This window comes from Oryctolagus cuniculus, chromosome 11 (genome assembly GCF_051225735.1).
Source record: "Oryctolagus cuniculus isolate XC-2025 breed Fujian yellow rabbit chromosome 11, ASM5122573v1, whole genome shotgun sequence".
In the NCBI taxonomy this organism is placed as follows: domain Eukaryota; kingdom Metazoa; phylum Chordata; class Mammalia; order Lagomorpha; family Leporidae; genus Oryctolagus; species Oryctolagus cuniculus.
Genome location: NC_142877.1, coordinates 65527989 through 65672167, shown reverse-complemented (window position 1 = coordinate 65672167; position 144179 = coordinate 65527989). Strand labels below are relative to the sequence as shown.

At 39.1% G+C, this 144179-nt stretch overlaps 1 long non-coding RNA gene across 2 annotated transcripts; it reads right to left on the bottom strand.

The window, feature by feature from the left end:
• Positions 1-52571: 52571 nt before the first annotated feature.
• On the bottom strand, positions 52572-131537 carry LOC103348310 (uncharacterized). 2 transcript variants are annotated; one of them, XR_016216168.1, is made up of 3 exons: positions 131404-131537; positions 119525-119661; positions 52572-53110 (listed from the first exon to the last, which is right to left on the bottom strand). It is a non-coding gene; the product is annotated as an uncharacterized LOC103348310 (long non-coding RNA). The 2 variants fall into 2 exon arrangements; XR_016216169.1 differs by lacking the exon at positions 52572-53110 and adding an exon at positions 71216-72116.
• Positions 131538-144179: the final 12642 nt, after the last annotated feature.

Below are 144179 nucleotides of genomic sequence, written 5' to 3'. Positions count from 1 at the left end.
GAGCAAAATGCTCAACCTTAAAACTTATCTTTTTTGAACCATTTATTACAAATCTATAGATATCATTGGACTTTAGTAATGTATTCTTAAATTCGGCAATCACACAAAACTTGTATCAACTGTTAATGATAAATATAATCAGAATCATTCTCCAGAAATGTTTTTGTATATATGATACTTTCTGCAAATAAAGAGAATTGGATTTCTATCCTTTCTATCATTATACATTTAATTCTTTCTCTAAAAAATCTAGTACAATGTTGACTAGAAATGAATATTGCTTCTTTAAATAATGGAAATGTGTGTATTCTATCCTTTTAATATCTCAGTAGTCAGTTTTATGGTAGAATCTGGGCAGATTCCCTTTGTTCTCGTTTCTAAGCACTTGACCAAGGGTTTGGGTATTTGATACAGAAGTTAAGTTGCTTCTTGGAACACCATCCAATATTAGAGTGCCTGTTTCTGATCCAGGTTTCTGCTAATTCACACTCTGAGAAGCAGCAGATAATGTCTGAAGCACTTGGGTCTCTGCCGCTCATGTGAGAGACCTCGATTGAGTTCTGAGATCCTGGCTTTGATCAGGCCCAACTTCAGCTCCTGAGGGCATTTGTGGCATGCATCAGCAGATGAAAGATTTTCTCTGTGTCTCTTTCAAATAAAGTGAAAATAAATAAGAACTACAAAAAGTTTGGTTATGAAATATCAAATACTGTCACAACTGTGATAATTATATTTACTTTCCATTTATTCTATTTAAACAGTAAGTTATGTTAATTTTCTTCTTTTGATCTTTGCACTTCTAAACGAACATCAACTTTTTAATGATATATTATCATTTTTAAATTTATACTATATTCAAGTTTATTACTTTTGAATATATAATAAGTGAACTTGGCCTGTGATTTTCATTTCTCATGCTATGCTTGTCTGATTGTGGCATCAAATTAGGGAATATTATCTCTTACTATTCTCTGGGGAAATAATATTTGAATGTTATTCTAATAAGCCTCTTAGACTTCATGGAAAATATTTTAACTATTGATCAATTTTCATGATAAATAATTCCAAATAATATAAAATAATTCAAGTGTTCTCTTTCATCTTTAGTATTAGAAAGTTATATTTCTCCATGAAATCTATGTCTCCTAAGTTTTCAAATTTATGTCATATATAACTTAATCATCTTTCTTGACCTTTGATCTATCTAGAAGTATAATCTATGTTTCATCTCTTAATATGTTTTGTCTCTTTCCCTTATTTATTAATATTTCCTAAAGTTTTGTCATTTTGTTAGCTTTTCTGGAAGCCAGATTTTGGCTTTCTTGATCCTCCCCAGTAAATTTCACTTGGGTTCTGTTTCATTTCACTCTTACGTTCAGTATTTCTTTCTTTTTCCATTTAATCTGTTGTTAATTATATACTCTCTAGTTGTATACTTAATTTTAGCCTTTTCTAATAGTAGCATTTTAGGCAATTAAACTTCACAATACCATTTTAGCTATGTCCCTTAAGATATGCTTTGTGGTGGCTGGTGCTGTGGCACAGTAGGTTAAAGCCACAGTTAAAGCACCATCCCATATGGGAGCTGGTTCTAGTCCTGGCTGCTCCACTTCCAATCCAGCTCTCTGCTGCGGCCTGGGAAAGCAGTAGAAGATGGCCCAAGTCCTTGGGCCCCTGCACCCATGTGGGAGACCTGGAAGAAGGCCCTGGCTCCTGGCTTCAGATTGGTGTAGCTCCAGCTGTTGTGGCCGTCTGGAGAGTGAACCAGCAAATGGAAGACCTAGCTCTCTCCCTGTCTCTCTCTGCCTCTGCCTGTATGTAACTCTGCCTTTCAAATAAATAAATAAATTTTTTTTTAAAAAAGATTTGCTTTGTGGTTTTTAGAAAACTCATTTGATCCCAAATACTTTCTAATTTCCACTAGGAATGCCATATCTAAAAATTATAGATTTTATTTTTTTCCAAGTGTGGGCATTTTTTCTATACTAATTAGTTATTTACACTGAAATCAAAGGACATATTTTGCAACAGAATTCTGGTAGAAATTGATTAAAATATATTAAGACTTTCATGAGGTCTGGTTAATGAAGAAATTTTGTAAATGTTCCACTAGAGCAGAAAAAAAATGTATTTTATCAAAAAGTTTATGGAAAATGTGTATTAAGAACTATGCATGGATCTCAAAACTTTTCAGGCCAAAATAAACATGTATTAGTTCTACTTTCCAGGATTTTTTGAGGTATTGTCATGAATCTATTTATCTGTATCTATACCATGTCTATATCGATCTATGTGTTTATGACTTTTATATTTGTTAATTACTGAGGAAAGTGTTAAAAAATCTCAGTATGTCAGTATTTTCTATCTTTTGACACTGTTATAAGATACACTGACCTTTTTTATTCACAAATACAACTCAAGATGCTCATGTAGCTTGAATTGAAGTAAACAATTAATAATATTTTAGTATGAGTAGTCCATGCAAGAGTTGAGATATACAAAAGACATCTGTTCTTCATCTGAAATTAAAATTTAACTGGATGTCCTGTATTTTTATTTATCTATTTTGCTAAATCTGGCAAATCTATCCATCTTCTAGAGAATTAAAACCCTGGTAAGCATTGGATGGTTTCCCTATCTCTAGCTAAGGTTGATGTCAGTGTTCTTCCTTTCTTTGCTTCTCTCCCCCAGTTCCCCTTCTTCTCCCTCCCATTCCCCATCCTTAGCCTCCTGTTTTATCTCCTCTTTTCCCATAATTTTATTCAAACTTTTTCATTTTTTAAGTTTTATTTATTTGAAAGTTAGCTACAGAGAAAGAAGGAGAGACAGACAGAGAAATCTTCTATCTGCTGGTTCACTCCCCAGTGGCTGTAATAGTCAGGGCTGAGCCAGGCTGAAGCCAGGAGCCGGGAGCTTCATTCAGGTCTCCCCTGTGGATGGCAGGGGTCCAAACATGTGGGCCATCTTCCACTGCTTTCCAAGGCCATTATTAGGGAGCTGGATTGGAAGTGGAGCAGCTGAGACTGGAACCAGCACCCATGTGGGATGCCAGCATTGCAAACAATGGACAGCTTTACCTGCTACACCACAATACCAACCCTGTGTCCTTATGGTTAGATAATTACTTCTGCTTTATATTAAATTTTAATTAATTAATTATAGTTGAGAAGGAGTGAGTGAGAAAGAGGGGAAAAGAGACAAAGCGCTCTTCCACCCACTGTGTTGTTCCTTAAATACCCACAACAGCTAAACTTGGGTTCCAGGAACATCCAAGTCGCCCATGTGACTGACAGAGACCCAACTACTTGAGCCATCACCTATCTCTCTTAAACAATGCATAACTGAACTCCTTCCCCACCCCCAGTTTGATAAACTGCCTTTTAGCTTGTTTAATCTATTTATACTGTCTTTGATAATGGACATACTTAGATTTATCTTTATCTTTTGTTCTGTCCTAATATTTCTGTGTTTCTGGAGTTGTTTTTCTTTAAGTTTCACCGTTTTGTAAAAGGTTTTTTTTTTTTTCAACTTTATAAATTCCTCATACTTGAGAATCACTGCATGTCCTTAATCTATGGGAGCACTTTTTTTATTAATTCAGAAAACTCTCAGTCACTATCTGTTTCAATATTGCCTCCCTTCTGTTCTCTGTATTTCCTCCTTTTATAACTCTGGCAAGAGGTATCACAGTTTCCTTTCTGTCTTTATACTTATCTTTGTTGCTCTCCACCTTATTCTCTGTGCTGCATTTTATGTGATTTCTGCTATTTTATCTTCCAGTTCACTGGTACTCCTTTCAGATGATGCTATCTACTAATTAATTTGTCACAGTTAATTTCTAATTTCAACTATGATACATTTTTATTTCCAGAAATTCTATTTGATTCTACTTTTTCAAATATTTCTGGTCAGTTTTGATAGTCCTTTTTTAAGATTTACTTATTTATTTATTTGAGAGTCAGAGTTACACAGAGAGAGAAGCAGAGGCAAGAGAGAGAGGTCTTCCATCTGCTGGTTCACTCTTGAATTGGCTGCAACGGCTGGAGCTGCGCCGATCTGAAGCCTGAAGCCAGGAGCCAGGAGCCAGGAGCTTCTTCTGGGTCTCCCACATGGGTGCAGGGGCCCAAGGACTTGGACCATCTAACACTGCTTTACCTAGTCATGGCATAGAGCTGGATTGGAAGTAGAGTTGCCGGGACTCGAACCGACGTCCATATTGGATGCCAGCACTGCAGGCAACAGCTTTTTTTTTTTTTTTTTTTTTTTTTTTGACAGGCAGAGTGGACAGTGAGAGAGAGAGACAGAGAGAAAGGTCTTCCTTTTGCCGTTGGTTCACCCTCCAATGGCCGCCGTGGCCGGTGCGCTGCGGCCGGCGCACCGCGCTGATCCGATGGCAGGAGCCAGGAGCCAGGTGCTTTTCCTGGTCTCCCATGCGGGTGCAGGGCCCAAGCACTTGGGCCATCCTCCACTGCACTCCCTGGCCACAGCAGAGGGCTGGCCTGGAAGAGGGGCAACCGGGACAGAATCCGGCGCCCCGACCGGGACTAGAACCCGGTGTGCCGGCGCCGCTAGGCGGAGGATTAGCCTAGTGAGCCGCGGTGCCGGCGGCAACAGCTTTACCTGCTACACCACAGCACTGGCCCCTTGATAGTCTTTATTATTTTACTTACTTGAACATGTTAAATATATTTATCTTTCAGTCTTGGTCTGATAATCCCAAAAGTGCATTCCTGGAAGACCTGAATCTGTGGTTTGCTGCAGGTGACCCTTATTCAGAAAAGTTTGCCTCCTCAAGTGTTCAGTGAGTTTTCATTTTGCAGTTTTATTCCTTGGAATTCCATTTCTGAGAATTACTTGAAGCATTATCTTTTAAAGCACTCTCCTAGAGAGGGTTTGTGTTTGCTTCTGCTAGGCACTTATGAACAGTCAACGCAGGGCCACTTTAAATCCAACTTTTAGTCTGCAGTTTTGAGTAGTGTAGTTTCAGGCCCTACAGGTGTTGGGAGAAGTGGTTGGAGGTTCGAAGGAGAGAGATTTTTTGTATTTTCCTGAGAGCAAATGAAGAGGCTGGCACAGTGTCTTCTACAAAATCATTTTCTTCTGGGAGATCGTGTCCCTCAGCGGGGCAGGGATTTTCTCTTTTCTTTTTAAAGATTTATTTATTTGAGAGAGAGAGAGAGAGAGAGAGAGAGAGAGGTGTCTTCCATTTGCTGGTTTACTCACCAAATGACCACCACAGCCCTGGGGCTGGGCCAGGTCAAAACTAGGAACCTGGAACCCATCTGGATCTGCCACTTGGGTGAGAAGGGCCCAAGTACTTCAGCCATGATCAGCTGCTTTCTCAACCGTATTAACAAGGAGCTGGGTTGAAATTTGAGCAGCAAGGTCTCTAACTGACACTCTGATAGAGGATGATGGAATCACAAGCAGCAGCACAGGGATCTTCCTTAATCACGCATGGTCTTTTCTTGGAGTTTTCAGCCTTTAAGTAGAGCCTCTGACCCAAATCCCTGCTGCCTCTCATCTCCGGACTCCATGCTTTTCCATCCCAAGTGCAAGCAGCTCATGGAAACCCTAGCACTGCATAAACCGACTGCCAGAAACTCACAAAGCAATGCTCACCCGTGTAAATTGTTCTTTCATTGACTTCTAGCCCCCAAAATTTCCCTAATTTAGTCACTAACTCAGCTATGGATTAAAGAAATCTGTTATTCTTGTTTTAATGTAAGTTCTACTGGGATGGATTTCCCTCATAATGTAGTTTACAATATTGCTGAAAAAGGATACCTAAATTTGGAAAGGGATTCCTATTTAAAGTCAACATGCACTTAAAAGATGTTTGAAATAAACAGAGAATGTCAAAAGAGATAACATGCTATAATCGTAATTTTATTATTTGGATAGGTTGTAAAATCTTTTTATTTTTAAATATGAACTAGATAGCTATTTTAAATACACTAACTTGACATATCTTAATATAGCAATTTATACTTACTAAAGAAATTTGTCTAAGATACAGAACACTTTTTTGTAGAACACCATTTTAGGGTATAATTACTTTAACAATCAAGCTCCAAAATGCTTCTCAGAGAAGCTTGTCTCTTGGTGTTCATGTCCCATCCACTCCTGCCCACTCTGCATAGGGCTGACTTTTTTAATCAATGGGATATTGTGGAAATGATGATGTGAGGTGCTATAGTTCGGATGTGGTTTGTCACTCAAGGGTTCACGTGGTGGAAGCTTGATCCTGAGTGTGGCTATATGAGAGGTGATAAATCTTTAAGAAGTGTGGGCCTGTGGGATGTGATTGGGCCATTGAGGGCAGGGCTCTTAGAAGGGCTTAATGCTGGTCTCCTCGGGTGAGTTAATTCCCATGACAATGGGTTGTTATAACAGCATGAGCCTGACCACTCAATCTCTCTAGTTTCCTGTCTCACCACATAATCCCTCCCACAATGATGCCATCTGCCATATAGTGACATATCCAAGGGGACTTTCCCTAGGGGCTGAACAATGGTGCTGCCTGATTTTGAAATTTTTAGCTTCTAAATCTGTGGGTTAAATTAGCCTTTATCCTTATATAATATCCAGCCTCCAGTATTTTATTACTGTAACAGAAAATGGACCAGTACAAGGGATGTTTTAGATTAGGTCACACACACACACACACAAAACAGTGAGACTTCTGTTTTGTTCTGGATTGTTTACTCTAGGTTAAGTCACCATCTTATGAGGATGGTCAAGCAACCCTATGGAAGAGTCTCCTGTCAAAAGTCTACACCAATTCACCTGTTGTATGAATGAGTAGATTCTTCAACTAAGTCATGCCCTCAGACCGTAGCCCTGGACAGCATCTTTATCTTAAAATATTTATTTATTTATCCGAAAGGAAGAGAAAGGGGGTGATATCTTCTATTGGCTGGTTAATTTCCCAAAAGGCCAGAATAGAGCCCCAATCAACATCATTACTGGAAGCTGATGAGTCCTATCTAGAATTTAGCTCCTGAATCCCTGACCCACAGAAACTATATGCAATAACAAATGTTTATTGCTGTTATAAACTACTGAATTCTGGAGTGCTTTGTTATTGCCACAATAAATAAATGATAAATTGCTAAACAAGTTAGGAATGTTATTTTCACTTAATTAAATTTTATTAGGTCACCTCTTTGTTTTGTTTTAAACCACCAGCTGGTGATTTCAGCAGGATATCCACTAGAATAACAAGATCTGTATAGGGACTGAACCCAGCTTAGCAACCATGGCTGCTGAATACAACTGCCAAATATTGGAAAGAACAAATTATCTTTGAGTGTCAGAGACAGACAGCTGTGATACACTGATAGCTGACTCAGGCAATAACAACGGCAAATGTCTGCACTGTTTGTGTGCACAAGCTCCTGCCCCTGGACTGCTAGTTGAACACGCACACGCACACCATGCACACATGAATCATAAAGTCATTCCTCTGGAGGCTTGGTGTGGTTTGAGTATCCGAATACTTCAAAGACCCTAGCTTCAGAGGCACTGATCACATCACTTATTCCGTATGGCATCTAGCATTATATGTGCTCGAGAGTATATGAATGAAAGACTCTAGAAAAAGTTGTAGTGTTTTTTCTTATTGCTTCCATCCTCCTACCACTCAGTCATTTTATTCTGAACCCTTTGTTTCCTCTACACCTGATCCTCTCTTGTATTCTCCCTTTAACTCCCTTTCCAGTCACTGTCCAACAGAACTGCTTTTGGGGAAAATCTGTTAGTGAAGAGATCCATATAAATTCCTTTACAATCTGGATTCACACTACCTTTCTGGCCTTTCTTTCATATTTTTTTCTTCACTCTAGCCAAAATATCTCCTCTGTTTCTCCTTTTTCTTCCCACTAAACAATCCCCCCTCTTGGCTCATGCATATAGTTTTAGCCTTCAAAGGACTGGCTATAAAGCAGGTCCCTCATGATATGAACACTCACTGGCACAGCAACATTGGTTTTCTGTTTTTTTCAATTACTTTTGCTGTCAGAAGAACATGACTTTGGCTCCTGGGACTTTCAGCTATTGTTATACTAAAGTTTGTGCCTGATTTATCCCCTTTTCTATCACACATGCTAACCATACAACTATAAGCCTCATTTCTCTTTGCCCAACTAGCTTTTAAGTCCTTCAAAGGCAGGTTTGGTGTCAACTTCATCTTCTCAACCTCTGCCAGTATAGTGTACTCTTTGTACACAGACCTCGTGAAGGAGATGGCATCCCAGGTGGGAAGGAGTAAGCCCCATAGGGCTAAGAGCAGATGCAGGGTGTGTGGTGGTCAAGGCTCTCCAGAGGCAATGACTAGCCTGTTTGGAGATTACTAGCAGAAATAGTTTATGTTTTGTCCTTAAGGATTTGGCAGATGGTCCCTATCAGAAAATTAAATGTAGAAGATGGGAAGGGGACAAACAGAAATTGGAATTCAGTCTGAATAGGACCAAGAATTTGGAACTGGGGCCGGCACAGTGGTGTAGCAGTAAAGCTGCCCCTGGGACACTCACAACTCAGAGTATCCCCACCCTTCTCCTTGCTGCAGCACTGCTTCTGACCCCATCTTCCTACTAATGTGCATCCTGGGAAAGCATCATATAACAGCTCACGTAATTGTGCCCCCGTCACCTCTGCAGGAGACCTGGATGAAGTTTCCGTTCCTGCCTTTGGCCTGGCCTAGACCTGGCTATTGTGGGCATTTGGGAAGTGAACTAGCAGATAGAAGAGCTCTCTCTCTCGCTCTCGCTCTCTCACTCTTTAAAATAAGTAAAAGTAAAAATCAATTAATAGATAAAGGTAATAAAAACAAGAATCTGGAACAGAAATCAACCACATCATGATTCCAAATGGGAACAAAACAGGAAGTCTGCACAAAGAAAGCTACAAAAGTCTGAAAACATATGTATGTAAGAGCCAGAATGTGGGTTGGTCAAGAGACAGAATCCACACCAGGATCATGTTTTGAGAAAAAAAAAAAAAAGGAAAAAAAGGAAAGAAAAGAAAAAAAAGAAAAAAAGAAAATAAAAGAGGTGAGCTCAGAGATTAGCAAATCAGAATTTAGTCTGAGCAGATAGGGCAGAAATCAAATATGGTCTGGGTCAAATGACTCTCAAATTTTGCTGGATTTTTAAAAATTGCTTTGTCATTTACTTATGAACATAAAAAAATCTTTAGAAAAATTTTAACAAACGGAATTCAGTATCATATTTAAAAGGATGATGATAGTACATAATGATTACATGAGTTGTATTTCAGAAATATTTATAATTCAACACTAAGAAAAAATATTTATAATAGAGAAATGGTATGAATATATAAAATGAAAAGTTAAGTATTCTTTTCCAAAGGTAAAATATGAGCTTTAACAAAATCTAGCACCTGGCACCGGCATGTGGTGCAGAGGGTTAATGCCCTGGCCTGAAGCGCCAGCATCCCATATGGGCACCGGTTTGAGACCTGGCTGCTCCACTTCTGATCCATAACTCTGCTATGGCCTGGGAATGCAGTGGAAGATGGCCCAAGTCCTTGGGCCCCTGCACCCACGTGCAAGACCCTGAAGAAGCACTTGGCTCCTAGCTTTGGATTGGCACAGATCTGGCCAATTGGGGAGTGAACCAGCGGATGGAAAACCTCTCTCTCTCTCACTCTCTCTGTTCTCCTCTCTGTGTAACTCTTTCAAATAGATAACTAAATCTTTTTTAAAAAATCTAGCACCTATTCAAAATTGAGTTATGCATAAAAAATGGATAATTGTTTAACATGATAGTATTTTTCAAAGACTCATTTATTTATTTGAAAGGCAGAGAGAAAGAGAGAAAGAGAGAAAGAGAAAGAGAGAGAGAGAGAGAGAGAGAGAGAGAGAGAGATTTTCCATCCACTGGTTCACTCCCAAATGTCCGCAATAGCCAGGAGCCAGGAACTCTATCTGAGTCTCCCATGTGGGTGGCAGAAGCCCAAGTACTTGGACCATCCTCTGCTACTTTCTCAGGTACATTAGTAGGGAGCTGGATCATAAATGGAGTAGAGCCGGACTTGAACTTGTGTTCACATGGGATGCTGGTGCTGCAGGAAGTGTCTTAACCCACTGTGCTGCATTGCTGGCCCCAGCAAAGTAGTATCTTATACATTAAGTATTATCCAATATAATTTAAATGATAGAATTAATTAGAGGCATATTTGGAGAAGTAATACGACTGTTACTACTTCTAGATATTTTTATTTTAAAGCTGGTAATTCTTGGATTCAGCAATTTCTTTTTTTTTTAATTTATTTATTTATTTTTTTATTTTTGACAGGCAGAGTGGACAGTGAGAGAGAGACACAGAGAGAAAGGTCTTCCTTTGCCGTTGGTTCACCCTCCAATGGCCGCCGCTGCAGCTGGCGCACCGCGCTGATCTGATGGCAGGAGCCAGGATCCAGGTGCTTTTCCTGGTCTCCCATGGGGTGCAGGGCCCAAGCACCTGGGCCATCCTCCACTGCACTCCCTGGCCATAGCAGAGAGCTGGCCTGGAAGAGGGGCAACCGGGACAGAATCCGGCGCCCCGACCGGGACTAGAACCCGGTGTGCCGGCGCCGCAAGGTGGAGGATCAGCCTATTGAGCCACAGCGCCGGCCGGATTCAGCAATTTCAATAAGAAATTGTGGTAAAAACTAACATGCAAAAATGTCCTTCCTGAAATATAATAATGGAAAAATATAGTAAAGAGTATAACTCTCACAAAGATATTTGGATAGAAACACATAGAAACAAATTTAACAATACATGTATACAACTTTTATGACAAGAACACTAAAACATTACTGAAGAGTACACACACACACACACACACACAGTTTTCCTATGTTTCTGGGTAGGAAGATTTAAAATTATTTAAAATTTCAGTTCTATCTAAAGTATTTTATAAAGTTAATATGTTCCCATTAATATACTGATAATTTTTTTCCTTTTATTAGCCTTGTCCTGACCTCCAGCAAGTCAGGTTTGTCCCCACAAAAAGTGCAAGGACTTCTTAAATCTCTCCTGAGTCAGGACTTGGCTAATATTCACAAGAGGTAAAAAAGATTAGTGCATCCCTAGTAAAAAGGGGGAAAGGAGTAGAGAAGAAGAGCTGGAATGAAGAAGGAAATAACAAATGGATTCTAAAGTTCTTGTGAACAATGACATTAGAAAAAATATCTCTCAGAATCTCTCAGAAAGAACAGTGACGATATCAAATACTAAAACAGAAAGCCTCCATAACCACCACAGGGTGGCATGGAAATAGAATGGTCCAGAGGAGAATATGATCTGTGGATACACCCAGGTATGTACGAAGTTTTGTATGTAATAAAGATAGCACCTCAAATCAGTGAGGTAAGGGTAAACTTTTGCATAGATGTTGCTGAGATTCTTGGCTGGATTTTGGTACAAATGGAAGTCCCTGGTGACAGTTTGCTTTTAAAGGGTGTTCCTTAAAATGATGGTTTCTCAAACCATCTCATAAAACAAGTTCATTACACGTTGAAGTACAAGTCCTGAGGATGCATTTGAATCACACTGAATTAAAAATTTTTAAGAAGATTTATTTATTTATTTGACAGAGTTAAAGAGAGAGAGAGAGAAGAGAGACAGAGAGAGAGACAGAGAGGTCTTCCATCTTCCGGTTCACTCCCCAGATGGCCAGAACAGCTGGAGCTGAGCCAATCTAAAGCCAGGAGTCAGGAGCTTCAGCCGTGTCTCCCATGGCTTGGGCCATCTTCTACTGCTTTCTCAGCCACATTAGCCGGGAGCTACATTGCAAGTGGAGCAGCTGGGACACAAATCAGTGCCCATATTCTGGTGTTGCAGGCAGCAGCCTTACCTGCTACACCATGATGCTGGCCCCTGAATTAAAATTTAGGTTACACTCTGGAGAACTTCCATGTCTCCACGTCTTCCAGGTCATTCTGATGGGCACAAGTTGCGCTGGGGCTTCCAAGGATCAGACATGGCTCAGCTGCCTTTCCTGATCTCCATCTCCTGGGTGGTTTCACCCACCTGTCCTGCCTCCTTAGCCATCTGATACGTTCTCTACTTGGGTCAGCAGCTTTCATGTCTACATCTTGCCGACTGAAGATGATCGAGAAGGACGTTGAGTTCTTAGCATAGTCTATTTGACTGAAGTATATAAAACCCTATTTTAAATGCTTACATTAGCTGCAATGAGGTTAGAATTTGTTTAAAGAAGTATTCAGTAGGAGATATAACTAATGGAAAGTCACAAATGGATTTGTTGATTTAGTGCTGATTTTCCATTTTCACTTAACCTGAAGTTGAGCATCAGAATTGGCTAAGGGTTGATAGAATGCAGATGTTATTCAAGATTTGCTCCTGGTTCCTCTGCTCTTTTCCCAGCACATCAAAGTTTTTTCTGTGACTCAAGAATTTATATTGTCAGCCAGATATCTCCTCTAAGCTCCAGATTCTTACTTACAACTACCTGACAACTCCTCTTGTTTGCACCTTGAATACTTTTCAAAACTGATTTTTCAGCTTTATCATGTAACCAACATTCTCCCCTGATTTGCATCATCTCCAAATTCAGTTTCTGTTTGGACAAGAGTACTACTATCCAACCAGTTACTTTGGTGCCCTCAGGATGAAAACAGAAATCATTACTATGGCCTAAGAAATCTGGCAGGTGCTTATCCTCACCTAATCTGACGTTTCTCTCTTGCACATTTTAGAATCTTTTCTTTATGTTTCACTGTGGTGAGTTTGATTACAATGTGTCATGGTGAAGATCTCTTTCGGTCAGGTTTATTAGGGTTTCTATGAGCTTCCTGTACCAGGATGTCTCTGTCCTTCTCCAGGCCCAGGAAGTCCTCTGCTAGTATCTCGCTAAAAAGGCATTCTAATACTTTCTCTCTCTCCATGATTTCAGGAACTCCTAGAACCCGAATTCTGGGTTTTTTAATAGTACCCTGTAGATTCCCGACAATATTTTTTAGATTTCTAATTTCCTCTTCTTTTCTTTGGTTTGACTGTATACTTTCCTGTGCTCTGTCTTCTAAGTCCGATATTCTCTCTTCTGTTTCACTGACTCTGTTTTTAAGGCTCTCTAATAAGTTTGTCATTTGATCTATTGAATTCTTCAATTCATTTTGATTTCTCTTCACTATCACAATTTCATGTTCTACTAGTTTCTGCATATCATTTTGATTCCTCCTTATGATTTCATTTTCACGAGAGAGATTTTCTATCCTGTCCAGTAAGGATTTCTGTAGTTCAAGAATTTGTTTTTTAGAACTTTTTAATGTTTTTATATTTTTTTTGAAAAACATATCTTGCATTTCTTCTATCTCATCATCTTCATAATCTTGAATTGGGGTGTCTTGTTCATTTGGAGGCGTTATAGTGTCTTCCTTGTTTTTGTTTCCTCGGTTTCTGCATTTGTTGCTTGGCATTGTGGAGATATTCTTTGGTTTCTTCACTGTAGTGGTTTTTCTCATTATACTATAACTCTAGATTAAGTGGACTGTCTGCCATTTATGGATCCTTTGAGGCTTGTGATGGGTGTGGCTAGAGAGCTCTGTTTGGTTCTTCAGGGTTAAAGGTGTGCCAAAGGTGACACTCCCAGGTTAGGAATGGTAAATCTCTCTCTCTCTCTCTCTCTCTCTCTCTCTCTCTTAATTCAGAAGGGAAGCAATTCTGCACAGCTGAGTGAATATAGTCAATGTCTGAAATCTGGCCCCTGTGGGTATCTCTGCAGTCTCCCACAGGGTTGCCAAGGTTACCGAGTTTTTGTACTCTCTGGAGAGTACTCACATCTCTGTGAGTTCTCTCCTGCACCTTCAGTTTTTCAGTCTCAGTTCATTAGCTCCACACATTCACTGGATCCTTACCTCCTCTTATTTCTCCCCACCAGAGTCAGGTTTTTCTGCTTGGCTGATGGCGAGTGCTGCTTTTATGTATGTCCAAAATGGCACCCGCTCTTTATCTTACTTGCCTTTGTAAGGTGAGTGTAGAGAGAAACTCGTGTCCATGCCGGTCTCTTTTATTTATTTATTTTTTTCTCTCCTCTAGTTAGCCTGGTGAACTTTCCCCAGTGGGGCTTCAAGCCTCATTCCCTCTAGGCTCTTCCTGCCATTTCCCCGCCAATGTCTCGGTCTACTGAGGTTTCACCTCACCTCCTTTTCCAGGGCTGGTGTGTAGACTCCGTGGCTGGGCTGGGCTCCCAAGCCGTGGGCGCCCTTGCCCTCCACGTAGGTCCACCGTACCCCCCTAGTTCCAGAAGAGTTTCCTCTGCAGTTTTTTTCCTGAACCTTTCCCTGAAACTACAGTATCTCCACTTTTATTAAGCTATCTTTTCCTGGACTATCAGTGTACACCCTCACTATTCCACTTGGCTCCCTCTAAAGGAATATCTATTAAGAGTATTAAACATGCTTTTATTCTTTAAGTAAATCTGGCACAATTTTATATGAAAGGAAAAATTATATACCCAGATATATATAAATATATTTTTATAAGCAATCAAAAATTACTGCATTTAATAACACAGTATGAAAAATTATATTCAGGTATTAAAATTATGTTTTATTAATAAGCTATAAAATTACCAAATTTATTATTTTTATAATAAAAATGGTTCTCTACAAAAACAGTCTAATGGCTAAGATGGCCAACAAGGTAATCCATCTCCTGTACATTAAATTACAAGAATAAAATAATGATTTCTGGGAGTGTGGTAACAAATTATATATTTCTCCTTGAATTCCTTGCAGGGAATAAATCTTCCAAAATTCCAGTGCTCTGATTAACAAAGGAGACTATGTGGTCATGCTTCTGGGATTAAGACTCAGGAAAGAATAACATGCAAAACTAAAGAGACTGCTCAGTAAAGGTGACTTTCCAATCTGGAATAGCTCTTAGAAAGGTAAAGTTATGGAAATAGCTTAGGGTACTCACACTTTCATTTCGGAAAGATGACTACTGGAAATGACACCAGTCAAATAGTTAAATCCTACATTATAGAAATTACAGTTCTGGTATCCATTGGTTTAGAGTAAGCGTAACAAGCGGCTTCCAAGAATCCAGCACTGTTTTAAATGATTATCATTTTGTCAATTGCAATAAAACCTACCTACAATTGAAAGGCACAGGTATACACATTCATGAGATACTCTGCTATTCAGCCTCTAATCAACACCCAGACTAGTCCATGAATTCACAGAATCTTTGCAGTAATTCCGTAACTTCCCAGAGCAAATGGAAAATACATCGATGCATCTGAGGCAAGATAAAATGGGACAATCTTCCCCATATCCTTTATTGGAAATGTAGTAGGTTCAAAAGAACTTAATCAGAATCGATATATTGAGAGTGGCATAATTCTTGGCTTAACTAGAATACTAGAAGAACAAACTTTAGTTGGTGCTATGATTTCTATTATAAATAAACCAGGCATTAGGCAGGAAATGCAAATCAAAGGCTTTACAGCAGAATAGTGGTGATGGTGGTAGTTGTGGTGTATGCAATTATGAAAAATAAAACCAAAACTGAAACATATGATTGCACAGTAACATAATTTAATACCTGGAATGTTAGAACTAGCATAATTTCTTCACTAATATGATTTTGGTTGCCTGTGGTTCTCATTCCATCTAATGAACCAATGACATTGCTATATCTGGGGAAAGGGAAAGCAGAAGTCACATACAGCTTTGGAATAAGAAGCAAGATGGCACAGGAGCAAGCCCTGGGATCTCCTTCCCCCTGTAAACACATAGATTCAGTAACAATTCATGGAATAAATTCTATTGTGAAAAGTAAGAAAGTAATTGATCCTATACCCAAGGCAAGAGCTAAAACAGACTAACCAAAGAAAGTAGGGGGATCTGGAGATTCTCTTTCTAGAACTTTAACCCCTAGCAAAGAGACCTCCCAGCTAGCAGCTTCTTCCATGGGAGAGAAGGGGTTATTTTTTATGTTCAGTGATAACTTTTCTAAGGATGGTCCCGAGAGGATTGGCAATCTGTCTTTTGACAGGATCATCCCAGTCTAGCCACTTAAGCAAAAGTGGAGGGGCCAGCATTGCATCATGGTGAGTTAAGCTGCTGCCTGCAACGCTGGCATACCATATGGGTACTGGTTCCTGTCTGGGCTGCTCCACTTCTGATCCAGTTCCTTGCTAATGTTCTAGGGGAGGCAGACAAGATGGCCCTAAGTACTTGAGTCTCTGACCCATGTGAGAGAACTGGATGAAGCTCCTGGCTCCTGGCTTTGGCCAGGTCTAGCTCTGGCTATTGTGTATGTTTAGGGAGTGAAACTAGATGAAACATTCTCTCTCTCTCTCTCTCTTCCCCTCCCTCCCTCCCTCCCTCTCACCCTTCCTCCACTGGCTTTCAAATTAATAAATAAAAGAATCTTTTAAAAAAAAGAGAATGGAGATTTGGGGACATTAGGCTGCTAGATGCTATATATATTATTCCTGGGTCAGCAACAAGCTAATAGATGAAAAATCTAAGTCTTTAGCATCTCCCTTGGGAGAGAATGAGTTGATCTATGTATCCAATACCAAACCTCTCTGTGGTTGCTTAAAGAACTAATATTTGACTTGACAGTTTTTGAGTTCTGTCAGATCCAGCACAAAGTAACCAAATGGATGAGAATACAGACCAGGGGCCAGCACTGAAGCATAGTGGGTAAAACCACCACTTGCAGTGCCAGCATCCCATATGGGTGCTGGTTCCAGTCCTGGCTGCTTCACTTCTGATCCAGCTCTCTGCTATTGCCTGAGAAAGCAGTGGAACATGGTCCAAGTCCTTGGACCCCTACAGTCACATGGGAGACCCTGAAGAAGCCCCTGGCTTTTGGCTTCTGATAGGCCCAACTCTGGCCATTGCTGCCATTTAGGGAGTGAACCAGCTGGTGGAAGACCTCTCTTTCTGCCATTCTGCCTTTCAATAATAACTATAATATAAATATTATATATATATAATATAAATAACTCTTTAAAAAAAAGAATGCAGACTGTGGCATATGCTGCTAGACACCAAAACTCTATATTGTTTAGCTCTGCAAAGAAAGAAAATACAAAACTCATAGTTGCCTTATTCTTCCTGGGATAGAAAAAAGTTGTTCCAAGTCCCAGAATGTATGGATGGGAAGACTGGTGAGGTTATTTTATATAAGGACAAAAAGTGAACACTTGGAGAGCTTTTTGTCTAGTGCACAGTTATCAACAATGAAAATCAAGAAAAATGAAGAACCAGGCAAAGATGTTCCAAACAAAGGATCGAAATAAATTTCCAGAAGCTCACCCTACAGTATTAGAAAAGACTCTCTTAAAGATGCTCACTGAGGTCAAGAGAATAATACAGAAGCAAACTGAGAATTTCAACAAAAAGTAGAAAATATTTCAAAATACAAAAAAAAAGTCCTGGAGCTGAAGAACATATTAACTAAACTGAAAAATTCACCACTAGATTTCAATAACAGCTAAGATCAAGCAGAATAAAGGATCAGTGTACTCAAAGTAGGGTATTGGAAATAATATAGTGAGAGGAAGGGAAAGAAGAAGTGAAAAGGAATGAGGGAAGCTTTAACAATTTATGGAACAATAGCAAGTGGATAAGTATATGCATTATGAGAGTTCAGACTGAAAAGAGAGATAAAGGATCAGAAAGCTTATTCAAATAAGTAATAAAATTTCCAACACTGCAGAAGGAAATGAACATCATACTTGAGAAGTCCAAAGGACACCAAGAAAGATAAACCAAAGAAATTCATACCAAGATACATTTAATCAAATTGTCAAAAAGTGAGAGAAAAAAACATGATTTTGAAAAAAGCAAGAGAAAACTGATATCTTTTACACAGGAACATTCAAAAGGCTACCTGTGTATTTTACGGCAGAAACCTTGCAGGCCATGAGAGAAGATGATGATATATTCAAAGTGCTTCAAGAATGCTAGAATATTTTATCTGAAAAAATTATCCTTCAGAAATAGAGGATTTTATAATGCACACTCCGGAGGCAGCAAGTTATGGCTCAAGTAGTTAGATTCCCGCCACCCATGTGGGAAACCAGGATTGAACATCTGGCTTCAACTTAGCCCAGCTTTGACTACTGTGGCATTTGAGGGAGTGAATCAGCACATATCACACAAAGTTTCTTTCTTTCTCTGTTTTTCAAGTAAATAAAAACTAATTATAGGTTAGGGTATCTGATCCAGAGACTGAGATTAATGATGTGGGCAATCAACAATTATGTCTTCATGATAGAGTCCCATTGATAACTCTGCATACAAAGCAGTTCCCCAGCTGTCAATATTCTATGTATATAGTTGGATATCAATGCCCAAACTCCATAGAAAGAACACAAGGGGACCTCTACATTTTGTGCTGCCTTGCAGTGCATCTTCCCCTTGCTGATTTTATTCATTCATTCTGTTAATTTTTAATAAAAATGTGGCCACTATAACAATACTAGGGGCTTTATATACAAAACACAACATATTTGAGGTTATTTTGCATTTACAAAACTGCCTTTATGTGCAGCACTAAATATCAGAACTTTATTACACTCCAAGAACTAGAATCATACAAGCAATGGAAGGGAATCCAAAAGAAGAAAAAACTAAAAGCCATAGTCTTTCATTAATCAGATAAATGACCAAGCAGTGAACTGTTAAAGAAACAGAGGATCTACACCCTTTTCTTCAGTAATAATTAAAGTAAGACAATTCCACAGGTCTGAATTCTATTAATTATCCTCTCATCTTGTGTTCCCTATAAGCTTCCCCACTTCAAACTTTTCCCAGAAACCTCAGATCTAACATCGGAAGGAGATCAGGGCTGATATATTATCTGCAGCAGAAGAAAGTTAAAGGTGCTAAGCATGTGGCATGTCTGGTTCAATCTAAAAAAACATATTTCGTACTCAAGAGCAAGCTCTGTCCCTGCCAGTGTTGACGGCTTTGTGGTGTTCAACACTCTGGAGGAGTGAAACCTTTTTCCTCCTGAAAGTGGCAAGAAGTTCTTCCAGTATCGTTAGACCACTGGTTCACTACCCAAACGCCTACAAGGGTGGGGACGAGAGATGAGATCTTAATCTAAATTTCCAATGTTGGCAGCAGTAGACCAACTATTGAGCCACCCAGCACCATTGCCCTCAGGGTGCACTTTAATAAGGAGCTGGAGTCAGGAGCTGGAGCTGGGAATTGAACACAGGCACTCTGATGTGAGATCAGGTGTCCTTACAACTTGGCTAAATGCCCCACTACTCTGATTATAACCCATTTCACTTAGTTTAAAGTGGACTCTTTGCTTGTGATGAATTATCCTGGCTTGGAAAAAGAGGAAAGGAAAGAGCAAGGAGCCAGAATCCAGCATCCCTTACCCTGAAGCTCAACTAGAGTGACTGAGTATCTGAAATGTCTTAGAGAGAGCCATCTAACAATTTACCAAGTTCATAACAAAACTTCTATTACCTGTACAAATAAATTTATTGCTTAACAGTTCCTTCTATGAAGATAAACCCACTGCACAATTTACCTTTTGGAAAATGGAATCTATTTTTCTCTCAAACATGAACTGCTAGCTCTTAACATCTCATAGAAAGTTGAGGGAGACAAAGGAGTAGAAACCAGAAAATCTGTGAAGAGAGAGAGAGAGAGAGAGGACAGTAGTGGCAAGGAGGGACAACTCATTGAGAACCAAAGCTCTGAAGTAGTTTAGCTACCGCAAAGGGACCAGGTTTCATAAAACCCTTACTACAGGCATGGAAAGCCAAAACACTTTGGAAAAAAAAAAAAAAAAAAAAAAAAAAAAACACCTAAATGAAAGATCTCTGCGAGTGAGATCCCAGTGAAAAGAACAGGTCATCAAAGGAGGAGGTACCTTTCTCTGAAGGGAGGAGAGAACTTCCACTTTGACTACGACCTTGTCTAAATATGATCAGAGTTGGTGAACTCAAAAGGCTTCCATAGCCTTGGCAACTCATGACAAGAGCCTAGGGTGATTACTGATGCCATAAACAAGAGTGTCAATTTGTTAAGTCAACAACAGGAGTCACTGTGCACTTACTCCTCACGTAGGATCTCTGTCCTTAATGTGCTGTACATTGTGATTTAATGCTATAACTAGTACTCAAACAGTATTTTTCACTTTGTGTTTCTATGTGGGTGCAAACTGTTGAAACTTTTACTTAATATACGCTAAACAGATCTTCTGTATATAAAGAGAATCAAAAATGAATCTTGATGTGAATGGAAGGGGGGAGGGAGAGGGAAAGGGGAGGGTTGCAGGTGGGAGGGAAGTTATGGGGGGGAAGCCATTATAATCCATAAGCTGTACTTTGGAAATTTATATTCATTAAATAAAAGTTAAAAAAAATTTTAATGAAAAAAAAGAACATACCACAAAGCATCAAATTCTTTTGCAACTTATTTGGTATAGTCATAATCACAACAGAATATATCTCAGCATTTCAACACAAACCTTTAACATTATATTAACCTAATCAACCTATAAAACTTCCAGGTAGGTCCAACCTGAATACTTCAACATTTGTATTATCAATAACTTCTTAGCGAGAGAAAGAGAAAAACATGCTATGTATGCAGAAGCATCACTCATTGCTCTAATACTGACACTGAAAAATAATTGGTAGTTTGGGCAGATAAAATATTAGGTAAGTGTGGAAAGTGGACACAGAAGAAATTTTTTAAACTTTTATTTAATGCATTTAAATTTTGAAAGTACTACTTTTGGATTATAGCAGGTTTTCCCCCCATAACCACCCTCCCACCCACAAACCATCCCATCTCCTACTCCTTCTCCCATCCCATACTTCATCAAGATTCATTTTTAATTATCTTTACATACAGAAGATCAACTTAGTATACACTAAGTAAAGATTTCAACAGTTTGTACCTACACAGACACACAAAGTATAAAGCACTGTTTGAATATCAATTTTATGTTAACTCACATATTACAACACATTAAGGACAGAGGCCCTACATGGGGAGTAAGTGCACAGTGACTCCCATTGTTGATTTAACAATTGACACACTTAATTATGACTTCAGTAATCACCCGAGGCTCTTGTCATGAGCTGCCAAGGCTATGGAAGCCTCTTGAGTTCACCAACTCCGATCTTATTTAGACAAGGCCATGGTCAAAGTGGAAGTTCTCTCCTCCCTTCAGAGAAAGGTACCTCCTTCTTTGATGGCCCGTTCTTTCTGCTGGGATCTCACTCACAGAGACCTTTCATGTAGGTCATTTTTTGCCATAGTGTCTTGGCTTTCCATGCCTGAGAAACTCTTGTGGGCTTTTTAGCCAGATCTGAGTGCCTTAAGGGCTGACTCTGAGGCCAGAGTGTTGTTTAGGGCATCTGCCATGACATAGAAGAAATTTAACATGAATATAATCATAACAAGCTTTCAATTTCTTTTCCCATTTCTTGAAAAAGATTATTTGTTTGAAAAGTAGAATTACTAAGAAGGAGAGGAAGGGAGAGGGAAGAGAGGGAAGAGAGGGAAGAGAGGGAAGAGAGAGAGAGAGAGAGAGAGAGAGAGAGAGAGAGAGAGAGAGAATCTTCCATCCACTAGTTTATTCCCCAAGTGGCCACAAGGGCTAGGGATGGACCAGAGATGAATTCAGGAGCTAGGAGCCAGGAACTCCATCTGGGTCTTCCACCTGGGTGGCAGGGGCCTGTGGACTTGGGCCACCTTCTGATGCTTTTCCAGACACTTATTAAGGAGTTGTGTTGGAAGTGGAGCAGCTGGGACTTCAACTGTGTTGCTGTGGATTTGTTCTGAGAGGAGGAGTGTTGTGGGGGCAAGAGGTGCGGAGTCACCACACAGACACCAGCAGTCGGGTGAAAATGGGCCAGAGGCCAGCGGTCCACAGACTCGTTTATTTCAGTTGGTACAGCAGCTTATATAGCCGAGGCAGCCAATCCAGTCAAGGGGCGGTTTATGCCCTAACCAATCACAGCCTTTCCCAGGCAGTTTTCAAAGCCATCCAATCACAGCCTGTTGCCAGGCAGGCTCCGTTGCCAGTGACCATCTTGGCATGGCCTTCTCATTCCACCACACAACTGGTGCCAGCATCATGGGTGGTGGCATATCCTGCTGCACCACAACATTGACCTCAGCTTTCACTTTCTTTTTTAGAATAATAGTAATAAATTAACTCCTGGGCAGAGAAAATGTGAATCATACACAGATATTAGTCTCCCAAATGCAATAGTATCATAACTTAAAAGGTCCAATTGTATAGACTCTTGGTATGTGTACTTTAAATGCAGCCCAGGGGCACCACTTCTATTGTTTCTCCCATTCCTAAAACAGCTCTTCAGAGCAGTAGCACAAATCAGCTTGAAGACACCAAATATCATGCAAAGCTTAGGAAGGGGTAGAGGATATGCTATGTTTAAACTAGAAGAGGTTGGGCCAGCACTGTGGCGTAGCCGGTTAACGCCCTGGCCTGAAGCGGTTGGCATCCCATATGGGTGCTGGTTCAAGACCTGGCTGTTCCACTTACAATCCAGCTCTCTGCTATGGCCTAGGAAAGCAGTAGAAGATGGTCCAAGTCCTTGGGCTCCTGCAGCCATGTGGGAGACCCTGAAGAAGCTTTTTGCTCCTGGCTTCGGATTGGCACAGCTCGGCCATTGCAGCCATCTGGGGAGTGAACCAGTAGATGGAAGACCTCTCTTTCTCTCTCTGTGCCTCTCCTCTCTTTTTGTAACTGTAAATTTCAAGTAAAATAAATAAATCTTTAGAAAAAATAAATAAACTAGAAGAGGCAAGCAGAAGACTTCTGATGTCGCTCCTTTTTTCCAAGGTATTACTGATCAATATCCCATCACTAGATACGCTGACCGTTCATGAAATGCAGGACTGCACTGTGTTTTGGAGGCTTCTATTAACCACAAATATCCTTTCATATACCCAAGTACATGGATGGGGCAGGGTAAGACAAGGTTTCCCATTAAGGTAAGCTTGAATTTCAGAGCTTTAGGAGTGCCACTGGGCCAAACACCTGCAGAGAGAATCCATGTTCCCCTGGCAGATTTTAATCAGTATCCTTTTCCTGTAATACAAATGTTTTCAATAAGTTCTGGGTTTCTGAGTAATATATGAAGCTTGAAGGTGGTTCTGGAAATTCTTTGAGCTTGTAGATGGTGTAAGGTGGGGGAGCTCTGTTGTGTGGACTATGATGTTTGCTATAACTCAGTTGTCTCACTGGTACATAGAACACCAGAAGAAAAAGGCAGATTAGTAGTGGAAGGAGAATTTGTTGAATAATATACTCCTTCAAAATTTAAACCCTGAAAAGTTTCTTCTTGTGCTAACTAGAATCTCAATATTGTCCTTCTACCACTGTAAAAACTTAATCTCCCCGTTACTTCAAAGAAAAATAAAAATAAATACCAAATCTTTTGTGTTGGCATAGCTGTTTCTAGGGTTTGGCCAAAGGAAACCAAGATCAGGTTCCCTCTATTACTTTTCAAGTTTTCCAGGTAAAATGTCACAGTGACTCCTTGAGGTAGAATCATATGGAGGGGGTCACCGTGTTAACAGGTGAAGGTTATACTTGTGAAAGTTGACAGAATCACAATGGAGTCATTTGTCAACCCTAACAGAAAAATAAATAAAAATGTGAGGTTATGAGAGAGGCGTTCTCAGGGTAACTCTCTTAAATGACTCTTCCAGAATCATAACCTGCAGAAAAAAATTTCTGTGAGGTTGTCTGCTCAGCAGCCATCTGTTTAACTTAGGACTAGTGCCACCATCCTAAACAGTAATCTGTGTAGCTAGAGATAATTGCTTCAAATATTGTGCAATCCTCTTGGTTTTTGCCTTTAAAAATTCCCTTACCTCAACTTCTTTGAATATACTCATAGTTCACTATGGCATGTGTGTCACCATTGCAATGCTATTCTGTTCAAAACATTCTTAATCTCTAGAGGATCTCTTTCTGTAGTTGAGGTTAATATATTTCTGAAATGGCAGAAGAGGTTCTTTGTTCTTCCCAGGTTACCAATGACACAGTAGCTAGATTTCTCAATTTTTGTGACAGGATCAAACAATTTATTGAAAATTCTACTAGTCCCTTTATTATGCATTCCAAAGCAATTCTTAAACTGATATTTCATTTTGAACTATTTTTAGGGAAATTGTTAAGTGTGTTATTCTCCCATTATCATGTTAGTATTTATGTAGTTTTTCTCCTTAAACTAAAGCCTAATATTTTTGTGTCCCTAAATAACTACATTCCAACAAGCTAAATAGAGTGCTCTTAGTCTTACTAGAAGTATGAAACATTAGCTTAAGGCTCAATTGTGAATTGTGATAGCATATAGTTCTTGACAAAAATAACCTATTTACTCATTTTACCATGAATCACTGCAACACAAAAGTAGATAATAAAGGTATATTATGCACATAAAGATAAATACTAGTAAAAAATAGTAGAAAGAAGATTAAGATGTGAGAAGTCTTAGTAGACTGCCTTCATCAATTTGGGAATGGGATTTTTTTCTAGATAGTCACTAGTCTTCATCCTTTGATTAAACATGTCAGGACAATGCTAGATTGACTAAGACTTGAGAATATCCAAAGATTAGTGTCTATGAAAGACAAATATTAATTGTTTTATAATAATGTTGGTCATAAAATATGTGATAGCTGATATTGCCAGGCACTGTGCTATGTGTCTTTTGAGTATTATATCAATAAACAGAGTCTCCTTTCTTAACAAAATGCTACTCGCAAGTAATATCTGATAAATAGTATAATGATTTAATTTATAAAGCTCTTTTACTTTGATTTTCTAATTATGTCTTTATAACTATTTTTAAAGAACATCTCTCTTCTTTTAATCTCTGGCTTTATAGAGTTATAAATTTTGAGTGATTTATTTAAAGTAGATGATCTAGTAACTGGAAGAAGTAAATTTGAATCCACTTCATCAGGATCTGTCTCAAGTTCTATCTTCATTGTCCCTGTCTTTCCATGTGACTGAAAAGGGCAAAATTCATTTGCTTAGAATTAGTTTTAGTAAATATCAGGATATTTTATGTATGAGGAAACTGGTTGAAAAATCCAAATAATTAAGATTCTACTAGTTATGGCTCCCTATACTTCATGTGTTTTCTTAATCTTTAGTTGAGTCACCAGTGATAAGAGACAAAGGATAAATGGACACAACTGTAAAGAATCGGGATTGATAAATCTTTTCTGTAACAGGTTGTATAATAAACACATCCCATTCTGTGGGCCATATAGATTCCAATCTTCATTGCTACTACAAATTCTACTCTTTTGTTGTAGTGTAGACGCAGCATAGATAATACATCAACAAATGGACATAGCTGTATTCCAACAAAACTCTATTTTCAAGATGAGGGAGCAGGTTAGATTTGGTCCTCAGAGCATAGTTGTCAATCTCTGAGAAAAGGCTAAAGATAAACTTATGTGGTCCTGAGCACCCACAGTATATACTTGAGAAATAAACTTTCTGAAGTTCTCATCTAAGCATTATTGTCAAATAAATCTTAATGCCTTGACTTTTGTAAACTATGGTTACAAGTCTGGAGAAAAATACACCCTATAAGTAGACAGCTAATTTTACAGCTTCAAATTGGGCTTTTGTTCATTTTTAAATGAAGGACTGAAAAATAAGAGATTGTGGAGACAGTCAACAAGTATTCCAGAAAATTCTATGTTCTCAGCACAAGGAAATTAATTGAGTCAATTAGTATAGGCATAACCTGTATTAATGCAAGAGATAGGGACTCTAACCTCAAAAAATTCTGGAACCTAACTGAAAAGCCCAAGCCTACAGAGATGCCAATTCTGATAGTAAAATTTACATAATATGCTTCCAATGTTCCTTCCAGGATAATGTTTCTACTGTGAAATAAAATGACACATTTGCATTTGCACTAATTTCTGAATATTAAATACCTATCAAGTCATTCAACCAATTTTTATTAGAAATTGCTGTGTTTCTGCAGTTGTTTTAGGTAATGGATATCCAACTCTCAACAAAACACAAAATACCTACCCCATGGATGTTACATTCTAGTAGAAAAAAACATTTAATTATTGAACTCTTTATTTAGTAGAGCATTAAGCCTGTAATATAATGTAAATTAAAAATGTTATCTCAAAAATAAATAAAAATGAAAAAGGGAAATGCATTATATAAAATAAGTAAATAAATAGATAACAACATAAATGACAAAATATAATGTGTCAGATTGTGACAGGTGCTGTGGAGAAAAATGAAGAAGAAAACATGAAAGGACATCTTGAGAGAGATTTGGAATTTTAAATTAGGTGGCCGAGGAAAGCTTCACAGAGAAACAGATACTTCAAGTAAAGACTTGAAAGAGAGGGTGTGTACAATGCAGATGTCTGGGGCAGGGAGGGAGGGAGAAGAAGGAAGGGGACATTCAACACAGAGGGAATAAGCAGTGCAAAATAAAAATTTATCGAGTGGCTGGAGCATATGTAATGAGGTCGTGCAGTCAAACTCCATCAAAGACAAAGTCAGCCAGGTCATGGATTTTATAGGTCTTTGTAAAGGCTGTGATAAAAAAAAGCCATTGGAGAATCTTGAAGATATGTGGCAACAATATCTAATAATAAACAAAGTCATTGGTAGAGAATTCTGACATGAGGGAAGTGAAGATATGGCTTAGTAGGCCAAGCCTCTGCCTGTGGTGCCAGCATGCCATAAGGGCTCAAGTTCATGTCCTGGCTGCTCCATTTCTGATCCAGCTCCCTACTGATGGCCTGAGAAAGCAGTGGAAGACTGCCCAAGTCCTTTGGCCCCTGCACCCACATGGGAGACCCAGAGAAGCTCCTGGCTCCTGGCTTCGGATCAGCCCAGCTCTGGCCACTGAGGCCATTTGGGGAGTGACCCAGTGGATGGAAAAACCCGTCTCTCTGTCTCTTTGTCTGTAACTCTCTCTCTGAAATAAATAAAATCTTAAAATCTTAAGGTAAGATACAATGGATGAGAAGGAAGGAGAGAGGGAGAGGCCATGAGTGGAAGAGATCAATTACAAGGTACGCTTGCATTTTGTGGCTACAAGGAAGTAGAGAAATAGCAAAGGAGACTAAGAAAAAAAAATTGTAGGAAGATTAGGCTTTTAGTTAGGAGCCCAGTGAAGCCAGATGAAGAAAACAAATCAAGGAGAGGGCAATCGTCTCTATCAAACACTGCTAATAGCTTCAGTCAGATAAAGAGATAAAATTAATCATTGGATTTAACAATGTAGAGTTCACTGGTGACCTTGATAAGAGACTTTCTTATTTTATTTTGAAGTTTGGGAAGATTTACACTGCATAAATTTATCATCTTAATCACTTCAAGTGTACAGTTCAGAACTATTAAATATATTCACATTTTTATACAAATCATATTCAAAAATATTTCTTTTTACAAAACTGAAAATCTTTATACATTAAACAACAACTTCCCATTCTCCCTCCTCTCTGCCCCTGGCAAGCTCAGTTCTACTTTCTGTTTCTATATATCATCAATATGCTGTTTCTATGAACTTGACCATTTGGATAGCTCATATAAGTAGATTCACTGAGCATTTGTCTTTCGGGGGCTGGCTTATGTAACATAGCATCATATCTCCCAGGTTCATTCAGGTTGTCTCAAAGGAGAAGATCCTTCTTTTTTAGAGGATGAATAATCTATTATTTGTACACACTGTATTTTGTTTATCCATTCACCCATCAATGTACACATAGGTTACCTCTACCTTCTGGCTATTAAAAACAGTGCTGCAGGGGCTGACGCTGTGGCGTACTGGGTTAAAGCCCTGGACTGAAGTGTCAACATCCCATATGGGTGCTGATTCTAGTCTCAGCTGCTCCTCTTCCTATCCAGCTCTCTGCTATGGTCTATGAAAGAAGTAGGTAGAAGACGCTTCAATCCTTGGGCCACTGCACCCATGTGGGAGACCTGGAAGAAGCTCCTGGCTCCTGGCTTCGGATTGGTGAAGCTCCAGCCATTGCAGCCATCTGGGAAATAAACCAGCAGATGGAAGACCTCTCTCTCTGTCTTTACTTCTCTCTGTAACTCTTTCAAATAAAAATAAAATAAAATCTTTTAAAAAAATGCTGCAGAGAACTTGGATGTATAAACAGCTCCTTAATATCTTGCTTTCAATTCTTTGTGTGTGTGTATAACTGTTTGGCTATATAATTCTATTTTACTTTTTTTTTACAAGTGGTTATATTGTTTTCAACAGTGGCTGCAATATTTTGCATTCTTACTCATAGCACACAAGTATTCCTATTTCACCATATCTTTCCAACACTTCTCATTTTATGGTTTCTATGTTTTCAAAATAGTATCCATCATAAAGATATAAAATGATATCTCATTGAACTCTTTCACTTTCACTGTCCTATTTATTACTGACATTCAACACCTTTTCATATATTTGTTGCCCATTTGTACTCATAAACCTTCTTTGTAAAAATGTCTTGTCAAGTCCATTCTACCTTGCAATTTAAAAATACTTGGGTATTATTTGGGTCATTTTTGTTTTTTATCTTTAGGGGTTCTTTATATATTCTAAATATCAACCTGTTATCAGATATATGATTTGAAAATATTTTCTTTCACCCCAAGGGTGGGTGCCTTTCGCTCTATTGACTGTCTTTTGATTTATAAAGTCTTTCATTTTAATGTAGTCCAAAATATATATTTTTGTTATCTGTTCCTTTGGTGTCATATACAAGAAATCAGTGTCAAATCCATTTTTTCTCCTATATTTTTAAAATTTTTTCTCCTTTTTTTTATTCCTAAGAGTGTTACTGTCTTAGGTCTTACACTTAGGACTTTAATACACTTTAAGGGATTCCAAAATGAATAGGAAAAGGATGTGCTAATTTTGAACAGGGCAAGATTGCAGAAGAAAGTGGGGGAAGCATATTCCCAGGGAAGAGCTGGAGAGAAGTTTGCAGTGGAAATTCTACAGAATGAAGAGGAACACCATGGAACAATATGGAAAGTGTGGACATGCAGCAGCAAGTGGAGATGCCATCCATGACTGCCACAGCTGGAGGCCGGAGGAGACACCAGGTTCTGAGAGTGAGGTGAGAGCAGATTACAGCAACCAGTGACACTGGTGAGATTGTCTGAGGAGAGCATTGCGGATCTTACTGTCTTTGAGTCTGCCTAGAGCTCCCAAAAGGGGGCATGGTACTCTCCTAATCCAGCAAGGGAAACAACTTACCTTTCTTCTCATTCCCCACAAGGGCACTTGGCAACCAAAGGGGAGAAGGCACTATTTTGACAATACAGAAACTGCGGGGGCTCCCATGTACAAGATCAGGGGGTTTTAGCAAAGGGAACAATCCATCATTTCCCGCTGCCTTTTAATTGAGCTGGGAAGGTTGACAAGGGCTGCTCATCCACTTAGGATTGTGAGGTGCCCCTATCCTCTCACAGGCACCAGGGTTAAAATAGCCAAAGCAGAGCACCCGCAGGGAGCTGTCCCTGAAAACAACTCTGTTCTTCCCAAGAATGGGGCAGGCTCAAGGGTCTGAGATGGGTTCCACTATACACTGTGAATATGGGAGCATTGTGCACATTGTTTATAGGAACACTTTTACTGTACAATAGGGCGTAGGGTACAGCTGGGTCTCTGTGTATTCACTGTGCCTGGTGTCAGAGGCTCAGAGCTCCCAGACTGCCTAGGTATATCATTGTTGAGGGTTCTGTGCTCACAATGAGGACTGCATAGATCCTTTGTGTGCTTCATGTGCCCGTGCAAATGAGAATGGTACCCACAGTGGGCCAAACAGGCACTGATCATTTTGGAACAGAAGAAATGAGATTGTGATTACCCCAACAGCTGTGATCATACACTCCCCTGTGCTGACAAATCCGAAGCAATCAATAGAAATATTTATGGAAAAAAGGCAAGGTCAAATCGTTACTTATCAATAGTAAAATTGAATGTAAATGCCCAAATTATCCAATGTAATTGATAGAGACTCATTAAATCTATTAAAATAAAACAAGACCTAACTATTTGTTGCCTGTAAGAAATGGATCTCACCATCAATGCTACACACAGACTGAAAGTGAAAGAAGGAAAAAGATATTCCATGCTAATGGAAAGCAAAAATGAGCAGGTATAGCAATTCTAATATCAGACAAAATAGATTTTAACAATTAAAAGAGACAAAGAATGGCATTTTATAATGATTAAGTGATCAATTCAACAGGAAAATATGACTACAAGAAGTGTAAAATCACCTAATGCTAGGGTGCCTGGATATTTAAAACAAATGTTAATGTATCTAAAGGGAGACATAGACTCCAATACAACAGTAATGGGAGACTTCAATACACCATTTTCATCAATGGACAGATCAACTAGACAGAAAATCAACAAAGAAACAACAGAGCTAATCTGCATTACAGACCAAATGGACATAATTGAAACAAAACCTTTCATCTACAGTTGAAGAACACATTCTTTCCATCAGTGCATGGAACTTTGTCTAGAATAGACCATATGCTAGGCCATAAAGCAAATCTCAGCAAATTCAAAGCAACTGAAATCATACCATGGATCTTTTCTGACCACAATGGAATACAACTGGAAATGAGCAATTAAACAATCTCTAAAAAATATGCAAACACATGGATACTAAACAACATACTCCTGAATGATCAGTGCGTTAGAGAAGAAATAAAAAGGGAAAAATTTAAACAATCCTCAAAACTAATGAATATGAGAATACAACATATCAAAACTTATGGGATACGGCAAAAGCAGTGGTAAGAGGGAAGTTTATAGTTTTGTTGCTTACATCAAGAAATTAGAAAGGCATAAAATAAATGAGCTGTCAATGCATCTTAAGGACCTAAAAAAGCAACAATAAACCAAACCAAGAATTAGTAGAAGAAATAATTAAACTTAAAGAAGAAATAAACAAAACTGAAACAAAAAACCCACAAAAGATCAATGAAATGAAGAGCTGTTTTATTTTTATTATTTTTTTACACCACTGGGCCAACTAACCAAGAAAAAAAAAGAGGGTTAAGACCCAAATAAATAATATCCAAGATCAACAAGGAGAAGTAACAATGGATACCATAGAAATACAAAAGAATTATCATGAATTACTACCCAAAGTTATCTGCCAAAAATTAGAAAATGTAGAAGAAACGGGTAGATTCCTAGAAACATATATCCTACCAAAACTGAGCCATGAAGACACAGAAAAACTAAACAGATCAATAACCAAGAGAGAGATTGAATAAGTAATAAAGACAGTCCCAACAAAAGAGTCCAGGACCAGATAGCTTCACTGTTGAATTTTAACAGAATTTTAAACAATTCCAGATCTTTTCAAGATATTCAAAAACAATTGAAAGGAAAGGAATCCTCCCAAACTCCTTCTATGAGGTGAGCATCATTTTAATTCTAAAACCAGAAAAAGCTACAACACATAAAGAGAACTATAGAATAATATCCCTGATGAACATAGTTTCAAAAATCATCAACAAAATACTAGCTAATTTAATCTAACAACACATCAGAATGATCATTCACCCAAGACCAAGTGGGATTTACTACTTTGATTAAATTTATTCCATATTATTTAATTTTTATAACTATTGTGAATGATATTTATCTTACAAGATATTTTTCATCCATCACATTTTTATGTACACAGAAATTATAAAACACTAAATAGAAGATGATACAGAAAATGGGAAAATCTCCCATACTTGTGGACTTGAAGAATTAATATCATCAAAATGTCCATACTACTAAAAACAATTTAGAGTCTCAATATGATCCCAATCAAAATAACAATGACATTCTACTCAGATCTAGAAATAAAGACTCTAAAGGTCACATGGAAATACAAGAGACCCCAAATAGCTAAAGAAATCTTAAACAACAAAAACAAACCCAGAGGCATGGTAATACCAAATTTCAAGACATGCAACTGGAAAATTACAATAAAAGTCTATTAATGGCACATAAATAGACATGTAGACAAATGTAATGGAATAAGAAACTACAAATCAATTGACCCATCTTCAGTAAGCTAATATTTGAAAAGGAGCTAAAATAAATCCCTAGAGAAAAAAACAGTCTTCAACAAATGGTGCTGGAAAAATTGGATCTCCACATGCAGAAATATGATACAATAACCCTACATTACACCTTATAAAAATTAGCTTAAAATGGTTTGAGGATCTAAACATATGATATGATACCATCAAATTATGAGAGGATAACATTTGGAAACTCTGAAAGACGTTGGCATAGGCGACAAATTCTTGGAAATGACCCCAGAGACTCAGGTAATCATAGCAAAATAAACAAATTAGATTACTTCAAGCTAAGAAACTTCTCCACGGCAAAGGAAACACTTAACAAAGTCAAGACACATCTGACAGAAGAGAAAGTATTTGCAAATTATGTAAATGATAAAGGATTAACATCCAGAATCTAATAAGAGCTCGAGAAATTCAAATAACAACAAAACAAACAATCCTGTTAAACAATGGGGAAAGGATTCGAACTGGTATTTTTCAAGAGGAAATTCAAATGGCCAACAGACACATGAAAAAATGCTCAGGATTACTGGTCTTCAGGGATATGCAAAGCAAAGCCACAATGAGTTTTCAACTCACTCCAATTAGAATGGCTCTCATACAGAAATAAACCAAAAAAAAAATGAATGCTGGTGAGGATGTTGGGAAAGAGGTACCCCAATCCACTGCTGGAGGGAATGAAAACTAATACAGCCTCAGTGGAACACAGTATGGAAATTCCTCAGCTGAAAATAGATCTATCATTTGATTCAGCCATCCCACTTCTGAGAATTTACCCAAAGTGAAATGAGCATATGAAAGAGTTGTATGTATCCCCACATTTATTTCAGCTCAAATCACAATAGGTAAGATATGGAATCAACCCATATGCCCATCAACTGATGACTGGACTAAGAAAATGTGATACATATACACTATGAAATATTACTCATTGATGAAAAAATGAAATCCTATCTTTTGCAACAAATGTATGCAACTGGAACCCATTATAGTTAATGAAATAAGCCAAGTCTCCAAAAGACAAATATCATATGCTTCCCTGATCTGTTGTAACTAACAGAGTACAATGAAATATAATATATAATTGCTTGCATTGCATTCTACATAAAATTATTTCTGTGCATAAGCTGTTGAGAGAAAACTGCTTAAATTCTAAATGAATTTAATTATTATCTTTTAATCACACAGGAAGTACATATATATTACATTGTCATTGGTTTGTATTTCATTGAAAGAAATTATGACTACTCGATCAAAAGGAAATATATACAGATGAAATGATTATTTATACATTCAATTATTGTTTAATAGCTACTGTCTAGATTACTACTAGGGTTTTTTTTTTTTTTTTTGCATTTTACTTGTTGAACTTCTTATTGGGTGAAGTATTAAGACTTTTTTACTGTAAAGTAAATTTAAAATGTTAACTCAGGGCCGGCGTCGTGGCACACTAGGCTAATCCTCTGCCTTGCGGTGCCGCACACTGGGTTCTAGTCCCGGTCGGGGCACCGGATTCTGTCCCGGTTGCCCCTCTTCCAGGCCAGCTCTCTGCTGTGGCCCGGGAGTGCAGTGGAGGATGGTCCAAGTGCTTGGGCTCTGCACCCCATGGGAGACCAGGAGAAGCACCTGGCTCCTGGCTTCGGATCAGTGCGGTGCGCCAGCCGCAGCGCTCCGACTGTGGCGGCCATTGGAGGGTGAACCAATGGCAAAAGGAAGACCTTTTTCTCTGTCTCTCTCTCTCACTGTCCACTCTGCCTGTCAGAAAAAGTTATATCAAAAACTAAAAATTAATAAAAAGAAAGGTAGAAGGATAGAGCATACTAAGGAGGGAGGGAGGAGAGGAATATACTATGTTCTTAGACTTGTATCTACAGATCTTGTTGATTCTGTTACAACTTAAATTAAAAATTAGAAACTTTAAAATATACATTTTAAATTAACCTTTGTATATAGTGTAAAATAAAGGGTTAACTTCATTCTTTTGCATGTGGGTATACAGTTTTCCTGGCAGCATTGCCCAAAGATATATTTTGATGAGTGTTGCAAGAAAAACAGAATCAAAATAAGAATACTGGGGAAATAAACCATTGTAGGCAGTAAACACCTTCAAGAGCTTACTGTAAACAAAAGGCAGCGTTGGGAGTAGTAGATGAGAAGGGAGAGTGGGATGCAGAGAAAGGAATTTCCTGAAGGGAGAAATTGTACAATGGGACTTCAAAGATTCATGGAAAATGAAATTTAAGCATAAGTTTAACTTTGTGCATAAGTATTAACCTTTTATACTCTAATGTGAATTTAAAATATGCTATCTTAAAAACTAAAAGCAACATTACAGAAAGGCAGAAGGAAAATAGGTAGTAGGGAGAGGGGGAGAGGGAGGAAGGGAATATCATCATGGTCTTACAATGCTATGTACAAATCACATTGAATCTGTTAAGCACTAAAAATTTTAAAATTAAAATTAAAAACTCAAAAGAATACATGCATATGGAGGAAATTATAATGTTCATGAAAAATGAGTGTTATGTAAGTAGCCATGTATGGAGTTCAAAATTTTTACATCAAAATAAACCAATCTTTTAGTTCAAATTCTGTTTCATGGCAATAAAAATTATACAGTAAAGATGAGAGAGAGAGAGAGAGAGAGAGAGAGAGAGAGGATGAGAATGGACAGTTCATCCATAGTGCAGCAGAAAAGGCAGAGGATATGAGTCAGCTGCTGATTAGATGTGATGGATGAAATTATGAAATTACCTTCTGTTGCTTTATTTATCTAGTAAACTTGCACCAAGGTCATCCTTTGACAGTGACAATGGAAGGGAATATATTTGAGTTTTGAGGAAAGAATTGGTATGACACAGTTATCCAGCAGCATAAGGGAGTGAATGAAGTAGAGGGACATGAATTGATAGCTGAACAACATAATGAGATTTAGAATCACAAATTTATTTTTTTTAAAACTTTTATTTAATGAATATAAATTTCCAAAGTACAGAATATGGATTACAATGGCTTCCCCCCCATAACGTCCCTCCCACCCACAACCCTCCCCTTTCCCACTCCCTCTCCCCTTCCATTCACATCAAGATTCATTTTCGTTTCTCTTTATATACAGAAGATCAGTTTAGCATACATTAAGTAAAGATTTCAACAGTTTGCTCCCACACAGAAACATAAAGTGAAAAGTACTGTTTGAGTACTAGTTATAGCATTCAATCTCAATGTACAGCACACTAAGGACAAAGATCCTACATGAGGAGTAAGTGCACAGTGACTCCTGTTGTTGACTTAACAAATTGACACTCTTGTTTATAGCATCAGTAATCACCCTAGGCTCTTGTCATGAGCTTCCAAGGCTATGGAAGCCCCCTGAGTTCACTGACTCTGATCATATTTAAACAAGGCCATGGTCAAAGTGGAAGTTCTCTCCTCCCTTCAGAGAAAGGTACCTCCTTCTTTGATGACCCGTTCTTTCTGCTGGGACCTCACTCGCGGAGATCTTTCATTTAGGTTTTTTTTCCCCCCCCAGAGTGTCTTGGTTTTCCATGCCTGAAATACTCTCATGGGCTTTTCAGCCAGATCCGCATGCCTTAAGGGCTGATTCTGAGGCCAGAGTGCTGTTTAGGACATCTGCCATAGAATCACAAATTTAAAGTGAGATCAAAGAATGGTTGTATGCTTTTCTCCAGCTGTGATCAGCTGCTAGAGTGCAGACAAAGGTAACTAGAAGTCGGTATTAAACTGGGTTACAGTTCAACACAATGATCAATAATGAAAAATTATATACATTGCCCAACAAATTTAGTCTAAGAAAAGAAATAAAGCAAGAATCTATAGTATTTGGATAAGATCAATGAATTGGAAGCATAACAATAAATCAAATAATTTTGAAAATTAAGTGCTAGATGGTAAAAACTGGAAACACTGTAGAGTGTAGGGTAGATTTTTAAATCAATTTTTTATTTGAAATGCAAAAAGAAAGAGGAATAGATAGGCCAAGAACCCCCATCTACAGGTTCACTGCTTGACACCCACAATATGTAGGTCTGGTCTGGAGCTTAGGCAATACCCAGGTATGCAATGAAATCCAGGTCTGTCATGTGGGTCGCAGGAACCCAACCACATGAGCCATTACTGCTGTTTCGCAGTGGCTGCACAGGACAGAAACCAGAGTCATGAACCAGATCCAGAAATGGGAAGCAAACTCATGCACTTTACAGAGTTGAACATTTTGAGATAATAAAGTTGGTAGTTATTAGTCACATCAAAGATATAAAAAAATTGCCTTGCCTCTGAATGAGACATGCACTGACCATTCAACTCCTTGAGGACTATGTTGGGCTTGAATCACAGTCAGAATAAGTATTGGAACATACAGATAATAACTCTGGCCAGAACGAATTAATCCTAATTGAGAAGGGAACCATTATAGCAATTTCTCCCAATATGGTATTGATTAGAAGGCTTGGGGGAGGAGGATCTGTGACTAGCTGACCGTGATTTGAATCTAAGCAGAGATACATCAGAGGTTGACCTTAAGGAGAGGCAATGGAAAAGTGTCAGAATCCAAGGTAAACATTGTGTGTTAGGGCTAATCTTAAGTAATAAAAAGATATGGTAAACCTCAAACATAAATGCAAATACAGCCTAATATAGGATATATATAAAGCAAGGAGAGTTTCAAGAACAGATAGATGGCCGGCGCCGCGGCTCACTAGGCTAATCCTCTGCCTAGCGGCGCCGGCACACCAGGTTCTAGTCCCAGTTGGGGCGAGGATTCTGTCCCAGTTGCCCCTCTTCCAGGCCAGCTCTCTGCTGTGGCCAGGGAGTGCAGTGGAGGATGGCCCAGGTGCTTGGGCCCTGCACCCCATGGGAGACCAGGAAAAGCACCTGGCTCCTGGCTCCTGGCTCCTGCCATCGGATCAGCGCGGTGCACCGGCCGCAGCGCACCAGCCGCGGCGGCCATTGGAGGGTGAACCAACGGCAAAGGAAGACCTTTCTCTCTGTCTCTCTCTCTCACTGTCCACTCTGCCTGTCAAAAAAAAGTAAAAAAAAAAAAAAAGTAAGAAAGTAAGAACAGATAGAAACCATATATTTTAATTCCTTATTTCCTCTTCCTAAGATATCTTGGCAATTTCTAGTTGGAGGTTCTTAAAACTTTCCTCAATACCCACAAGACTTAGTTAAAAACCATGAGTCCTATTCCAGTTACAATGTGCAGCGCATTTGGTTGACTAGATTTGGACTGTTCTTTTATTCTGCTAAGAGAGATCAAAGCAAATCACAGTGTTAGTTTGCCTATGTTTCTAAAAACCAAGCCTTGAAGGGTTAGAAAGCTGTTACACATCCAAATATTTTCCTGTCTTAATTAATGATTTCAGTGTATCATCTGGTAATCTTAGGACACTTTTAAAATGATTTGATTTCATTCATTGGTTATTTTGTAACTTTTATGCTCTACATTATATTTTTGTATGTTTTGATATTCTATCAATATTCTGAAAATTTATAGCTTAAATTTCTTCTCATGACATGCTGGGAACTTTTATAGATAGTACATGAGGACAGTATGAGGTGCCCTGAGAACTTAGAGATAAGGGAGATGAGGTCGTCTCCTGAGAAATAAACTACTTAAATCAGTACACAAAGGAAGGAGACAGACTGTCTCCTAGTCCTGGGACAGCCCCTAACTTGGGATAACTTAGCTTAATCAGAAATATTTATATTTAAGTAAGACAATATCAACAGAAGTTGAGGACAAGCAAAGAAAACACAACAGTATCTGAATTTAGGGAACTTGAGAATTCTAGATCTGGTTCTTTGCCATGAGATTAGCATATTACAGTTAATCAAATCCTCCCTCCCTTAATTTGTTTTTTGACAGGCAGAGTGGACAGTGAGAGAGAGAGACAGAGAAAAAGGTCTTCCTTTTCCATTGGTTCACCCCCCAATGGCTGCTGCATCCGGCGTGCTGTGGCCAGTGTACCACGCTGATCCTAAGCCAGGAGCCAGGTGCTTCTCCTGGTCTCCCATGCAGGTGCAGGGCCCAAGCACTTGGGCCATCCTCTACTGCCTTCCCAGGCCACCGCAGAGAGCTGGACAGGAAGAGGAGTGACTGGAACAGAATCTGGCAACCCGACCAGGACTAGAAGCTGGTGTGCCGGCACCGTAGGCAGAGGATTAGCCTATTGAGCTGCGGTGCCGACCTCCCTCTCTTAATTTTTAAAATGATCTACATTCGGTTTACTTCATACTCATAATATTAACCTTTCACTAAGTAAAAAGTCAACAAATAGTAAGAAAAAACACTGTTCCTCAACAGTAGAGACAAGGACTATAAGCAATAATCAATTCTCAAAAAGCCAATTTCACTCATATACATTACTTATTTTATACTGTTACCATTGATTAGGGGAAATATACGGTATTTGTCTTTTTGAGACTGGCTTATTTCACTAAGTATAATGCTTTCCAGATACATCCATTTTGTTATAAAAGGTAGGATTTCATTCTTTTTTATGGCTGAGTAGTATTCCATGGTGATATACACACACACACACACACATATATATATATGTATACCTCATTTTCTTTATCCAGTCATCAGTTGGTGGGCATCTGGGTTGATTCCATATCTTAGCTATTCTAAATTGAGCTGCAAAAAACATGGTGTGTACATATAACTATTTCATATGCTGAATTCATTTAAGTTGGAAAAATTCCCAGGAATGAAATGGATCAGTAAAATGATAGATCTATTTTCAGCTTTCTGAGGAATCTTCATATTGTCTTTAGATAATGGCTGCACTTGCTTGCATTCACGGCAACAGGGGATTAGGGAATCTTTTTCCCTACTGCCTTGCCAGCATTTATAGCTCTTTAATTTCTACATTAGAGTCATTCTAACTGTGTTGAAGTGAAACCTCTTTGTGGCTTTTATTTTCATTTTCCTGATTGTTAGTAATCCTGAGCATTTTTTATGTGTCTATTGGACATTCGAATTTCATCCTTTGAAAAATGCCTGGTCAAGTCCTTTTCTAATTTCTTAACTGGATTTTTTGTTTTGTTATTGTTGAGTTTCTTGAGCTCTTTAAAGATCCTGTATATTAATTATCAGTTGCATTATTTGCAAATATTTTCAGTTACCTCCTAACTTTCTTAAGTGTTTGAATTGCAGTGCAGAAGATTCTTAGCTTGAAGTAATCCCATTTGTTTATTTTTGCTTTGATTGCCTGTGCTTTAGGGGTCTTTTCAAGGAAGTCTTTACCTATGCAATATTTTGCAGAGTTTTCAAATGTTCTTTTCTAGTTATTTTATGGTATTAGATCATAGGTTTAAATCCTTGATCCATTTTGAGTTGACTTTTGTATAAAGTGTAAGTTAGGGGGTCTTTTTTCATACTTTTGCCTGTGGTGATCCAATTTTCCCAGCTCCATTTGTTGAAGAGTTTGTCCTTTTTCCAGAAATTGATTTTAGCTCTTTTTGTCAAAGATTAGTTGATTGTAGATGTGTAGACTGATTTCTGGGGTTTCTATTCTGTTCCACTGGTCTACATGTCTGTTTGTTTGCCAGAACCAGGCTGTTTGATTATAACTTCCCTGTAGCATGTCTTGAAATCTGGTCTTGTGATGCTTTGGCTTTGCTTTTGTTGTCTAAGATAGTTTAAGTTATTTGGGGTTACTTGTGTTTCCATGTGAATTTTAAAATCATATTTTCTAGATTTGAGAAGAATGTCACTTGCATTTTAATTGGGATCACTTAGAATCTGTAAATTGCTTTCAGTAGTATGGACATTTTGATGATATTTATTCTTGCAATACACAAATATGGGAGATTTTTTCCATTTTTTGTGTCTTATTCTATTTCTTTCTTTATTGTTTTGTAATTATAGGGGAGAGATCTTCGACATCCTTGATTTAATTTATTCCAAGGTATTTAAATATTTTTGTAGCAATTGTGAATGGGATTAATCTTACAAGTTCTTTCTCAGCCATGACCTTGTCTGTGTTGATTTTATATCTTGACATATATACCAAATTCTCTTAAGAGTTTAAATAGTCTCTTAGTGGAGTTCTTTGTTCCCTCTCTATACAGAATAATGTCATTTGCAAATGGGGATAGTTTGACTTCTCCATTTTGTATCCTTTGATTTGTTTTTATTACCTAATGGCTCTGGCTAAAACTTTCAGGATTATATTGAATAGCCTAGGTGAAAGTGGGCATCCTTGTCTGGTTCCAGGTCTTAGTGGTAATGCTTCCAACATTTCCCCGCTCAATATGATGCTGGCTGTGGGTTTGTCATATATTTCCTGATTGTGTTGAGAAATATTCCTCCTATACCCAATTTGTTTTAAGGATTTTATCATGAAATAATGTTGTATTGCTTTCTCTGCATCTACTGAGGTTATATGGTTTTTATTCTTCATTTTGTTAATGTGACATATCACATTTACTGATTTGCATATGTTGAAAACTCCCTGGACACCAGGGATAAATCCCATTTCGTCCAAGTGAATGATTCTTATGAAATGTTGTAGGATTTGATTAGCTAGTATTCTGTTGAGGAGTTCTGCATCTATGTTCATCAGGGATATTGTTCTCTACTTCTATAGTTCTCTTTCGTTGTATTTTTTTCTAGTTTTGGAATTGAGGTATTGCTGGCCTCATAGAAGGAGTTAGAGAGGATTCCCTTTAAACTGTTTTGAATAGCTTGAGAAAAATTGGAATTCATTCTTCTTTAAAAGTCTGCTAGAATTCAGCAGTAAAGCCATGTGTGCTCTTTGTTGGGAGGGTTTTTATTATTGATTCAATCTTTGTACTGGCTATTTGCTTAACTTTTTTATGTCTTCATGACTCAACTTTGGTAGATTGTATGTGTCTAGGAATCTCCATTTCTTCTAAATTTTCTTTTTTTGGCAGATAGCTGTATGTAGTAATTTGTGGTGATTCTTTTTATTTCTGTGGTTCCTTTTATTACATCTCCTTTTTCATCTCTGATTTTTTAATTTGTCTTTTCCCTCTTTTTTTAGTTATTTAGGTCAATGGTATATCAATTTTGTTTATTTTCTATAACGATATTTAATTAGCATTAGTCCATTGGGTAGAGCCTGATTATCAACTGGTGCTGAAAATTTCATTTCAGAGCACAGAATGCTGAGGGCTAGAATAGTTAGCTCCCCCTGCCACCCATTAGGCCATGTAGAGAGTCAGCAAGTCTTCTCTTAAGCACTCACCTTCAACTCTCTTTGTGTGGCTTTCCTTCCACATATAACTTCATCCACATTTTTATAGCCACTGAGTTAGTTATTAAGCCACAGAGCATTCCTGGAGAAGTAGCCTATAGTTATTAGTAAACACTTAATGTGTGTGGATAAGTGAATTAATAATTAATTTCCTATTGGAAAGCAGAGATTACAATTTTTCCCCAGGTCTCAGAGAAAGCCTACTATAAAGGCACAATTCAGTGATTTCATATTCATGACCTTTTTATATATAAGATTTTATTTATTTATTTCAAAGGCAGAGTTATAGAGAGAGAGGAGGAGAGACAGAGATCTTCCATCTGCTGATTCACTCCCCAAATGGCTACAGTGGTTGGGGAAAGGCTAGGCTAAAGGCAGGGACCAGGAGATTTATATGGGTCTCCTCTACATGGGTACACGATTATCCAAGTACATGAGTTATACTCTGCTCTCTCAGCAGGTACCTTACCAGAGAACTGAATCAGAGTGGACCAGCCTGGACACTAACCAGTGCCCATATGGGATGCTAGCGTTACGGGCAGTTGCTTAAACCACTGCCCCACAATGCCTGCCCCTCATGGCCTTTTCAGTGTGCCTTACTGTTCCCATCAGCAGAATGGAGTATCAAGGGCAGTTACCTAAAAACCCCACCAGAAGACATATTGTGTTTAATACATTCAAAGAGAATCCCAGATAAACTTCTGAACTTAGCTGCTAGTTCTGGATCATTTCTTCTTCTAATCCTATGCTACTTAATGATGATTAATGGAATTTTAAGGATATATATAGGCTAGCGCCGCAGCTCACTAGGCTAATCCTCCACCTTGCGGCACCGGCATACCAGGTTCTAGTCCCAGTTGGGGCGCCGGATTTTGTCCCGGTTGCCCCTCTTCCAGGCCAGCTCTCTGCTGTGGCCAGGGAGTGCAATGGAGGATGGCCCAAGTGCTTGGGCCCTGCACCCCATGGGAGACCAGGATAAGTACCTGGCTCCTGCCATCAGATCAGCGCGGTGCGCCAGCCGCGGTGGCCATTGGAGGGTGAACCAACGGCAAAGGAAGACCTTTCTCTCTGTCTCTCTCTCTCACTGTCCACTCTGCCTGTCAAAAAAAAAAAAAAAAAAGGATATATAAATAAAGGAATTACATCCAAGAAACAGAATTAGATTAAATTATAATTATTCTTAGGACTTTTTCATTTAAATTTTTCTAATTCTAATAGAGGTAAATAGGTAATTTGTATCCTGCTTCAAAATTCACTGTGAAAATTACTAATGCAGATAATGCAAAAGAAAACAATGCAAACCACTAAGTTCACAAATACTAACTATATCATCAATGTATTAATTTTATTGAAATTTCAAAATATAAAATATTACTTTTTTAGTGTTTTAAAAACTGCAAAGTATTAGAGGTAAGAAAACATCAGAATTCATTTTCTACCATGCTTGTGATATGAATATTTCTCTTACTTGTTTTAGTGGCACTGGATAATCATCACTGATGGAAAACTTACATTTCTGAATGAGGGTAAATCAGTGCAGAAATGAGTGAAATCATTTGACAATAGCAACACAATCTTTATTTTGGCAATTTAATCAAACAGAAGGGCAGTGAATTGTTCCTTGTATGAGGGTACTTCAGAAACTTCACAGAAAATAGAATGAAAAGATAATGCACATTTCTCATGAATTTTGTGGACATTCCTGCTATTATTCAAATGAGTAATTGATTTTATCAATTGAAACCTGAATGCTCATTCATGAAATATCAAAACGTTTTCAATTTGAGGAGTTGCACATGACTCAAGTATGCAATATTACTCTAAATAGACATTATTTAAATAACATACCTTTTGAAGGACTTATAAGACCATTATTGCATGCCAGCTTTATTATTTTTAAATAAATAATTTCTATATTATTTTTCAGTAAAATGAAAATCTATTTTAAGCTATATTCCTCTTCATTTCTACCTCATTCATACAGACTGGATGAATCCTGATGAAATTTAAGTAAATTATATTATGACATTGTTTTCACTATATTTATTTGTAAATTCTTGGGGGTGGTGGTGTTTTATTTTTAAAAAGTTGGGATGGACATTAAGTGCAGTTGTTAAGATGCCACTTGGTATGCTCACATCCTATATTGCAATGTCTGGATTCAAGTCCAAGTTACATTTCTGATTTCAACTTCTTGCTAGTGCATCCTTGGAAACAGTAGGTTGAGTACCTGACATCTATGTGCGAGACCCAAACTGAGTTCTGAGCTCCTGTCGTCAGCATAGTCCAGGTTTAAATGTTGTGAGCATTTTGGGGATAAACGAGTGGATGTAAGACTTCTGCTTGTATGTCTATTTCTGTCTTTCTGTCTCTCACTGTTCATCGGGGTGCCTTTCAAGTAAAATAAAAGTAAATAAATACATTTTTTTTTCATTAAAATGGCCTTTTCTAGTTGTTGAGAAAAATTTGAATAGCATAACAAAAATTTATCAAGAAGATCTTTTGATCTATGCAGTGACTTCAAAATGTTTGTGGAAAAAGAATTAAATGATGTTTGCTTTGGTGCAAAAATTTTGAAATTCATGCAAGGTTTTTTCATAATAAACATTTTTCATGAGCTTTTTGAAGTTCTTCCTATGTAATCACTTATATAAGACATGAGAAAATTAAATCTCATTGAAGTTTAGCAAATTACTCCATGTGGCACCCTAATTCAAGTTAGCAACAGTTTCATGATTGTTTGACTCTAATCATTATGATAATTTCATCATAACAACTTTGTGAAAATGTACACTGAAATTTTGAAAGATAGCACATTAGGATATATTTAATTTTCTTTACAAATTATTCGTAAGTATTACTCCAAAGACTTTCCTTGCCATTTTCACTGTTAGAAGTCACACATTTTTTTTTAAATTCACCAATAACCAAAATATTCAACAAGTAAACAATAGGAAGACCCAAGTTCCATTAGAGTATAAACAAGGCCTAAAACCAACAATTTTTCAAAAGGTATATATTTCATCCCCACATATTTTTTGTATTCTATATTAACTGCCACATATCAGTAAAAACATATGATATTTGCTTGTTTGGGATTGACTTATTTAGGTAAATACAATATTTCCAATTGCATCCATTTTGTTGTAAAAGACAGGATGTTTGTTCTTGTTATTGCTGAGTAGTATTCCATAATGTATATATACCACATTTCCTTTATCTAGTCATCAGTTAAAGGACATCTGGGTAGATTCCATATCTTATCTATTGTAACTTGAGCTGAAATAAAAATGAGGGTACAAATAACTCTTTCATACGCTGATTTCCTTTCCCTTGAGTAAATTCCCAGAAGTGGAATGGCTGAGTAATATGGTAGATCTATTTTCAGATTTCTGAGGAATCTCCATACTATTTCTATAATATTTATACTAGTTTACATTTCCACCAACAATGTATTAAGGTAACTTTTCCCCATCATACTCATAAGTATTTACTACTTTTTGATTTTGAATGATAGTCATTTTAACTGGGGTGAAGTGAAACCTAATTGTGGTTTTTATTTGCATATTCTTGATGGCTAGTGATCCTGAGAACTTTTTCCTGTGTCCGTTAGCCATTTGAATTTCATTTGTTGAAAAATGCCTACTCATGTTCTTAACTGAGTTTTATTGTTGTTGAGTTTCTTGAGCTCTTTATGGACACTGAATATTAATCCTTTATCAATTGTGTAGTTTGCAAATATTTTATCCCAGTCTGCTGATTGGCTCTTCACTTTGTTGAGTATTTCCTTTGTAGTGCAGAAGCTCTTTGATGTAATATTAGCTTGACATAATCTTAGCTTGAAAATATCTATTTTTGTCTTTATTGCCTGTGCTTCTGGGGTCTTTTCCAAGAAGTATTTGCCTATGTCAGTGTCTTGCAGTTTCACAAATATATTCCTCCAATAATTTGACTATATCAGGTCATTTTGAAGTGATTTTTGTGTAAGGTGTAAGGGAGGAGCCTTGTTTCATACATTTGCAAATGTATATGCAATTTTCCCGCAATAATTTTTGAATACTGTCCTTGCTCCAGGGATTAACTTTGGTTCCTTTGTCAAAGATTAGTTGGTTGTAGATGCATGGATTGACTCCGGGTTTTCAATTCTGTTCTACATGTGTATTTTTGAGTAAAAAATCAGAGTGTTTTGATTATAACTGCCCTGTGGTATGACTTGAAATATAATATTGTGATGCCTACAGTTTTGTTTTTGTTGTATAAGATTGCTTTAGATATTTGGAGTCACTTGTGCTTCCATATGAAGCTTAGTTTCATTTTTTCCTGGATCTGATAAGAATGTCATTGGCATTTTGATTGAGATCACATTGAATCTTTAATTGCTTTTGGTTGTATGGACATTTTGATGATATTAATTCTTCCAATCCAAGAACATGAATCATTAAAAATAAATAAAAATTACATTATCATGTAATTTACATGATAATGAAGGTCACTTGAAGTGGAAAGTGAAGAAAGTAGAATGATATTGGAACAAAGTTATATATACTACTGTAATTTAATTTGTATTAATCCAAATTAGATCATTTCCAATTAAGTTCTGAGTTGTAATGCCAGGGCAACTACTAAGGAAATTAGCATTAAAAGAAATCAAAAAGAAAATTAAAATGAATACTAGAAAATATTTATTTAACAAAAAAGAAACAGTATTGGGAAAATAAAAGTATAAAAAGATGTAAGATGTACAGAAAACAAGAAGCAAATGTAAATTCCACCTTACCAGTACTTACATTAAATGTAAAATTCCAATCTAAGTTCCCAATGTGTCTAGTACTATGGTAAAAAATACAGGTACTACTTGAAAGATGGGAAGGGAAACAATGTTTTCAGTGAAGAGATACAGTTTTTCTGGGAAGAAAAATAAGGTAGAGAAGCATAGTGAAATGATTTCAAGAGTTACAAAGGAGGATAGAATAGAACTGGGATAGGCGGAGCCTTGTGGGGATTTGAGAGTGAAAGAAGGAGGACCTGGCATTCTGGAACTTTTTGTGTGAAACAGGGATAAGAGGCATGAGATTAATCTTGTGCATGGACTCATGGAATTGAGTATTGCTGGGAGGGGAGAATATCTGTGGCTCTCTTCTGAATCTTGGTAATTGCGGGGAAGATGTCTCAGTTCAGAATTCAGTGACCATGCCTGATCTCTGATTTGGTAAAAGGTAGGCTTACTCCAACTGAATGTGACTTACCATTGTGTTCTATTGATAGAATTAAGGAGATCTGTGAAAGAAAGGTAAGAGAGGCTCCAAATGAGGGTCTCTTCCTAACATTATATATATAATGATATATATATCATCATCATCATAAACATTACCAATTTATGATAAAGATTTCACAAAACAGCCATACGTCTATTTGGAAAAATGAAATGAGACACTAACTCAATTAATTTTCTTAGAAATACACATATATTATTATTACCTAGGGCAGGATGCACTGTTCAGTTATTTTTTGGCACTTTCAGTGAGTTATAGATATTTTTATAAACATTAAATACTTACAAATAACCATATAACAATAATGTAGATTACTTACTAAAACTATTTATAAAAAGATAAGCCACTACAAATGAAAATGTCATTACATATAGAAGAATCTGAGTAGTCTTTAAGCTCATTTCATATGGCCCTTAAATTAACACTGTGTCATATACCATATTACATATCATGTATGTATTTACTCATTCATTTTTTTTTTTTTGACAGGCAGAGTGGACAGTGAGAGAGACAGAGAAAAGGTCTTCCTTTTCCATTGGTTCACCCCCCAATGGCCGCTGCAGCCCGCACGCTGCAGCCGGCGCACTGCGCTGATCTGAAGGCAGGATCCAGGTGCTTCTCCTGGTCTCCCATGTGGGTGCAGGGCCCAAGCACTTGGGTCATCCTCCACTGCACTCCTGGGCCACACCAGAGAGCTGGCCTGGAAGAGGGGCAGCCGGGACAGAATCTGGCACCCCAACCGGGACTAGAACCTGGTGTGCTGGCGCCGCAGGTGGAGGATTAGCCTATTGAGCCGCTACTTATAGGTCTACAGTATTTTGGTTGTTGAAGTTCAGTACTGAAAGAACAGATTTCTTTTCTCATGAGACTTGGATTCTAGATGAGGCTATAGTCAATAAATAAATAAAGTGACGCCAGAAAAGTGCTATGAGAAAAAATAAAACTGAGAATGGTAAGTAAGGAGAACATAGGGTGGAAGGGATGTGGAACAAGGTGTTATTCAATATGGAATGGGTATGAAAGTCATTGCCAAAAGGAAGAGTGATTCAAAGGCCCTGAGGTCGATGGATGCTTTGTCTGGAAATGTGGCTCCCAGGGAGGCTGAAAAACCTTACACATCACAGGGAGTGATAGGAAGTGAGAATAAGAAAGTCAGCTGTGAAGAATTTGATACTTGCTATGAATAAAGATGAGGAGCCACAAGGAGGTTTTGAACAGAAAATTATATGATCTACTTGTATGTTTACTTTGTAAACAAACTTTACATATTCATATTGGCTGCTATGTCAGGAATAAATTGTATGGAAAAAAGACACGATCAGAAAGACCAGTTTTGTGGCTCTGAAATAATCAGAGTGCTAATAACAGTGATAGGAACAAAGAGTGTGATGTCTCAGAGGTATCTGTGGCCCATTGCTTAGACTTCGGGAGAACTTTGCAACTTGGGCATCCAGCCTTCACAATGCTTACAGCCTGAAATTAATTTCTCAGATAACACCTCCCTATCATTATAAAATAACAAGATTTTTAAAGTTATTCCAGTTTTAAAAAAACAGACAAATGATCTTTAGAGGCCAGATATAAGCAGCAGTTAAAATGGGGTCGTCTGTAAGGATAATGATTCCTGCACAATTACATGACAGCCAGAGAAGATCAGTTAGTTGGCTGGTGTCTGAGAGTACTCAGAGCAGACACTCAACAAAGGAACTTGCAGGCTTGCGCTGGGATGCTGAGGCTTAAGGGACAGAAATATTTTAAATCTTAGTTTTTTTTTATTTTATTTGCAAATTATTTAGGTATAATTAATACACAAGAAAATCCATTCATTTTGAGAGTATAGTTTTAAGAGTTTTTATAAATGGTTTAAGTAGCCACAATCCCAAGTAACTACTAATACACTCTCAATTAATACATTTTAGATATTTTTAAGAATTTCAAATAAACAGAATAATATTTACTTTTCATCTAGTTTCTCTTGTTCAACATAATGTTTTTGAATTCAGTTCAAGTGGTGGCTTAACCTATTGTACAATGCCAGCCCCCAATATCACATTATTTTGATTACTTCACCGTTATAGTTTTGAAATTAGTCACTAACTTAGTTCTTTTATAAAGTTGTTTGACCCTTCCACATCTTTGAATTTTCATAAACATTTTAGGTAAGCTTATTTTTTTTCATTGTTACACAAATACATATATTTTGAGTACCTTTCGTGCACTATGCACTCTGTTTTTAAAAAGAGATATTTATATATTTAAGAAGCAAAGAAAGACAGATAGAAATATAGGGGTTCCTATCCTCTTATGTACTCCAAAAATGCCCACAACAGCCAAGTCTGGGTTAGGCTGAAACCACAGACCAGGAGCTCAGTTCAGGTCTCTGATGTCGGTAGCAGGTATTCAGCTCCTGAGTCATTACCTAGCAAGATCTGCACCAACAGGAAGCTTAAATCAGGGGCTGGAACTGGGAATCAAACCCAGAAGCTTCAATGTGGGATGCAGGCATCCTACCTGGAAGATTAGCCACTACATCAAACACCTGCTCCACACTCTTTTTTCAAAATAAATATTTCTGTGTACATTTAAGGTATACAACATGAGGATATGAGATACATATAGAGAACAAAATTTTTATAATAATGAAGGGAATTGAAGTATCTATCATTTCACATAGTTTTCAATATTAAGTGTGTGGCCAGAGCAACTGTAACTATAATCTTCATGTATATTAGGCTTATTAATTCCACCCACCAGCTATTTTGTACCCTTTGATCTCTGTATTTCATTTCCTCTTCCCCAATTCCTTAACTACTGTTTTATTCTCTATTTCTATATATTTGACTTAAAAAGGATTCCACACATAACTGAAATCATGCAATATTTTTCTTTCTGTGTGTGGTCTGTTTCACTAAACATCTTCCAATTTCATTCATGCTGGGTAAAGGACAAGACCTCTGTATTTTTAAGGGTGAATATTATTTTATTTTTATATGTATCAAAGTTTATTTTATTCATTTATCCATCAGTGGATACTAAGGTTGTTTTCACTTGGCCATTGTGAAAAATGCTGTAATGAATGTGGTAGTGCAGATATATGTATAAGGCAATTATTTAATTTCCTTTGGGCATATACAGAGATATTACTAGTTTATACGGCAAGTCTATTTTTAATTTCTTTAGTAACCTCCATACTATTCTACAATGGCTGCACCAACCTACATTCCTACCAACAGAGTGCAGTTTTTCCCTTTTGTCCATTTACTTGCTAACACTTGTTATCTCTCCTCCTTTTGTTACAAACAAGTCTTGCTGGAATGTCTTTGAGAGTGCGCTGAATATGTAGATTACAGGTTGACTTGGAAAGAATTGACACTTTATCAGTAATGTATTCCCATCTATGAACATGGTATACCCATCTCTTTATTCATGTATTCTTTAATTTTGCTCAGGAGTTATATAGTTTTGTTGTATAAGTCTTTTAAAAGACTTATTTATTTATTTGAAAGTCAAAATTACAGACCAAGGGAAAAAGGGAGAGGAAGAGGGACAGGGAGAGGGAGAAGGAGAGATGGGGGGAGGGAGAGGGAGAGGGAGAGAGGTAGAAAGAAAGAGATCTCCCATCCATTGGTTCATCCCCTAGATGGCTGCAATGGCCAGGGATAGGCCAGGCCAAAACCAGGAGCCAGGAGCTTCAACTGCAGGAAGCTGGACTGGAAGCAGAGCAGCCAGGACTAGAACCAGCATGCACATGGGATGCTGGCAGTACAAGTGGCAGCTTTTCCTGCTACACAAAAATGCCAGTCCCTGTTCTATAATTCTTACACATATTTATGAATTTTTCCATATTTTATGCGTTTAGGTTCTATTTGAAATAGCTTATTGGTAGTGCTCAATAATAATATTTATTCACAAAGATTGCTCTGGCTGCTCTGGCTGCTCTGGCTGGTGGGAATTTCAGCAATTCCTGCCTGATGCTAATCAAGGAATTTTTCAGCTTACAGCTCCACATGACTAGTTCTTTCCAAAAACTCCTATTACTCACACTCATCAGGGTCTCTGTATATGTGTAGGCTGATTTTCAGGCAAAGACCCAAGAGGTCTCCAAGGCAGATTATGGGAACTTTTTCTGTCCCCTTCTCTTGAGTACTCTGCCCAAAAATTATATCCATGTTTCCCTCCTCAGTCTCCAGTTTCTGACTCCTCAACTGTGGTGGCCAGGCTGGGTGTGCATTTCTTATCCCTGCAACATCGTCCAGAAACCACCTCCTAGCAGAGAGCCTTACTCAATGGTAAGGCTCATCTCATCTTCCCTACTCTTCTGTATCACAATCTTGCATCATCTCTTGTCCAGTGTCCAAAATGGATTTTTCCATATGTTTTTCCAAGTTTTATAACTGTCTAAAGCAGAGAAGGCATCATGTGCTATTGTCTCTCAGTGGTTAGTGTACCAACACTGTGGAATTTAAAAAGATTCAATATTTCAAATTTTTGTACAAGAACTTTTCCTGAAAGTTCCTAACCATAAAGAATAAGTAGTTAAATAGAAAGCCATCAGATGATTTCATTGTTAATAATAAACACCTGGAGAAATATTTGCAATCTAAATTTATAAAGTTGATTTCAGGATACAGTTATTGCTCCAAATTACTAGTGTAAATTTCATCTGACCCACAGGCTTGCAAATTCAGAGATTTAAACGTATCAGTGTCCAGGGTTTGTTTGAAAGAGTTGACAGCTAATTTAATTCACATGAAACTGATTCACAAACAATTCTAAATGCACTCTTTGGATGAAAAAGTACTTTGATTCAAATCCTGTTTCCATTCCTTGTAAGTATTGCATTTGAGAAGGCTTCCTGATCTCTTTGAGTTTCCATTTCTCTGTCCATAATAGGGAGATAATGATGATGCCTAGTTTCCATAATTATGTGAGGATTACATGAAATTGAATAAAAACAAGAGGCAGAAAAGCATACAGCCAGAGAGCAGGGATCCTGGAACCAAACTTGTTTAGTTCATATTTTGCCTCTACTACATTCTTGATGTGTGATATTTATTCAACTGGAAAGAGTGGATAACATTAGTACTGATTTCATCAAGTTATTTTGATCAGATAGGTGTCAAGATGCAGAGGAGTTAAGCTAGAACTTGGCATGCTGACATCCCATATTGGAGTGCCAGTCTGAGTCCCTGCTGTACTGCTTCTGATCCGTGTCTTGGGAATGCATTCTGGGATGCAATGGATGATGGCTCAAGTGCTTGGGCTCCTGCCACCCATGTTGTCCATGTTGGAGATCCATATAGAGTTCCAGTTCCTGGCTTTAGCCTGATAGCCTGATGCTTTCCTGGCTGTTGCATGCATTTGGGGAGTGAACTAGCAGATGAAAGGCATTTCTCTCTCTCCCATTCTCTTCTCTTCTCTTCTCTTCTCTTCTCTTCTCTTCCTCTTCCTCTTCCTCTTCCTCTTCCTCTTCCTCATTCTCATTCTGTTCCTCATTCTGACATGCAAGTAGATAAAAATAAGTGAGCAGCCAGTTTTCTTTTAAGAAGATGCTTCGAGGAGTAAACCAATCTATATATGTTAAGTGCTTAGAACAGCAGCACAAAAGAGATCCTGGATGAGTTCAATTATGATGATAAAAAGCACTCAACCAACACAAAGTAGGTGATTTTAAACATGGAAGTCTGCAAATCACTACAGAGCTCAAGAACCTAAACTGAAAAGTGAATGACCACAATAACAGAGAAAATCAGAGAGGAGTGACCTTTTGCTAGAAAATAACATGATTTCTAAGTGAGTCAAACTCTCAACATCTTGGGTCCCAAGAAACCACTGCTAAAAAGACAAGTCATTAACTTCATTTAGTTGTTAATGAACTTTGAGATAATTTAGCCCAGAAATAGGATCAGAATTAGAATTACTTAGGCAGAAAAATGAATTGATTAAAAGGTTCAAGGGATTATGGATAAACAAATTAAAAGGAAGTATTCCTGCTTATGCTTTTGAAGCAGACAACCCCAAGTTATAGTCCTGTGATTTAGAATAAGTATAATGAGAGAAAGAGTTCGAACTACATTTTTTAAAATATTGTGAATGATTACTTATTCATTTTGATGCTTTAAAAATATCTTATGGGAAAATGATGTAGCTTTCTGAGAGTAAATAACACTATGTTTGCTTTGGAAAAGTTTTACTTTTGATTCTCTTCTTTATTCAATGCCAACTTTTTCTACCTTTTTAAAAAGATTTACTTATTTATTTGAAAGGCAGAATTGCAGAGAGGTAGAGGCAGAGAGAGAGAGAGAGGTCTTCCATCTGCTGATTCACGCCCAGATAGCCGCGACGGCCAGAGCTGCACCGTTCCAAAGCCAGCAGCCAGGAGCTTCCTCTGGGTTTCCAACGTGGGCCATCTTCCACTGCTTCCCAGATGACTTGGGCCATCTTCTACACTTTTCCAGGCAAACAGCAGAGAGCTAGATCAGAAATAGGGCAGCAAGGACTTGAACCAGTGCCCATATGGGATGGCATTGAAGGTGGCAGCTTTACTCATTTTGCCACAGCACCGGACCGTCTACCATCTTTCTACAATGTGTAAGAAATGTCCGCCTTTGAATAGTTTGTCTTCAGAAACACTTTCTTGAGAAATATTGGCTGATACTTTCCTCAGCACCAGCTTTTCTACTTACATTTAATGCTCTTAGTTGAATTTTAAAAGTTGTAGACAAGCAACAAAGTGACTCAGTCAAAATTTCCATAAAACCACTAGTTAGAAATTATCTAACATTAATCATTTTTAAGAAATAAATCTAATAAGCTACAATAGTTGGCTAGTTTGTGGCAGTTTTGCCCTTTAAATCAAATGGGGTGGAATGAAATTGTAAAAACACTTTTTTTCCTACTAAGCCTCCCACATGGATGGCATAATGGCAAATAATTATTTACATAAATTACAAAAAAATGAATGAGTCTTAATATTTTTGAAATATTAATAGAGAACCAAAATGAAAAGTTTATCAAAGCAATGCTTTAATTTCCTCCACAAGGTTTCCAGATGCTAATTAAATGTCCTAAAAGGACAGAGAGCTCATTGCTCTTTGGGAAGTCCATTCACTTTTGCACATTCTGTCACTTTCTTTTTTTTTAATTTTTATTTTATTTTATTTTTTGACAGGCAGAGTTAGACAGTGAGAGAGAGACAGAGAGAAAGGTCTTCCTTTTCTGTTGGTTCACCCCCCAAGTGGCCGCTATGGCCAGCACTTTGCGGCCGGTACACTACACTGATCCAAAGCCAGGAGCCAGGTGTTTCTCCTGGTTTCCCATGCAGGTGCAGGGCAAAAGGACCTGGGCCATCCTCCACTGCACTCCGGGGCCACAACAGAGAGCTGGACTGGAAGAGGAGCAACTGGGACAGAATCCTGCGCCCTAACTGGGACAAGTACCCAGGGTGCCAGCGCTGCAGACGGAGGATTAGCCTAGTGAGCCGTGGCGCTGGCCCACATACAATTTCTTATACAGACCTGAAATTACTCTCCTTATAGTTCCCAACTACAGCTCCTGATCATTCTATGATCAAAGATCAAATCCATTTCTGCATGCCCTGATATTCTTCAAATGTTTGGAAATATAGTGTGAAATCCTCCACCCTATTTTGCATAAACACACATAACTTTTGTTGCTGTTAAACCTTTACATTACTTTCAGTTTTTCTTCAAATGATAGCCTCTAATCCTTTTTGCTATTCTGCAAATGCTTGGGTCAGAACAGTTTAAAGCAGGAATAACATTCCCTGCAATCAACATTTATATTATACCAGTTTTCCTGAGATCACAGTAGCTTTTTAGGCACACACATTGCTGTTCTCATCGATGTTCACAGTGTACTTGCTCATCCATCATCATTTATTGCCTTGGATTCCTTTCCAGTTCATCTTTGCTGCAGATTTTATACTAATTTTATTCATGCCTTTACCCTATTGTTACTAAAATTGTTGAACTGGATAGGATCAATGATGTTATACTCCAGTTAGATTCTAGAAACTCGGATTGAGTGGGCTGTAGTTGTAGCGCAATGAGTTAAACTAACATCTGTGACACCAGCATCACATTTAGGCACTGGTTCAAGTCTTGACTTCTCCACTTCTGATCCAGCTCTCTGCTAATGCACCTGGGAAAGCAGCAGAAGATGGCCCAAGTCCTTGGTCCTCACACTCAAGTGGGAGACCAGATGGATTTCCAAGCTCCTGGCTGTAGTCTGGCCCATCCCTGTCTATTGTGGCCATTTGGAGAATGAACTGGCAGGTGGAAGATCTCCCGGTGCGTGTCTTTGTCTTTCTCTCTGTAACACTGTCTTTCAAAGACTTTCAAATAAATAAATAAATAAACAAGTCTTTAAAAAAAACCAATCCATTGAGAAAAATCATTTGGTTTTGGTCAAACAATTACAGTTTCTCCAAACTAAGCCTTCTGCCACATCAACCTGAATCATCATGACATCTGCATTATTCCACAAAGAATCATAATAATTTTTCTGGATTAAGTTTATGAAAGTAAATTTAAAGTATGTCATATCAAAAATTCTAAGAAAAGAAGGAGGGGGGATGTAAGAGAAGGAAGATGAGAAATAGCAGTATGTTCTTAAACCTGTATAAATGAAATACATGAAACCTGTTCCCTTTACATAAATTTTAAAAAATCTTTCAAGAACCTTGATGAAATCTAGTGATACCTTCTATACTCTTATACCAGCTTTGTAGGCAAAAGATAATTAGGCATTTTGATGTTGTAGTCAATTATAGTAGTTAAAGGGCATTATCTAAAATCTTGCTATTCAATGTGTGGTCCTAAACCAGTGTCATTAGGGTCACCGGGAGCATGTCAGAAATGTAGGATCTTATCTGAGATAACCAGAGTACTCATAAAGGTAGAGAGTTCTCTACCAGTAGAAACTTTCTTTAAAGCCCAAACCAAACAACTTCATTTCCCTTAAAGAAAATAAAGACGACTAGCATCCTTCAGAATATCCATTCAAGTGAGAGTCAAGACTCAGTAACTTCAAATATCTGTTAGTTGAAGGCAAGAGCTAATGAGAAAGGCTGTGGGATTCAAGGAAGAAGATACTACCTTCACATAATGTTTATGATTTTCTTTTAAATTCATGTTAGAATTCAAGATCATCTTCCAAGATTGCACATAGGTTACTCATGTACTTTGTTTTAAACAGAAGCCTCTCATCATAAAATGTTTCTCAGTTTATAAATGCCCTGAAACTCCAAAGATGGTTGTTCAGTCTTCTTTGTGGGCATCACATGGATATGGAAGTTAATTGAAGAGGGACATCAGCAAGATAGTGTAATAGGAGTTTCCATTGCTGATCCCCTCACAGAGACATCAATTTGAACAACTTTCCATACACAAAAATAACTGTATAAGGAAATCCAAGTGAGAGTTTATGGCGCCTGGGCAGAGTAGATTAAAGATCCATGGGAGAGGGTAGGAAGGACAGTTTCATTATCTCTGTTTCCCATACCCAGGACCATGCAGCAGAGCACAGAGAGATCTCCTTTACAAGGAGGATGAAGAGTGAAGTGAGCACCGTACTTGACCTCAGATCCCTGTACTAGGTCTGAGCCGGTGAACACCAATGTCAGTCTTGCTCCCATAGCCCAGGCTCCATGCCCACTCCAGTGAACCCCAGTGCCAGACCCATGATTTAGGCCTGCACCCTTTATGGAGAAAATATTTATGAACCATAATCTGGTAAGGGGTTAAATAAAAATTCAAAACTAATATACATATACTTTAAAAAACTAAAACAATTCTGTAACAAGTAAACAAATAACCTGAATATAAAATGGACAAAAAAACCATAAATATACATTTCTCTAAAAAAAGACATACCATGACCAACAGGTACATGATAAAAAGCTCAACATTATTAATCATCAGGGCAATGTAAATCCAAGGCACAATGAGATGTCATGTCACCCTGGATGGAATGGCTAAAATCAATGATAAAAGACAGCAATGCTTGTGGGGAGCAATTCGGACTATACTGTTACTGGAATTAAGATTTATTCTATGCATCTGCTCTCCCACAATGTGGCGCTGGGAGAGAAGTAAACAGCTTCTACCCAGCTGCCTCTCACCAACTTGACAAGCTGCAGGAGCTGCTCCTGATTGGAGGAGAGCGGCGTGCTCGGCGTGTGGGCAGCCGAGTTGGGATTGGTGGAGAGGACTATATAGGAGGAGAGAGACGGCATGGTGGTGTGGGTTGGTTGGAGAGTGCGTTGGAGAGTTCGCGGGGAAGTTCGTTACTTCGTTCTTTCTCATTTCTCTCTACTCATTCTTGCTTTGGGAGTTTGCTGTTTACTTATTCTTACTTTACTATAGAAAGGACTTGTAAAAAAAGGGAACAACAAGCGCCCGGTCCGGTGCGGCTCCTCCGCGTGCGGAGGAGCAGCAAGTGGTGCCGTGACTCGGATAGGAAACGTGACTCGGATAGGAAACCTAGGAGGGAAAGACCGGGAAGAAGTGGGAAATTACTGGAGAGAGAGACTAGCAAAGAGCCTAGGGGAAGGCCGGACGGAAAGAGTGCCGGTGAAAGGCTAGTCAGAACCTAGGAAAAAAGCCGCGGGGGAAGAAAATTAGAAGCTAGGAAGGAGGTATTAACTGGGAACGTCTGGGAGACTCAGTCTTCCATTACGCTCACTGCTCCAACATGTCACAGACGGTACAGACAATGGAGTTCTTTGGCTACTCTTTGCCCACTGGCTACCTCTTCCTCCTCCTGGGCACCATCCTCTGTTTCTCCCTAAAGATCATCTATGGGCTAAATATGGTTTCTCTCTCTCTCTCTTCCTACTCCCCACCTCGTCGCAGCTTTTCCTCTAAGCAAGGGAAACGAGGGGGGAGGAAAATTCATGCATTCGTAAGAGCAATCGTAGAGACGTCCCCCTGGTTTCCACAGCAGTGGAGGCAGGTGGGACGGAAAATGCGCGAGGCTGGGGAACCGATAGAAGTGCTGAAGCTGTGGCAACTCGTTGATCAGGTGCTTCAGAACCCCACGGAAGGGATCGAGTTGTTGCTTAATGAGGGGAGTGAAATGCAGGAAGAATTATGGCAGGGCAGCCAGGCGAGCAACTATTGTAACGAACAAGTGAGAAGAAAATCAAAGAAGGATTTAGAGAGCCAGGAAGCTTATGGGGGGGAGAAGGAAGCTGAGGAGGGAACCTCGCCCCCGAGAGAGATGCCAAGAATATATCCTGGCCATACAAGGCTGGCAAATTCAACCATAAAGGATGAATCACCACCCCGGTATCGCCCATTGGTACTACCAAAGTTTCCTCCTGTAAAGAAAAGCCCCTTTTTTCCATATGAGATTGAAGAAGAGTGGGAGGAAGAAGGAGTGATGGAGGGAGTAGGTATGCAGGAGGAGCTAGAAAGGCCAAGAACCGAAAACAAGCAAAGGGGAGCTGTTTATAGAAAACCTGCTTGGGAGCAGTACCAGGAACCAGGCCAGGTGTTTCCTGTAATTCAGGATCCACAGGGAAACAGGGGATGGACGCCTCTTGACCATAAATTACTTAAAGAGTTGCAGCAATCAGTACAATTGTATGGGCCCCATGCAAGTTACACTCAGGCAATCCTTGATAACATCGGGCAGCAAGGCCTAATACCTGAGGATTGGAGAAACTTAGTAAAGGCGGTGTTAGGCGGGGGTGACTTCCTCTTGTGGCTAGCTGCCTATAAAGAATTTGCGCGAGAATATTCAAAGCAGAACTATCAAACAGGGAATCAAGCATGGGATGAGGAAATGTTAAATGGAGAAGGGCGATTTGCCAGTCCCGATGAGCAGGCCCGATTACCAACAGCTGTCCTCTTACAGGTGCGAGAAATAGTAAGAAGAGCCTGGAAGGTGATACCCAGAAAAGGAGAAGTACGACACAGCCTAACTAAGATAGTACAGGGCCCTACTGAGCCTTACGCTGATTTCGTGAACCGATTAATGGAAGCAGCAGGAAACATTTTCGAAACCGTGGAAGAAGCAATGCCCTTAGTCAAAAGATTGGCGTATGAGCAGGCCAATAAAACATGTCGGGAAGCTCTTAGACCATGGCAGCATAAGGACATCCCTACCTTTTTGAAAATCTGTAGGGATGTCATGGATGATGTAGTTTCTGGATCACATGCTGCAGTAGCAGTAACCCGACAATTTAGACAGAACATGAGGGGACGTATATGCTTTAGATGTGGTCGAGAAGGGCATCTAATGAGGGAATGTAGGGCCAGATTTCCAGCCCGAGATCGGCAGGGCATAGAGAACTCGAGAAGACCAGGCCTTTGCCCACGCTGTAGAAGAGGAAATCATTGGGTCAGTGAATGTTACTTTAAAATAAACAGCGCAGGCAATCCCCAGAGGATGCCAAATGAGCCGGGCCCCATAAGAAGATCAGGTGTATATGGTCAACAGCAAAAAAACGGAATGTGGGCCCCTGCACCCCGGGGCCAAAACAATCGGTGGGTGCCACGGTCCCAAAACCAAATATTTACCGCGCAGAGTTACGAGCCACCGAATATTCGGTACTGACACCTCAAATGGGGCCACAAGCCATAGAGGTGAGGGCAGAAACAATTTCAGCGGAGCATAACGGACTTGGAATAATCGTAGGAAAAGAAACAAATGCTTTGAGAGGCCTAATGGTCATCACCGGAGTCATTCAATTACCTTGTGATAAGTTAAAAGTGCTAATACAATCTACAAAGGGTATTATTCAAATCAAACCAGAAGAACCTGTGGCTCAAATACTGATCATGATTGGAGCGCAGGATGTTAATGGACCCCAAGGGGAGAAATTTGCAGCCTTGTCCCTATCTCTAGCAGATCGACCTCTGTGGACCTTAACCATTAGAGGAAAGTCAATTCAGGGCCTGCTAGACACAGGTGCGGATGTAAGTATAATTTCGGAAAATGATTGGCCGAAGTCATGGCCCCTTCAGCCAGGAGATAATACTTTAGTAGGCCTAGGTGCGGCCATGACACCATCAAGGAGTGCTCAGGTGCTTCATTGGCAGGATCAAGAAGGGAACAAGGGAAATGTGCAACCTTATGTTAGTGCACTCCCCATCACATTATGGGGAAGAGACATTTTAGAACAATTGGGACTGACGTTAACAAATGAGGATCAATTGGAGAGTTCTACAGGACGGCGTATTATGTATAAAAAGGGATATCAGGAGAGAGGATTAGGCTCCAGAGAAGGCAGAAGGGACCTAGCCCAGCCCAAAGGCGATTTTAAAAGACAGGACACGGGTTTTTCGTGGGGGCCACTGAGATGCAGCCGCTGCCATTGTCATGGCTGGACAACAAGCCAAAGTGGATACCACAGTGGCCCCTTACCCAGGAAAAGTTGGCTGCGGTAAATGATATAGTATCACAACAATTAGAGGCAGGCCATTTGCAACCATCAACCTCCCCATGGAATACGCCAATATTCGTGATAAAGAAAAAATCAGGGAAATACCGGTTGTTGCATGATTTACGGGCTGTTAATCAGCAGATGCAACCCATGGGGGCATTGCAACCCGGACTCCCGGTTCCTACTATGATCCCAAAGCATTGGCCACTAATAGTACTCGATCTGAAGGACTGCTTTTTTAGCATACCTCTACATGAACAAGACACTCAGAGGTTTGCTTTCACCGTACCTTCCATTAATCATCAAGGTCCCGACAAAAGATATGAATGGAAGGTGCTTCCCCAAGGAATGACCAACAGTCCTGCCATATGCCAGCTATATGTTGACCAGGCAGTAGAGCCGGTTCGACAACAGTGCCCAAAGGTACAAATTTTACACTACATGGATGACTTGTTAATAACGGCTGAAAGTGAAAGTCACCTAATGGAAGCATATAAGCTGCTGCTATTATATTTGGAAAAAGTTGGGTTACAAGTAGCGCCAGAGAAAATACAAAAAGGGGAAGTAGTACAGTACTTAGGACTTAAAGTAACTTCTGAAAAGGTAACCCCATTAGAATTTGAAATTGCAATAGATGGGTTACAGACCCTTAATGACTTCCAAAAATTATGTGGCAATTTAAATTGGTTGAGGCCCTATTGTAAATTAACTACCGAAGATATGATGCCATTATTCAATATTTTAGAAGGAGATGCCCAGCTTGATTCCCCTCGTAGACTGACAATAGAAGCCCGCTTGGCGTTACAGAAAATTGAAAAACAAATTAAAGCAATGCAGATGGAAAGATGTGATCCACAACAAGCCCTAGAAATATTAATTTTTATGGAACAGCTGTATCCCTTCGCAGTCATTTGGCAAGGAGGACCCTTGTTGTTTGTATACCCACATTCACATGCACCGCGTGTACTATACACCCAAGGCATTGCGGTGGCCGATTTAATATTAACAGCAATAAAAAAGGCGACAGAAATGGCGGGGAAGACTCCAAAGCGATGTGTAGTTCCCTTTGCTCAAGAGGCAGTAGAAGCCTTTACAAGGGAATGCTGGCAATGGGCATACATAGTTCTCATTCTACAAATAGAGATTGACAATCACTACCCTCGCCATCCATTTGTTAACTTCTGCACACAGGTTTCAATAAAACGGGTGCAGAAGGTGCGAAGGGATCCAATTCAAGGGGCAGTTACCGTATTTACAGATGGAGCTAAAGGCGGAACAGGAGCAGCTATATTTAACAATCAACGATATTTCGTTTTAACAGCATCCCCTTCTCCACAACATGCAGAATTAGCTATTATCGCAACAGTATTACGCAGAGAGAGTGCACCCATGAATATTTTGTCTGATAGTGCATATGTGGTGAATGCAGTTCAGATGCTTGCTACACAGTGCCTTATTCTTAAATCCTCCTCAGTCTATTCTTATCTAAGTGAAATTCAGGGGTTATTAAATCAAAGAGAGCATGCTATTTACATAGGCCACATAAGAGCTCATTCTAATTTACCCGGCCCACTTACTCGAGGAAACATGATGGCAGATCACTATTCAAGATTCTTGCTTGCATGCACCGCTTTGGAACAAGCTAAAGAATATCACTCTAAATGGCATGTTAACACCCACACTTTAAGTTTTAAATTTAATATTCCCCGCAAGCAAGCAGAAGATATCATTAGATCCTGTGAAAAGTGCATTGTTACCATAGTTCCAAAGATTCCTGCGGGAGCCAATCCCCGTGGCCTTAAACCAGGACATATCTGGCAAATGGACGTTACACATATCCCCTCTTTTGGGCGACAAAGCTGTGTTCACGTCACTGTAGATACATACTCAGGTGTAATTATGGCCACAGCCATGAATAAAGAAGGAGTACAACAAGTAATCCAACACTGCTTGCAGGCTTTTGCAGCCTGGGGAGTTCCTCATGTGATCAAAACGGATAACGGCCCAGCGTATACATCAAAGCGTTTTGCTGCATTTTTGAAAGAATTCGGAATCTCCCATATTACCGGTATTCCATACAATCCACAGGGGCAAGCTGTGGTAGAACGCGCTCACTTATATTTAAAAAATTTAATAATTAAACAAAAAGGGGGAATAGGGGAAATGGCCACATCCAACAAGGACGTCTTGGCCCTAGCTCTTTATACAATTAATTTTTTGAACAAGAAAAAGAACGGTAAAACACCTGCAGAAATGCATACTCAATCAGTTGATAAGGAATCAATACAGTGGGTAATGTGGAAGGATTTACAGGACAACCAATGGAAAGGCCCGTTCCCCTTACTCAGAAGAGTACGAGGCGCCGTTTGTTTTTTTCCACAGGGTGCGGCACAACCAATATGGACCCCTGAGAGAAGAATTCGGTTGATAAACCTGCCAGCAGAAGATCTAGAAGAAGAAAACTCCATTTGAGGAAGAAAACAATGAATAACCAATCCCTGGGATCTTTGGAATACGGGACATTTTTCAACAAACTCTGAAGTAGCACGACAAACAAGAGTCAATAGCATGAAGATCACACTGAACTTTACACAGGCGCGTATCAACGCCAAAAAATAAAAAGAAAGGGGGATCTGTGGGGAGCAATTCGGACTATACTGTTACTGGAATTAAGATTTATTCTATGCATCTGCTCTCCCACAATGTGGCGCTGGGAGAGAAGTAAACAGCTTCTACCCAGCTGCCTCTCACCAACTTGACAAGCTGCAGGAGCTGCTCCTGATTGGAGGAGAGCGGCGTGCTCGGCGTGTGGGCAGCCGAGTTGGGATTGGTGGAGAGGACTATATAGGAGGAGAGAGACGGCATGGTGGTGTGGGTTGGTTGGAGAGTGCGTTGGAGAGTTCGCGGGGAAGTTCGTTACTTCGTTCTTTCTCATTTCTCTCTACTCATTCTTGCTTTGGGAGTTTGCTGTTTACTTATTCTTACTTTACTATAGAAAGGACTTGTAAAAAAAGGGAACAACAAGCGCCCGGTCCGGTGCGGCTCCTCCGCGTGCGGAGGAGCAGCAAATGCTGACAATGATACACAGCAGGGAGTACTCATACACTGTTGGTAGGGCTATCAACCAATAGAGCCACTATGGAAAGCAGTAGAGAGGTGTCTCAAAAAACTAAAAATAAAACTATCATATGAGCCAGTGATCTCACCAGTGGATATATGTCCAAAGGAAAAAAAAAAAAAAAAAACAGTAGATCAAAGAGATATAATTGCAGCCTTACTCACATAGCCAAAGAATCAACCTAAGTGTCCATCAACAGATAAAATACATACTGTCAATACACAAACACACACACACACTGGGCTGTTTTACAGCCTTAAGAAAGAAGGACATTCTGACATTTGTGACAAGGTGCATGAAGCTGGAGGACACTGGATGAAGTGAGATAAACTAGGTACAGAAGGATCGGGACCCACAATCTCACAGTATGTGGAATCTAAAAACATCAAATCCTTTTTAGGAGATAGAAGGCATATGGTTGTCCAGGGCCACAGGAGTAGGGTAGATCATGAAATATTCTTCCAAGAATATCCAAAGTAAAGCACGGTAATACAGTTGTTGTACACTTGAAAATGGGGTTGTACGACTCTGAGGAGATGGATATATCAAATGGCTTGATTGTTTTAATCATTTCACTACTTGTATGTATGTTAAAACATTACATTGACACCTTAAATTAAAGTACATACAACTTTCATGAATTTTACCTCAGTAAATCTGAGCAAAGAGGATAATTCAGGTAGCAAAAGAACTTTCCAATTCTCTCCTCATGTAATTTTTCAAATATTCATTTCCTCATCAAATACAAAACTACATTTTTCTTTCAAAAAAGTTCTACCAAACAATGAAATAAAATGAGTTATGAGTATTAGCACTGTAGGTAACACTGGCTTTTCAGAGCGAAAATATAGTTAAGACTCCTTAGCCAAATAATAGAGATGAGAACAAAGTGGAGAGAGACAAGTACTGATTTTGCCTCCTATGGAAAGTAAAGGTTCAAATTTGCATAATCATTAACTTTACCTATTTCTGGTCTGAGGTATTTTGAAATTCCCATTTTGTCTGATGTTGGCTCCAAAACATGTTTGGGCAGCATGCATAATTAATGTTTACCATAACACCAACCTTCCAAGTGAAGGCTTTATTGACCTCAATGACCTAATTCATTCAAAGCTATGCTTCATGGTGAGAATGCCTCTAGTATTCCATTGTTGTTTGCACTTTCTACAGGTCTTAGTACTAACTTAACAGCCTGTGACCTTTACATTAGTCATTAAATGTGATTTCAAAATAGGACGCAAAGATTATTTCCCCAGTCTTTACCTCTCTCCAGCTTCGCTGTTTGTGTACATCTTTAAAATAGTTGAACTGTTTTTCTGAATACCCTTCAACCTTGCTAAAGTTTGTACTGAAAACTGTTTATGCTCTGGTTTTGAAATTCCAATTTAAGAAGTTTTATTTATTTGGATTCCAGAATGCTGACCTGATGGTTGTTAAATAAGTTTTGTTCCTTTAAGTTTTGTTACAATATTTTGTAAACACGCTTGCACAATAGCTTTATAGGCCATTAAAGTATTGGTTTCTGGAACCTTAACTACTGGACCAAGCACAGAGGATTTTCGATAAATGGGACAAATTGCTCTCCAAATAGACTTTATGAACAGTATATGAATAGGTCTGATTTTCTACATCCTTGCTAGTAACTGGTATTGTTAAATGTTTCCCTTTCACTAATTGTTGGGATAGCAAATTATCAGATGATTTACTAGAATATTTAGCTATAAAGCAGTGTGAGGAATGTTTGCTGTATTTATACATCAGTTATATCTGCTTGATAATCATTCTGATTGAATATTTTCCAATTAATCTACCTGCTTATTTATATTTAGGTACTTATGTATAAAGCACTTGAGTTTTCTTATGTTGAGGTTGTTTCTGTAATTAAGGAAATTAATACTAAATGTTTTCCTCCTTTAGAGTTAACTCAAGTTTTTGGCTTTTTTTTTTTTGCCTTAACAATTTTATGTCTTGTGTAGTCAAATTCACCTATCTTATTCTCTGTGGATTCAGGGTTTTTGTGTCTTACTCAGAAAGGCTTTACCCTACCTCAGTATTTTCAAAATATTTTATGATTTTATAATTTTACAATTTTATATTTCTATTTTCATATTTGAGTCATTTGAAAAATGTTATATTTAAGGGACAAAGACCTGTTCTAACTTTCCCAAATGGCTACCAATTTTCCCCAGAAGCTTGGTGAGTGTTTTCTTTTTGAAGGAGTTTCCACCCTTATCATACACTGTTTCAGAATGAATCTATCTTCATTTCTGAGCTTTGTATGTTTTATTCCATTGATTACATTAATTTTCATAAACATGAACAGAACATTTTCTAATGAATATTTGAATGCCCTCTCTCTCCCTGTTTCACTTATCTATTGCTACACACAAAAAAGATCATCTCAAAGTGTAATAGCTGAAAACAATAGTTTATTATTTTTCATGAATGTGTGTACTGGCAATCTGGGAAATCCTTCTACTGGTGTTTTCTGGAATCACTCACTGGCTGCAGTTATCTGACTGCTCAGCAGGGGAAAGGGGGAGAGGATCCAGTTGGATTCATTCAATAACTGGCAGCTGGTGCGGCCCATTCACTAGCATACCCAGGTTCTCCTCATAAGGCTTTACATCCCCGAATATGTTATCCTAAGCACACTCATATGCTGGTGGTCTCCATGTTTCATGAAGAAAATACCCAATGCCCAAACACTTTCAGACCTGTGATCTCCCCAGCGTCTATTCATGTTTCAATGGACAAAATCAAACCCTGATACTCAGATAGGCAGGTAGCTTCACCCATATCTTAACTTCTAGATTAAATGCCACTTCATCTCTTATTCTTAATTGGAATGAATTGTGGCTTTTGTATTTTTTTTTCAGAGATTTTCTTTCCAGAAAACAGTCTCCAGTAAATTTACCAGGTCTAACTTTTTTCTGTTTGTGTATAAAATATATTTTATATTTTGTGTATATATATATGTTTTATACTTTTACAAAAAATAATGTACACTATATAAGCATATATAATGTATGTATTCTATCCTGACAGCTCAAAATGATTCAATTTTCATTTTCATTCATTTGTAAATAATCTACAATTACAATTCTGATTTCCATTTTGAATGGAGTTAATTAACAGGGTTAAGTTTTTATATTTTTATTATAAAATATTGTATAATTATATTAAATTATATATTACATGCAAATCTTATTAAATTTATTATATATTATTTTAAATTTTTGTTTTGTTATAACAACTTTATAAGTTGAGCATAATAAATTAAAAAGACTTACTCCATATTTTCATGTTATAGTCTTTGATGTGTGTATATGTGTCTGTGTGTGCAACTGACAAAAGAAATATTATAGAGACTTATTCACATTTATAAATCTATTCATACAATGTTTTAAGGACATAGTTTTTGCCATAGATATGTGTATGGATTATTAAGGAAGCATAAAGTAGCCTGCAAAGATTACCTCAATAATTTCCAAATTTAAATACAGTAATGATTATAACCTCTGCTTCTGCTTTAAGGCAATAATTTAAAAACTGTATGGGAAAATCCACCTCATAAAATAATGCCACCCACAACAAAAGTCAAATTTTAAATTGCAGAATATTTAGAAAATGAAGAATAGGATCACATTAAAGCAATTATCAGAAGATGCATATGCCAGTATTTATGTCAATATACATGTACATGTTGTTTCTCTTACTAATTAACTTACATGAAACCTTTATGTATTTTCTCTTGTATCTACATTATTTCATCATTCTGTTTTTTGCAGCTTTTTCTTTAATAAGTTTGATATCATTCCATAGGTAAGCATTTTTATGGTTATTGTTTATTCTATTTGATATTTGAGGAAACAGCTGTTATTACTCAAAGCCATACGTACTCACCAAAGCCAGAAGTAAACAAAGATTAAGTACAAGTCTTCACTTTTTAGGATTGTATTCATTAACAGTCACAAAGTATTCTCTAACTGTACTTTAGGCAGAAGATTGAAACATTTGAAGGAAAAATCTTAGGTTGGAATCAAGTAAAAGGTGGAATTTGGGCAAGCCAGCCAAACACTTTACTTAAACTAGTGGGAGAATAACCTGGAATTACAAGAGAGCCCTCCTAAGAGTTCACCTCCTCTGAAAAACTGGCTTCCATAGGTCTTTGATTTAGTTCCCACCCTTTGGATCTGCGTAGAAAAATCGCATTTTCCCCATAAATAGGAAGGTAATCATCTCTATTCTCCAAAAATTTGGGTTTACATGAACTTTATGGCCTATGGAATTCTAGCTTATCTAGTAATAGATAATTTGAATTTGGAGCAGCGTCGAAGAGGCACCAGGTCTAGGTTCCAAACACTCATCTCTGCCACTGTGGATTAACTTTGCAGCAGCAGGAACACTAATTCTACATAATCATTAGATCTTAAATATATGCTTTTATATGTACAAAATAAAGCTAGTGTAATTTTATTTTGAGAATCACTGCTAGCACATAAATTTTCATTTGGGGTTTACACATTTTCAATTTTTTACTGTAATAGACTGAAAGTACTTAGGTTTACCACACTGCCATATGGTCTATGAACTTCAAAATGAGACTCTTAAGAGTGCTATGGAAGACAGAGTTCCAGTTTTGACTATAAACTGTACTTTATGGATAAATTAACTTGTTTATTTTTTAGCATCTCTCTGGCACTATTCTAAATTCCTTAATATTTAATTTTCACAATCTAAAAAAAAAGAAAAAGAAAAAAGACTTGATTCAAATAACTCATATGAGATTGTAGAGCTGTTGATGCAAACTTGATTCAAGTTACTCATATGAGATTGCAGAGTTACAGGTGCAATCAAGATTTCAAAGTTTTGCATCACTGCTATTTTTTTTTGTTTTAAGATTTATTTTATTTATTTGAAAGACCAAGTTACAGAGAGAGGTAGAGCCAAAGAGAGAGGTCTCCCATCTGATGATTCACTCCCCAAATGAGCACAATGGCTAGAGCTGAGCTGATCTGAAGCCAAGAGCTGGTAGCTTCTTCTAGGTCTCTCACATGGGTGCAGGGGCCCAAGGACTTGGGCCATCTTCTACTGCTTTCCCAGGCCATAGCAGAGCTGGATAGGAAGTGGAGCAGCTGGGACTCGAACCACTGCACCACAGCACCCGCCCCACATCACTGGTCTTGTGCACTGCACCATATGCCTCTCCAATCAGATGCACACAACAAGACCTGCGAGGATCTCTTGCTTAACCTGGCCACATCCTTGCCCATTCTCTGCTGGTTTTATGCTGCCTTTCTTTCCTCTCTCCACTTTCCGATCTTCAAGATAAACTTTTCTGCCCTTATCCTAAATCCTAACCCTTGTTTCCTAATACTGGCTCTCGCCTTCAAACTGCCCCCCCCCCCATTTTTAAAATAGAAAGCCCTCTTTGTGGCATGAGCTCTTTTCTATAACCTTTTATGGCATTGCACCCTGATCAAGGAAGGCCAATCTCTTCCAACACAGGCAGTTTTCTTTAACTTGCCTCAGCTCACACAATCCCAAAACGCCTCATTCAAAGAGATCCTTTTTCTAACTGCATACAATAGTCTATTACCACAAAGTTGTGCTTGATTTCATACAATGTCATGGCTTTCTTGTTCTGTCCCTTGGAAACGTAAAGATACTCTACCTCCTCAACTCAATATAAATCTCCAAAATGACATTAAATTCTGTTCCCAAGCCTCTATTAACTTTCACCCTCAGGCAGACTGCACTCGTGTATTTAACAATACAGCTAAGATCACTTTTCTCTATATTTTACAGAAGGACTTGAAACATACAGACATTCTATGACTTTCTACTCATAGTCATACCATTGTAGAACCAAGTCCTCTAAATAGATGCAGTACAATTTGTTTGGAATTTAAAAGCTTAATGACAATAACCAGGGGAGGAAAAAGAGTAAGTTTATTTTACATAGCTGACCAAAAAATAAACTCAAGAAATAGTAAAAAGAATTTAACACGGTCTCATGTGTCCTAAAGGGGCAGGGCCTGCTTTGGAGGGGTAATTGCTATGTCCAAATTATCTCCTTCTGCAACTTCTGTGACTGCAGTTACAGAATCATCAGTCCTCTTTCTGCCACACATGGTGCTACCAATCTCCTCAACTCAGTAACCAACACCAAGGTCAGCCAGGCTCTGCATTGGAAGGAAGCTGGAGAGAACCAGTTCTGGAGATCCAACACAGGCATTCCGATGTGGTATGAGTGTCCTAACTGTAAGGCTAAACACCTGATCTTGAATAGTATATCTTCCATTTGTGGAGTTCTCAATATCAAAAATATTAATTTTTGTTCTTCTTTATGTGACCTATATATTTATTATTTTTTTCTGTTTCTTAATCTTACAATCTACGTATTTCCACCCACAGAAGTTTTTCTTCCAAATCAGGCATTGAGTTTTAACTGTATATTTTGCTTCAATGTCTCTAATTTTAGGTTTGTTTATATAATAGTGGTGGTTACAATACTCTTCCTTTTGCTTCATTCAACTGTTTTGTGTCTATGATCTGAATGCTCATTTTAATGACTTTTTCTCATTAATTAATTCCAAAGCAAGAGGCTCATATGAGGAACTTCCTTTTGTTTCTGGAGTATGTTTTCCTCCAGACTTGATTATTCATCCATCGCTTTCTCTTTTTTATTAAATTAATAGAGTGAGAGAGAGAGCCCTCCCATTCACTGTCCACTCCCAAAATGCTCACAATGGTCTGGGCTGGGCCAGAACTGAAGTTGGGAGCTAGGAACCCAAGTCAGGCCTCCCACACAGGTGGAAGGAATTTAATTATTTGAGCCATCACTTCTACCTCTAAGGGTCTGAATTGGCAGGAAGCCGGAGTCATGAGCCAGAGTGCTGAATTGAACCCAGGTATTTCAATATGAAAAATATATATCTTAACTGCTAGGCCAAGCCTATTCCCCCATTTTTTCTCTTCATATATTTTCTTTCTTTTCTTTAGCATTTTATTTTTTACTGATGCTTAGTCTAGTGAAAGAGTGTATAAATACATATAAGATAAATATAGATCAAATTTCTATATATACAATTCATTTATAATACATGATAATTTATTTATGAGAGCATTTCAGAAAGTCATGGAGTTTGAATTAAAAGATAAATTTATTTTTTGTGCATAAAATCTTTGAAATACATGAAGTTTTTCCATGATGCACATTTTCCATGAACTTTTTGAAGACCCCATATGAGTGATTTCAATTTTTTGCATGAAAATAAACCTTCATTGGCCGGCGCCGCGGCTCACTAGGCTAATCCTCCGCCTTGCTGCGCTAGCACACCGGGTTCTAGTCCCGGTTGGGGCGCCAGATTCTGTCCCAGTTGACCCTGTTCCAGGTCAGCTCTCTTCTGTGGCCAGGGAGTGCAGTGGAGGATGGCCCAAGTGCTTGGGCCCTGCACCCCACGGGAGACCAGGAGAAGCACCTGGCTCCTGCCTTCGGATCAGCGCAGTGTGCCGGCCGAGGCAGCTATTGGAGGGTGAACAAACGGTAAAAGGAAGACCTTTCTCTCTGTCTCTCTCTCTCACTATCCACTCTGCCTGTCAAAAAAAAAAAAAAAAGAAAGAAAGAAAAAAAAGAAACCTTCATTTTTTACTTGCTTTGTCCATAAACTTTTTTTTTTTTTTTTGACAGGCAGAGTAGACAGAGAGAGAGACAGAGAGAAAGGTCTTCCGTTGGTTCACCCTCCAATGGCTGCCACGGCCGGCGCGCTGCGGCCGGCACACTGCGCTGATCCGAAGCCAGGAGCCAGGTGCTTCTCCTGGTCTCCAATGCGGGTGCAGGGCCCAAGAACTTGGGCCATCCTCCACTGCACTCCCGGGCCACAGCAGAGAGCTAGACTGGAAGAGTGGCAACCGGGACAGAATCCGAACCCCCGACCGGGACTAGAACCCAGGGTGCCTGCACTGCAGGCAGAGGATTAGCCTATTGAGCTGTGGCGCCGGCCCCATAAACTTCTAAAAAATTATTATTTACTTGCAAGGTAGAGTTATAGAAATATTGAGAGATTATCCACCTGCTGGTTCACTCCTCAAATAGCCACAAAGGCCAAGGCTTGACCAGGCCACAGACAGGAACTTCATCTGGGTCTCAACATGAGTGCAGGGGCCCAAACACTTGAGCCATCAACTGCTGCCTTCCCAGGCCCAATAGCAGAGAGCTTGACTCGAAGTACAGCAGCCAGGACTTGAATCTGGGCCTGAAGCTTTACCCAGTAAGCCACAACGCAGGTTCTTCCCATGAACTTTTTGAAGTACAATCATCTCCACCAGTGGTTCTAGTGGAAAACCATGGTGAAATTAAAGACTCAAAACCCTTGATATTTTTTCCCTCTTAACTCAAATGTGTTGTAGAAGGTATTCTTAAGTACATCATATTATCCTATGTTTATCTTCACCTTAGAAATTCAATTTTATTGTAGGGGCCGGCTCTGTGGTGCAGTGAGTTAATCTTCCACTTGTGGTGCCAACATCCCATATGGGCGCCGGTTCTAGCCCCAGCTGCTCCTCTTTCAATCCAGCTCTCTGCTATGACGTGGGAAAGCAGTAGGAGATGGCCCAAGTGCTTGGGCCTCTGCACCTGCATGGGAGACCTGGAGGAAGCACCTGACTCCTGGCTTTGGATCGGTGCAGCTCCAGCCGTTGCAGTCATTTGGGGAGTGAATCAGCAAAGGGAGACTTTTCTCTCTGTCCCTCCCTCTGTCTATAACTCTACCTCTCAAATAAATAAATAAAATCTTTAAAAAAAACTTATTGTAATTGCTTACTTACCTGTAATTTCCATTACATGTTTGCTGCTCAGAGTATATTTCCAAGCAATCTGCACCAAAATGCCTCCAAGGACAATTGAAAACAATACTGAGGTTCCTCCCCATGTTCAGTGAATCTAAGTTAGAAAAGATTTATTTTAGGAGGCTGAACTGTGAAAGCACTTCTGAGGAAGTCTTTTTGTATGAACTCTGATCTCCTTAGAGGTAGCTTGCTCAACTTGCTATCGCCAGGCTTTAACACAGTGCCAAGCAATAAAGTGGGACTCAAGATATCAGTATTCAGTAAAGAAGCAAGTGAGTGAAGAAGTTATGAATGACATGTGTCCCTCAGCATATGTGGTAATTAAATGACATCTGGAGTTAGATTTTCCTTTTCACTCTTGCTTAGGCTAGTGAAACAGTGTAGCATTTTATGACATCTTGTATATCATCCAGGTTCTTAAAAAACATTTAAATGAAATGTTAAAATATGTTGTGCAATGAAAACTCTGAACCTGGAATGTCACTAACAACTGAGAACTCTTTGGCTCCAAAAGTAACATCACTAGCAATCTATGGTTGATAAACTTGACAGGTTTAGACTGGGCAAATACCTTTCTCCTAGTTGGAACAGAAACTGTACTGCAGGGATCATCATGTTGTGAAATACACTGGCGTTGGAATCTCTCAGACATATGTATGAGTCTAATCTCTGTTCTTGCTGTCCAAACTCAGTAACTTTCATGAACTTTTGGGATCGTGACACAATGAAGCTAAGTATGTAATTAATTCAGCAATGGAGTGTGTACTTATTAAATGATCATTGTAATCACAATAATGTTAGTAAAGTATGAATAAATCATTATCTTTAGGAGGTACTGTGGTATTTTATAAAATTTGCAATTTAATAATTATAGCAATAGGCAAGGATGATATAGTATAGCATATTAGAATTACAATGAAGACAAATAGTTTCAAATGTTAGTATTACTTACATAAGGAATGCTTGCAAGAGTGTGCAAAAAAGATAATGAAATATAAATCCAGATTTTCCTATCAAAATGTTTTTGATTAAAAGGATTCTGGGAATTGTTATGAGGTTCATCCTGAGTGCTGATAACTTGGAATCAAAGAAGGGTCTTGCTTAACTTGGCGGAAGATTCTGTTCTCTTCAATAAGAACAATCAGAACATCAATCAAAACAATTGACAGGAGACACTGGATGTTCAGAAACACAGCATGATTGAATTCCAGTTGTCTTGAACAGACATACAACAGAGAAGATCTCACAGTCAAGAGACACTTGAAAGACAAACTCTGTGTAACTCAGAATATAAAATTCTGCTGTCCATCTTTATTTCACTTTGGCTGAGAATCTGTTTCCTGTTTAATGCCACCAACCACAAATAACACAAGAATCAAATGTAAAATTGAGAATAATTTGGATGGATTATGTGATGGAGTTAGAGCATCCAATAAAACTTCGCAGCTGTGACCAAAGCTATTATTACCTGTTTAAACTATCCTACTGGGAATTCACGTATATACTACGTAAATTGAAAATTTTCAATTAAATTTGTGTTGGTTAGCTTTACCTCACCTTTGGATTTTGATGCCAAATCCCATTTGGTTAAATAATAATTTTTCTTTTAACAACAAATGAAAATTTTGTAGCTTTTGGTTGAATTTATATGGAGGCTAGATCTAGAGAAATTTCTATGTTTTAAAAACACTTTATTTGAGAAGTGGAGAGATGGGAAGAGAGAGGCACTCCCATCCGCTGGTTCATCCGCAATGCCTGAGCCTTAATCTAGTTCTCCCACAACTACCTGAGCCATCACCTACTGCCTTCCAGCGTGCACAGTGGCAAGAAGCTGGAACTTGGAGCAGAGAGAGGACTTCAATCCAGTCACTCTGGGTTTGCGGCACCCTAACAACCATGTAAAAATGCCTATACCCCCTAAACTTTCTTACGTCATGTAAATTTCCATTCCCTCAGAGAATGGCCAACATCAGTGTATTAGGCACTGGTTTCCATATACATTGTGTTCTATACAACTGTTCTGACCTTTCACCTTCCATCTGCACTCATTTTAGAAAGTATATCAGTCTTGTATGGAATATTCTCCCCAGTCTCAAGGTTTACCAGTAAAAGTGACTTACAAAGGAAGCCCCATAACAAATAAAGATATCCTTTCAGTAAATCACCTTGTTTCTTTTTTTAAACAATCATATTTTCTCCAGGCCTGAAATTCAACAACTTAATTAAATGTACATTGTAGCTGAACTGGACAGCGCCCACTAACATACAATGTTTCTTTTCTTTTTTTTTTTTTTTATCTTTTATTTAATGAATATAAATTTCCAAAGTATGACTCATGGGTTACAATGGCTTCCCCCCCATACCGTCCCTCCCACCCACAACCCTCCCCCTTCCCACTCCCTCTCCCCTTCCATTCATATCAAGATTCATTTTCGATTATCTTAATATACAGAAGATCAGCTTAGTATACCTTAAGTAAGGATTTCAACAGTTTGCTCCCACACAGAAACATAAAGTGAAAAATAATAGATGATTTTTTTTAAATGATGATGAAATCAGATCAGACCTATTGTCATGTTTAATCCCAGTGAGAGTCAAGTTGGGAATTGATAATTTCTTTTTTTTTTCTTTTTTTTTTTTTTTTACAGAAGATCAGTTTAGTGTACATTAAGTAAAGATTTCAATCGTTTGCACCCCCATAGAAACACAAAGTGAAATATACTGTTTGAGTACTCGTTATAGCATTAAGCCTCAGTGTACAGCACATTAAGGACAGAGATCCTACATGAGGAGTAAGTGCACAGTGACTCCTGTTGTTGACTTTACAAATTGACACTCCTGTTTATGGCATCAGTAATCTCCCTATGCACCAGTCATGAGTTTCCAAGGCTATGGAAGCCCCTTGAGTTCTCCGACTCTTATCTTGTTTAGACACGGTCATAGTCAAAGTGGAGGTTCTCTCCTCCCTTCAGAGAAAGGCACCTCCCTCTTTGAAGACCTGTTCTTTCCACTGGGATCTCACTCACAGAGATCTTTTTGCCAGAGTGTCTTGGCTTTCCGTGCCTGAAATATACAATGTTTCTTAATTATTCTAAGTCTATACCTCCTCCAGGTCCAAGTGCATTCCGATATCAGGTTTGGCTTAATGAATAATTTTTAATTCACAGTATCACTAATCATGATTAGTTCTTAATGTACACATTGTTTATAATTATATCCACAATGTCATTTATTGAGTCCAACAAATGAAAACTCTTCACATACATAACTGCTTTTTAATAGAATACAATGTTTGTTGAAAGAATTTATGCATGTATTAATGCATGAATTAAGATATTAAACTTGGGGCTGCCACCGAGGCTCGCTTGGTTAATCCTCCACCTGCGCTGGCATCCCATATGGGTACCGGCTTCTAGTCCCGGTTGCTCCTCTTCCAGTCCAGCTCTCTGCTGTGGCCCGGGAGTGCAGTGGAGGATGGCCAAAGTGCTTGGGCCCTGCACCCGCGTGGGAGACCAGGAGGAAGCACCTGGCTCCTGGCTTCAGATTGGCATAGCTTCAGCCGTAGCGGCCATTTGAGGGGCAAACCAACGGAAGGAAGATCTTTCTCTCTGTCTCTCTCTCTCACTGTCTGTCTCTCTCTCTCACTGTCTGTAACTCTACCTGTTAGAATAATAATAAAAAAAAAAGATATTAAACTTGATTTCAGATGTTCATATTTCTGAAGGTAAAACCAAGAAGAAGTTATTCTAAAATTAATACTGACTTTTATTAAGCTCATTACCTAATAGTCACCATCTTATAATCTTTATATATTTTATCTTGCTAGTCCTCAGAACAATTTTTGGTATTTGTGATTATCATGATTCTTCTTGTAAGAGTAAAACTGGGGGCCGGCGCCATGGCTCACTTGGCTAATCCCCCACCTGAGGTGCCGGCATCTCATATGGGCACCGGGTTCTAGTCCCAGTTGCTCCTCTTCTAGTCCAGCTCTCTGCTGTGGCCCGGGAGGGCAGTGGAGGATGGCCCAGGTCCTTGGGCCCTGCACCCGCATGGGAGACCAGGAGAAGCACCTGGCTCCTGGCTTCCGATCGGTGCAGCGCCAGCTGTAGCGGCCATTTGGGGAGTGAACCATCAGAAGGAAGACCTTTCTCTCTGTCTCTCTCTCTCTCTCACGGTCTATAACTCTACCTGTCAAATAAAAAAAAAAAGTGTAAAACTGAGGCACAGTTCAGCTATTGTGCTCAGCAGGTTGCCCACAATCATAATATTCATGTTGGTAAAGGAAGGATTATGAACCCATGTGTCTGGGCATGAAACAGTATTGCTTAACCAGATTACAAAACCTGACATGGTGGGATTTACACCACAACACAGATTTATGACTCCAAGACAAAGAAATGAATGACATCCCCGCCCAGTCCTCAGCCTTCTAGGGATGGTTGGCTATGCCACAAGTGGAGAAGAGGAGGGATTGAAACATCTGGTGAATTCTCACGAAAACTGTATTCTGGCCCCTGATCCAAAAACAAATAAACATTGGTGATAGAATCTGGTAAATGCACATGTATTTGTTTTTAAAAAATGGGAATCTGGATACACCAGAGAGGAAAAAAGTCCGATTTCAAAAGTGTCAATTTGGCATTATTTTGATTGTTCCTAAGATTTGCTAAACATTCAGGGATTAGATTGACCAGGCACAAGTACCTACCAACCTTTGCAAAACACTCTACTATATCATTTGTACTCTGAAATTTAAAATACAACATTTAAAGATAAATTTAAACTGTTGTGTTACAATAAAGTTGGATAAGCCTGAAAGATATTGAAGATCTATAAGTAACAAAGTTTAAGATACGACCAGGAGAGAAAGCTTCAATCTGAAGGGGTGACTGTGGCAAAGGGAATTCAGGATCCATAAAGGATCTTTGCCTCACCCCTCCCTACCCTTGCTGCCTTGGGTCCTTTGGCAATATATTTCCTTTGCGTAATATAAAAGATATAAAAGAATATCTCAGAGATATAAAACAACACCTTTTCATATATGAGTTCCAGATTGATTTATCATAATTAATCACGAATGATTGTTTCATAGTTTTTGATCTGATAACTCCAGGTGTAGAAGCTTTTAAGAACATCATTTAAAGAAATCACCAGTGTTACTCATTGCATATTATTGACATTACTCATAGCAGCACTACTTGTAATATAGGAAATTTAGCAATATGAAAAAACTTATAAATTATAATCATTTCTACAATGAAATATTCTACAACTAGTACAAATCATGTTATCTGGGAATTCTTCATGACAAAAGAAAATTTTTCTGCTATTACCTCAAGTTAATAAAAAAAATGACATACAACATGACCTCAATTTTGTAAAGGAAAAAAAATGCAATATGGGATATTTCTAGATGATGGGCTTATGGATGATTTTTATTTGTTTTGTACTTTTCAGTCTTTCTTATTTTTTCTACAATGATGGCATTTTATTTTATTTATTTTTAAAAGATTTTATTTATTACTTGAGAGGTGGAAATACAGACAGCGAGAGGGAAAGACAGAGAGAAATGTCTTCCATCTGCTGGTTTGTGTTTTATTTTTGATACTGAAAAAATTGCCTTACTTATCAAATGATTTCATGATGAGTTTCTCACTCTAGGTTTCACTGAAGTAGACAGGTAAGTGGATATGAATCAAGAGTTTGTATGACGTTTCTTAACAGTTTACAAATACACAAGAAGAACACAAAGATTAAAATGTGGCCATGAATGAGTTTTAGAAGGAAGTAAAATCCACATTTCTGTTATTTCTGCAATGAGAACATGAGCACCATTAATTTTTTCATTTAATGAGTCCTGCTTCATTGACTATAAAAATAGCTTTTTTGGGGGGGTGGGTATTTGGTCAAGCAGTTTAAGAAACTGATTGGGATACCCACATCCCATATCCTGCCTCTACTGCAGATTCCAGCTCCCTGCCATTGTGGTTTCTGGGAGGCAGCAAGTGATGGGGCCTGTGGTTGGGTCCCTGCCATCTATGCACTTGACCTGGATTGGGTTCCTGGTTCCTAGCTCAGCCTGGCCCATTCCTGGCAGTCATAGACAGCTGGTGAGTGAACCAGTAGCTGGGATATCAGTCTATCTCTGTCTATAAATAAAGACAGAAAGGAAAGATGGAAAGGAGGAAGGAAGATAGCTTTCTTTTTCTTTCAGACTTTATTATGTGATTGATATTTTATACACTTATTCCTAAAAGTAATATCAGGCTCATTTGGTCACACCTTTTTCTACTCAAACTGCAAGAACTGGCTCAATGATACTAAATATCCTTGGTACCAACTACTAGTGACAGAAATTAGTTGGTTCCATTAAGCTTTTACTGCAAAGTCCATACAATGAAGAATGGAAGTTTCTATTATACATTTACAAGCAAGCTTCCAGCAACATCAGCTGTATGATTATGGTAAATGAATTATGGTAGTTCTTGCCTTGCAACCTTGGCAAGAAAGTATATGAAAGCATCATTATCAGATGCTTTATAAACAGATGAGTGTACATATTAGACTGTAATTCATAAACAGTGGAGTATAACATTGCATTTTATAATCTCTTGCATATTCAGTGCATGACATTGATTCTGTCACTTAGATTTCATTCTAACCATTTAAAAATTCCATAGATTCTCAAAGTGGCATTCCTATGAGACAGTCCTTAAATCTGTAAGCACAATGAATTTTAAATACACAAGCAGATAAATTACGTTCACAACTCTTTCATTTGAAATATATGTAAATATTGATTGAAATATAAGGTAATTATGTAAGTATTATGCATTTCTGCTTTACAAATATTTCAAGAATTATCATCTGAGAAAGAGTAAGTTAAATATGTTTCAGTGATTTCTGAATTTCTATTTTTTTCCATATTTAATTAATTTTGAATCCCTAGATAGAATATAAAAATGTGAGTCATAATCCTTATGTGATATTGTTTCTTTTTAAAAAATATACTTATTTATTTATTCTTTTTATTTTTGAAAACAGATATTTCATCCTCTGGTTCATTCCCCATTAGCTAAAATGGCCATGGCTAGTCCAGGAAGAAGAGAGGAGCCTGGAAGTCCATCTGGGTCTCCTACCTGGGTGGCAGGGGCCCAGGCACTTAAGCCATCTTCCAATGCCTTCTCATACAGGTTAACAGGAAGCTGGGTTGGAAGCAGAGCACCTGGGACTTCAACCAGCACTTTGATATGGGATGCCAGCATTGCTGGCAGCAGTTTACCTTGCTGCACCACAACACTGGCCCCATGTAATGCCTTTTCAAAAGCTTAATTATGACAAGATGGTTACAGTAGATTCTCAGGATGCAGTATGCATATACATAGCAATTGATAACAAGAAATAGAGAATAAAAAACATAATCTGAAATGTCCTAGAGCGGATCAAGTATTCAGTTTACAAAAAAAAAAAAAAAAACAGATTAATGTTAAATTATCTCTGCTCAAGGATAGATCAGCCATTCCCCAATATCCATAGATTTGTTCCAGGACCTCCATGGATCCCCAAATCTGTGGATGTTCAAGTGTCTGACATAAAACAGTGTAGTGTTTGTATATAGCCTATGTGCCTTCTCCCATACACTTTAAATCATCTTCAGATTTCTTATAATTCCCAATATAATGAAATGCCATGTAAATAGTTGTTACATTATTTTGTTTAAAAAACAATGAAAGAAAAGCCTATACATGTTCAATATGCAGTGATCATAGGTCTAACATGAAAGAGAAGTGAGGCAAACAGTACTCAAATATGTGGTGATAGACCAAAGATGTATGAAATGGCAGGAGTGTGTAATAGGGCTTCAGTATATGGTGTTTATTGCATGGAAATTCAGGTTCGACTTTTTGGAGTTTTCTGGAATTGTTTTTCAAGTATTTTTGACCCACTGTTGATTGCAACTATGCGTCGAGAACCTGAGGATATAGAAGGTCAACTGTATTGATATTGAGTGCTAGATAATGGCTAATTCTGGAATGCACAGTAGGAATTGTTTTTGCATGATATTTGCTTTCTTGGTTTGGGTTTTTTAAAATGAACCTGGAAGTAATCTAGCTGTATTGAAGACAGCAGGAGGAGGGAAGCTGGGAATTTATATTGAAGATTATCACCACCCAGCGTCTTCGGAGTCAGGATGTCTATGCTCTGGACACTGACCCCTGTTCCCACAGGACTGAACTGGATGTAGAGCTGCTCCTTCATAACCTAACCTACCAAAACTAATAACAAATGGAACAAAAATAGCAATTACTTTAGTTTGGAAACCTACTCCCAATTTTTTTTCTACTGCAACACATTGAGGAATATGACAAATTCCACTGTTATCAGTCAACCAGCAGAGCAGAGATCTCATGAGGAATTAGGGGAATTGTGCCATATATCAAGTCTTAAGGAAAAATATGTGTTGTGAAAAAAAATCCTACCAGGGGGATTCAGATACAGTGCCACACTCACCATAGAAAGTGACTCAACAGTAAAGGGATTTCTAAGGAACTGAACATGCTATAAATATTCATTATGGATAATGATGAAAGATACTATTGTAACTAATAACAATTACTGCATCCTGGAGATTATTTTTAAATGTAGTACTGTAATCATTCCAAATATTTGTGTCAAGGTTCTATTTTAAAGACTTTATAAGTTTACTAGTGTTTATAAAATAAGAACCTATAAAGTAAGTACTAGAGCGTTTCTATTTCATTTTCTGAATTATTGTCTATTTTAGAGATCTGAAGATACAAATGCTGATTCTCAATTATTGAACATGCCCCGCCAAAGACAATGTATCTTCATCTTTTGGAGGTTGTTATAACAAAATGGCATAAACTAGATTAAAAACAATGCACATTTAATTCTCACAGCTCTGGAGGCTAGGAAGCCCAAGATTAAGGTGCCAGTAGCTCTGGTGTCTGGTGAAGGAATGCTTTCTGCTTCCTGATGGCTACCTGTTTGCAGTGTCTTCACATTTTGGAATGGGCTGGGAAGCTCTCTGGGCCACTCCTACAGGGACACTAAGCCTCTTCATGAGAGTTCCCCCTCATGACCTACTTATCCCAATGACCTCATCTCCAAGTAACATCCCAAAAGTGATTTGGTTTCAATAGATGTGTTTTGGAAGGACACAAACATTCAGACAATAGCACAATATACAAATTTCAATAATGATAACAATAATAATCTTCCCTGAATAAAGAGGCATCAATTTGTAACCCTCTCAATTGTTTCTCCCATAATTTTCAATGGCATTTTTTTTATTTGACAGATAAAGTTAGACAGTGAGAGAGACAGAGAGGAAGGTCTTCCCTCCATTGGTTCACCCCCCAAGTGGCTGCCACGGCTGGCGCTGCACCGATCCAAAGCCAGGAGCCAAGTGCCTCCTCCTGGTCTCCCATGGGGTGCCGGGCCCAAGCACTTGGGCCATCCTCCACTGCACTCCCGGGCCACAGCAGAGAGCTGGACTGGAAGAGAAGCAACTGGGACTAGATCCGGTGCCCATATGGGATGCCAGCGCTGCAGGTGGAAGATTAACCAAGTGAGGCACGGCGCTGGCCCCAGTGGCATTTTTCATAAGGTTTTAATTAAGACATACAAAAGGAGGAAAAAGTACTAAAGCAGAGGAGTTTGGCCAGGTGGATGACTGTATTCCACACTGGAATACAGGTTTGAGCTCTGCTCCCTTTACCAACTTCCTACTAATGTGCACTTTGGGAAGCAATAGGTGCTGGCTCAAGTGGTTTGATCCCTGTCCCCGAAGTGAGAGAGTTGGATTGAGTTCCCAGCTCCTGCCTTCAACGTGGCCTAGCCATGGCCATTACAGGTGTATAACAGGTAGCACAGGGCAGTCGGTCTCTCTCTCTCTCCCTCTCTCTCTCTCTCTCCACCTTTCTCCCTCCCTCCCTATCTCAAATTGATACATAAATAATTTTAAAAGTACTAAATAAAGGTATTCAGAAGAGAGGAACAAGAACTGCTCCTATACATTTTGTAGTTTAACCAGGTCCTTGGAGTCTTTAGCAAAGATTCACCTTATAGAAGTAACTACCTCTTGAAATTCATAAGTAAATACCTTTAAATTAAGTCCATGTGAAATGGCCCAGACTTGTTATATAATTCTCAATGAATTTTTCCTCACTAACTGTAATTCTTTCTCTTATCTAATCTCTCTTCTTCCCCTTTTTTCTTGTTCCTCCCTCCCTCCCTCCCCTCCCTCCTTCCCTCCCAGTTTTGAGGACCAGATACCAATGATGTGTTTGGTGTAGATAAACACCACTTCAAAGCCTCTCTAGCACAAAAGTGCTGTGGTATCCAAGATATATTAGCTGATAACATACATTTTTTATAAAAGAACATAAGGCAGTTGCTTCAAGTGAATTGCTTCATAGAAAGAAAATTTCTAACTTCTTTTTGCCTAAGCAGTCCCTAAGCAGTCTTTATCAGTAACTGATAAAATCAAGGGATGTGAACAATGAGACACATGACTGTGCAAACTAATATTTTGTAAACTGAGCAGAGGTTTCCAAACACCTAAATTAGTTCTGTCTCAAAGGTCATACAATGTTAAAGATCATTGCAAATGCTCTTCAGACTAAAATGAGGGTTAGAAGAACAGAGAAAAATGTAATTACTTCAATCTACCCAATAGGTTAATTTCTCTATATATAGAAAAAGATCATGATATGAAATTTGAGGGTTCTACAGGGACATATTCCTTTGGAGTGATGTAAAATCATGTAGACCATGTACAAACTTTTCTACACCAGACTAGAGAGACTCAACAGAAGGTCTGATCAAGGGAAACAAGTATAGCTTCTTCAAACAAGGAATTTCCACTATGAATTCAGAAAGTATGTGCTCAGCTCCTATGTTACTTACACAGAAGCCCCTAGATGCTGCTCAGATATTTTCCACATTATAGGAATAAAAATATTTACATTCTAATTATGAATTTTGGATAAAATTAAACTGTCTATGCTGTATAAGATTGGCATTTCATTCTAAATTTTTCTATTTCTTAAAAGATGTTATTTATTTATTTGAAAGTTAGAGTTACAGAGAAGCAGAAGAAGAGAGAAAGGAAGAGAGAAGGAGAGAGAGGGAGAGAGGGAGAGAGACAGAGAGAAAGAGGATCTTCCACCCTCTGGTTCATTTCCCAAATGGCTGCAATGGCCAGAGCTAGGCTGATCCAAAGCCAGAAGCCAGGAGCTTCTTCTGAGTCTCCCATATGGGTGCAGGGGCCCAAGTACTTGGGCCATCTTCTACTGCTTTCCCAGGCCATAGCAGAGAGCTGGATCAGAAGTGGAGCAGCCAGGACTTAAACTGGCGGCCATATGGGATGCTCCCACTACAGGTGGTGGCTTTACCCGCTAGACCACAATGCCGGTCTCTAAATTTTCTATTTTTTATTTACTGTTACATTGTGAATAATTCCCTAAATCTACTTAAATAGTTTACTGAAAGTTTAAATTTTGTTCTTGTCTAAAGAAGAAATAACTATAGCCCTAAATCAAACATACATAATTCTTGCCCTAATATATTTCCCATGTAGGCTTGAAATTAATTTCCTTTTCTTAAGGTAAGTGACTTCTAAAAACTTATTTAATGTTTTGACAGAAATTCGCTTTAATGTATGCTATCAAATTAGACAGTATTTATTATATCTGGATAAAAGGTGAATTTAAAGAATGCCCTTTATGTCCGTATATTATGAGAAATTAACTTGGATGTTATATATAAAATTCATTCATTAATTCAAAAATACCTAATGATCATTTATTTATCTAGGCATTGGGGTTATAGTAGTGACTCAGGTTCCTGTTCCTAGAAAGGACAGGTATTATATGAACAACATGTAATATAATGAGAGTTTTCATGAAGAAAAATAAAGCAAAACAGGAGCTAGAAACCATGAACTAAAGGTGATGTTATAGGATTTAGTAGGAGGGGTGATAGAGAAGAAATGGTCAGAAAAGGGTTTTATGATGAGGATACTTGTAAGTAAAGCCCGAATACAAGGAGGGAGGATTTTTGTGATATTTGTAAAAAGTAACTTGGGCATTTGCTACAGTTATTCAAAGTCCTGAGATGACAATGCAAAAAACATGTTTGAGAAAGCGCAAAGAGGTGCTGTGGGAGGTGAGGAGCAGACTCATGAGATCTGAAACCAGAATGATAACCTCCAAGACAGCCCCTTCTAATACCTCCCTCTGATAAGCATGCCCTTGTGCCAACCCTTTGCACAATGAGTGACCTGGGTAACCAAGAGGCCAGTGACTGATACATATCCTCTGCAAAGGAGTGGAAACAAAAGTGTAGGACTTCCAAGAGGACATTAAAGCCTGGCCTTGCTCCCTGTTCAATCAATCACTTGATCTGCAGAGTCAGGTGTCATGTTGTTAGGACAATCAAGAGGCCATAAGGAAATGTTCATGTGTGGGACTTAAGCCCTTGCCAGTATCCAGCTGCAACTTTCTGGTAATGGGAGTGAGCCAGGGCAACCATCTGGCACTCACTTGCTAGTAGTGTGATTGAGCCCCAGCTGACATCTTGACTGCAACTCGTGGAAGACCTTGTGTCTGACCCCTCGGCTAGCTCTCTCTCAGAAACTGTGTCAGGAAGCCACATGGTTATAGCTCGGTGAAGGCCATTTGTTTTGAGGGTAGTTTGTTATGTGGTAACTGATGGCAACTACAACTTGGCTTTGGAGACTCTAGCAAAGACTTTAGATTTTATTCTAAGTAAAAGTTGGAAGACATTGGAAGGATTTAGTTGGACTTAGATGTTAAAAAAAGCACATTGGCCATCGTGTGAATAACAGACTTTAGGAAGAAAGGGACAGAAGCAGAGAGAGCTAGTAGATTTCGATAATAGCCTAGGTCAAAGATGAAATGGAAATAAGAAATGGAGGCCATGCAAGTGGTCAAAAGGGATGATCATATTTTGGATATGCTCTGAAGATAAAACAAAAAATATTTACTATAGAGACTTCTGAATGTACTACCACAGCCTATATGTGTAAAAATCTTTTTCTTTCTTTCTCCCTTTCTACCCACAAGGGTTCCTAGCAGCCGATGGGGAGAAAACACCATCTTGATGCCAGTAAGCTCCCCACAAAAACAACCAGAGGATTTTACCAGAAGGAAAAACCTGCTTTCCCCAGTGAGTTTGAATCTGACTGGGAGGGTTGGTGGAGGGGCTGAGCACCCACTTAGAACAGTGAGGTGCTCCCATCCCCTCAACTTATCACAGGTCTGGGGCTCAAACTGCCAAGACGGAGCACCCACAGGCAGCTGGCTCTGGGAACGTCTCTGCTGTCTCCATGGAAAGGGCAAGTTCATGAGGCTGCAAGTAGATCCCCTGCACCCCATGACTGTAGGTGCCTTGTGCACTCTGTAGGAATTCTGTGACTGCACAATAGGGCATAGTGTGTATCTGTGTCTCTGGGCAACCACTGTTTCTGGTGACAGAGGCCCAGAGCTCCCTGACTGCCTGTAGGGGGTTGTAACAGAGGGGTCTGTGTGCATGCTGGGGACTGCACAGATCCTCTGTGAGGTTCACATGCCTACATGGGTGGGGGTTGTTCTCACTGTGGGCAAACTCCAGGTACTGATCACCATTGAAGAAGGTGAGGTGATTAAGCCAATAGATATGATCAAACTCCCCTACCACCCCTCTGCTGAAAATAGAGGCAATCTACCAGACCCAACTTGGGTGTCACCCTGGATTCCTCCCCCACTTTTGAGCACAGACCAGAGCTCCCTGGAAACACACAGCACATACATCTGGATATCCACTGAAGGAGCAGACACCTCAGTACTCACAGAGGCATAGTTCAAAGATAAAGCCCATCAGAGGAGAAAACCAGCAAATGTTACCACAAATGCCTAAAAACAAACTTAGAAATGTAAGAAACAAGAACGAGGAAGACAATATGACTCTACAAAAGGAACACTACAACACTTCAACATTAGAATATGGAGATGGAGAGACTGATGAAATGCCTGAAAATGAATTCAAAAGAATGATCACAAAATTACAAAGAAAAAAAAGAGAAATAGATTCATGAGATTAAAAAAATCCATACACAGTATAAATGGAAAATTTTGCTGAAACATTGAGATATTTAAGAGAAATCAAATTGAAATATTAGGAATAAAGAATTCAATATGTCAAATAGAAAATACAGTAAAAGCCTAGGATATAAATAAGATAGGCCATAAAGCAAGTCTCAGCAAATTCCAAAGAGTTGAAATCATACTACATATTTTTTCTGACCATAGTGGAATGAAACTGGAAATTAACACCATAAGAATTTCTAGAAACTATACATCCATGGAGAATGAGCAAACGCTCCTCAATGTATAAAAATTTCCTAGAAACAAATAAAGATGACAATGCAACTTATCAAAACTTGTGGGATATGGCAAAAGCAGTGTTAAGAGGGAAGCTTATAGCAATTAATGCCTACATAAAGAAATTGGGAAGGCATCAAATAAATGAGCCATCAATGCATCTCAAGAACCTAGAAAAACAACAAACCAAAATAAGTGAGGAGAATGAAATGATTAAAATTAGAGAAGAAATATACAAAATTGAAACCAAAAACAAAAGATCAGTGAAATGAAGAGCTAGTTTTTCAAAAAATAAACAAAGTTGATATGCCATAGGCCAAATTAACAAAAGAGAGAGAGAGAGAGAGAGAGAGAGAGAGAGAGAAGATCCAGATCAACGATTCAGAGATGAAAAAGAAAATGTAAAAACAGATTTCACAGACATAAGAAGAATCATCAGAAATTACTACAAAGAACTGTATGCCAACAAATTGGGAAACCTAGAGAAATGGCTAGATTCCTGGACACATATACTCTACAAAACTGAGACTAGACAAAGAACATCTAAACAGGCCAATAATCAAGACAGAGATTGAATCAGTCATGAAGCTCTGTCCAACAAAGAACAGTCTATGACTGGATGGTTTCACTGCTGAATTCTACCAGACTTTTTTTTTTTTTTTTTTTTTTTTGACAGGCAGAGTGGACAGTGAGAGAGAGAGAGAGACAGAGAGAAAGGTCTTCCTTTACCGTTGGTTCACCCTCCAATGGCTGCCACGGCTGGCACGCTGTGGCTAGCGTACCACGCTGGCGCACTGCGCTGATCCAAAGGCAGGAGCCAGGTGCTTCTCCTGGTCTCCCATGGGGTGCAGGGCCCAAGCACTTGGGCCATCCTCCACTGCACTTCCTGGCCACAGCAGAGAGCTGGCCTTGAAGAGGGGCAACCGGGACAGAATCCAGCGCCCTGACCAGGACTAGAACTCGGTGTGCCAGCGCCACAAGGTGGAGGATTAGCCTAGTGAGCCGCGGCACCGGCCTCTACCAGACTTTTAAACAAGAAATATTTCCAATTCTTTTCAAGCTATTCAAAACAACTGAAAGGGAGGTAATCCTTCCAAATCCTCTATGAAGCTAGCATCACCTGAATTCCAAAACCAGAAAAAGAGAACTATATACAAATATTCCTGATGAATATAGACACAAGAATCCTCAACAAAATATGAGCTAATTGAATCCAGAAGCATCAGAAAGATCATTAACCTACACCAAGTGGCATTTATCCCTGGTATGCAGGGATGGTTCAACATAGGCAAATCAATAAATGTGATACATCTAATTGACAAACTGAATAAAAAACATATAATTGTCTCAATAAATGCAGAGAAAGCAATTGATAAAATGCCCTTATGCATTTTAAACACTGGAAGGAAATGGTGACCAAATCTAACTTTGCCATCATGAAACAGAGTTCAGAGGAGGAGAAACATACTAAACAAATATTCACATTAAGATTTGTAAAACTAGTTTCAATCCGTAGGGACATTCAGAACAAGTTAATTTCCTCTTCCACATAACTCTCAAAATATTGGAAATCTAGAGTCCTACTCCTTAAGTAGAAACCATTATTTCTAACAATCCTCTTGTGTTTTAGGTTGTAGTTTCTTCATAATTATGTAGCACTACAGTGGACTTACAGTCTTCTTGATATGTAAGGTGAAATGGGATTTATTAACTCAAATAGGGTCCAACTGACACAGAGTGAGTCTTAGTTCTATTGCTGTAGTAATAAATTAACAGTTAGGGGCCTAAACATGCACAAATGTATTCTTTTGCATCCCTGGAAGTCCAAAATGAGTCTGATGCAGCTGAAACCAAGGTGTCAACTGCACTGATTCCTTCAGGAAGCTCTGGGAAAGAATCCGTTCCACTGTGTTTTCAGCTTCTGGGAAGTGAGCTGCAACACTGGCTGGTGAACACTTCCTCACATACCCTGTCTGTTCACTGTCTGCCTCTGTCACATTATCTCCCTCTGTCTTCCTCCTTTAAGAATACTTCTTGTAAGAATTACATTAAAAGACTCCCTGGTAATCCTAGATAATCTCTTCACCTCAAGAACATTTATTTAATCACACCTGCAAAGTCCCTTTACCATGTGAGGTAATAGTTACAGGTTCCAGTGATTAAGGCCTCGATATCTTTGAGGGCCATTATTTAACATACTAAGCAGGCATGCTCCACACTAGAATTGAATTTATGAGCAGATAAAACTCCAAAATTTTCCATAAATGTCCAGGCATGTTGTTGCCCTATATTTATGTACCTGGATTTTTAATAGTCAAGTGTAAGACCAGATATTCAATACCCTTATTAAACTCTACTTGTTAGATTTAATCCATTGATCTGGTCATATAGAAACTTCTGGATCCAAATTCCTCTGCATAGAGGTATATTTAAAAATCTATCCTTTTAATTTCTAAAGTATCAAAATATTTCAACCCAATTAATTTATAAATATATGTATGTATGTACATATTTCATTATGATGAAGTTTTGGTATATATCAGCACAGGATTACTACAGCTCAATAATTCTGAGACCAAGGCTGAGGACACTAAATAAACTGACAGTGGTGCTCCTCAGGATATCACTCATAGTCCAGGTCACAGTCTTCAGAAAGGCATTGTCTTGGTTGATGATGCCACTGTGGGGCTCCATTCTAGAGTGTGTGCCATAAAAAAGGAAGAGGATCCACAGAAGCTGAAACCAGTGACTTGGGGGACTTTATTTACAATAAAACCTGGTCTGAGGCTGAAAACATAAGTGGCAGGCTCAATCTTTCCTGAGTAGAGAGATAGAAACATCTAAATAATCAACTGTACTAAGGTTCAGAATAGAACTCCTATTCTAGTGAGAAAGAAGAGTGCTCACCAGAGAACCAAGACATAAGTGCAGTGGTATTTGCTGAGCCGACTTGGAAGGAGGCTGAAGCTCAGGAAGTGGGCAGATGAGATTCCTTGCCCCACATCAGGAAGAGGGTGGATGCCACTCTCTGATGCACTGGTCAGTTCTGAATCAGAAACCAGACTGAGACTTCAGGTCAGAAAGCCCACAACCTAGAGAGTGGCATGGGCTACAGAACCCCAGCCCTAGAAGACGCATGGCAAAGGTTCCAGTTCATTACTTTTACCCTTGAAATTAAGCTATGCCTGATACACATCCCATTTTTAGAATTGTAAAATTGTCCTTCTGTACTTCAAGGGGAAAACTCTGGCAAAGTATTTAAGATCCATCAAGGAATAATAATGACTAATGCATTTGGGATGCTTTGCATATGCTTTGCAATGTTCTGAGGCTTTTAACTACATTAGCCTATACAAACCTCACAGCAATTTATGAGGTTTTACAGAAGAAGAAACTGAAGCACAAAGAGATTAAGTAGCTTGTTCAGTTATGCAGCTGAGGATTTAAATGCAAGTACTCTGCTCCACAAGAGATGTATGTGAACACCACAAAATTCCGCCTCCTCTGTACAACTTCCTTTTTATTCTCACTGTGTGTGACGCTTTACACGTAATAACAGCCCGTTAAACATCTGTTGGATTTATAGTTAAGTGGGATGGATGCATGAGTGGATGGCAAGATGGAAGAAATTCCAGCTGGGAGAACATCAGTTCTATTGGATCAAAAAGGCAGCATCGGAGTCCTCCATTACAGACTTCATAAAGCAGAGCAGCACCACTTCCCTAATAATCAACCTGTTTCCATATTTTATGAGCAATTTCTTTATGTGAAACTTCCACAGCTAAAATAGGACTCAAATTGACTAAGTGACATAAACAATTTGTGCACATCTTTTAATTTAGAAGTGGAAGGGAACATTAGCATAAATGAAAGAAGAATGTTCTGAATGAAACACAGCAAATTGCCTTCCTTCCTCCATCACTCTGTTTTTATGTATCAAATAGCTCCTTCAATGCTCGTTACTCATATTTCTAGTGAAAGACACTGTGTTAGTTAAATTCCAACTTGAATGAAGGCAGATGGGAGGGAAAGGAGCTTTGTCATCAGTGTCTTCCCTTCAGATACAATTTTCTCTTCATTATATTGTAAAATTAAGTCAAAGATTGAAAGTGATTGTCCTGGCATTTTATACTGTTGGTGATAGACAGCCTGCTGTTATTTATGCTTGTCTTATGTTAGCAGTTTACTAGTATGTTCATTGAATGTGGTTCCATTAGAAGTATTCTTGACAAATAAAGAGGTTTCCCCAGCTATTTTTTAATACTATGATACTATAAAAACACGTTCTGCTTAAAGTGGCAATCCCACGCCAAAAATATATTATCCAGGTGGGCTGTATTAAAAATCTTCTACTTCTGTCAAAATCCCTTAAGGTTGAAAGAGAATTCATATGGGAAAAATAAGTGACATTTCTTTAAGCATTTTATTTTTCATTCAAATATTATTGAACTAGTCACTTAATGCATGGGTGACTATTTAGACATACCTAAATTTTAGGGTTTGGTAGGCTTAAAATATCTGAAGGCAGTATGATGCCATGATAAAAATTGTTTTGCACATGGAGTCTGTGTAGATCTACTATTTAGAAATCATTTGCCTGTTTTATGACTTTTGGCATCCAGTCCACCTAGCCAAGGCCTTGTTAGTCATATTTTCACAACAACTCAGGTGATAGAATCTTTTCCAGTATCATTTGCAATGCCTTGTAAGGCAAATTGTTTTCTTACTTGAAAATAAGCATAAACATTATAATTTTCTGTGTTTTTTGAGATCTTACATATGCTGTATAGAGACTACTTTAAATCATGTCTTTAAGACCTGATGGCTTGATAACCTAATAAGAGGGACCCTTCAAAAAAGTTTTGGAAAAATAAAAGATAGGTTTATTTTCGGTGTAAAGAAATGTGAGGGGCTGGCACTGTGGTATAACAGACTAAGCCTCCTCCTGCAGTGCCCGCATCCCACATGGACACAAGTTTGCATCCCAGCTGCTGCTATTCCGATCCAGTTCTCTGCGTAGGGCCTGGAAAGCAGTAGAAAATGGCTCAAGTGCTTGGGCCCCTGAACCCACATGGGAGACCCAGAAGAAACTCCTGGCTCCTGGCTCCAGCTCTGGTCGTGGCTGCCATTTGGGGAGTAAACAAGTGGATAGAAGATTTTTCTCTCTGTCTTTCCCTGTGTCAGTCTACAACTCTGCCTCTCAAAAAAATAAAAAATCGTTTTTTAAAAAAATGTGAAATCCATTTTTTCATAATATGCATTTTTCATGACCTTCTTGAAAATTCCTCATAAATCAAGGTGATTTCCTATAAGTCACTCTCCCTTCCATTCATTAACTATTTCATTCACTCGAATTTCACTGTGTGCATAGTATGTGACCAGTTCGGTGATATATAAATACATCACAGCTGATCACTGCCCTTGAAGATCTCGCAGTCTAAAAGCAATGAGTGATTTGAAAATAAGCTTAAGAATATGATGTTCAAAATGCTCGTCTAGAGGTCAAACACATGATGTCTCATGGGAGAAAGTATTGCCAGCAGGAGGGTGGTGGAAAGGAGGACCTAAAACTAACTTTGAGGACATCCATGACTTGTTAACATTTGGCTTTTCTTCTGTCATATTTTAATTTTGAGAGGCTTGTCAATGTTCTTGATTCATTCCTATTGTTATATTATTCCTGAAGCAACACAATATCCTAGAATGACAAAAAGCTTGAGACACAACTCTGCCACCTATTACTTTTTGTCTTTGATAGAAGTTTTAACCCTTCTATGAGCCATGCAGCTGTTTACCAACATAGTAGCTGACCCACTTTTACACTTCTCTATTTACAAGAATGTTCCTACTGCCCGATGGATAAGGGTACTTGCTCTCCCCCGTACTCCTGGAAGCTACGATTTAGCTGAGTGGAACTCAGATCTCAAGCAAATGTTATTAGAATTCCATTCTGGGCAGTGGCACCCAAAAATCACTTTAAAATTTACTTTGTATGAGTGAAGTAGTCAGTTTCTCATTCAGTTACTATTTACAGCCATTGTCTATATTCCCACTAGGATCTTTTTTGCTTTTTACTTGTTAAGCTTCCTATTTGGTGAAGTATTAAGCCTTTTAGCAATAATGTAATTTTAAAATATATTATCTCAAGAACTGAAAAAAGGAGAGGGGAAGAGGATGGGAAGGAGAGAGGGGAGGGAGGAAGAGAATATCATTATGTTCCTAGAACTGCATCTACAAATCACATTGAACCTGTTAAAAACTAAGGGAAAATTAAATTAAAAATTATTTATATGTAAAAAAGAAATCACTGAATGCAGAGATTTCTCTCAGCAGCAGTACCTGGAAGTGGTGCCCAGGACAACATCCAATCAGGCTGTTCTTTGTGGTTGCTGCCCCTCAACCTCTAGTGGTACCTGCTCAGTTTCAGACCTTGGTTCTCTAATTAAATAAGAAATAAATCCCATCTCTGATTAAGTTATTCAGGGTTGATTTATGCTTTTAAATACTAAGTTCCCTAGATATACCAAACTCTAATTCTCAAGGTTTTGTTGACAATTTAAATGATAAAGTGATTAAGGTTTATAATTCAGTAAATACCCGAGAAACTATGGAGTATTTATGAAGGTGAGATTCTTTAAGATTTATTTTATTTACTTGAAAGGCAGAGACAGAGGCAGACCTTCCACCCCCAGGTTCACTCCCAAATAATTGCAACAGCCAGGGCTGGGCTGAGGCCACCTGGTGGGACCAGGGTTCTGTGGGCCCCTCAGGCATAGGTACAAGGACCTGCAAAAGCAGGCAGACGTTTTGTGTAAGCAGGTGGCAAGCTGTAACTGGAAAGCTTGTTTCCAAACTGCTGATATCTCGCCTCCTGTTCAGTATGTGTGAGCCTGTGGTTTTAACCCTACTTCAAAAAGTTTCAGTCTTCCACCCAGAGCTAGCAGAGGAGGAGGCTGAGCCCCTGGGAGGAGGGGAGGAGAAACTGGGCTGTCTCCAAGAGACCCCTGCGTTCTCCATGGGTGGCCCCAAGCCAATCAACATACTGTATGAGAAACCCCCATCCAATGGGCACCCTCAGAGAATGACTCAATGAAAAGACAGAAATGCCTTAAAAACTCTGGGCACTTCCTGAAAGCCAGTATCCCATTTGGGCACTCCATCTGGTCTCCTCTTAGACTAGATGCTTTATCGCTGCTTTGTAAACCAAAATAAAGTTTTTGCGCCTTTTTTGCAAATTATTTCCTACCTTTTATTTCTATACTAAACTGAAGAAAAGAACCCACAAAACTCGCTCTAGCAACCTCCTTCCCCTCCATGACTAGTAACATGGGCCAGGCCCAAGCCAGCAGCCAGGAGCCTCCTCCAGGTCTCCAACGTGGGTACAGGGGCCCAAACACTGGGCCATCTTCTGCTGCTTTCCCAGGTACATCAGCAGGGAACTGAATGGGAAGTGGAACAACCAGGACGTGAACTGGCATCCATATGGGATGTCCGCATCACAGGCAGCAGTTTTTCCTGCTACACTACAACACCAGCCCCAGAGGGTGAAATTCTTAAGATTATTGGCTAGAGAATTCGGGAACACCCTGACATCCATGTCTCCATTGCTTCTCAATAGATTCATTTGTAACTGCATCTATTTTTTAAGATTTATTTATTTGAAAATCAGAATTACAAAGGGAGGGGAGGACATGAGGGGGTGGGGAAGACAGAGAGAGAGATCCTCCATACATTGGTTCACTCCTCCAGATGTCTCCAACAGCCAGGACTGGGCCAGGTGGAAGCCAGGAACTTGGAGTTTCTTCCAGGTCTCCCACATGGGTAGCAGGAGCCCAAACACTTGGGCCATCCTCTACTGCTTTCCCCAGGTCGTTAGCAGAGTGCTGGATTGGAAGTGGATCAAAGGGGACTCAAACTGACACTCCTCTGGCATCAGGGGTGGTGGCTTTGCCCCGTGCCACAATCCCAAACCCAGATCTAATTATTATCAATATATAGAGTTGGTGGAGTTGGTCTAGAGAATGTGACCTTGGTTTTAAGTATTAAAAGGGTGTATTGCCTCTTTGAAGATAAAATTCAAATTTAAAAAGTTAATCACATCTTGGTTGATCATATGACTGAAAGTCTCAACCAGCTTGCTCAGACATAAAAGACAGAAAGCTAGAGAGAGCCAAGTGTATGCTTATCTGGCATTTATTGCCCTTGGGCCATTATCTGCTGCCTCCCAGGGTGTATCAGCAGGAAGCTATATTGAACACAGAGCCAAGACTCAAACTAAAAATATTTGTTTCTCTTGGTTATAAGTAAGCATCATGTTAATATGATAATATAATGTATAACTCATAGATTTTATAGAAGTCAAAGAAATAACCAAACAATCTTCTTTACCACAGTAAGAATTCTAGAAGCCCTTCATGACGATGGTCCCTGCATACTCACAATAGGAGTTCCCTTCTTAACCAAAGAAACTACTTTTCTGTTTACTGTGAAATAGTTATTGGAAGAACTATCATTAATATAAGCTCTTCCTCTGGCTGATTTAAATTTGACCTCCTCTCACTTTCAGCACAGAGCCTTCAGTCTTATTTTCCGTAACAAGGCAAAATAAACCTTTTAAATATGCAAATTCTCTTTCTGTCTCTTGCTCTTGCTCTCACTCTTGCTCTTGCTTTCGCTCTTTCAATTTCTAATCTCAGGGATAGAAAGTTGAATTACTCACTCAAATATCCATCTACAGTACAATATCATTATCAGCTTCTTAAGACTTCTTTCCTGTTTTATGTCAATGTAAATCTCATGTTTGTTTCAAACATCACTTGTATTCCTGTCCCCACAGAGGCATTCACTCTAAGACGATTGATAAATGTTCTCATGGATTTATGTATCCTTGTGGATTATGTACTGTATGTGGCTCCTCTTAGGTACTAGTTTGAACATAGTTAAATGGTACTCAGCTCTAAGTCCCTTCTGTTTCTTTTCAGACTGCTTTTAAAATCTATTTGGCTGTTTGTGTACCTGGTGCTTCTCTATTAACTACTGTGTAATATCCCACATCTATGTGTACATCTATGACATTTGGTCACAACTAGGCTGCGGCTTGTACTTGCTAGAAAACATCATCAGGAAAAAATTCTCTCATCTGTCTCTATGTAGATCTGTGCAAGAATTTCTCTGAGATACATCCTCAGAGGAGTAATTACTGGGTTACACATATAGACATGTTTTTTTATTTCTCTAATATTTCTTCCCAGAGTAGCTCTAACTATTTACCATTCAACCAACAGAGCAAGAGAGTCTCTCTCTACCCACATTTTGGTCAACAAGTGGCAACATCCACATACTAATTTTTGTCATTCAAATGAGAATAAAGTGATAGAGATAGTTATTAAATTTTATATATTTTCATTTTATTTGAGAAATCTTCCTCTGCTAATTCATGCCCCAAAGGCCAGCAACATCCAAGGCTGGGACTGGCAGAATCCAGGAACTCCATGTAGGTCTCCCACATGGTGACAAGGACTGAAGTACCTGAGCCATCCCTTGCTGCCTCCCAGGGTGTGCATTAGCATGAAACTAACAGTAATTCACATTGATCAGAAATAATTAGCTATTTGCCTTGTGATATGAGATTTTGAGATCTTGTTTTAGACTTCTATCCTAATCCCTAGTCAATATAGATTCTTTATTACATTTTCTTTCTTATAAATTTAAAATTTTATAAACCTATATTTATAAACCTGTTGTAAAGTTGCTAATTCATCTGGAGTCTTTTAGATATTATATATAAAGAAGAATCTAGTTTAATTTTCAACATTTAATGATCTATTTTACCCAACCTAATGCAAGCATCTCCATCATTTCTGTCAGGCCAGCTTCATCAATTGGCAAGTACCAAATACATGTGGAAACCATTATGAGTGACTTACTATACCCAGCAAGTCAGTTCTCAACTCCTGCACAGTTCCATGCTGCTCTTATTTCTATGGCTCTGTACTGTCCATTAATGGACAAAACTGCACTTACCCACTTTACTCCTTTTTTTTTTTCATCTCAGAGTTTTAATTTTTGAGTGCAGCAGTAACTCCGCCTAGGAGTTGCAGGAAAGAAGATTGGACTCAGAGATAAACTTCAAACACACTGTAGTAACAGCAGTCTTCACATCTCCATGACCTGGCCATTGTGGCACTGTTTTACAATCTCAGCTTTGCAATTCTTCAGTTTAACTCACCAAGTATCTTCTAGTTTACTACATATTTTGCAGTTTTTATCATCATCTAGTCTCATCACGATTTACATTAAGTCCTTCAAGTAAAATTATATTCATAGGATTTTTATTTTCCAAATTAACCATCCATGAGTCTTTGTTCTTCCATATGCTTCTCCAAATAGAGTGAAAAAGTATTTGCTGATTCAATGAATATAATTTTTATTTATTATTGTAAAATTATAATTCTCTGCTTTTCTGTGAGTTTATTTATTGGGCCATGATATTTATTATCAACTAGATATCTACAGTTTCCAACTAAACTTTTGGAATTTGTTTTGTCTACTTGTTTCCTCTTTTCACTCCCATTTTTAATCTGTTTTTAAAGAAATATTTATTTCTTTACTTTTTGGAGAGAGAGATGTCTTCCATTTGCTCGTTCACTCCTCAAATGGTTGTAACAGCCTGATTTGGGCCAGGCAAAAGCCAGGAGCCAGGAGCTTCATCCAGGGCTTCTATGTACATGGCAGAGGCCTCATGTACATGCATCATTATCTGCTGCTTTCCCATGCACATTAGCAGGAAGCTCAATCAGAAGCAGAGTAGCCAGGACTCAAACCAGTGCTCAGATATGGGATGCCAGCAGTGCAAGCAGCAGCTTAATCCACTGTGCCACAATTCTGGCTACTATATTTTATTTTTTATATATTTATACTATAAAAGAGTTATTCATCATACCAATCCTTTCAAGGAGTGATTAAGACTTTATAATATTCTAAGTACTGCTCTAGTTCTGTTCTACACAATTTGAAACACATTGCTTTCATTATTATTGTATTCTAAACATTTCATTATTCTTTAAAAGACTTCCTCTTTGACTCAAAATTCCATAATAGTTTTTTTCTGTTTTGTTTAGTTTGTCATTATCAGGCCTATACAATTTTACTAGTCACCATTTTGCTATTGATTCTAATTATGTTGAATTGTAGTTCTAAAATATTACCTGTATAATATTAATTTTTTGAATATTACTGATTAGACCCTTATGGTTTTACACATGGCCCATGCTTTGTGATTGCTCCATGTGTACCCTAAACAAACAAAAATTTACAAAATCCTACATAAATCTATTAGGTTAAACTCAATGTATTATCCAAATATTTTCTACCTTTGCTTATATTTCGATTGCTTATCAATTTCTTAGAGGTATTTTCTGAAATCTTAACTATAATTATTCATTTATCTTTTCTGGTAGTTATAACCTGTGTATTTTTACGATGTTATTGATTTTATATATTTTTATCCTTTTTAACCAGTAATGACTTTTTTTTTATCCTTGCCTTTTTTTTTTTTTTTTTTTTTTTTACAGGCAGAGTGGACAGTGAGAGAGAGAGACAGAGAGAAAGGTCTTCCTTTGCCGTTGGTTCACCCTCCAATGGCCACCACAGCCAGCGCACTGTGGCTGGCGCACCGCGCTGATCCGATGGCAGGAGCCAGGTGCTTCTCCTGGTCTCCCAAGGGGTGCAGGGCCCAAGCACTTGGGCCATCCTCCACTGCACTCCCTGGTCACAGCAGAGAGCTGGCCTGGAAGAGGGGCAACCGGGACAGAATCCGGCGCCCCGACCGGGACTACAACCCAGTGTGCCGGCGCCGCTAGGCGGAGGATTAGCCTAGTGAGCCACGGCGCCGGCCTATCCTTGCATTTTGACACAAATTTTTTTTCTCTTTTTCCAATCCACTTACTTTAATGCTCTGTGAACATTTAGGTATATGTTATACTATTATTCCTCTATATTTTTATATGTGCCTGACACCGTGTTTTAAACCATTATATGTACTTAACATCATTTCCATTATACTAGAACTTATTTCTACCAGATGCTTTTTATTTTTTGTTTATCATGTTTTCTCCTTTTCCACACTCCTTTGGAGAACTAACATGTTCTTCTATTTGTTGGAGGGTCAGTTTCTTCTATGTTCCCTCAAGGAAGGCAGCAGTGGAATATGCATCCTCTATTCCTCTGCATCCTCTGTCTTGTTGATAGATCTGGATTGTTAGGGATATATTTTGTTTGTGGCCTCTGCAAATATTTGCTAAGTTATTTTTCATCCCCTCCTTCCTACATTTTGTAGAGATTCCCCTTGGATTAATTTCTATTTCCGCTATTATACTTCCCACAACAGCGCTTTCATCTTAGCGTGAAAGACCTTCTGGGCTTTATATGCCTGAAGATATCTTTACAGCAATTCACATTTAAATTACTGTTCAACTGAGTATAAACCTCTAAGTTCAAAGTCTTTCTTTATCAGCACGTAGAAAATATTACTCTATTATCTTTCTCTTTTCTGTATCTCTGTTCCAAAGTTTTATATCAATATTATTCTGTTTTCCTTATTTGTTTTGCTTTTTCTCTTTGGAAACGTTAATAACTTTCTCTTTGATGTTTTTAAATTTCATAATAATCTGTTTATGTGAACGATTTCTTTCTCTACTCAGTTTGACTCTGGGAAAGTTTGACTCTTAATTTCTTCACAAATTTCCTATATGATAGCTCTCCTTTCACTACTACACTTTTATTATCTTCTTTAAGAAAATATCTCCATTTTGTTTCCTTTTGATGCCATTTGGGAGAAATATCTGACCTGCCCATTAATGTATTTGAAATACAGTCTTTCTAATATTTAGGCCATCTTTTAAATTACTTATCTCTAACATATTTCACACCTACTATTTTTAGCTGGCTCTCCTTTGTAACTGCATGTTCCTGTTTCTCTTTCATCTCTTGGAAGAAATTTGCTTCATTTATTTTGAATAATTTCTTGGTCTGCTTCCGTAATTTTGCCTCATCTAGCATAAATTGTTCATGTGTTGCCGCCTTCAGAAAGTGGCTGCATTTCTCATATGTCTGGTTATTATTCCTGAGAACTTATTTTTTCTTAGGGATATCAGCCACTAAGGCTGGCAAAGGGGTGGCATTGCAAGCACAGGCCCTCCCTCACTCTCTCCTGGGGGCTTCATGTGGCCAGGAAGGGGAAGTGGTTTATCTCTCAGAGAAGCTTCTTTTCTTTCACTCACTCACTGCTCTTTTCTAAAACTCTAATGCCCCTACCACAGTGTGCTGAGGGGGTAATGGGAGAGGTGGCATCAGGGCTCCCAGGGTCTGGGTTATCACATGCATTCTGCTGCAGGCGCCTAGAGCTTTCCTGATGTCTTGCCCACAGCCTTTAGCAGCTGCTGTCTTCCTGTTCTAGCTGGAATGCTCCCAGTCACGTGGAGGGATGAAAGAGAACCACTCCAAAAACTTTGCCCCCGATTCCATGACCGTGGTGGTGACTTCCCCCACCCCAGACCACCTTTCTTCCCCACCTACTAGGTCACAACTACCTCTGTCTCTGTAATTTATGTTTGCTTCTTCAGATTTACACACTTTTCTCACACTTTAAAATCACCCCTAATGTGGGGTAGGAAGATGCTGTCTTCTGCCTGTGTGAGCTGGCCATTGTAAATCAGATCTGCTCACCCACTCTTCCTACACTCATTTTTCACATCCTCTGCCCCCAAAGAAACTGCATGCACAGAGGCATGCATTAGAGTAGCACTCTGTTCCCAAGATGGGTGGGACAGAGGGAAGAAGGAGAATAAGGTAGGGACACAGGGAGGAAGGAAGAGAAATGGGTTTATGTTTTCCTGTAGCTCAGTATCTCCTGTTCTGTGGATTTCAACTTAGAGCAGGTCTGTTATAACAATAGTTCTCAACTGTGAGTCTAATGTGCAGTGAGGGCTGAGAACCATGTGCTTCTTGGCAGCCAAGTGTACCCTCCTGTACTCTTTGGCATGTTGAATAAAGAGGATCTCTTGAAAGTCCTGACTGATTTGAGCTGTTGCAGACAGAATTACATGAATAGCAGATTTAAAGGCCTGGAGGAATCATGTAAGGCTGTGGCACCCAGAGTAAAAGTAAATGAATGCAAACATCAAGTGATAGACATTTGGCAAACTCACTTCTGTAATCATATCACATAGCAACAAAGTTATAAGAAAGTGAAAAAATCCTAGTTGTCCTAAGAGAACATCTGTAATATAAATTGGGTTCCACTTAAAAACCTGCCATCAGCACATGGGAACATCACTAGGAAACCGAAATAGTAAGCAATACATTTATTTTCCCATGGCAAGTGAAAACACAAAACCATAATAAAGGTATTCTTTATTAGTCAAGAACAAAAATACTAATCCCTTGGCTTCTTAATTTTCATAGTAATTAAATTACCCCCATCTGTTCTGAATTATTATATCAGAGGTGTCTGGTGTTTTAGTTTTAATGTAAGATAATTCATGAAGCAGTTTGGTCTGTGATGTGAGGAGGCCTGAATGAGAAATGTCCTTTACCTAATGTCCCAGTGCATCACTGAACATCATCTCGAAGAATGTGATGTGTGAAAGCAACACTGAAGTTTCCCAAAAATATTTCTCTCTATGACTAGGAAAAAAACTCAGTTCAAACAAAAATAATTGGCTTCCATCTGGATCGAGAAATTCATTTTGAGCTATTTGATCGAAGTGTCTGCGATATTTATTTTAGGCTTCTGGTGTATGGGGCTCTGAGCTAGGAACCACATGCCAGAAATTAAACAATTTAAAGCCGTTATTGTTTCCTGCAATATGAATATGAATGTGCTGGGAGACCTTTTGGTTTTATTGGATTAACTCAGCCTTTCAGGCAAATATTCCATTAATTCAAAGTTCAAATTTCCCATGGAGGAAGCTTCTCTCCTCACTCCTTCCTTCACTCCCTCCTCCTTCCCTGATGACACCTGAGATTGAAGGCAAGCATAGGGGGCTTCTGGAAAGGTAACCCGCATCTTTCTCTGCGGCCACTATGACTTTGGTTTAATTTACAGCTCCTGGCTCCGTGTGGCAGCTTGAAGGATCTCCTGCTAACGTTCTGTGCTGGTGGAATTTGGGACGTGTCCCTTCCCTCTGAGGGAATTTCAGCCCCTGGCTGACCACTGTCATACCATGGCTCTCATCTGCAATTGGATGCTCGAAGACGCAGGTTCATCATCCATCCAAGCCCTGCTCTAGGCTGCCTTTGTCCCCAGCCTCGGCTATGAAGCCACTTCATCTCAGCCACTGGAGAACATTTAGAGCTGCTGGCTCCCACCCACGCTACATAGAACCATTCACAACTCCTGTTTTTGGAAGCATGCCAATTTAATGAAGGCCCCATTATATAAAGATCAATGTGAATGTTTTCTTAGATTTTTGTTAAGTGCTTTTTTTTATGTTTTGTGTTCACATCAGAAAAGCAGTTTAATAAATGTTCATTTCATCATCGCCCCAGCTCTTTATTTCTACAGTGGAAGATGAAAAACGGGGAGGACAGAAGGGTGAAGAAACTGGAAAACTGAGGGACATGAGAAGACCACATTCAGAAAATTATGGATATCTTCCTCTATGTATAGGATATATATATGTATAAATATGTATATTTATAATATGTATGCACATATCCTTCATGAACACACACTGATAAAGATACACTTATAAGAAGGTAGAACACCAAATGGCTAACAGACACATGAAAAAATGTTCAGGATCACTAGCCATCAAGGAAACGCAAATCAAAACCACAATGAGGTATCATCTCACCCCAGTTAGAATGGCTCACATACAGAAATCTACTAACAACAGATGCTGGTGAGGATGTGGGGAAAAAGGGACACTAGCCCACTGTTGGTGGGAATGCAAACTGGTAAAGCCACTGTGGAAGACAGTTTGGAGATACCTCAGAAATCTGAATATAGCCCTACCTTACAACTCAGCCATCCCACTCCTTGGAATTTACCCAAGGGAAATTGGCAAGTAAAAGAGCTATCTTCACCTCAATGTTTATTGAAGCTCAATTCACAATAGCTAAGACATGGAGTCAAACTAAATGCCCATCAACAGAAGACTGGATAAAGAAATTATAGGATATGTACTCTATGGAATACTACACAATGGTAATAAAAATGAAAAATGAAATCTGGTAATTTGCAACAAAATGGAGGAATCTGGAAAACATCATGCTGAGTGAAATAAGCCAGTCCCAAAGGGACAAATATCATATGTTCTACCTGATCTGTGACAACTGAGTACCTAAAAGAAAACCTATAGAAGTAAAACTGACACTATGAGAAGCAATGACTTGATCAGCCCTTGTCCTGACTGTTGAAGAACTTACTATTTTATTCTTTTTAGTATTTTATTTTTCTACTTAATACCACTGGTTGAACTCTTAATTCAGAATTGTTCTTAGATGTTTAAATCCAATTGAAAATTGATCCCTGTTTAAAAAAAGAGTGGGAATAGGAGAGGGAGGAGATGTACAGTTCAGGACATGTTCCCTCATACTTACCCCTGAGGGTGAGGCTAAAAACTTGCCCTGGGTCTCTAATGCCATTAAGTTGGCAGGCAACAATGCCATCTTACTAGTTAAAGTGATCAGTTTATGTTATAACTGATCATAAAGATAGGATTAAGAGTTAAAGGGATCACATAAATAAGACCAAATGTCTGCTAATAATAACTGATAAAATTAAAAAGGAGAGAATGATCCAACATAGGAAGTGGGATACACAGCAGACCCATAGAATGGCAAATGCCCTAAATAGCACTCTGGCCTCAGAATCAGCCCTTAAAGCATTCAGAGCTGGCTCAAAAGCCCATGAGAATTTCTCAGGCATGGAAAGCCAAGATACTGTGGCAAAAAATGATCTACAAGAAAGATCTCTGTGAGTAAGATCCTGGTGGCAAGAAGGGGCCATCAAAGAAGGAGGTACCTTTCTCTGAAGGGAGGAGAGAACTTCCAATTTGATTATGGCCCAGTCTAAATAATGTCAGAGTTTGCGGACTCAAGAAGCTTCCATAGCCTTGGCAGCTCATGATAAGAGTCTCAGGTGATCGCTGACGTCATAAATAAGAGTGTCAATTGTTAAATCAACAACAGGAGTCACTGTGCACTTACTCCCATGTAGGATCTCTGTCCTTAATGTGTTGTACTATGAGAATTAATGGTAAAACTAGTTTTCAAACAGTAATTTATACTTTGTGTGTCTGTGTGGCTGCAAACTGTTGCAATCTTTACTTAGTATAGAAGTGATCTTCTGTATATGAAGATAACTAAAAATGAATTTTAATAAAGAATGGGATGGGAGAGGGAGTAGGAGGTGGGATGGTTTGGGGATTGGAGGGCAGGTATGGGGAGAAGAACCGCTAAATCCAAAAGTTGTACTTATGAAAGTTATATTTATTAAATAAATGATTTCTATTAAAAAAAAGAAATTTCTATTACAGTGTATCTCACAGCATTAAAAAAATATAGGGAGGCTGATATAGTTGCAAAGTGCGGTATGCCGTCCCCTGCAATGTGGTATCCAATATCAGAGTGGCTGCTCAAATCCTGGCTGCTCCAATTCCAATCCAGCTCCCTGCTAATATTCTCAGAAAGTAGCAGAGGATGGGCCATCTACTTGGGTCCTGCTACCACGTGGGAGACCAGAATGAAGTTCGAGGTGGGTTTGGCCTGGACCAGCCATGACTACTGCAGCCATTTGGTGGGTATTCAGCATATGGAAAATCTCCCTCAGGGCTGGTGCTGTGTTGTAGTGGGTAAAGCTGTGGCCTGCATTGCCAGCATCCCATATGGGCGCTGGTTCAAGTCCCAGCTGATCCACTTCCGATCCAGCTCTCTGCTGTGGCCTCGGAATGCAGTAGAAGACAGCCCAAGTGCTTGGGCCTCTGCTCCCACATGGGAGACCCTGAAGAAGCTCCTCATTCCTAGCTTCAGACTGGCTCAGCTCTGGCCATTGCGGCCAATTGGGTAGTGAACCAGTGGATGGAAGACCTCTCTCTCTCTCTCTCTCTCTCTCTGCCTTTCTTTCTCTCTGTGTAACTCTTTCAAATAAATAAATCTTTTAAAAAAAAATCTCTCTCTTTCTTCCTCTCACTCTCTCTCTGTGTATGCATGCCACTCTGCCTTTCAAATAAATAAAATGAATATATTTTTAAAAATATTTCATGGCCGGCGCCGCGGCACACGAGGCTAATCCTCCGCCTTGCAGCGCCGGCACACCAGGTTCTAGTCCCGGTCAGGGTGCCGGATTCTGTCCCGGTTGCCCCTCTTCCAGGCCAGCTCTCTGCTGTGGCCAGGGAGTGCAGTGGAGGGTGGCCCAAGTACTTAGGACCTGCACCCCATGGGAGACCAGGATAGGTACCTGGCTCCTGGCTTCGGATCAGCACAGTGCGCCGGCCGCAGCGCACCAGCCACGGTGGCCATTGGAGGGTGAACAAATGGCAAAGGAAGACCTTTCTCTCTGTCTCTCTCTCACTGTCCACTCTGCCTGTCAAAAAATAAAAAAAAAAATATTTCATGAGAGTTTCTGAATATCTCAGACTTGTTTGACCATAGACATTTTATCTTGCAGGGTTTCTGAAAACCTTTTCCTATAGAATATATTTTGGGATCCATGTCCTTTAGTTTCATCATGAGTAAAATAAGAGTGCCTATTGTATCCTGTCTACCTTTCCATGACAATGATGGGTCCAATTAAATAGCTTATTTGAAAGTGTATGAATTGTAAACCAGCCATTGAGACTGCTAAGAAATGAAATAAATATATTTCTGAGCTCTTAAAAAAAAAAGAAATAGACTCTAAGATGGAGGAAGAGCAACAGGGCAGTCTGCTCTGGGCTTGGTGAAAATAGTTTTTAAAAAGAGAGAGAGAGAAAAAGAAAAGAAAATAAAGTGAAGAAAGTATATTCTCAGGGGAAAGTTGCAGGAAAAACTGGAGTGGCGACTCTGAGGAAGCAGGAGAGATGCGTGGATCTATGTGGAGGGTGCAGACACACAGCAACAAGCATGGACACAACAAACGACCCCAGCGTCCCTGAGCAGAAAACAACAGCTTTGAAAAGCAAGGTGAGATCAGATTGCAGCGGTACTATGCCACTGCTGATATAGCCCGAGAGAGAGCTATATCTTTGAGGCTGACACAGAGCCCTGAGGGGAGTAGGGTGCCTGCTCTCCCAGAGAAAAGAAAAAGAAAAGGGGCATGGCTTTCTGTCCCCATGCCCCACAACAGTGCTGGGCAAAAGGCTGTGAGACGGTGGGTGCCATTTTGGACATAAGTAGGTAGCAGCTGCAGCAGGTGCACTGTGTGTGTACCCAGCAACTGGTGGGGACAGTCCCCACTCTGTCAGCAGAAGCATCTGCAGCAGCTATGCTTCACCCATCTGGCATTGGGTAGGGAGAAGGAGCCATTGTGGCATTAGTACCACCTGCAGAGAATCTTGTATGCACCCAGCACAATTGGGAAACAAGTAAGGCTGTGGCCAGCGGGTATTGTTTACATGTTCAGTGATGCAGGGATTTTACCAGAGGGAAGAATCCAGGTTCTCAACTGACTTTGAGTCTGGCTGGGAGGATTGACAGGATGCTGGGCACCCACATATGACAGTGAGGTGCCCCTAACCTCTCAACAAATCACAGGCAGAGGGTCTCCAGGGATTAACCTTCCTAGGCAGAGTGCCCATAGGCAGAGGTCTCTGGAAACCCCTCAGCCTCCCTGTGGATGGGATAAATTAGTGGCATGGAGTGGATCCTTTGTGCCCCATGACTATGGGAGCCCTGAGTGCTGAGACTGTGAGAGCACTGTGACTGCATGAGAGGGTGCAGGATGTAGCTGGGTCTCGGCATTCACAGCTCAAAGCTACCTGACTCCCTGTAGTGGGTAACTGCAGCAGGATCTGGGCTCACACAGAGGACTGCACAGACACTTTGCACAGTCCATGTGAAAGCAGAGATGAGCATTGCACCCACTGTGGGCTAACGCTTGGGCATGAATCTTCTTGGAAGAGAGGAGGTGAGGGTGTGATCAAACCAACGAAATGATCATGGCTCCAATTCTGTTAACAAGAGGAGATCCACCATGCACAACTTGGGTGTCACCCTCAATACTTGTCTCACCCTAGAGCACTGACCAGAGATCCCTGGCAATACCCAGCACACACTCTGGGTATCAATGAAAGAGCAGATATTCCACTAAGCCACAGAGGCATAGTACAAAGATAAGAACCATGAGGGGTAAAAACCAGCAACTTTCTCCACAAATGCCTAAAAAACCTGTATAAACTCAAGAAACAAAATAAAGGAAGACTACATGATCCACCCAAAGGAACACAACAACACTGTAATATTAGAAAGTGCAGAGGAAGAGATTGAAAAACTGCTCATAAAGGGATTCAAAAGATTAATCATAGGATTACACAGAAGCAATTACAGGCAAATCTATGAATGAAATCCATACATGACATGAATAAAAATTTTCCCATGAAATTGAGATTTTAAAAAGAAATCAGAATGAAATATTAGAAATGAAGAACTTAATAGATCAAACAAGAAACACAGTGGAAAGCCTTAATAGACTTGGTGAGGCAGAATAAAGTTCTTTTTTTTTTTTTTTGACAGGCAGAGTGGACAGTGAGAGAGACAGAGAGAAAGGGCTTCCTTTGCCGTTGGTTCACCCTCCAATGGCCACCGCGGCTGGCGCGCTGCGGCCGGCACACCGCGCTGATCCGATGGCAGGAGCCAGGAGCCAGGTGCTTTTCCTGGTCTCCCATGGGGTGCAGGGCCCAAGCACCTGGGCCATCCTCCACTGCACTCCCTGGCCACAGCAGAGGGCTGGCCTGGAAGAGGGGCAACCGGGACAGAATCCGGCGCCCCGACCGGGACTAGAACCCGGTGTGCCGGTGCCGCTAGGCAGAGGATTAGCCTAGTGAGCTGCGGCGCCGGCCAGAATAAAGAACTTCTGAGTAAATCGTAGGAAATTCTTCAATGAGCCAAAAAAGTGAAGAAATTAGAAAAATTAAAAACAGTGTTGAAGATTTATGGTACACTATTAAATGACCCAACATACTGGTTTTAGGAGTTTCTGAAGGTGTGGAAAGAAAGAATGGATTAGAATGGTGCTGGGAAAACTGGATTTCCACGTGCAGAAGCATGAAGCAAGACCCCTACCTTACACCTTACACAAAAATGCACTCAACATGGATTAAAGACTTAAATCTACGAGCCGACACCATCAAATTATAAGAGAAAATTGGAGAAACACTGCAAGATATCGGCATCAGCAAAGACTTCTTGGAAAAGACCCCAGAAGCACAGGCAGTCAAAGCCAAAATTAATTATTGGGATTGCATCAAACTGAGAAGTTTCTGTACTTCAAAAGAAACAGTCAGGAAAGTGAAGAGGCAACTGACAGAATGGGAAAAATATTTACAAACTATGCTATAGATAAAGGATTAATAACCAGAATCTACAAAGAGATCATGAAACTCCACAACAGCAAAACAAACATCCCACTTAAGAGATGGGCCACCTCAATAGACATTTTTCAAAAGAGGAAATCCAAATGGCCAACAGGCACATGAAAAAATGTTCAAGATCACTAGCAATCAGGGAAATGCAAATCAAAACCACAATGAGGTTTCATCTCACCCCAGTTAGAATGGCTCACATACAGAAATCTACCAACAACAGATGCTGGCGAGGATGTGGGGAAAAAGGGACACTAACCCACTATTGGTGGGAATTCAAACTGGTTAAGCCTCTATGGAAGTCAGTCTGGAGATTCCTCAGTAACCTGAATATAACCCTACCGTTCAACCCAGCCATACCACTCCTTGGAATTTACCCAAAGGAAATTAAATTGGCAAACAAAAAAGCTGACTGCACCTTAATGTCTACTGCAGCTCAATTCACAATAGCTAACACCATGAACCAACCCAAATGCCCATCAACAGTAGACTGGATAAAGAAATTATGGGACATGTACTCTATAGAATACTATACAGCAGTAAAAAAAAAAAGAAAGAAAAAAGAAATCCGGTCATTTGCAACAAAATGGAGGAATCTGGAAAACATTATGCTAAGTGAATTAAGCCAGTCCCAAAGGGACAAATATCATATGTTCTCCCTGATCGGTGACAACTAACCAACCACAAAAAAGGAAACCTGTTGATGTGAAAGGGACACTATGAGAAAAAACTTGATCAGCCCTTGTCCTGACTGTTGATGTACAACTTAATACTTTATCCCTTTGAGTATTTTTTTTTGTTCTAGTTAATACTATTGGTTGAACTCTGTAATTAACATACATTTATTCTTAGGTGTTGAAATTTAACTGAAAAGTGATCCCTGTTAAATACAAGAGTGGGAATAAGAGAGGGAGGAGATGTACAATTTTGGACATACTCTATCGGACTTGCCCCAAATGGTGGAGTTAGAAATGTGCCAGGAAGCTGGCGCCGTGGCTCAATAGGCTAATCCTCTGCCTTGCAGTGCCGGCACACCGGATTCTAGTCCCAGTCAGGGCGCTGGATTCTGTCCCGGTTGCCCCTCTTCCAGGTCAGCTCTCTGCTATGGCCCGGGAGTACAGTGGAGGATGGCCCTAGTGCTTGGGCCCTGCACCTGCATGGGAGACCAGGAAAAGCACCTGGCTCCTGGCTTCAGATCAACGCAGTGCATCGGCCGCAGCGCGCCAGCCGCAGCGGCCACTGCAGGGTGAACCAACGGAAAAAAGGAAGACCTTTCTCTCTGTCTCTCTCTCTCACTGTCCACTCTGCCTGCCTGTCAAAAAAAAAAAAAAAAAAGAAAAAGAAAGAAAGAAAAAATAAATGTGCCAGGGATTCCAATACAATCCCATCAAGATTGCATGTACCAATGCCATCTCACTAGACAAAGTGATCAATTTCATTTCATAATTGATCATAATGATAGGACTGAGTCAAAGGGATCACACAAATAAGACTAGTGTCTGCAAATACTAACTGATAGAATAAAAAAGGGAGAGAACGATCCAACATGGGAAGTGCAATACACAGAAGACTCATAGAATGGCAGATGTCCTAAACAGCACTCTGGCCTCAGAATCAGCCCTTAAGGCATTCGGATCCAGCTAAAAAGCCCATGAGAGTATTTTAGGCATGGAAAGCCAAGACACTCTGGCAAAAAAAAAAAAAAAAAAAAAAAAAAAAATAAACAAACACACACATACCACCAAACAAACCTAAACAAAAGATCTCTGCGAGTAAGATCCCAGTAGAAAGAACGGGCCATCAAAGAAGGAGGTACCTTTCTCTGAAGGGAGGAGAGAACTTCCACTTTGACTACGACCTTGTCTAAATAAGATCGAAGTCAGCGAAATCAAGAGGCTTCCATAGCCTTGGAAACTCATGACTAGAGCCTAGGGAAATTTCTGATGCTATAAACAAGAGTGTCAAATTGTTAAAGTCAACAACAGGAGTCACTGTGTACTTACTCCTTATGTGGGATCTCTGTCCTTAAAGTGTTGTCCAATGTGAATTAATGCTATAACTAGTACTCAAACAGAATTTTACACTTTATGTTCTGTGTGGGTGCAAACTGATGAAATCTTTACTTAATATATACTAAATTGATCTTCTGTATATAAAGATAATTGAAAATGAATCTTGATGTGAATGGAATGGGAGAGGGAGTGGGAGATGGGAGGTGGGGGTGGGAGGGAAGTTATGGGGGGGGAAGGCATTGTAATCCATAAACTGTACTTTGGAAAATTATATTTACTAAATAAAAGTTTAAAAAAATGAATTTTACACACACACACAAAAAAGAAGGCCTATTTAGTAAAATAATTACAGAAAACGTACCAAATTTGGAGCATGAAAGGGATGTCCAAGTACAGGAAGCACACAGAACTCCTAATAGATATGACCAGAAAAGCCCTTCATCATGGTACATTTTAGTCAAGCTTTCAATAGTAAAATATAAAGAAAAGATTCTAAACTGCATGAGAGAGAAATGCCAGATTACTTTCAGAGGATCTCCTAGAAGATTCACAGCTGATTTCCCATCAGAAACTACAGGCTAGGATAGAATGCAAAGACATAGTCCAAGTCTTATGAGAAAAAAAAATTGTCAACCCAAAATACTATACCCTGCAAAGCTCTCATTTATGAACAAATGTAAAATAAAGATCTTCTATAACAATCAAATTCATTTTACAAAAGATTCTTAAGGACATGCTACACACAGAAACACAGATAGCCATCACTATGAAAGAATATGAAGAATCTGGCTGATTACGGTGATTGACCAAGATTACACAGCCTCCAAGTGAAAACATGACTGGAACCTATAACTCTTGGTTCTTTATGCAATCCACACCCATTCGCCAACACTTTCTATTCTACATACAGCTGTCTATATACAGCATTATTGTGATAGCCATGTACAAAAAGTAGATGAACAGCTTTAATTAAGATTGCCAGGACATTGGTGCAGCTCTAGCCATTGCTGCCATTTCGGGAGGGAACCAGTGGATGGAAGACTCTCTCTCTCTCTCTCTCTCTGCCTCTGTCTCTCTGTAACTTTGCCTTTCAAATAAATAATCTTTAAAAAAGAAAAAAGAACAAAATGTCTAAAATGCTTATCTGACAGCAAGAAAGCAAGAAACTGTAAAAATCTATACGTCTAACTGTATATCTAGATACAAATACTGTCTAAACCAGCTTAAAAATGAGGAAATTAGAGATAGGCAGTTGGAATGGTGGTTAAGCCACCACTTGGGGTACCTATGTTGGAGTGCCTAAGTTCAAGTCCTGACTCTGGCTCCTGATTCCAGCTTCCTGCTTGTACACAGCCTGGTAGGCAGCAGCTGATGGCTCAAGTACTTGTGCCCTTGCCACCAGATGGGAGACCCAGATTGAGCACCTAATTTCTGACTTTGGCCTGGTCTAGCCCCAACTGTTGTGAACATTTGAGGAGTAAACCAGAGACTGAGAGATCTTTCTGTCTCTGTATTTCTACCTTAAAACAAATAATAATAATATAAAATGAGTAAATTAATTCTTCCTTCATGGCCCCTATACCAAAAGAAAATCCTTTGTATCTGTTTAGGAGCTATCCTCATGTAATATAATCTACTTCTATCAGAAAGAAATCATTCCAGTTTTGGCTTTCCCTTTTCATTCCACTTTGTTTCATTATATTCTCTCTGTGATTCAGGCCTAAAAAGGGAAAATCATTATAATCATTAGAAATCTTTCTTTTTTTCTTGATCTATGTCTGCTTATACACAGTAACATATGGCCTAACAATGCAATAAAAAGCATCTTAGTACAGTCAGGAGAAATGCCACAGAGAAAGAGAATTTGCTTTTGGATTTAAATAACAACTTTATAACCCCACACATATATTGACAGAATTATTTATTGGAATAACTCTTCCAAATTAGATGCAGAGCTGAAAAGTTATCTACTGCTTGTATATTATATAGTGGAAGGTGAATAAATTGGGTTGGTCCTATATGTCTATAATCTCAGTTCTGTGCAGGAAGGCAATTTGTGAAGGTTGGATTTAGGGAGCAGTAGCAGTCTGTGGTGAACAGAGCAGATACATTGCATTCAGATTTTAACTAATGCTACCTCTTCTCAGTGTGAAGCATGGAGAAGTCACATATCCTGACTAGACCCTCATTTGTAAAGGAAGTACCTGATCCAGAAGGTTTCTAGGAGTCTATCCCTAGCCTCTGCTGTTCTCTAACCTTCAAAACAAGGGCCAGGAACTGACCTGGGAGGCACAGAACTAATTTTCTTCCCATAAAACCAAGATGAAAGCGTCATTATTCCCACACTGCCAGACTCATCCTCAGGACTGTGAATATGTTCTTTCTTCCTCACCATCCTCTAGTCATCATCCTGCCTAGCTCTTCGCAGTGATCTCTTAATAGCATCTCCACATTTATTTCATCCTCCTCCATCCATTTATTCATAATGCCTTCAGTTATTGAATGCAGAAACCAGTCCCCGGTGAGGTTAGGAGACTTGCCCAAATCTTAGGCAAAATCTTAGGAGATTTGCCCAAGATTCCCCTGGGTTATGACCAGTGGACAATTTACTTAGTAAAAGCAATATTGTATTTAGAAAAAAAGTTTCAGAGATCCTATATTTAATGAATAGCATACTTTATAAATACTCCCATTAAAATATTTTAACTTAGAGTTGACATACAGAAGCACAACTCTTGCTCATCAAACAGTTGTTGAGTTAATTAATTTATTTTTATTTTTATTTATTTATTTTTTTTGACAGGCAGAGTGGACAGTGAGAGAGAGAAACAGAGAGAAAGGTCTTCCTTTACCATTGGTTCACCCTCCAATGGCCGCCATGGCCGGTGCACTGCGGCCGGCGCACCATGCTGATCCGAAGCCAGGAGCCAGGTGCTTCTCCTGGTCTCCCGTGGGGTGCAGGGCCCAAGCACTTGGGCCATCCTCCATTGCACTCCCTGGCCACAACAGAGAGCTGGACTGGAAGAGGGGCAACTGGGACAGAATCCGGCGCCCCAACCAGTACTAGAACCCGGTGTGCCAGCGCCACAGGCGGAGGATTAGCCTATTGAGCCGCGGCGCTGGCCGAGTTAATTAATTTAAAAGGGAGATGAAAAATGGAAGCATCAGTTTAAAGAATATTGTAGAATTTATCCAATTCAGCTAATCTTAAGTACAACTTGCCAAGACTGGTGAAAACAAAATAACTGCCAATTTAGACATCTCAAGAGGAGAATAACTACGGTTAATTTTTCAGAATAATTATTTTAACAGGAAACATGGGGGGAATTTTTGCCTCCTTTCATAAACTATTAAGCTAAATTACCTACAATTTTCATGGCAAAAAGAAATCTTTTTAGAAGATATATAACTTAAAGTAAGATAGTCATTTTTTCTCTAAATAAGTATAAAAATGTCCCCTAAAGACAATATGTCTTGTACAGTGTTGTTTATGTCAATCCCAACTTTTTGAAGTCTTTTCTCCCATCTGTTCCTCACCCTGCAACTTTCCACATAAATCACAGAAGAAATGTAATACTTTTATTATTACTCTTACACCCACTGCCTCATTCTTCTCTTATACACAAAGTGCTTACTGCCCATCCCACACATCTTAGAAGCTGCTGACCTTGGGAAGTACTATTTTCTAATTTCATTATATTTAAGTGTCTTGCTTAACCATATTAGAGAAATACTTTGAGAACAGAATAGTTCACCATCTTTTATGTTCTCCATTGCCAAGCACAATGGACCCTAAATAAAGATTGGTGAATCCTGTTAAACAATGACACCATAGCAAGGAGGGCAATACGCTACATGTAATGATGACACAACTGGAACCATTTTAGAGGGGAAGTCATCAGAGACATGAAAATGAACCCCACAATGATGCATCGCCTCATCTCTGTTACAATGGTTATGGTAAAGAAGTTATAAAGTCACAAATGCTGGTTAGGATGTAGAGAAAGAGGAACTATCATATATTGTTGTGGGATTGTAAATTAGTGCATCCACCATGGAAAACAGTAGGGGATTTCTAGAAAAACTGGAAATGTAGCTTCCATAACATCAAGCAAAATCCTAGCACTGGGTATATATGCAAAAGACACGGAATCACTGTATCAAGGAAATACCTGCTCCAAGAGATACCTGCATGTTCAGTGCAGTTCTCTTCACAATAGCAAAGACATGGAATTAACCAAGAAGTCCATCATCACATGGATGGCTAACATAAAATATGACCTATTTACACAATGGAATATGACTTGGTCATAATAAAAATGAAATTCTGTCTTTTGCAGCAAGATGGATGGAACTAGAGAACATCATGTTAAACTGATTAAGCCAGGCACAGAAAGAAAAACACCATATATTATCCCTCATCTGTAGGAGCTATACAAATCTCAATCTGAACACTGAATTGTGATTATTAGAGGCTGGGAAGGATTGGGGGCGATAGAGGCAGTTCAATCAGACTGAATTCAAAGGAGTAAGTTCCTAGTATTACATAATACAGTGGGGAGACCATAGTTCACAATAATCTCATATGTACTGTATGAATAAAGAAAACAAATTTCAGGCAAAGAAAGGGGAAATGCTGATTACCCTGCTTTGATCAGTATACACTGTATTCATATATTGAAATATCACACTGTAGGCCATAAATATGTATAAATATTATTAATAAAGCAGCATTTTAAAAGAAACAGCCTTCAAACAAGTCCTCTCGGATTAATAAGATCATGTGCAATTGGTTAAATAATTTGTTAAGCCCAGAAGGGAATTATAGAAAATTCAAATCTCTTAAATATCTGCTAGTTCTAAAAAGGTGACTGCTAAATCTGAGCTAAAATTTGATTTCTTAAGAAATTTCACCAATGATGCAAGGCAACATCTAGAATTGACACTACTCAGCTATGTAGAAAAACTCATAGTAAATTAAGTTCACATGGGGAAATTACAGAAGGAAATTTTTTTCTTTGGTTTCAAAAGGTAATTAAAAATATTATTCTATCTCCTTCACAGCAACTGCTTCAAATTCTTTCCTAAATTAGTGAAGTGCCCTAATGAGACCGGAGGTCGAAAGACAAGGCAACAGCAATGAGCAGCACTTGACAAGGACTTCAGTCATGCTGATCTTGAAATCATGGAGCAGCAAATCAATTCACTTACAGACTAACCATTAGAAATGTAATCAAAGTGCATGAAGTGCTCCTATGAATTGAGGACTGACATTCAAAGACAATGCTGACTAAGTATTTCTGAAACAAGGTAAAGAAAATTTTTGAATAAAATTACAGTAAGAAATAAGACTCTCCAGGGTTTGATGAATAGTCCAGTAGAATATACACAACTATGATCTAAGAAAGTTCATGTCGTACTTCAGTCCTCTACTGCAAGGTTTCCAGATACAATGAATTGAATAAAAATACTCTCAGCACAAAGACCAGGGGAATCAAAATAACATAGAAAATGCATATTGCTGAATTTCAAGAAATTGCATAAGAGGCAGTAGGAAAAGAGGGATCCAAAAGTAATAGCTATTCTGACAAAGGCAAACTTCAGAGTCAGTAGAATTTTACTTTTGAATGCATACTATAATGGAAGTAAAATTGGTGCTCTTGTAAGCTTATTTCATTTGATCAGCATGGTGTTACTTTTTAATTTAAACCTAAATTTTCTTAAAGAATATGTGAATTTACTAATATAAATACAATTTCTCCCACTTTATACTGTTGCATATACGAGTCTATCTTACGTATACATTAGCCATCTGGCCCCTAAGGCATTTTCTTGCTTACAAAAAGAATTAAATACATTTTATTGAGGCAGAGTCTTAAGCCAGAGTGACACCTCCATAATACATTAGCTGTAGGAACTGGAGTGAATAGAAAGAGGAGATGAAGAGGAGAAATGGTAAACACAAATGAATAGCAGTAGGTTAACACACATTATCTTTATTTTTGTTTGTATGCTTCAGATTTATAAAATGTCCCAAATCAAATAACTCTGTTAATGTTGGATGATAATTTAAATACCACAGAAAAGACTTTGTTGAGAATTTCAAATATAAGGGGAAATAGAGGATTTTTTCTATGTTGGATTGTTTTAATTACAAATTAATTGTTTTAAAAAATCTATCGCTTCCAATGCTTTGTTTCTGAGTACAGCACTACATGCACAAGATGAGGGTTGAAAAAACTCCTCTGCACTTGTACATCCTGGGAGATTGGACTCCTTCTGTGGTGGAATTGTGGGGAAGAAATTTCAGAAATATTTCAGAGTTTTCAGACGATATAAGATCTGCTATGGTTTGAATGTGGTTTATCCTCCTCTCAAAACTCATGTTGAAATTGGAATGCCTTTCAACATGAAATTGGAATTCATGTTGAAATTGTGGTGCTATTGGGGGGCAAGATTTTAAGAAGAGATTGGGTTGTAAAGAGAGATCAAGGGCATCCAGAAGGGACTAAGTCACCTTGTTAGCAAGTGAACCGACTCTTGTGTTCTGACTTTTCCACCAGTACCACTTGCCCTTCATCAGCAGAAGGTGAGCAGATGCTGATTCTGTGCTCCCAGCCTCCAGGAGACCAAAAAATAAAATTTCTGTTTTTCATAAACTTTCCAGTTTCAGGTATTCTGTTATAGCAAAAGAAAAAGTAATAGACCTCACCAATACTACCCTCTTCCCTTTCCTGTTGTCCATGTAGGATACTGCTGTCCTAAAATAATTGCTACAAATGGGTGAACATCAGGTGTCTTGGTGCTTTGGAAGTGCAGAAAAGCTGATAACCATTGCCTTGTGCTATCCAACAAAATGTATTAGAATAGCCAAAACAGTCTAAAAATAGAAGTCCATATGTGGTTCTTCACAAGAAACACTTGAAGAAAGCAATCTAATTTGCAAGAGTCTATAGTTTTTATGCACTTTGTTAGAAATTTTAAGATAGGTTTATTAGATTTTTAAATGTTATCCTCTTAAAACTTGAATTTATTATTTGCAATAGGAATATAGATACTCTCAGAGCTCTGGATCACAATGAATGGAGGTTTTCTTTTTCTATACAGTATTAATTTCTTTATCTAATACAATATTAACAGTGATTTTCCACTACTCTTCACCTGAAATTCAAAAGAATGTTTTGAGAAATGTAATTAAAGTAACATTTAGAATGAAATATGCTAGTACTATCCCCTGTCTTGTAGAATTATGATATAAGTAGAAAAACTAGAAAATGTCCAATGTTGCCAACGTTGCATTTTTTATCCTCGGTTATTCCTAGGACTTAAGTTGCCCAGTGGCTCTTTTCCTACTGTGAATAAAGAATTAGTCATTGCTCTGGTAGTATATGGAAAAAGGAATAAGGAGGGAACAAGTAGAGTGGGGGAGAAAAATCTCTCCTGGAATGAAAAAGCCATTGTTTAGCTTTCAACTTTAATGCAGAGTTAAGCAATATGATAAAATCCAAGAACATATTGATGCTGAAAGTCATGAAAAGTAATAGCTGTTTAGATATTCTATAATCTATTCCACACATCAGCAAAGCCTGGCTGATGTAGGGAATATAGCTTCTCATGCTTTGGATCACAGAATGAAAAAGGATTCTGTACTAGAAAAGTGAAGAAGTTTTCCCACCTAATAAGGGCTGTTTCCAGGCTGTGGGGAGAAGTTTCAAGAGGATTCAGAGAAAAATCAGGGAGAATTATGTGTTAGTGTGGGGCTTTTGCATTATGTCCTCCATGTTTTAAGATTGAAACCAAATAGAGGAGGTGATAGAAATGTCTAGATATATTTGGAACTTCGAAAGTAAAAGAGGGTTTTTTCCTATTTCTAGATTAGAAATGTAGATGGGGAAGGCTTCATAGCATGCTTCAAGATACCCATATAGGAAGCAACAGAGTTTACACTGCATTGCAATATATATAGGCAACAGTCACCTGACTGTGACCCCGAGAAGACTGACCCCACTCTGCTTGAACCTAGGGGAGACTTTAAATGCTCTTGTGTGCACAAGGACCAAAGAAGTAGCTAAGGACTTGTAGGAGGAGACCATGAAGTCAGTCTTCATGAGGAAGGGTAGGAATCTCCAAAGTAAGATTAAGGATAACCAGTCAAGCTGGGAACAGCTGTTGCATCTGAGTAAACCTAAGTGGATGCTAGGGAGGACAGTAAGCCTAAGTGTCAGTAAGAGAGGACAGATACAGGCCAGGGAGAACAATGAGAGTTCCTTTATTATCACAACCTGGGAATCATCGCTATGCTTTGCTTTTGATAGAACAACTAGCTAGAATAGCTATGAACCTCAGCAAACGGTATAGCAATGTTACAGGTGGATTCCCTAGACCACTCATAAGGCTGTTAAAGGATAAACTATGTGAAGGTAAAATCATGACACTCCTTCAAATAACAAAAGCATATTGCTGAATTTTTTTCCAACTTATTAAAGAGGGAATGATAAAGATGCTAGTATCTGTTCAGGGGAGAAGTTGAAGAAAAGTAGTATATATAGGCAGTCAAGAAGTTTTAAAAGAATTTGCTAACAGATACAAGACTTACTATTGTCCTATTGGACCAAATTATTGGAGCTATCTTTTCTACAGAACAGAAATCAATTACATTACTGTTGGACAAAATTCATTTCATAGTTTGTCAAGAATCACTTACAGAATTACTAGTTTCCTGCATGTCCCTTTTCAGGGTTATCAAATAAGCCAGTCAGTAAAACATAAAGTACACATGATGACAATCCACACCTCTCTACTGAGGGAATTCATTCAGCAATCTCTTTGACCTACCTTTAAATCTTGCAGTTTTTCCTGGGAGTTCATGCCACTAATCAGCTAAAGAGCTGAAGTCAGTAGAACTCCTGACTGGTCACCTCCCCCTGATATCACAAAAGTACGGTAGCTTTTTTTTTTTTTTTTTTTTTTTTGACAGGAAGAGTTAATGAGAGAGAGACAGAGAGACAGAGAGAAAGGTCTTCCTTTCCGTTGGTGCACCCCCCAAATGGCCGCTACAGACAGCACACTGCGCTGATCTGAAGCCAGGAGCCACCTGCTTTCTCCTGGTCTCCCATGCAGGTGCAGGGCCCAAGCACTTGGGCCATCCTCCACTGCACTCCCGGGCCACAGCAGAGAGCTGGACTGGAAGAGGAGGAACCAGGACAGAACCCGGCCACCAACCCAGACTAGAACCCAGTGTGCCAGCGCCACAGGCAGAGGATTAGCCAAGTAAGCCACAGTGCCAGCCAAGTACGGTAGCTCTTAGAGAAAACAGAAAACCCCAGGAAGAAAGGAGAAGAGAAATCCAAGGCACAGATTACACATCGGGATGAAGGGGCATTGAGCTAAGGAACTAAATTCAAAACGAGAACTGACTGTGTTACTTGGGGTTAGTCCAATTAAGCTTCTCATCTTCAGTAGATACAGCACTTTAGAGCTAACTTATGTGGGTACGTTAGGGTAAAGATAACTACATACCTCTGGCTTTGGGTTTCCATGCAGGGATGGTTATGTTGTTGGTTGTTGGCCCTTCCTTTGACTCAGTCTTTCTCAAAGGAAAAGAAACATGAGCCGAATGATTCATCCCTTCTGGGATCTGTATGTTTGGAAATGCCCTGAGAAGGAAAGAAAAAGATTTTTTTCTCATCCATATTAGGTCCTTATAACAAAACAAAAGCATACTCTGTTCTTGAATGCAAGTTTTATGTGATACGGGAGTCTTTGTAAGTAAATGAAGACCCAAAGAAACAGTTAAACTTGAGTGTTATTTATTGTAAGGTTGAGGAAAAGTAAATAGCTGTGGAGAAATGTGTAGGGTAAACACGTATGATCTAATGACAGTAAACTGGGGAAACGTTAAAAAGCCTATTGTAGTTCAGATTGTCCTCTGTGTCACTGTGTCTTCAGAGGGGATGTCCCTGTTTCCTGGGTATGTGTCGCTCCCCCATTCGCGGAGGAACGACACTGGACCCTGCGCTGATCTTTTGTCTGCCCGGCTCTTCCCAGGTTAGCTGCCATTCCCTCACTCACGGAGGAACGACGCCGGCCCAGGTTAGCTGCCGGCCCCCCGCCTCCGTGGATGGGCGGCACCCCCCCCCCCCCCGCTGCTTTTCCCGCTTCCACGGAGGAACGACACAGGACCCTGCGCTGTTCTTTTGTCTGCTCGGCCCTCCCCGGGTTTGCTGCTGGTTCTTCCCGGGTTGGCTACCATCCCTTCCACCTCCATGGAAGGGCGGTTCCCCCTGCCACTTTCCCCACTTCCGTGGGGGAGCGGCACACCGCCAGCTGGCTCCCTCGGGGGCTGCTCAGGTGTTCCCTTTAGATGTTCCCAGTGCATGGTGTCTCTCTCCTCCTTTATAGTCCTCTTCCACCAATCCCAACTCTGCTACCCACACGCCGAGCACGCTGCTCTCCTCCAATCAGGAGCAGGATCAGCACCTGCAGCTTATCAGTCAAACTGATGAGGCAGCTGCGTAGAGGTTGTTTGCTCCCTCAGCGCCATACTGTGGGAGAGCAGATGCATAGAATAAGTCTTAATTCCAGTAACTTAGTCTAGTCTCAGTTGCTCCCCACAGGTATGGGATTGCTACCTCTCAGTTGACAGTCTTATGGGCTGCTTAAGGGGAAGGCCAGGACGTCATTCCTGCATATGCCTTTTCTCAGATCCCTTCTGCTTAAGATATTAAATCCTGTCTTTTGCCAAAAAAAAAATGCAACTGGAAATCATTACACTTGAAATAAGCCATCCCCAAAAGACAAATACCATATGTTTTCCCTGATCTATGGTAAGTAACACAGTATCTAAAATGTAAAATGCAATGTATAGGAGTGAAATTTACATTTTGAGATGTGATGATTGCTTATAGCTCTTGACTATTGAGGAACAGTGTTTTCTCTTCATACTATTTGTTGAACTCTTTACTTGGTGTAGGATTAAACTTATGAGCATAAAGTAAACTGAAAATTGACCTTTGTAGAAATTCAGCATGGGAATAGGAGAGGGAGGAGGAAGAAAGCTGGGAGCATGGTTTGGAGGGAGGGTGCAGTATTACTATGTCTCAAATTTGTATATATGTATGTATGTATATATGTATATATGTATGTATGTATATATGAAATGTATATATACATTTGTATATATGAAATGCATGAAAATTGTATAACTTAAATAAAATTTTTGAAAAACAATATTATTTAATCTTCACCACCACTGTATGAGGTTGAAACTTGCAATTAAATCTGATATGTAAATAAAGAGCATGGCACAGCAAAAAAAAAAAAAAAGAAAGATGCTCAATATGCTAAGGAGTTATATGTTGAGGTACTCTATGAACCCCACCACTCTGCACATGTATCCATGGCTGGATAAGCGTCTCTCTTGTTCAACAGTGAAATATAAAAGCCCTACTGAGGTTACACATTTGCACCACATCCTCTAATCTAAGATTTATTAATCATATAACTAATACTTTATTTTTTAGTTATTTTTTATTTTTCACATATTTGATAAGTATCTTTCAATTTTTCCTGAAAATAAGCTAGGAGAAAAGTATTATTTATTGGCTTCCTAAAACCTCAACAATTACATTTTTGTACAGTCAAGTTTGAGACTAAAAAACACAAAGGAAAAAACTTTGATGTAAGAATTCCAATGCATAGTTTTAAATTGGCAGGCAGAAGACACACAGAAGATTAAAAAAAAGGCCATTCTCCTAATTGTCAAGTCCTATAAGTTTCTATACTTATTTTGTCTTCTCTAGCATTTGATAATTATAAGCATCACGTTCTTAGAAAATCATTCCTTCTGAAATTACTTTATATGAAAATAAGAAAGAAATAATAAAATGTTTATTTAGTGGAATTAAGTTAGAAGGTAAGAAAACAAAGATGACTAAGAGATGAACTATCTTCACAGATTTTCATCTTAAATGAGACAATGCAAGAAACAGATATGTCATAAAAATGAAATAGTAAATAATGTACCATAGGAATAATAAGTGAAGGCTGATTTTGTTCTTTCTTCAGTTTCTGTAAATCTTCCTTTTTCTAATTACTTACTTTCAATAGTTCACTGTCAAAACATTTTATAGAAAAAAATTGTATTCACTTGTTATAAAACTTGGCTTTATAATGTGGAAGAAATATTGTGACAGAAGACTTCATACAATATAAAATGCAAATGGTACCCTACTCCAAAACTATTCTGAAACTCACATCAAATACTATGTTTTAACTTTTTAACATACAAGGAAAAAGTGGTTAGAAGTTGCAAATAACTGACTTTTCAAATATTGCAATTCATCTTAAGACTTTTAAGTTACCTGCTAAAAAGTATAGCATGTGAAGCTAACTCATAAACCCACAGTTTAAAAAAAATACTTTTATATTCACATGGTGAAAATTTATAATTCTTCTCAAATAGGAAGGTATACAAAATGTGCATGGAGTTAAAGATAAGTTTATTCAGGTGCGAAGAATTTTGAAATCCATGCATCTTTTTTTCATAATATGCATGTCCATGAACTCCTTGAAGACATCTCACATATTTATTCATTCAATTATCAAATTTGAAAAGTAGTAATTTGGGGGATTAAATATATCATCTTTGTTTTTATATTTATCTGTGACAATTATATTTCAAACTAGTTGTCATTTTGGACTCTCTAGTTGAAGTTTTGGGCAGATTTTTTTTTACAATGATTAAGATGCTTCTGTCACTCAGTTCATATTTTCCTTCAAATCACATCATAGAGCTTACAAATTAAATAATATATAGTTAATTTACTTGATTAAAATAAATAAAAACTGTCCATTTTAATTTATAATTTTATTATTATATCCTAAAATATACCTTTATTATCAAAACTAATTATCAAATTCTGAGTATCCTTCTGAGTCCTTATTCTGGAGTTTTGTAAAGGCAACATAAAGGTTATAGTAAGATTTTATAAAATTTTGTGGGGCCTGTTTCTTGAGCTGCCTTGCTCATAGTGGGTTTTATTTCCCCCACGACAATGTCCCTGTCAAATGTGGAGAAACTAGGAGAGGAAGCCTGACACACACAGCAGGTAATACAGGTTTATTTGCCAACACTGAGCACATAAGAAAGGTCCTGATTTCTGAACAATTACTAAGAGATGAAAGGGGAAGCATCTTTCAAAGCCCAGGAAATAAGATCTCAAGAGATCCTCAGTGAGTCAAGAGTCACCATGGAAATTCATCAACTATGAAACAAGTGGGCTCCATGAAAGCCATGGCAAGAATTGTGGCTATACACCTGGCTGCCCACTGTAAGAAAAACAGCAGCCCACATGGACAGATTAACTGCATCAGAAACACTTTGATGGGGCTGTCTTTGTGAGGAGGGGGAGTGGTGGAAAGAGCTAGGATTTAAAACACAGGGGAAGTTGGATATGTTTCATTCACTGTGAAAAAAATATTGTACTATTACATACTAGAAATGCTATGACGGGGGAAGCTCAGTGCTTTTTCAGATTGTGACAGGTGCATCATACTAACACAGGATGTTAACTGGGAAGCTGAGTATGGGGGCATATGAGAAATCCTTTTTGTACTACTTCACAATTTTGTTTTGTAAATTTAAAACTATTTTAAGGTTAAAAGTTATTTTTTAAAGAAAAAAACTCAATCGGTTTGGGAGAAAGCAAAACAGAAATAGTGACCTGAGAAGGCACTCCTGGCTCTGTGTTCTTGGGCAATTTAACCTGAGATACATGGTTTCATTTGTGAAATGTTTTCAAGCCTCCACATTAGATTTGTGAGACTATTTACGATATGAATGAAAAATGCTTATTACAACTCCTGCTACTTACAGTCAATAAAGACCATGTATGCTTTTTACGTGTATAATGTGTAGCAGCTCAAGAAGCAAAAGTAAACAGGTAACTTGAGAGAGTCCTTCGTCACAGCTCGGCTCTCCTAGCTTCTGTTTGTAAGTTATTTGTGAATGAATTATCATAGAAAAGGAGAACCTTCTCTTCTATCCTTCCAAGTAAAGCTGTTCACCTCAACTGCAAAACTCTACTTTCAATTCTCCAGATAAGATATTCACCATGAATGGACACAGCAAATAAAGACTAAAGTTCACCCAAAAGGTACCAGAAACCCAACAACACACTATTTGCTCAAATGGGACAGCTATAAAAATGAGATAAATTATACATAATGGATCAGGAAATCTATGAATATCCAAGAGTAACAGGTACTAGTCTGTGAGTTGGAAACCTGTATGGCTATTCTCACATACCAGCCAAGAAGAAAATATCTGATACCCTGCACATGCTGCTAGAAGGTGGATTTAAACCTAAGTAGAAATACTTCATCGAGTCAGACCAATTGATTTTTATAGACTGTTTTATTTTTAAATATCTTCATTAATAAATAACACAGGTACATTGTTATGAGGTATAATGAAATATTTTGACACAAACTCATAAAGCATAACCCTGAAATGTCCAATTCAAAGCTCAGACTAAATTTGACAGGTCAAGATTTTTTTGTTTTGTAAAGATTTATTTCTTTTGGAGCTGGCACTGTGGCATATTGGGTAAAGCCGCTGCCTACAGTGTCGGCATCCCATATAGGTGCTGGTTCGAGTCCCGGCTGCTCCACTTCCCATGCAGCTCTCTGCTATGACCGGGAAAACAGCATAAGATGGCCCAAGTCTTTGGGCCCCTGAACCCATGTGGAAGACCTGGAAGAAGCTCCTGGCCCCTGCCTTAGGATCGGTGCAGCTCCAGCTGTGGCAGCCAACTGGGGAGTGAACCAGCAGATGGATGACTCTCTCTCTGCCTCTCCTTCTCTCAGTGTAACTCTGACTTTCAAGTAAATAAATAAGTCTTTAAAAATGATTTCTTTTATTTGAAAGGCAGAGTTAAAGAGAGAGACAGAGATTGCCCATCCACTGGCTCATTCCCCAAATGGCCGCAACAGCCAGAACTGGACCAATCCAAAACTAGAAGCTTCCTCTGGGTCTCCCACGTGGGTGCAGTGCCCCAAGTACTTGGGCCATCCTCTGGTGCTTTCCCATGCATATTAGCAGGGAGCTGGATTGGGAGTAGAGCAACCAGGACTTGAACCATGGCCTATATGGATGCCAACACCACACATAGCGACTTTACCCACTACACCACAGCACCAGCCCCTTGGCAGGTCAAGTTTATGCTGTTCAACATCTAGCATAATTCAGGCCCAAATTATGGCAAACAGATTGTCTCACATGGCATTTTCACACAATTTAAGGTGGTTTTTATTGCTGTGTTGAGACAAATAAACAGGTTTAGTGTGAGGTCAACTGGACAAAGTGCAGGGATGCAATAGCAGTGTGTGTCTTTGTTATGGGCGGGGTATGGGCCTGAATTAATTTTCCAGATTCTTGCCTTTTAATTAGAGACAAAACATGGCATGCAGTGTCACAAACTTTATCTACAAAGTCAGAAGAATACACAGGCCTATTAGGGCTTTATTTGGGGGGAGTGGGGCCAAAGAAAGGAAATTCTCATACCCTGTTCTGCTCATACTGAGTCAACGTGGAGGAGAGAGAGAGCTTCCACTCTTTCTAGCTTTTCATGCGCTTAGAAAAATGGAAGTGTTTACATGGTATCACCCCCATGTCCCAGGTAAGAGGAGATACTTCCCGGGGAGGGGTCCCCTGACTGACAAGTAAATGAATGTGGCAACACAGAGGAGGTGGAACTTCCAGCTCATGAATTTAAAATTATCTGTCTAATCTATATCACATCATCTCCACCTCAGAGACTCCTGACTGTTATTCTTAAGGGGATGCTGAATCACGTAGACTCATAATGTCTTCTATAGTTACTTCCTGCTGATTATATATGCAGACCCTGCTGGTCTGGGGTCCCAAAATCCCTTCCTACCTCACCTAAGGACTCCATTTCCTGAGCTGGAGAATTTTCAGTCCGTGCTGATGGCTACATCCCTCCGTGGTCATCATTATTATCAATCAGCAAGCGCAAAACTTGCAAGTGGAGTGCCATTTATGATGCAAAGAATATATTTTATTATTTCTCATATAGTGGGTGGTGATAGGCTATAAAATCATTTAGCCTGAGTATACAGATTTTTAAAGGTGGCAGATTCCATCAATCACTGCAAATGTTTCTCCTTGTCCTATTAATATGTATTCCAAGGCCTGTCGATAAAAGCTGGTGTGATGTGTAAGTCAGATTGTCAGGTTTTTAACATAGACACATCTTTTGAGTTTACCTGTGAAGACTCGAGAGATAGAAGTTTAATCCTTGACAAACGTACTCAGCTTGGGATCCCCTGTTGTTTCACTGGGCTAGGCATGCTCAGTAGCACCTGGTAGATTCCCTTCCATTTAGGCTGCAACTGGTTTGAAGGGGATCCTTCCTTTCAAGTTTTTAATAAAACTAAATCTCCTGGGGAAACAGGCTGCTCATGAGTCTTAGGATCCGGCACTGGAAGAACTTTATTACCATACTCTATCATAGCCTTCTGTACCTGGCCTAAATGGATAATATACTTTATCTGATCTTAAATTTCTGAATCAAACAGCATGTCAGAGGTGAGAAAAGACCTTCCATACAGCATCTCATATGGGCTAAGCTTTCGGGCAGTCTTGGGTGCTAATCTCATCCGGAGAAGGGCAAGAGGCAATAGTAGAAGTAACATTTCTGAGGTCTCCTGGCAAAGCTTGAGCATCTATTACCTGAGTAAGACCCACTGCGGTCTAATCTGCCTTTCTAACTCCTGCCTTCATGTAACTACTGCCATCAGTAAACCACTCAACATCTGGATTCTCCAGAGGCTCATCTCATAGGTCAGGTCTACTAGAATACACTTGTTCTATAGTTTCTACACAAGAATGAATTAACTCTCCAATACCCTCAGGTGGCAACAGAATTGCTGGGTTCAGGACATGGTTACCTCAGGCAAAGCCAACAACAGAGCCTAATATTTTGTGAAATACCCTCCTGTTAGCCATTGATGTCTTTTAATTTCTAAGGCCCCTTGCACCTGGTGTGGCCTAAAGCCAGCTTGGTAGGTTCCTCCACCAAGAGTGCTACAGCAGCAACAGGCTTTAGGCATGCAGTACACCGTCTGGCCACTGAATCTAGCTATTTAGAAAAACAGGGGGGCTGGCGCTATGGCGTAGCGGGTAAAGCCACCGTATGCAGTGCCCGTTATATCTTAATGTTAGCCGTCGCAAAGCACACTGGACACCGGAGTAAGGGAAAGGGTTTATTGGGGAACACCCTACAGACCAGAGTGAAGGGGCGGCGAAGGAAAAAGAGAGAAGGAGACTGTGAAAGAGAGACAGAGGAGGGAGAAGAGAGAGGAGAGAAGCCAAGAGAGGCCAAGAGAGCGCAGGAGAGAAGGGCCAAAGCCAAGAGCCCAGAGGAGGAGGCTAGAGAGAGGAACCGAGAGAGAGCAGGATAGAAGGGCCAAGAGAACACGTGTGCAGGAACAGGCCCTTTTAAAACTTTGCCTGAGGGCGGGCAGGGAAGCAGGAACAGCGAATCCCATTAGGATGGGGGTGGAGCCTGGTCAGGTAGCTGGGCCATGCAGCCACCTGGCTACAACTGCGCCGGTTTCCTAACAGTGCCAGCATCCCATATGGACGCTGGTTCAAGTCCTGGCTGCTGAACTTCTGATCCAGCTCTCCTCTGTGGCCTAGGAAAGCAGTAGAAGATGGCCTACGTCCTTGGGCCCCCACACCCGCGTGGGAGACTTGAAAGAAACTCCTGGATCCTGGCTTTGGAACAGTACAGCTCCAGTGGGTGCAGCCAACTGGGGAGTGAACCAGCAGATGGAAGCCTTCATCTCTTTCTGCCTCTCCTTCTCTCTCTGTGTAACTCTGACTTTCAAATAAATAAATAAATCTTTTTAAAAAAAAAAGAAAAATAGGCTACTGGTCATGGAAGTGGACCCAATTTCTGAGTCAGTACTCCTAGAGCAACCCCTTGCTTCTCTGCTATAAACAAGGTGAATGGCCTACTCAGGTTAGGGATTCCTAATGTTGGAACTTCCCTTAAAAGCCCTTTAATTCTTTGGAATGTCTTTTGTAGCTACCCTGTCCAGCAGAGTGTGTCTGTGTCAGGACCTTTTAAAATTTCCTACAAAGGCTTGGCTATTAACCCAAATCCTGGAATCCATGTTCTATAGAATCCTGCCATTCCCAGCAATGTCCTTAGCCATTCTTTTTTCTGTCTGTGGTGATGCCATACATAGAATACTTTGCTTTTTCTTGACTGAATAACACACTTTCCTAGGGTTAGAATATATCCCAGGTAATCTACCTCTAGTTTAGAAATGTGAGCTTTTGTTGGAGAACTCTGCATTTTTGTTTTCTTAGATTCTGGGTTCAATGGGATGCAGAAGAAAGTATCCCTTAGGCAAGGGTTTAGCACACAATAGGATGCATGGAGCAACTGCCTTATCAACAGCCCTGAGGTCTTTAACCATTTTATACTCTCCATTTGACTTTAAAGCTGGCAAGTATTATAGAGAGAATGACACAGAACCAAGAATCCATGTTTGAGAAACTTAATTAACTTTAAATTACCACCTAAGGATAATAACAAATCTCTTAAACATAACTAAAACTTATGAGACATAAGAATATCCTATACATAACACACTAAAACAAAGTTAATGAAATCAGTGATCATCAGAGGCTCTTGACATGAGCTGCTAATGCTATGGAAGCTTTTTGAATACACAAATTCCATCAGTATTTCAGCCAAGGCCATGAGCAAAGTGGAAGTCCTCTCCTCCCTTCATAGATGAGTACATCCTTCTTTGATGACCCTTTCTTTCCACTGGGACCTCAACCACAGATGTCCTTTATATAGGACACTTTTCATACCAGTGTCCTGGCTTTCCATGCCTGGCTCTTGTGGGCTTTTCAGCCAGACCAGAATGCCTTATGGGCTGATTCTGAGGCCACTAAGTGTTACTTACAGCAACTGTCATTTTATGAGTCTGCTGTATGGACTGCCTCCCATGTTGGAGCATTTTCTTTTTTAAATCCTATTATTACTAAACACTTAATCCTATGTATATGATCATTAAACACTTAAAATGTTACTTTTACCATCTAGCCCATGAGAATTTAGGATCCCATGACAAGTTTTCAAACAGTACCCTTAGAAGTGAGTCCATAGGAATGTATGCAGAACTATACAGCTAAAACAATCTCTTTTTAAAGCCTGAGAAGATCTTCACAAACCTTATTAAGCATGTGATTTGGATACATTGCATTAGCTATAATTCTGACACCTTACAGTCTCCATTTGTACACAAAATGGGGTTCATTATTTTACTAAGCCCATTGAGAGAGCTCTCAAATTTTTTCTTTCTCTTTTTTTAATAAACCATCAAAGAGCCAAACTATCATACCAAAACACAAAGAAAACAATGCCTGGTTCAAGATGAAGCCTAGGAAGAATCACCTTGCCTGAGATACTGAACCCCAAGAGACCAAAGGGAAAATTGCCTGGTCCAAGATGAAATCTCAGAAGGCCCACCATGTTTGGGATACCAAACCCCAGGAGGCAAAGAGAACCAGTCTAAAGCTAAAAAACACAAAAAGGCCAAAATCACTCCACTAATCAGGCATGCAGCATGTGACTGGCCAAAGGGCTGCCATTTTGGGGCGGAGTCTGTGACCCATCTTCCAGTAGCAACAGAAGTCCTCATGGTGTCCTCCTAGTTGGCAACCATGTGTTTTTACTGGAAACCGCCATTTGGGGGTGGAAGTCCCAAACTTCATCTCAGGAAATGGACCCTCCGCCATGTTTGGACTCCCACTTCCTGAGACCATGTTGTTACTAGGCATCAGAACTGGGTTTTTGTTTGTTTGTTTTTCAGTTTGTACCACCCAAAACTGGCAAATGAAAAGTCACTCTAGCATTTCTGATTTTAAAACAAAAACCTGAGGCAAACCCATTGTCAATAACCATGAAATCCTTCTGTATGACTGAAAGGCTTAAGTTTTAGCTTTCCCAAGTACATACATTATTCTTAAAAATACATCACAAGCCAGCACCCCGGCTCAATAGGCTAATCCTCCACCTAGCAGCACTGGCACACCGGGTTCTAGTCCCGGTCAGGGCGCCGGATTCTGTCTCAGTTGCCCCTCTTTCAGGCCAGCTCTCTGCTGTGGCCAGGGAGTGCAGTGGAGGATGGCCCAAGTGCTTGGGCCCTGCACCCCATGGGAGACCAGGATAAGTACCTGGCTCCTGCCATCGGATCAGCGCGGTGCGCCAGCCACGGCGGCTATTGGAGGGTGAACCAATGGCAAAGCAAGACCTTTCTCTCTGTCTCTCTCTCTCACCGTCCACTCTGTCAAAAAAAAAAAAAAATCACAAACATCTTGAAAGAATTTAAATATCAGGATAAAGAAATTATGGTATATATACACTATGGAGTACTACTTTGCTGCAAAAAAATAAATTAAATCCTGTCTTTTGCAATAAGATGGTTGAAACTGGAAACCATTATGCTTACTGAACTAATCCAGTCCCAAAAAGACAGATATTATATTTTCCCCTGATCAGAGGTAATGGATAGAATCCCTGAAATACAATGTATTAAAGTGAAATAGATAATTTGAGAATCGATAATGGTTTATAGCCCTTCTTTCTTGTTGAGGAACAGTATTTTGTTTTGCCTCTTTTTCCTCTTCATACTATTTGTTGAAATCTTTCATTTATAGACGTGTTAACTATATGAGCATTAAGTGTACTAAAAAAAGATTATTGTAAAAATTAAGAGTGGGAACATGAGAGGGAGGGGGAAGAAGGGTTGGGGCATGGGTGGCAGGTAGTGTGGGGGAAGTTCCACTATGTTCCTACAACGGTAAAAAGGAAATATATGAAACTTGTATAACTTAAATAAAATACATATGATTAAAATTTTAAAAAACCGTGGAAGTTTAAACAAAAAAAGAATTTAACTATCAGCAAACACTTGTAAACTGGCCCCTTTTCTTCTTGCCTGTTCTCCCTACTTCCATTAACCCTAGCATGTTGTGTTGGCTTTTGCCCACCCAAAGCCACCTAGATTACGAACATAAAATACGTTAACATTTGCATCTTAGCTTTACAGACTTCCATTTCCAAGGCAGGAAAGTGCTCTGCTGCTTCTGAAACCAAAACCAAAATCAAAACCAAACCCCAAATCGAACCCGCAACCGCTTGATCTCTAAGGCTTCCGAAAGCTGAAAACCGCCTCAGCTGCGTTTCCGGAGAAAAAAGGAATTGCACGTTTGATGAGGTAAAAACCCCGCGCGTTTGTTTAGCAAATATTTGGGGGAGAATGGGGCTAAAGAAGTGGAATTATCATACCCTCCGTTCCTCCTGGAGGCCACCTGGAGGAGAAGGCGGGCTTCTGCTCTTCCTAGTTTTTCAATACACTAGAAAAAAACGGAAGTGTTTACGTGGCACCACGCCCAGGTCCCAGATAAGAGGCGGTACTTCCGGGGGAGGGGTCTCCTGAGTGACAGGTAAAGGAACAAAGCAACACAGAGCTAAGGAGGTGTAGCTTCCAGCTTATTAATTATAAAATTATCTATCTAATCTTTACCATATCATCTTGAGCATAGGAAGAGGAGTGGAATCACAGTTCCCACGTATTTGACATTTCCGATCCAGGCTGCACTTGAAAAAGGAGATACTGCAAATTTTTTGGATCTTGAGAAGTACAATAGTAACTTAGAGACAGAAAATACAGAGGAACTATCATTAGAGAAAGTGGAGTCAAAAATGAATGGGGGCAGTCTCATCTCAGGATCCGAGGACTTATTCAAGAGCGGCTTGAGAGAAGTACTGTCCAATGGAGCTGCGTGAGAAATGAGAACTGTCAGCTTTTGTACTGGTGTGCCAGGCGTCGCTCAGGAGTAACAGATGTGTGTGACATAAAGGTAGAATCATCAACTGAAGATTAATGGATTCACACTTCAGAAACTTGGGCTTTCTCACAATTATCTGTAGTTCCCCAACTACAAGACAAATTATGAAAAATTAAACTCTTGGTCTTTCCCATATTTAAAGTAATTTTTTCAGAAGGACTAATACTTAGAAAAGGATAAAGGAGTCCTTTTATTCTAGCAGGTCCAAAAATTTGAGTTTCAGATATCTAATAAGGTATAAAATAAGTCTTATGAAAATCTTGTTTAGAGGAAGAGCCAATTTTAAATATTCTCAAAGATAGTCACACCGCTAGTTAAAAAAGTTGCTGGATGAGTTTCCTTAAAAACTGAAGCTGTGTTTGAAATTGTATGACTTAATATAGAATGCATGGTCACTCAGGATGCACCAATTAGGCAGATGGCAATCAAAGAATATAAAACTGAGAAACAAGAAGACTGAAGGTCCTGATCTATTCACCTCCAAAGCATAAAGATATGCTGTGAATTTACAGTGTACAGAAACAAAAATTTAAATATGAAGAGCTTCTATTTGAAAGCTATATGAAAAATAAGAAATTTGTCTAGTAAACTTGATGATTAAAAGAAGGAACTTTCTAAAAGGAAGAACTCACTTAAAAAAAAGTACTACTTCTTTGCAAGTTGAACTTTAAATAAATGTTACTGTGTGAGCAATAACAGGAATTTTCTATTTGATAATGCCTAGAGATCCTTTATGTCAAGCTAGCTGATCATCAGAAGGAAAATGGTCACTCCCCTTGAAAATGCTACCCTTTAGAAAGAGTTCTAAACCTGATAAGAAACATGCTTTTCTGTTTTTATTTTTAATTTATTTTATTAATAACATAGAGAAAACAGATTTCATGTATCTTACAGATATATACAGTTAGGAACATAATGATATTTCAATCTCTTCCCCCTCCCTCCCTCCCCCATCTTTTCTTTCTTTCTTTTTTTAACTTTTATTTAATGAATATAAATTTCCAAAGTACGACTTATGGATTACAATGGCTTCCCCCCCATACCGTCCCTCCCACCCACAGCCCTCCCCTTTCCCACTCCCTCTCCCCTTCCATTCACATCAAGATTCATTTTCGATTATCTTAATATACAGAAGATCAGCTTAGTATACATTAAGGATTTCAACAGTTTGCTCCCACACAGAAACATAAAGTGAAAAATAATAGATGATTTTTTTAAATGATGATGAAATCAGATCAGACCTATTGTCATGTTTAATCCCAGCGAGAGTCAAGTTGGGAATTGATGATTTTTTTTTTTTACAGAAGATCAGTTTAGTATGAATTGAGTAAAGATTTCAACAGTTTGCACCACAATAGAAACACAAAGTGAAATATATTGTTTGAGTACTCATTATAGCATTAAATCTCAATGTACAGCACATTAAGGACAGAGATCCTACATGAGGAGTAAGTGCACAGTGACTCCTGTTGTTGACTTTACAAATTGACACTCCTGTCTATGGCATCAGTAATCTCCCTATGCTCCAGCCATGAGTTTCCAAGGCTATGGAAGCCCTCTGAGTTCTCCGACTCTTATCTTGTTTAGACAAGGTCATAGTCAAAGTGGAGGTTCTCTCCTCCCTTCAGAAAAGGTACCTCCTTCTTTGAAGACCTGTTCTTTCCACTGGGATCTCACTCACAGAGATCTTTTGCCAGAGTGTCTTGGCTTTCCATGCCTGAAATACTCTCATGGGCTTTTCAGCCAGATCAGAATGCCTTTAGGGCTGATTCTGAGGCCAGAGTGCTATTTAGGACATCTGCCATTCTATGAGTCTGCTGAGTATCTCGCTTCCCATGTTGGATCACTCTCCCCTTTATTTATTCTATCGGTTAGTGTTAGCAGGTACTAGACTTGTTTATGTGCTCCCTTTGACTCTTAGTCCTTTCATTATGATCAATTGTGAACTGAAATTGATCACTTGGACTAGTGAGATGGCATTGGTACATGCCACCTTGATGGGATTGAATTGGAATCCCCTGGTATGTTTCTAACTCTACCATTTGGGGCAAGTCAGCTTGAGCATGTCCCAAATTGTACATCTCTTCCCTCTCTTATTCCCACTCTTATGTTTAACAGGGATCACATTTCAGTTAAATTTCAACACTTAAGAATAACTGTGTATTAATTACAGAATTAAACCAGTCATATTAAATAGAACAGACAAAAAAAAAATACTAAGAGGGATAATGCATTAAGTTGTTCATTAACAGTCAGGGCTATGCTGATCAAGTCACCGTTTCTCATAGTGTCCATTTCACTTCAGGAGGTTTCCTTTTTGGTGTTCAGTCAGTTGTCACCAATCAGGGAGAACATATGTTATTTGTCCCTTTGGGACTGGCTTACTTCACTCAGCATGATGTGTTCCAGATTCCTCCATTTTGTTGCAAATGACTGGATTTCATTGTTTCTTACTGCGGTGTAGTATTCTAAAGAATACATATCCCATAATTTCTTTACCCAGTCTACCGTTGATGGGCATTTAGGTTGGTTCCAGGTCTTGGCTATTGTGAATTGTGCTGCGATAAACATTAGGGTGCAGACCGCTTTTTTGTTTGCCAATTTAAACTCCTTTGGGTAAATTCCAAGGAGTGGTATGGCTGGATTGTATGGTAGGGTTATATTCAGGTTTGTGAGGACACTCCAGACTGACTTCCATAGTGGCTTTACCAGTTTGCATTCCCACCAACAGTGGGTTAGTGTCCCTTTTCCCCCACAACCTCGCCAGCATCTGTTGTTGGTAGATTTCTGAATGTGAGCCATTCTAATTGGGGTGAGGTGGAACCTCATTGTGGTTTTGATTTGCATTTCCCTGATTGCTAGTGACCTGGAACATTTTTTCATGTGCCTGTTGGCCATTTGGATTTCCTCTTTTGAAAAATGTCTATTGAGGTCCTTGGCCCATCTCTTAAGTGGGTTGTTGGTTTTGTTGTTGTGGAGTTTCTTGATCTCTTTGTAGATTCTGGTTATTAACCCTTTATCTGTTGCATCGTTTGCAAGTATTTTTTCCCATTCTGTCGGTTGTCTCTTCACTCTCCTGACTGTTTCTTTTGCAGTACAGAAACTTCTCAATTTGATGCAATCCCAAATGTTAATTTTGGCTTTGACTGCCTGTGCCTCCCGGGTCTTTTCCAGAAATTCTTTGCCTGTGCCAATATCTTGAAGGGTTTCTCCAATATTCTCTAATAACTTGATGGTGTCAGGTCGTAGATTTAGGTCTTTAATCCACGTTGAGTGGATTTTTGTGTAAGGTGTAAGGTAGGGGTCTTGCTTCATGCTTCTGCACGTGGAAATCCAGTTTTCCCAGCATCATTTATTGAATAGACTGTCCTTGCTCCAGGAATTGGTTTTAGATCCTTGGTCAAATATAAGTTGGCTATAGATGTTTGGGTTGATTTCTGGTGTTTCAATTCTGTTCCATTGGTCTATCCATCTGTTTCTGTACCAGTACCATGCTGTTTTGATTGCAACTGCCCTGTAGTATGTCCTGAAATCTGGTATTGTGATGCCTCCGGCTTTGTTTTTGTTGTACAAGATTACTGTAGCTATTTGAGGTCTCTTTTGCCTCCATATGAATTTCAGCATCATTTTTTCTAAATCTGAGAAGAAGGTCTTCGGTATCTTGATTGGTATTGCATTGAATCTATAAATTGCTTTTGGGAGAATGGACATTTTGATGATATTGATTCTTCCAATCCATGAGCATGGAAGATTTTTCCATTTCTTGGTATCCTCTTCTATTTCTTTCTTTAAGATTTTGTAATTCTCATCATAGAGATCTTTAACGTCCTTGGTTAAGTTTATTCCAAGGTATTTGATTGTTTTTGTAGCTATTGTGAATGGGATTGATCTTAGAAGTTCTTTCTCAGCCATGGCATTGTCTGTGTATACAAAGGCTGTTGATTTTTGTGCATTGATTTTATATCCTGCTACTTTGCCAAACTCCTCTATGAGTTCCAATAGTCTCTTAGTAGAGTTCTTTGGATCCTCTAAGTAAAGCATCATATCGTCTGCAAAGAGGGGTAGTTTGACTTCTTCCTTCTCAATTTGTATTCCTTTGATTTCTTTTTCTTGTCTGATGGCTCTGGCTAAAACTTCCAGAACTATGTTAAATAGCAGTGGTGAGAGTGGGCATCCCTGCCTGGTGCCAGATGTCAGTGGAAATGCTTCCAACTTTTCCCCATTCAATAGGATGCTGGCTGTGTGTTTTTTATAAATTGCTTTGATTATATTGAGGAATGTTCCTTCTATACCCAATTTGCTTAGAGTTTTCATCATGAAAGCGTGTTGAATTTTATCGAATGCTTTCTCGGCGTCTATTGAGATAATCATATGGTTTTTCTTTTGCAGTCTGTTAATGTGGTGAATCACATTGATTGATTTGTGAATGTTGAACCATCCCTGCATACCAGGGATGAATCCCACTTGGTCTGGGTGGATGATTTTCCTGATGTGTTGTTGTACTCTATTGGCCAGAATTTTGTTGAGGATTTTTGCGTCTATGTTCATCAGGGATATTGGTCTGTAATTTTCTTTCAGTGTTGCATCTTTCTCTGGCTTAGGGATTAAGGTGATGCTGGCTTCATAGAAAGAATTTGGTAGGATTCCCTCTTTTTCAATTGTTCTGAATAGTTTGAGAAGAAATGGGATTAGTTCTTCTTTAAATGTCTGGTAGAATTCAGCAGTGAATCCATCTGGTCCTGGGCTTTTCTTTGTTGGGAGGGCCTTTATTACTGTTTCAATTTCTGTTTCAGTTATGGGTCTATTTAGGTTTTCTATGTCTTCCTGGTTCAATTTAGGTAGGTTGCATGTGTCCAGGAATCTATCCATTTCTGATAGATTTTCCTGTTTGCTGGCATACAGGTCCTTGTAGTAATTTCTGATGATTCTTTTTATTTCTGTGGTGTCTGTTGTTACGTTTCCTTTTTCATCTCTGATTTTATTGATTTGGGTCTTTTATCTTCTTTTTTTTTAGTTAGTTGGGCCAATGGGGTGTCAATTTTGTTTATTTTTTCAAAAAACCAGCTTCTCGCTTGGTTGATTTTTTGTAGTGTTTTTTTGGATTGAATCCTGTTAATTTCTTCTCTGATTTTAATTATTTCTCTTCTCCTACTAGATTTGGGTTTGGTTTGCTGCAGTTTTTCTAGGTCCTTGAGATGCGCTGAAAGCTCATTTATTTGGTACCTTTCCAATTTCTTGATATAGGCACCTATTGCTATAAATTTTCCTCTCAATACTGCTTTTGCTGTATCCCATAAGTTTTGATATGTTGTGTTGTTGTCTTCATTTACTTCCAGAAAGTTTTTGATTTCTCTTTTGTTTTCTTGAATGACCCAGTGTTCATTCAGGAGCATGTTGTTCAATCTCCATGTGTTTGCATACTTTCTGGGGTTTCCTGAGTTGCTAATTTCCAGCTTCATTCCGCTGTGGTCTGAGAAGCTGCATAGTATGATTCTAATTCTTTTAAATTTGCTGAGACTTGCTTTATGGCCTAGTATGTGATCAATCCTAGAGAAGGTTCCATGCACTGCTGAGAAGAATGTGAAGTCTGTAGATGTAGGGTTGAAAGTTCTGTAGATATCTGTTAGATCCATTTGGGCAATAGTGTCGATTAAAACTGCTGTTTCCTTGTTGATCTTCTGTCCTATTGATCTGTCTATTTCTGAGAGTGGAGTATTGAAGTCCCCCAGTACTATTGTATTGGAATCTAAATCTCCCTTTAAGTCCCTTAACATATCTTTTAAATAGACCGGTGCCCTGTAATTAGGTGCATATACATTTATAATAGTTACATCTTCCTGTTGAATTGAACCCTTAATCATTATATAGTGTCCCTCTTTGTCTCTCTTAACAGTTTTTGTATTAAAGTTTATTTTGTCTGATATTAATATGGCTACACCTGCTTTTTTTTGGTTTCTGTTGGCATAGAATATCTTTTTCCAACCTTTCACTTTCAGTCTGCATGCGTCTTTGTTAGAGAGATGTGTTTCTTGTAGGCAACAAATAGTTGGGTTGTGTTCTTTGAGCCAATCAGCCAAACGGTGTCTTTTAACTGAAGAATTCAGACCATTAATGTTTAATGTGACTATTGATACGTAGTAACTTTGCCCTGCCATTTTCCCGGAGATATTTTCTAGTATATGCTTTGAGCTTCCCATGCTCTTTTACTGGTAGGTGTTCTTCCTTTCCCTTCTTTCATATTGATGGCCGTGTTTCTGTGTTTCTGAGTGTAGCACATCTTTAAGTATCTTTTGCAGGGCCGGACGAGTGGCCACAAAGTCTTTCAATTTCTGTTTGCTATGAAAGGTCTTTATTTCACCTTCATTCACAAATGAGAGCTTGGCAGGATATAATATTCTGGGCTGGCAATTTTTCTCTCTTAGCACCTGTGCTATGTCTCGCCATTCCCTCCTAGCCTGTAGCGTTTCTGATGAGAAGTCTGCTGTGAGTCTGATTGGAGATCCTCTGAGAGTAATCTGACGTTTCTCTCTTGCACATTTTAGGATCTTTTCTTTATGTTTCACTGTGGTAAGTTTAATTACCACATGTCGTGGTGAGGATCTCTTTTGGTCATGTTTATTGGGGGTTCTATGAGCTTCCTGTACTAGGATGTCTCTGTCCTTCTCCAAACCTGGAAAGTTCTCTGCTAGTATCTCACTAAAAAGGCCTTCTAATCCTTTCTCTCTCTCCATGCCTTCAGGAACTCCTAGAACTCGAATGTTGGTTTTTTTTAATAGTATCCTGTAGATTCCCAACAATATTTTTTAGATTTCTAATTTCCTCTTCTTTTCTTTGGTTTGACTGTATGTTTTCCTGTGCTCTATCTTCTAAGTCCGATATTCTCTCTTCTGCTTCACCCATTCTGTTTTTAAGGCTTTCTAATGTGTTTGTCATTTGATCTATTGAGCTCTTCATTTCATTTTGATTTCTCTTCACTGTCACACTTTCCTGTTCTACTAGTTTCTGAGTTTCATTTTGATTCTTCCTTAAACTTTCATTTTCACAAGAGAGATTTTCAATCCTGTCCAATAAGGATTTCTGTAGTTCAAGGATTTGCTTTTGAAAACTTCTAAATGTTCTTATCATAAATTTTTTGAAATCCGTATCTTGCATTTCTTCTATCTCATCATCTTCATAATCTTGGTTTGGGGTGTTTTGTTTATTTGGAGGCATCATAGTGTCATCGTTGATCTTGTTCCCTCGATTTCTGTGTTTGTTGCTTGGCATAGTTAATTCTTCTTTCGTCACTGTGTGTTTTTTTTTAATTTTTTTTTTATTTTATACTATGTCCGTGTTAAGTGGACTGCCTGCTGTTGGAGGAGCCTTGGAGGCTTGAGATGGGTGCGGCCTGAGAGCTCTGCTTGGTTCTTCCTGGTTAAGGGTGTGCAAAGGTGACACCCTCAGGTTATGCGTGGTAAATCTCTCTCTTTTTATTTATTTATTTATTTTATTTATTCAGGGGGTAAGTAATACCGCACTGCACGGCTGTGCAGAATTGATGGTATTTAGCTTCCAGTCTCTGGCTTCTACCCAAAGAGTCTGTGTAGGCTCCTCTGGACTCCCACTGGGTTGCCTAGGCTACTGAATTGTAGTGACTCAGTTCCTTAGCTCTCCCCTGTTGATATGTAAATCCAGAGAGGGAGCCTGCTCTTTGTCTCTTGGGAATTCTTCAAGCCTTGCAGCCTTGCAACCTTTGCAAGGTTAGGGGAAAGAGAAACCCCCAAGCTTTTTTTTTCCTTCTTCCCAGTAGTGAGTTTGCTGCACTTTCCAGCCCCCCTCTAGATTCTGACCCCCGTTTCCCCGCCAATGTCTCGGGTTATTGAGCTCACCTCCCCTTCCAGCACCAATGTGTGGACTCAGAGCCCTGGATGTCCCAACTCTCCCCGCTGTTGTCTGTGTGACATGCACTCCCCTTCCTCTCTTTCTTTCAATTTTTGCAATAACACACTTTCAATTTATTTTACAATCACAGGCTTAATACTCAATTAAATATAGTGTTCAACAGTAAAAAGTAAAACACTGCTGTTTCACAGGAATATAAACAATAGTAAAATCATAGGATGTTGTGGGGAGCAACTCGGACTAGACTAAGTTACTGGAATTAAGATTTATTCTATGCATCTGCTCTCCCACAATATGGCGCTGAAAGGGAGTAAACAACTTCTACGCAGCTGTCTCTCGCCAACTTGAGTGATGAGCTGCAGGTGCTGATCCTGCTCCTGATTGGAGGAGAGCAGTGTACTCGGTGTGTGGGTAGCAGAGTTGGGATTGGTGGAAGAGGACTATAAAGGAGGAGAGAGACAACATGCACCAGGAACATCTAAGGGGAACATCCGGATAACATCAGAACAGCCCCCGAGAGAGCCGGCCGGCGGTGTGTCGCTCCCCCGCGGAAGTGGGGAAAGTGGCAGGGGGAACTGCCCTTCCATGGAGGTGGAAGGACCGCAGCCAACCCAGGAAGAACCAGCAGCAAACCCGGGAAGGGCTGAGCAGACGAAAGAACAGCGCAGGGTTTAGTGTCATTCCTCCGTGAAGAGGGGGAGCTACAGGATGTCACTCATATCTTCAGGTGTTTTGGGGGTGTGTTTTCTATATATTAGCTACTACAAATCAAAGAAAACACATGATATTTGTCTTTTGGATCTGGCTTATTTCGCTAAGCATAATGGTTTACAATTGCATCCACTGTGCTGCAAAATACAGTATTTAATTTTTTATGGCTGAGTAATATTCCATCATATATATGTATATATATATATTATATATATATAAACCACATTTTCTTTATCCAGTCATCAGTTGATGAACATCTGGGTTGATTCTGTATCTGCTATAAACCTGGGGAAAAAGATAACTCTTTCATATGGTGATTTAATTTCATTTTTGTACATACCCAGAAATGGGTTGGCTGGGTCACATGGTAGATCTATTTTCACCTTTCTGAGGAATCTCCATATTGTCTTCCATAATGGTTGTACTAGTTTACATTCCCACAGTGTATTAGGGTACTTTTGCTTTGAATCAGACACATTAATTTTTTATAAATAATCCTACTTAAAATGATTTTAATTAACATATAGCACTCATACATTTTATAAGGTATAGTACAGTATTTCCAAACATATATACAGCCTCTATCCTGTGCAATTCTAGAGCTTGTTACTTCTATCAAACTGTGTTTGTATCCCTGTTACCCAACCTATTACTACGCCCTCTTCCCCTCATTCTTCCTAGTCTCTAGTAATGATTATTCTAAGTTCAGATTAACTATTTTTTTAATGTCCACTTATTAGTGAGAACATGTCATATTTATCTTTCTGTGTCTGGCCTAATTCACCTAACATAATGATTTCCAATTCCATTCATTTTGCTGTACATGTTAATATTTTGTTCTTTTTATGTCTAATAATATTCTGGGGTGTGTGTGTGTGCATGTGTGCACAATCACAAATTTAAAGGAACTCATAAGAGTAGGACTAGCAGTTGAGATGCCCACATCCCACATCAGAGTGCTGGATTTGATGTTCAGCTCTGGTTCCTGACTCCAAACTCCAGGAAGCAGTAGTGATGATACAAGTAATTGGGTTCCTGACACTCATGTGGGACACCTGAATTGCATTCCTGACTACTTGAGTTTATTGAGGCATTGACTTTTAGAAACAAGTTACCATGCTGGGTCCATGAGGCTTCAGAAAATTCAAGTTCTAGCCATTGATCATCCTCAGCCTTTAAGGTTTCCCAGCGGAGATCTTGCAAGCTGTAGAGTACAGGTGAGCCATCTTCTCTTTTCTTTCCAAATTCCCAACCAACAAAATCTGTTCACATAACAAATTGGTTATTTTACAACACTAAATATAAGGTGATTTGTTATACAGCAATAGTAACTAGGGTAGATTTGGGTATCTGGGAGAAAGAGTGTTGGTTTTAAAGAAAATCAATTTCAGGTGGAAGCTAGAAGAGCCTAGGAAAATTGATTGACACGTACAGTGCCTGAAGGTGGCTACCGGTGAGGGCTTAAGGGAAAAACCAAGAAAAGGCTACTGAACACTTCAAGAGATGGGAACCTTTATGAAGTAGTGGGAAACTGGCTATATTAATATCTGAGATAACATAAAATATAAAAAAATTTTCCCAGTAAACTCGGTCATCTAGCTAGGAGAATTTCCAGTTAGAAGGTTTGAAGTTTCCTTCTCATTATGTTAAAATGTGATAAGAAAGAAATGAGATAAAGGATAAACTGTTAAATATAAAGGACTCAAGACTGCCTGGGTTCAGTGATAAAATAATTTCTCTTTCCTACTCTCTTAGAAATTCATGATTCTAAAATTAAGGAGAGGGATTAGGGCAAGATCAAATCCAAGGTGAGATTTCAAGATCTGCTAAGACCTCAGAAATAGCTAAGGTAGTCTTAGATTCTTTTTTTTTCTTTTTTGACAGGCAGAGTGGACAGTGAGAGAGAGAGACAGAGAGACAGAGAGAAAGGTCTTCCTTTGCCGTTGGTTCACCCTCCAATGGCTGCCGCAGCCAGCGCACTGCGGCCGGCGCACCGCGCTGATCCGATGGCAGGAGCCAGGTACTTATCCTGGTCTCCCATGGGGTGCAGGGCCCAAGCACCTGGGCCATCTTCCACTGCACTCCCTGGCCACAGCAGAGAGCTGGCCTGGAAGAGGGGCAACCGGGACAGGATCCAGTGCCCCGACTGGGACTAGAACCCAGTGTGCCGGCGCCGCAAGGCGGAGGATTAGCCTAGTGAGCCGCGGCACTGGCCGTCTTAGATTCTTTAAAAGCAGAGTCCTTATAACTATCTTCAGTGAGTGCCTCCTTCATTGTTCTTTTGTATTAAACAACATAGCATCTAAGAATTTAAGTGCCTCAAAGGTAAATAGAGGTTTATTTAAAAGAAATTTATGGTGGCGAAAGTTATCCAAGAGTTTACTTATAAAGCAGATCGTGAGTTGATACACAGAAAGTTCATGTTTAAAGTAATTGAATCAATATGTATTGAAAGGGACATAGAGTTACAAAATGAGAAGACTTTTAAATCTCTAAACTATTATGAGGTGAAAGGAAATAACAAAATTACTCAGATAGTGTCTTACTTTTTATGGAAAAAGAGGGGTGACCTAAAGTATGGAAATAAGAGCCCTACAGATTTGAATTAGAGGCACGGAGAATAACTCCTGGAAGTAGGACTGAGTCCCATCTAGGAATAGGCTACATGTGCCTGGCTGATTTCAGAATTGCTGGGTACCAGAAATGCTGTGTGCCTCCTATTTTTCTTTTTAGTACAATAATATACTGCGCCTCTATCACGGTTGAGTGTTTGAGTAACGTGCAGGGCATGGGAAGTCAGCTAGAGATTCTGGTAACGTAGCTCCTTAGATCCGGAGGAGCTGTATTCAAGAAGCTGTGTCCAAGGAACCAACCCCAAACCTTGACTTACACTTGGGTCTAATTTAGATGGCAAAACCTGGATTTTAATTTAATGGGATGAGCCCTGGGGTCTTGAGGAAGAGATACATACACTTAAACATGACAGAGATATGGCAGATTTTATTTTCCAAAGATAACAGAGATAAAATCTTTCCCATGGGCTCATCTTTGACACTCGTTCTGTCAGAGATGAGAGCTATATTTCCTGCTCTCAGAACTGGGTGGGCTTATGAGTAGGACACAAATCACATAATGTGGATTCTGAAGCTTAGTGGAAAAAAAGTCACAAAAGCCTTCCTTTGTGTTTGTTTGTTTGTTTGTTTGTTTCCAAACTGTGACTGTGAGGAAGCCCAAGCAGGTGAGAGGAAGGAGAGGCCATGAATGCCTGGTTCAGACAACAGTTTCATCTGACCCACCGGATAGGTCCAGTGAACATCATCAATCCCAGCAATGCAAGTAAATGAGCCTCCAGATGATTCACTCCAGTGCATAATCTGAGTGTAGCTAGCTGAGATCCCAGACCTTATGGAACAAAAATAAGTCACATCCTCTTTTGCTCTATGGATTCTTGATCCATAAAATTTGCTGCCAAAATTAAATGATGGCTGTTTTGTACCACAAAATTGGAAATTTGTTATGTAGCAATTGTGAGTGGAACCCACCTTTGTGTTAAGTCCTATATGCAACTTACAGGGGGAGATACATTACCCTGGGAATTATTTTAGAACTATAGGTATTCGA